We start from the raw sequence: 144,179 nt of genomic DNA, 5'->3' as shown, positions 1-144,179 counted from the left end.
TGCACACACACATACACACACACACGTCCAGAAGGCTGAAGGCGTGGTATTTCCTAACTCATTCTGTAAGACCAGCATTAAGTTTTCATTACACAGATTTTGAGGAGACATAAACATTAAGAGATTGCAGCTTCCTTTCCAAAATGATGTGTTTACCAAACCTGATAATTTGGAGATTTATGCAGGCTTTGGTATGTAGGAACGATTGCTCAAACCGTTAGCCACTGGGGATAAACTCAGTCTCCAGCTCTCCACTCTGCTCTCTCTCCAAAGGTTAAAGTGGTGATGCTGAAAGCTCCAGCCTTCTAGTTGTGACTTTCTGATGACCAGCCCTTACCCTGCAGCCATATAGGGACTGTGCTGGCTAGCTTCATGTTAACTTGACCAAGCTAAAGTCATCTGAGAGGAGGGAACCTCAATTACGAAAATGCCTCCATAAGATGGGGCAGTAAGCAAACCTCTAGGGCATTTTCTTAATTAGTGATCGATGGGGGAGGACTCAGCCCATGGTGGGTGGTGCCATCCCTGGGATGGTGGCCTTGGTTCTCTAAGAAAACAGGCTGAGCAAGCCCTGGAGACCACCAAGCCAGTAGAAAGCCCCTTTCAAGGCCTCTGCATCAGCTCCTGCCTCCAGGTTCCAGCTCTGTTTGAGTTCCTGTCCTGACTTCCTTCGATGGACAGCACTGTGGAAGTGGAAGTGGAATAAACCCTTTCCTCCCCAACTTGCTTGGGTCATGGTGTTTTGTCTCAGCAACACAAACCCTAAGACAGAAGCCCACTAAGACTCACCTCATAGCTCAGTCAAATTTAATGGAAAGACACTTATAAATAACAAAAGATGCTGCAGTCACTCAGGGGACCCCAAAGCTTTTAGGAGCTCTGGACCAGGAGCTCGGGAGAAAGATCAAACATGTATTTCTCATTATACCACAGGAAAACGTGTGAAAAGGCATGTAGGAAAACCAAGAAGAAATCTCACACTTACTCTTAAAACACTGAATTCCTTGGTCTAAGACCAGAAAGAAGGCTGGGATGCTGACTCCCATCACCACCAGGCAGCATTTCACTATAGGTCTGTCCAACGAAATCAGGCAGGAAAAAAAAGCAGGATAATGTAATGTGAGAAGTCAGAGCTAAGAGTCTGCAATGACATTATTTCTGAAAAAAATATAAGCAAAGAACAACAACAACAACAAAAACCCTGATCTGATCAAATCAAAGTAAGTTTTGTTTCATTTGTCGGCCTAGGGATCAAATCCAGGGCCTTGCACACACCAGGGAAGCCTTGTACCTCGGGCTACATTCTAGCCTTCTCTTAGCTTTACAAATTTGAAACAGTCTCATTCATTTGCTCTGACTGGCCTTGAACTCACTCTATCCCAGGCGGGAATTGAACTTGTGATCCTCTCTCTCAGCCTTCTGAGTAACTAAGACCTCAAGCCTGCATCTCTGAGACTGGCTTAAGTGGTTGTTTGCTTGTTTTATAATAAACGATGTGCTCTGGAAACAATAGAACTATTTAGATGAATGGATAAATGAGTTGCCATATACATGAACCTATTATTAATCTGAAAATTTCCGGGTACAAGAAGCTAGACAAAAGAGAATGGGATTTCCATTAATATAAATTCCTGAAACTGCGAAGTAACATTTAATTAGAGAAAGAACATGAGTGGCTGCCAGGGGAGGGGAGGTTGAGAATGGGTAAGAAGGAGGAAGTTATAAAGGGGTGCTGGAGAGTTAGCTCAGCAGTTAAGTGCTCTTGTAGAAGACGTGGTGTGGTAGTTTGAATAAAATTGCCCCCCCTCCCCATAAGCTCTTAGGGAGTGGCACTACTAGGAGGTGTTTGCTTTTTTGGAGTGGATATGGCCTTGTTAGAGGAAGTGTGTCACTGTGGGGGCAGGCTTTGAGGTCTCCTTTGCTTACGCTTTGCTCAGTGTCACAAACCATTTCTTGTTGCCTTCAAGATGTCAGACTCTCAACTGCTTCTCTAGCAAATGTCTACCTGCACTCTGCAATGTGCCACTAAGATGATACTAGACTGAATCTCTGAACTGTAAGCAAGCCATCCCAATTAAATGTTTTCTTTATAAGAGTTTTGGTGGGACTTTGCAGACAACGCTGTCCCCTGTGACCTTTTCCTGCAGCCATGGTCAACCCCACCATGTCTTTGACGTCACGGCCAATGGCGAGCCCTTGGGTCGCCTCTCCTTCGAGCTATTTGCAGACAAAGTTCCAAAGACAGCTGAAAACTTTCATGCTCTGGGCACTGGAGAGAAAGGATTTGGACATAAGGTTTCCTCCTTTCACAGAATTATCCCAGGATTCATGCACCAGGGTGGTGACTTCACACACCATAATGGCACTGGCCGCAGGTCCATCTACAGAGAGAAATTTGAGGATGAAAACTTCATCCTGAAGCATACAGGTTCTGGCATCTTGTCCATGGCAAATGCTGGACCAAACACAAATGGTTCCCAGTTTTTTATCTGCACCGCCAAGACTGAGTGGCTGGATGGCAAACATGTGGCCTTTGGGAAGGTGAAAGAAGGCATGAGCATTGTGGAAGCCATGGAGCTTTCTAGGTCCGGGAATGGCTGGATCAGCAAGAAGATCACCATTTCCGACTGGGGCAACTCTAATTCTTTTGACTTTCAGGCTTCTTACCTACTAGACCATTCCTTGCGTAGCTCAGGAGAGCATCCCCACCCCATCTGCTCGCAATGCCCTGTAATCTCTGCTCTCACTGAAATTCTTTGGGCTCCATATTTTCCTCATTCCCCTCCAAGTCTAGCTGGATTGCAGAGTTAAGTTTATGATTATGAGTAAAAACTAAGTAATTAAAAAAAAGAGTTGCTGTGGTTATGGCGTCTCTTCACAACAATAGAAATGCTAACTGAGACACCTGGGTTTGATTCCCACTGCCCACACCTGGACTTGGTTCCTAGCCCGCACTGTGGTTCACAGCTCCAGTTCCAGGGGATCTTACTTCCTATCTTCTGACCTCCATGGGCCTCAAGCACGCATGTGGTGCACATACATACTTGTAGGTAAACACATACAATGTTTTAAAGGGTGTGGGACTTTTTTTGGGGGAAAGATAGGTATATCTGTTGATAAGTTGGATTGTGGTGATGTTTTTGAAACATCAAATGAAGTTTACTTTTTTTTTTTATCTTTTCAAGGCAGGGTTTCTCCTGGATGCCCTGGAACTCACTCTGTAGACCAGACTGGCCTCAAACTCACAGAAATCCACCTGCCTCTGCCTCCTGAGTGCTGGAATTAAAGGCGTGCACCACCACCACCTGGCACAAATGAGTTTTAAAACAACATGAGTTTTAAAAGTGTTGGCTTTCACACATCATTTCTACTCAATAGGGCAGTTTTAAAAATAGTTTAAAGGATGTGAAAAATCAGGCTTACTGAACTTGAACAAGTATATATATATATATATATATATATATATATATATTGTCAGTAAATAAAATATATCCTTCCTTCCTTCCTTCTTTCCTTCCTTCCTTCCTTCCTTCCTTCCTTCCTTCCTTCCTTCCTTCCTGTGTGGGCCTATCAGGTCATATATTCTATAATAGCAATTCAGTATACACATGAGCAAGACAGAATTCCTGCTCATGACAGTTTAGGCCCTCACCGCGCTCACTCTGAGTCCCGACATCAGTGCAGCCGCTGCCAAACCTGCCTCTTTCCCCCATTGCTAAGGGCTTCCTCTCAGGGCTTCCTCTCATCTCTGGCCTGACCACAGTGGCAGCTCTCATGGGACCTGCTCTGCTTCACCACAGAGCCAGAGCTGTGGGTAAGCCCTTTACCCTCATCTCCCTTTACTCCCCGGTGTCAAAGTTTACACGCAACATTACAATATTCTTATTGTACTGTTTGGAACTATGATTCAAATTCTCATCAAATGAAATCACAGCATGTTCGCAAGATACTAGATTGCACAGACATTAATCTCCCTTTTCCTGTGGTTTTGCTTTCCATGGTTTCAAATGCAATCTGAAAATATCAAAGGAAAAATTCCTAAAACGGTTCATAAGTTTGAAATTGGGCATCACTTCGGATATCATGAAAAAAATGTTCATGCTGGCACATTCCATACCACCCTGGATGTGAATTTTCCCTTTGCCCGCGAATACATGCCATGTACACGGCCTACCTGCTGGTCGCTTTGTAGCGTCTTAGCTATCAGACCAGACTGCTGCGGTATTGCAGTACTTATGTTCAAGAAACCCCAATTTTACTCAACGATGACCTCACAAGAAACTGCAAAGTGCTTTCTTTAATTATCATTGCAAGATAATTAACAGGAAAGATGAGTATAGCAAGGCATTTTGAGAGAAACCGCCCTCTCATAGCCTGCGCATAGTGCTGTAATTGTCTTACTTTATGTTGTTGTTAATCTTATTGTGCTTAATTCGTGAATTAAAACTTTACCCTAGTGAAGTACAGGGAAGAAACATTAGGACACATAGAGTTGGATACTATATCCAGCCTCGAGGATCTACTGTGGGAGACAGAACATGTCTCTTTGATGATAAATGGAAGAGCACATTGTTACCCACAGGGAAACAATATGACAGAAGGGCGAAGAGATGAATTTGTTAAAGTGCTTACTGCGTGTCTGGCTTGGTGCCTAGTCCTGCATATTCACCATCTCACTTATTATTCTTCAGATACAAGAGTCCTTTTCCACAAGGCAAGAGACGGAAATGCAAGGCTCTCAGCTACTGCAAGCCAAGGCCCCTATAATGCTACATGGCTTGCCACGAGTGTACCTCCCTCTGTTTTGCTGTCCATATAAGGGAAGGCCCTACATCTGGACTTAAGGGATGAACTGCAGACCACAGGTGTAACATGAAGAATAAAAAACCCAGAGACTGATATTGGGGTTCAAGCTTCAAGCTGAAGATCAGAAAAAGCAAATCAGCTAGTCACTAGCTCTTACCTTTACCTTAGGCTGAAAGAACTGATCTTGTCTCCACGAGCTCTCACCAAGCCTCAGACTGCTGCCTCTCCTCAGTGTGGCTGGAGAATCAACCCTTCCTATCCTCAATGTGGCTGGAGAATGACTGCCAGCTCTGAGACCCCATTCCTGTCTTAAATACCTCTCATGAGTCCTGGGATTAAAGGTGTGAGCTCTGTTACTCTTTTAGCCTGATTCAATCTCATGTATCCCTAGGTGGCCTTGAGACAAAGATGGCCTTTGTCTCCTGAGTCCTGGGATTGAAGGATGTGTTGCTCCTATGGTTGACTAGTATGGTTGCTTTTCATTTTGATCTCCAGTGGCTTTAATAAATCATAAACAATACATGACCACTCACAGATCCACTGGATCAGGCAGGACAATGTTGGCTATACACAAGCCAGAGTGGAAGACCTTGGTTTTGCGGTTGTCTTTGTTTTGTCTTCAAATATTTTGGTAATTTCTTCTGTTCAAGTATTCAGTTAATAAAGATCAGCATTTGGCTACAGTAGAAATAGATGACTGTGGTTCTAAGAAGAAAAGTGTATATGTGTGTGTGGGGTGTTCTGATGCACTTAACGTCTCCAGGTAGCAAGTGGGAGGTGGTTGGCTTGGGGGACCCAGATGCTCCCCACTCTGGGATCTCAACATGTAACCGTCCCACAGGTTAGAACGCGGCTGGCCCATTCAGGTCCACAGGCTCGGTAAGTAAACTGGAAGGGCAGGGCTCCACACTTGTCTGAGAACTACTGCCAGCTTTCAGTAGTGTTCCTAGAAGCTCCATCTGCTTCTATTGCACCCCAACTGTAAAGGAAACAGGAAATGAATGTAATATTTTTAGCTGCCCACATTGCTGCCCCCAAAGAATCAGGGCTCTTTGGTTAGGAAAGAGTTGACAAATAGATCCTGGGCAGATGGCCAACAGTGCCTGCATGCCTTGGGCCTCCCTCCCATCTTAGAAGCAAGCGCGTGGCCTCCTTCTATATCCCTGGATATCTTTCCTAAGGAGATACTCTCGTTCCCTCCCCCAGAAACAGGCTCGTCTGGAACTTTCTACTAGCCGGCCACCACCACACATGCTGAACTGGAGACACGGGCAAAATGGTTGCTTACTGCCTTGCAAGCGTGGGAGCCGGAGCTCTCCTCGTTGGAGTGGCTCCAGCTGGCCTCCTCCAGGCTTGGCGCCAGCTCAACAGCAAATAAGAGGCTGTGCGGAAACACTGGAACGCAGTGCAGTTACTACACTAGGACATGGCTGACTTGAGGAGGCTCCTGGTGCACGTCCGCGCCAAGGCCAACGTGGCCATAGGAACACACAGCACTGACTAGGTCCAGCCTGAGTGTGCAGGACCCAGTACCCCGGCCTGGCTCCAGGAGGCTGGGCTCCCAGAGTCCTGGGCAGCAGGCTCGGAGGGCAAGGGTGTGGGTGGGCCTTGCAGTGCTGGAGGAAGTTCTGTGTGGGTCAGTGCTGGCTCCCTGCCTAAGTCTGAGGAAGCTGCCTAGCTTACCCGACCCATCTTCTGCCTCCTCTACTTCATCCACTAAGGTGCCCTCTCCACAGGGAACTGGGCTTGGGGCCATGGAGTCCATGGTGTAAAGTCCTGTTTGGGGCTCCAGAATGTCAACAACTTTGATTATTTTGGCTGCAATTAGAAAGTAACTACACTTCAACTTCTTGGGGTGGGGGTGTTCTTTCCACATCGTGATTTCCTCTCCCTACAGGTCACCCATCTGGTAATGCTTCTCCCTTTGTAGGGGAAACCTACTTATTAAGAAGCTTGCTGCTGCTTCTTCTTCTTCTTCTTCTTCTTCTTCTTCTTCTTCTTCTTCTTCTTCTTCTTCTTCTTCTTCTTCTTCCTCCTTTTCTTCTTCCTCTTCTCCTCCTCCTTTCCTCCTCCTCCTCCTCCTTTTCCTTCTCCCCCTCCTCCTTCGCTTTCTTTTTCATTTCTTCAAGTCAGGTTTTTTTTTTTTTTTTTTTTTTTTTTTTTGTGTGTGTGTGTGTGTGTGTGTGTGTGTGTGTGTTGTGTGTGTGTAGCCCTGGCTGTCCTGGAACTAGCTTTGTAGACCAGGTTGGATTCAAACTCACAAAGTTCCACCTGCCTCTGCTGTGATTAATGGCATGTGCCACCACACACGGCATGGCTTGGTGCTTCTTAAGGAGGCTTCAACACCCTGGAAATGCTGGGCCTGCTTGCCTGGCCTGGTGGTGGTATAGGTGAGTTCTTGGTACAATCACACAGGAAAACAGGGGTCTCTAATTACTTACTATGCAAATTGTATCTCAATGGAGTGACAGAGACAAAAATTACAATAGCTATTATTCCTTGTGGTGATACATTGTTTATGATTTAATAAATAGAGATCAACATGCAAAGCTAGCCACAGCCATAGAGCCAGGCAGTGGTGATACACACCTTTAATTCCAGCAGCCACACTAGTTAGCCATAGAAGCCAGGTAGTGATGGCAGTCACCTTTAATCCTAGGATTTGGGATCACATGCCTTCTTCAGTCCCAGCGCTAGGGAGATGGAAACAGGAGTAATATGACTGGGCAGAGAAAGAAATATAAGTGAGGAGGAGACAGGAACTGAGGCTTGGTGGAGAGCAGTGCAGTCTGCATTGCACTGAGGATTCGTGGAGACAGGATCACACATTTCAGTCTGAGCTGGAGGTAAGAGCTACTGGCTGGCTGCTTTGCTTTTCTGATCTTCAGCTTGAACCCCAATATCTGTCTCTGGGTTTATATTAATCTTGTTACAATTCCCCTAGAAAGGAAGCCTTTGGTTAGCTCTAGTGGGTAGTTCTTTTTCCCATCACAATAATAACTGCAGCTTATTGAATGTTGACTATGAACATAGGTACATAGGGACTTAATTTATTTCTGGAAATAACTGGAAGAACTGAGACGTATCTTCTAGGAGATAAGTTTATCTCCTATTTCTATCTTCTAGGAGAAAACTCTGAGATCAGTGAATTTAAATAACAGGCCTAAGATCCCACAATTATTTAAATGGTAAACTATATGCAAATCCACATCTAACTGGCCTGGACTTGGGTTTTAGGCTATCCCAAAAACTGTCCCCTTAAAGAATACTGTCATAGTTCTTCAGAGGAGTTTACTCTTTAGTTCCAGTTTATCAGTTTTCATTAAACATCTACCATGAAATTCAGTATTTGTGGAAGGCTTTATGAGTGCCCATTATGCACACGCATTGAATTATGTATCCTAGGACAGCCTTTAACTTGCACAAGGATGGCTTGAATCTCTTGGTCCTGTCTCCACTTTCCAAGTGCTGAGATTAAAGGTGTGCACCATCTAGTTCAGTTTATGGGGCACAGATTTTATTTATTGATTCACTGTGCTGCCTGCTAGGCAAGTACTCCACCAACTGAATTTTGGGAACCCCATAAGTCAAGAGTAAATAGATCTGAGAATACCCAAGGTCTAAGGAAATCAACAATATATCCCAAACCACAGTTAGTAGATGGCATAAAAGTGGATTCTTCATCTACTATGCCTGTCCTCCTCCTAACTCCCTCACCATGGAGCATGGCTCTCAGAAACTCCATGTTGTTCCTCCAGAGTGAGGAAAATGTGTCTGACGCTTAGGGGGGAAATGGTGCTGCTGTTAATCCCAAAAATTGGCGGAGAAAGACTACTGACCCAAATCATCATAGCCAAATTAAAGCAAACTTTTTTTTATTCATGTACATGAGCTGTCTCTCCCTAAAAGCAGCGCTCAGGAGATCAGCATTGACTGTGAGGAAGACAAGGTTTTTATAGCTCAGGGGTAGGGAGTTTCCAAATGGGGGATTTGATGGGCAAAATTCGAAGGCTTACAGGAGCAGCCCATAACAATGTGGTCAGAACAAGGCAGTCACAAAAAGCCTTTTGAAACAAAGGTGAGGTTGCAAGATGGTCATCACAACTGTTTGAAATGAAGGCATGGTTGTGGTTTCCTCGAACCGGCACTAGAGAACCATGTACAGTTAAGGTTACAGGTTTGGGCATAGCCCGATCCTTGAGAAGCAGATTTAATCGTAAGCAGGAGTGGACATAGTTTGTCTTTTCTCTAAGATGGCTTTTAAGCCCAAGATGGCATTACTGTGACCTCAGGAGTCCCAGAATGCAGGGAGTCAGCTTTTGTTACAACCCCCCACTCTTAGTCTTTCATCTCTGCTTCTACACACATGTGTACATGTGCGTGTGCGTATAGATGTGGAGGTCAGAGGTCAATGTCAGGTGTCTTCTACAATTGTTCTTCACCTTCTTTTAAAGAGACAGGGTCTCTCACTGATTCTGTTGGGCGGTCTGGCCAGCCATCTCCAGGGATCCTTCTGTCTTTGCGTCCCTGGCACTGAGGTAGGTGCACACTACCACCCTGACTTTTTATGTGAGTGCTGGGACCTGACTGAACTAACATCCTCTTGCTTGTGTGGCAAGCATTTTCCACACTGAGCCATCTCCCTGTTATGATAAATCTTTCTGCCAAAAGCTTTCTACCCACCGGCACATGTGTGCTTTACACCAGCCGCCAGCCCGAGTTAGGGCCCAAATGAATACACAGAAACTTGTATTAGGTTCAATGCTGCTTGGCCAATGACTAGGATTCTCATCTGTTAGCTCAGTCTTAACTATCATAAACCTATATATTTTATAAGACTTATCTTACCTGACGCCTTATTGGCATCCCTCCTTGCTGGTGGCTCACATCCCGCCACTGGAGGAGGAAGGGGAAAAAGGGACACTTCCTATTTCTCCTTGCTCAAATATGAGTCTCCTTGCTATGTCACTTCTGGCCTGGACCACCACTTCTCTACTACAATTCCCAGAATCCTCTTTGACTCCTAGTCCTATCTAACTTGCTGTTTCATTGGCCAAACAGAACTTTATTAAACAATCAATAAGGTAAACATACACAGTACATTCCCCATCATCTCCCCAGTTCCCTTGCCTCTCCAGTCCATCTTGTATCTTTTCTGCAGAAAGGCATCTTCTCATCGGTCACTGCAGCTTTGGGGCTGAGGTCAAGGGCTTTCTTCGCTTAATTCATTTTTCAGTATACTCTTAGGAAGGGGTGCTAATTGACCTCATCTAGGTACTTGTGGAGGACTTCTGTGGGATGGCTCAGCTTGTGTCACCTGTTCGGAATTAATAGCTAAGACAAAATCCTCACAACTGAAATGGGTCAGGACCCTGTCCCTGCAAGAGGAGGCTGTACTTTACGTCCAGAGGACTCATTCAATGACTTTAGGAGCCAGGCTTGTCATAAAAATGGCACAGGCTCCTTGGCGACTGACAAATAGCATAGCTAATGCTTCAAATAAAGAAAATATTGTCATGTTGGAATGCAGACTGAGTACAGAGATTCCAATTCATTTTTTTGAGAAAGCCAAGAAACCTAGATATTTTCACATTAAATATCTTCATTCTTTTGAATGCTGTCACCAATTTAAAATAGATTTAAAATACCACCTGAGAGTAACACAGCATTTCTGTGAACTACATTGGACCCTAGGCCATGACTTGTTTGTAAACTGGTTGAGGAAGACAGTGTGAGATAAGTAATATAACAAAAATCTACCCCATTTCAAGGACAATCCTGGGGAGGAAAGTGTTCCACTTTGCCTGAGGTCTTTGCTTGTGGAATTCCTTTCTGTTGTGAAGTAGCACTTCAGGCCCTTCAGGAGTCATGGGCATATGGAGTAGGCTGAAGCTGTGGATGACACTGCCAGATATTATTTTCCTATTAGCCAAGCCATGCCATATCAGGGCCTAGGTGAACTGCTAAAGAAAACCCAGTGTGTTAGTCAGCATTCACAGGAAAGCAGGATCACAATATTCCCAACTGATGATGGTTTAACTTACAACCCTGGTTTATTGGGTTCAAACTTTATCATAAGCCAAAGAATATATATGTGTATATGTGCATGCTCATTGTTGGCTCAAATGATTATGAAGTTCAAGAAGTCCTACCATTTTCTTGAAAAAGTATTTTTTCATTTATTCATTTAGTGTTTGTGTGGAGGTCAGAGGATGGCTTGGCAGGCTCGGTTCTATTGTACCATGTAGATTCTGAACTTAGTCATCAGCCTTGGAGGCAAACACCTTTATCTGCTGAGCCATCGAGCTGGACCAAGTCCCACAGTTTTCCATATGCAGCTGGAAATGTAGGAAAGCTCCTGCTGCTGTAGGGTGAAGGCCTGGCAGTCAACGGAGAATCCAACCACTCCGTGTTCCTGGACCACTTTGGTCTACCCAAGCCCTGGAGGCATTAGATGAGGCCAACTCACATTGAGGAAGGCCATATGCTTTTCTCAGTTTACCAATTTAAATGCTAAACTCATCTGGAAACATACTCACAGACATATCTAGAAATAGCATTTAACAAGTAATCTTGGTGCATGGTGGCTCAAACTGACTTACTAAAATGACCCACTACACCAAGGAGTAAGGACACAGAGTCTAACCTATGAACAGCTGGGAGTCCAAGAGGCAAACTATCTTTTAGTTATGTAATGAATGTAGGGCCAAAGGGGAACAGAAGACACAAGGACAAAGGACACTTTAACAGGCACAGGCTGAGACAAAGCCTAGAGAACATTCCAAGAAGCATGGATGCTTTATTTTATAGTTTTGGTTACATATACTGATTTGTTTGTCTATTTTGAGAAAGTTGGAGGGACCCCCGTCTGCCATGAAGAAAGTAGAGTGGAAACTTAGATGTCAAACAATCAGACACAGGGCTGGCTACTCCAAGAACCTCAGTTGCAGGAGTTTGTTCATCTTTGGGCTCAGTATACACCCAATTCTTTCTGAGACCAGTAGGTTGCTTCTCCATGGGCTATTCCTATTTTATAGGTCCCCATTCTTATAGTATGGAATGCCCCTCCATAAACTGAGGGAAAGCCCTGTCTCCTAGGACAGAAACCAGAAACTTCACCATTTTCAGTCACATAGCTACAGTTAGGCATTTTGGGTCTGTAATCACCTTCAAACTAGTTTTCTGTTCACTACACACACACACAGACACAGAGAACACAGCTATGTCTATGAAGGAAAACCTACTTTGAGGAGTCTAGTTTTGTTTAAAGATAACAGTTTATGCCATCTTCTTTTATATAGTGTTTATAATCATTTCTCACAGTATACCGCGAGGGTTGAAGCCCTCCCCAAACCTACCCTTCCCACAAGCTCAAGTTTCTTGTAGACCCTAACCCTCCATCTTCTTAACTTGCCATTTGTTTTGGATGGAGAATAGGATAGCTGACAGTCTGAGTTCATAGTATAAGCACATCACTGAACTCTACAGTGATGTCCCCTGGCTGTATTGCAGATAAGTGCTCCCCCTCCTTTTTTTTTGTTTTCACTTAAAAATGAACAAAACTCCTATAGCATTAACTAATATAAAACAGTGTTGTGATCCTAAAGTCCTAGTAGGGGAAGTTTTAATAGGAATGGAGAAATACTTTTGCATTGATTTAAAAACAGGCTAACTGAGGACGTCTCTGAAAAAGTTTTAGTACAAAAAAATCAAGACACCGGATGGAAAAAGTAAAAAAGAATAAAAGTTCCGCTCTAGGTGACATAAGTCCTTATGTGACACATGGGTGAACTGAGGCTCAGAGCGGCTTTGCCACCAGGCCTCGGTGGTGAGAGGGAAGAGTCCGGGGGAGGGGGGCGGGGGGGGGCGGCAACGCCTCCTGTACACGTGAAAACCGCCCAGGGCACTCCGGCAGCTCCCGCCTCTCGGTGGGGCGAGCAGCCACGTGACGTGGCCCGTCCGTCACCGCGGGGGGCGGGACCGAGAGCACGGTCCTCGCTATTCTCCCGGTTCTCCAGTAGGGAAAGGGGAGCCGTCACGGGGGGGCGGGCCCGACCCGCCTGCCCCGCCCAGTGCGGGGCGGGCTCAGCCGCCGCCCTCCAGTGGGGCCCGGGCGAGCCCCGAGCGGCGGAGGCGACAGGGTGCGGCGCGCGTCCGTCAAGAGACGCCGCCAATGGGCGCGCGCGCCGCCCGCAGCGCCCGCCCCCGCATCGGATTCCCGGCGCGCGCGTAGCCTTCCCTCAGGCCGCCGAGGCGGCGCCCGCCCGCGCGCGCTTCCATCCGGGTTCTCGCGCGCTGCGGTCCGGGCGCGGCGGCGGCGGAGGCCCGCGGTGGGGAAGGCCGGGCCATTCCCGCGGCGGCGACGGCGGCGGCGACGAGGGGCCTTCTCCGCGAGCCTGAGGTGGGTACCGCGGGCGTGAGGGCGAGCGCGGGGCCGTCGCCATCTTCCCTGCCTCAGGCTCGCCGCGGCAGCGGCCGGGCGGCAGGCACGGCTCGTGGGCTGGCACGCCGCACCCCGGGCCCCGTGGGCTGCCCCGGCCGTCGCGGCCGGGCGGGTGTCCCCGGGGCCGGCGGCGGCGTTGGACGGCGGGCGAGCGGGCGCGAGCGGGCGGGGAGGGGTGCCGCGTGGCCGCTGGCCTGCCCGCCCCTCCGCTTCCCGCCCAGCTCCTCCCTCGGCGACCGGCGGGGGAGGGGGTCATTCTTCACATTCCTCACCTCGCCCTCCCCCCGCCTCCATCGAACTCGCGGCGGGCGGAAGTCCCCTCCCGCCGGCGCCCGTTGGCCGGCGCCGGCCTCCCGCCGTGGCGTGACTGGCTGCGGGCGGTGCCGGGGCCTCGTGACGTCACTTCCGCCATCAGGTTTGTGGGCCGGGGAGACCTTGGCTTTGGGGGTTGGGATGCAGGAAGGTAGGAAGTGCGGGGGGAGGGACGGGGCGGGGCCGGCTCCGCCCCTGCTAGCTCGCCCGCCCGCCCGCTTGCTCGGCCAACTGCGGCCTGCGGGGCTGCAGCAGCTGCCGGGCCCGGAGCTGGAGCGCCGCCGCCGAGGCCCGTCCTTGGCCGGGGGGTGGGGGGGGGAGCCGAGAGCGGGAGGAAATCGGATCCCGGGGGAGCGGCACCGGAAACGAGTCCGGCCTTTTGGCCGGGAGGCTGCAAACTCCGGGGACCCGGGACCTCTCGGAAGGCCGGCTCGTAAACTTGCCGGCGCGCCTTCGGGGAGGCAACGGGGTAACCTTTCTGTCCTTGGCCGGCAGTGCCCTCCCGGGATCCGGCTCGTTAGCCGAGGTGCTCGTGTGTGTTGTGAACATGGTGTGCGGAAAGCACCGTTACGGAAGGGTCAGGGGAAAGAAGGCACCTGAGAAACTGAGTTAAAATGCACGATAATGACAGGTTTCATTAACTCCAGTGAAAGTGTTGCCGCCTGGGCACCCAGTTCTTAAAGAGCAGTTAGCGTTCTCATGTTTTGATTGCCTGACAATCTTGTGACGAAAATTGAAAGTGAAGTTAAAGCAGTTTTATAAGAAAACAAGATAATATATGTATTCTGGCTTCCTTTTCTTTGTATTCTGGTGTCAGGCAAAGCAGTAATAATTTGGAAAATTTGGGTATTGTGAGTGTAACTTTTTGTTAGAGGATGGGAATCTTCCAAATGAAGTCAAGACTGAAGAATATTTTTAAAGCTCAGTAAATGGGGTGTGCATTTTACCTTTACGGGTAATTTTATTGTAGAATTCAATAGCTTTTTTTAGTCTTGAAACAGGCTGTCTCCTTTCTCAGTATATAAATTGAAGTTGTGCTGAATTTGAGACTCAGTGATTTTGCAAGTTGGAAAAGTAGAGGATAGCAAACATGCAGTTATAAAGAATATGTAGGGTGGTGTGCACTCCTCAAATCCCAGCAGACGAGGCTGTATAGTTGGTCATTGTGAATTAAGTGGATCTCAGACCTTAATTCTTTAAAGGTCCTGGGAGTGTCCCCAATAACCCTTCGTTGCCATCAAAGAAACTTAATTGGTGTTTATACACATCTAGGGACAGCTCAGTGATAAGCCCAACAGTGACCTGAGTTTGGATCCCAGGCACTCAACCAATAGTGGAAGGAGAGGACTGACTCAAGAAAGTTATCTTTTTATCTCAATTTGTGAAAACACAATAAAAAGTAACCATAACAACCTCCTCCCCTGTATTTCTTTGCATAGCCTCGGCTCTCTTGGAAGTAGTTCTATAGATCAGGCTGGGGGATTGAAGGAATCTGCTAATGCCACCCAGCTAAAAAAAAAAAAAAAGTTGTGAGGTATCACAAAGCCAGAGCAGGAGTTGCAGCTTAGTTGGTAAAGTGCTTGCCAGGTATGCCCGAAGCCTTGGCTTCCATCCTCAGCACTCTGTAGTTAGGCATGGTGGCATCTGCCTGTAATCCCAGCATTGTTGTTATCCTCAGCTACATAGAGGGTTCCAGGTCAACCTGGGCTGTGTAAGACCTGGTTTCAAAAGAGGGAGATAGTGGAAAACCACACCAGTTTTCCAAATCCTGTATCACATTTGTGTGTGGTGATCAAATATTTTTGTAGAAAAGTATAAAGCATGAAATAATGTGCTAATTCAGTTGTGAACATTTGTATACTTGGAAAGTACCATTTTATGAGTAGCAAAAAAAAAAAGTTAATGTCCTAATGGACGAATTTCCTCCCTATAACATTGGGCCTCCAAGGAATATTAGTGATAGGCCTCTAGTCATATTCATCAACATTTGTACCTCTCACTTAAGTCTTCATGAGTTGGAAAGTATAGCTACTACTCAATGTTAGCATGGGTTTCAATCAATAACTTTCAATACCTTTAGAAACTTTTTTTTTGTTTTCTGGTTTTTGGAGACGGGGCTTATCTGTGTAGCTTGTAGACCAGGCTGGCCTTGAACTCAATCTCTGCCTGCCTCCCTCCTGAGTGCTGGGATTAAAGGCATGAGCCACCACTGCCTGGGCTTTAGAAACTTTTATTTACACTATAAAGCATCTTTCTCAGAATACTAATTGTCAATTTTTTGTTTGTTTTTGGCCTCATGTTACCTCAGGACCAGAGTAATGAGGGGCCTCCAGATCCTCAACATGATCTTTGCTTGTATGGGCATTCTGTGCATTATGTAATCACTTAGGAATGAACTTCATTAAGTAGATAAAGTCTGTCTTTTTGGTACTTAGTAAAATCTAGAGTATTTTACATTTACAGCAGGAGTATAGTTACAGTGTGTACCATTTTGACCTCAGGTTTCAGGTGTTCGGCAAAGATAAGTATATTTCTTAATTAATAATACAATTGTGGGAATTGTTTAGCTGCTTTTAAAAAATCAGATTTTGCTAGCTGGATACAGCTATACAGGTGTTTTCTGTCTATCTACAGCTTTATCTCGGATAAGGCTTTTTCCAGATATAAGATAGAATTAAGTTCTCTAAGGCAACTGAAAGGTATCCCTTGTTCTTTTTACTAGAATGTTTTGAGATATTTTAGATAAGTTGCTTTAAATTGGTAAGTTTGGATGTGGCTTGGGAGCACTGTATTTTAGTTAGTTAGTTTTTTCTATTTCATCTGTATATTTCCATTAAGGTGATACTACATTGAAGTCCTGGGAAGGAATGACTGACATTGTGAGAGCAGGCAAAACTAACACTATTTTAGATTAGACACCATCTTGAGGGGCCCCTGACTGGACCCTGAACCTGGTTCCAGGAAAAGCCACAAAAGGCTAAAAATTGCTTCAGAACTCATCCCCCTGAGTCAGCTAAGACTAACAGACGGGTTATCATGGTCACCAGATTTTCTAACAGAAAATGCCAAGGCATGTACCCCTCCCCCCTCAACTTTTAGTTTTCCCTTTATAAACTCTCCCCTGCTGATTTGCGTGCGCCCCCCCTTCTCCTCTCACCTGCCTTTGGATGGCCTGAATTTAAGTTTGCTTTCAATAAACCCCTGTGCATTTGCATTGGTACCTGGTTATGTGGTGGCCATGTTCAGGGTTCCCCCCCATCCTGGTCATAACATTTTGGGGGCTCGTCTGGGATTCCCTCCCCCCAACCTGGGCCTGAGGGGTTCTTGACTGGCTGGTAAATATTTTTGTCTTTGTCCCCGTCTCTGTCCTTGTGTTTGTACTTTTGTTTTCAAAAGTGTGCCAAATCTGCAACATGGTCCAGTAACAGTCGGTGTCTAAGACAGGTGGATGAGCTAAAAGGACTGCGTCACTGGGAAAGGGGAAGAGGATACCCTTGAGACTTGTTTGATCAAGGATGGAGAACCTAGAGTATGAACGTTTTTTGGGGTAATTGAACCTGGAGAATTGCTCCCTTTGAGGCATCCCAAGCTGCTACTGTTTTTGCATTATTATTGGTTGTCTTCCTGGGGAAAAGTTTACCAGGGCAGAAACACTGAAGAGAATACATCTTCCGACCCCACTCCTATCCCAGAGCCTGCACCTGTGGAGACTCTGGGGAACAGGCAGCAGCCCCTATGGAAGCTGGTCAGGAACCAGAGTGGGGAGAGCCAGAAGCACTAGGAGTCAGAGGGTGGGACCTCCTGACACTTTCGCCCTCCCTTTAAGAGTTGCAGGTACTCCTGATGCATTTGGGAACCAACTCTTTCACTTTTGGACCTTTGCTACTAATGACCTCTAAAACTGGAAATTCTAAACCCCCTCTTTTTCTAAAAACCCTTGTGGTTTGTTCAGTCTCTTCAAGACTGTCCTTTTTATATACCAGCCTACCTGGGATGACTGTCAGCAGCTTTTTCAGATCCTGTTCACTACAGAAGAGAAGGACCGGATCCAGGTGGAACCCTGGAAATTGGTTCTGGGTCCCACTAGAGAGCCTACCACCAACTAGGCTCTCAGTGATGCTGCCTTCTCTGTGACCCACCCCGGATGGGACCACAATATGGCTGAAGGTAGGGGGAGCTTCCTGGTCTATCGCCAGACTCTTAGCAGGTCTCAAAGCTGCTGCACAGCAGCCTGAAAATCTGAGTAAGGTCTATGATGTTAGACAAGAGGCAGAAGAAAGTTCAGTCGAATTCTTAGAGTGGCTGCAGGATGTCTTCTGGAGGTAGACTCCATATGAACCAGACTCGCTGAAAGGCACAGCTGCCTTATTTCCAGCGTCTATTAACCAGCAGCCCCAAATATTAAGAAAAAGCTACAAAGGATAGGAGTAGAAGATATCAGAGAGTTAGTTGTGTTGGCTGAAAAAGTATACAATGGAAGTGCAGAGGAAAAGCAGATGAAGAACAACATAAAACCCACCATCTTCCAAGTGTGTTACTGGCTGCTGTGGCTTAACCTGAAGAACGCAAAAGACAATTGAGGTACCTGATTGTGGGAAACAAGGACCAAGAACCTAGAGGAAACAAAGAAAAAACCTGGTTAGGAAAGAATCAGTGTGCCTATTGTAAGAAAGAGAGACATTAGGCTAGAGAATGCACAAATAAAGACTAAGGACAACACTAAGGACTTAGGCAAGGGACAGACAGGGGAGACAGGGCTTGGACCCCCTGCTCGAACCTAGAGTAGTAACTCTTAAGAGTGGAGGGGGGAAAAGATTAACTTCATGGTTGGTACTAGGGCCCAGAATTCAGTGCTTTTAGAACCATCTGGGCCCGTGTCCAACAATCAGACCTAGGTCCATGGGACCATGGAAATAAAACCCTACTCATGGACTACCCAGAGGACGGTGGATTTGGGAATGGACCAGGTAACCCATTCATTCCTAGTAATACCATAATGCCCCTATCCTCTCCTGGAGTGGGACCTGCTTTCCAAAATGAAGGCTCTAATCCATTTCTCCCATAAAGGGGCCAAAGTTCTTCGAGAAACTGGAGAACTGGTCCAGGTGCTCATGACTCATTACCTCACAGATGAATACAGGCTACCCCAACCCGAGGTCGAGCCAGAGGCTGACGTATAGATATGGTTCTCAGTTCCTTCAAGCCAGGACTGAAACTGGAGGTATAGGACTTAAAAAATATTAGTGAACCTAAAACATGGAACAGGACCTATTAATGTCCACCTGTACCCCATGCCCCGGGAAGCTAAGGCAGGTATTACATCCCACATAAGGTGTCTGTTGAACCTTGGGGTACTGAGGCCTATTCAGTCGACCTGAAACACACACACACACACACCCCCAATCCACCTGTCAAAAAGCCTCATGCCATTGATAATCAACTGGTCCAGGACTTGAGAGAAGTTGACAAATAGATAATGGACATTCATCCCACAGTCCCAAACCCATATACCCTGCCACCAGAGCACACTTGGTATGCTGTCCTGAACTTAAAGGATGCTTTTTTCAACCTCACATTTTTCAACCCTGAGCCAACCTTACTTCACCTTTGAATGGCACAACCCAGAGATTGGGGTCAGTGGCCAACTAACCTGGACCCGGCTACTGCAAGGATTCAACCCCCCCCCCATCTTTGATGCTTTACATAAGGACTTGGGTGAGTACCATACTCAACACTCAGATGTTACCTCATTCCAGTATGTAGATTATTTGCTTAAAGCAGCAACTGACCAGGAGACTTGCCTAAGAGGGGCCAAGGGACTGCACCAAACATTGGGAAAACTAGGTTATCGAGCATTGGTTAAAAAGGCCCAGATCTGCAAGTGGCAGGTCACATATTTGGGTTATGTCCTAAAAGGGGCAGTGATGGTTGTAAGATGCCTAGAGAGAGAAGGTGCTTAAGATTTCCAGTCCCAACCACTGCAAGACAGGTGAGAGAATTTCTCAGCACTGCTGGCTTCTGCCAGCTCTGGATCTTTGGGATTGCGTAAATAGCTAAGTCTTTGTATGAGGCTACAAAAGACAAAGAAAAATTCCTACGGAGAGATAGCCAGTAGGTGGCCTTTGAGACCTTAAGGCAAAGCTTACTGTCAGCCCCAGCCCTGGGTCTGCCTGATGTCACTAAGCCATTTTATCTGTTGATGAGCATGGAAGAATCACCAAAGGGATTCTAACCCAGACTCTGTGACTCTGGGAGCCATCTGGCTTACTTGCCGAGCAAACTAGACCCAGTTAAGACAGGATGGCTTCCATGCCTTTGCATAATAGCCAATGTGGCTTTGCTGGTAAAAGATGCAGGCAAATTGACTTTGGGGCAGAACCTAACCATTGTTACCTCTCATGCTCTTGAAGGGGTACTCAAACTACCTCCTGACCAATGGCTCAGTAATGCCTGCCTAACCCACTACCAGAATTGCTAAGTCCCACCAGAATAATGTTTCAGGTGCTCACCACTCTGAACACAGCTATGCTGCTACCTGATCGAGACCTGGAAGTGCCCCTACGTGACTGCTCCAAGATCCTTGCACGGGTGCACAGGGCCAGACCCTATCTACAGGGCACTCCTCTGCCAGATGCAGAGGTTACCTAATATGGATGGGAGCAGTTTTATACATGATGGACAAAGGGGCTACAGTGACTACATTGGAAAAAGTGGACAGGGCTGAGCCAATGCCTCCCAGCACTTCATCACAGAAGGCAGAGCTTATGGCTCTGACAAGGGCCTTAGAACTAGGCCAAGAGAAAAGGATTAACATTTACACTGATAGCTACTATCCCTTTGCAATGTGCATGTACACGGAGCAGTATGCAAAGAAAGAGGGCTCAACTGCTTAAGGAGAGACTATTAAAAACAAACATGAGGTTCTAGCACCCAAAGAAACTGGTTATTATTCATTGCTTGGGACATAGGAAGGGAGACGGGCCAGTGCCAAGAGGCAACAATTTGGCAGACAAGGCAGCTTAGGAGGTGGCTCTGCAGGCTGGGCCTATATTGGCTTTAGTTCTTGTGGACCTAGAGCCCTCTACGTTGCCCAAGGCTCCCTAATTTCCAGGAAAGATCTAGATTGCATAAAGACTTCTGATGACACAGTGTCTAGAGGGATGGTGGCCATTGGCCGGCAGTAAAATCATCTTGCCTGACAAGTTGGTTCAGAGCCTAATTCACTGTTCCTCCCACATGGGGGTCTGCAGAATGCAGGACCTATTGATACACTCAAAAGTCAAAATCAAAGATGGAAATCAAATCATGGACCTCGTTCTCCAAATGTAAGGCCTGCCAACTAACCAATGCTGTGGCCAAATCTTAGAAATCCAGGATCCTGACTTAGGGAGGAAGAAACTCAAGTTTCTACTGGGAAGTTGACTTCACTGAGGGAAAACCTGGCAGATATGAATATAAATATTTACTGGTTTTCATAGACCTTTTCAAGATGGACAGAGGCTTTCCCTGCCAAGCATGAAATAGCGTAGGTGGTAGCAAAGAAATTGCTTGAAGACATCCTACCCAGGTATACTTTTACTGCTATGATAGGGTCAGGTAAGTCAGGATTTAGCTACCATCCTGGGGTGTGATTGGAAATTTGCATTGTGCTTGTTAGATCCCAGAGTTCAGGACAGGTAGAACAAATGAACAGAATCTTAAGAGACCTTAACAAAATAGCCTTAGAGACTGGCGTGGACTGGGTAGCCCTCCTCCCCTTTGCCCTTTTCAGGGTAAGGAATCCTTACCAGATGGGGCTAACTCCCTATGAAATCATATTTGGCAGAGTGCCCCCCCCCATTGTTTCTGCTCTACAGATGGAGCTCCTGGCCAATATAGAAGAACAGGAAATGCTAAAGGACATAAAAAAGCTACACTGGGCACATACAAATTTTGACCTAAACTTAGGGCCCTTTATGAATCTGGTAGGTTCCCCCTCCCCCCCTTAACTTCACAGGTTTTGACCCAGGGACTGGGTCTATGTCAAGAGACCCAAGAAAACCTAGAGCTCAGATGTAAGGGACCCTTCGTTGTTCTGCTCACTATTCCCATATTCCCATGGCTTTGAAAGTTGACAGAGTGGCAACCTGGATCTACTACTCCCACACCAGACTGGCGAACCTCTTTGCCCTGAAGGAATACTACCGTGGACAAGGAAGGGAGGCAACAGCACACCACCGATCTGCTCAAGGTTTGAATTCAATGACACCTTGAACAACAACCTTTATAATCATCCTATTGGTGCAGACATCCGCCCATGTCCACCCTACAAGAGACTCCTGTACCCAATGGAACCAAAGTTGGATAGTTGTCAATGCAGACATGGGGACCATAGCCAATAGTACTCTTACCAGTCTCATTTAAGCAACTGGTTCCCCGACCTCTAAGTGGACCTTTGTGACCTGGTAGGAGACAATTGGAACCCCTCAGATCAGGAGCCCTTCCCTAGGTATGGATGTAACTCCTAGGGGACGTGGGGCCACCAGATCCCTGGGGTTCTATGTCTGCTCAGGACACTCCTGTTCCAAAGCCCAACATAAGAAATGTGGAGGGCCGGGGGATTCTTAATGTGCCAGTTGCACGTGAATACACTGGGTGGATCAACTGGTCACCCCTTCCTCCCTCCATGACGGGATATGATAATTGTCTAACAGGCAGGGGACATAAAAACAGTGGTGATATGGTTCCTAAATCACCCCTGGGTGATGGCTGGAGGGCGCTGCAACCTACTGGTTAACTGCTTTTATGAGACTGGCAGAAAAGCTGATTGGACTACTGCTAAAACTTGGGGTTTGTGACTTTACTGTCGAGGCCACGATCCAAAACTAACCTTCATTATCCTCAGACTGCAGTCAAGCCTCAGCCACGATAGGCCCCAACCAGCTGATTAACTCTGTATCCCCCAGGCCCATTCTTCCTACATTCTCCGCCCAGTTCTGTGACTCTGACCTATGTATCCCCTTACCACCAAGGGCTCTCTTTCACAGCTCTTAACAGCATCTTACCTGTTCTTGAATGCTTCTAGGCCAGATGTAACCACCGCTTGCTGGCTGTGTTGCGACACTACACACCCCCTTATTATGAGGGGATTGCATTGCCAGGAGCTTACTCAAATACCTCTAACTCCAGGGATTGCCACAGGCAGTCCAAGGCATTCCTGACCTTCCAGCAGGTCACTGGATAAGGCGCCTGCATTGGATGGGTACCCCAAGCCACAACCACCTCTGCAACTCCACCTTCCCCGTTTGAGGGCTAAATTATCTAGTTCCTCCCATGGGCCTGTTTGACTGGCCTAATAGCCTGTGCCCATGCTCAGAAGAGCTCAAGGGTTCTGTGTCCTAGTCCAGCTCCTTCCCCGACTGATCTATTATACCGAAAACGAGTTTCTCCACTGATTTACCCAAACCCTTCGAGCTCCCAGACGGGTAAGGCATGAGCCTGTAACTACCTTGACCCTTAGCCTTATACTTGAGTATGGAATAGCAGCTGGCATAGGCACAGGCACCACTATTGTTGTAAATTAAGGGCTAGCTTAGATGCAGACCTTAGATGTGAGGTAGATTCTGTCAGAAACCTGGAAGACTCCCTTATCTCTAACAGAGGTAACCCCCCAAAACTGACCAGGGCTAAATCTCATATTTTTATAACATGGCAGAGGACTTTGTAGTGCTTGGGGAATAATGTTGCTTTTATACCATTGAGGTTATCAAAGACAACAGGGCTAAGATCAGACAAACAAAGATGGGAGAGAGACCAACCAGGGATGGTTTGACTCCTAGTTCAATGGCTCTCCCTGGATGACCACCCTAATATTAGCCCTGACAGGTCCTTTTTTAATACTTTTTGCCCCTAACATTTGGTCTCTGTATCATCAGTCGACTAATGTGGTTTGTATGTGAGCTGGTGGGGACCCTTCAGTTGATGGTCACTTGAACCCAGACTCAGAATGAGATGATGACCTACGGGTTCTGGTGTATGATATGTTCCTATCCAAAGTCCATAAGTGAGAGTCCAAGATTGGCCTCTAAGATCCAAAGAGATGGGGAAATGTGGGACCAAGCAAAACTAACACTATTTTAGACTAGACACCATCTTCAGAGGCCCCTGACTGAACCCTGAACTCAGTTCCAGGAAAAACCACAAACGGCTAAAAATTGTTTTAGAATTCCTTATTCCCGAGTCAGCTAGTCATGAGACTAACAGACAGCTTATCATGGTCACCAGATGTTATGACAGAAATTCCTCACTGCTTGCTTATTAACCCCAGAGCCAATCAGCCAAAGAGTCACCTTCCTACTCTAATCAGAAAATGTCATGCATGTACCCCCTCCCCCCCCAGCTTGTGGTTTTTCCTTTATAAATCTTCCTTGCTTTCAATAAACCCTTGTGTATTTGCATTGGTACCTGACTCTGTGGTGGTTGTGTTTGGGTGGGCGGGGTGTGTGTGGGGGTGTCCCAGGGTGTAACAGCATCACCTTAATTGCATCTCCCTACCTTGTTCTCTTTTATCTTTGATTTTGAGACAGCTCTATCCCTAGCTAGCCTGGAACTCTTGCTTCTGCTTCCCAGGTGCCTGAATTAAAGGCAAGTGCTACCATGCCTGGCCCCATGTCTTGTTCTCTTTTGGCTTGTGTGATTAGATAATGTCTAGAAAGGAACTTAAGACTGAATGAATTGTCTATTAAGAATGGCTAATTTTAGCAAGTTCTGTAATCTATATTAAATAACTAGATTTAGGTTAAAGGTTATGGTGGCTGTAGAGGAGTTTTGAAAGTAGGGAAGGAAGGACTAAGACTCTTCAAGTTGAGAATCTATAGAATAATAAGCTGAACAAGTCACCCAGGTTGGAGTCACTGCCTTACCCTAACTGTTTGCACATGTTTATAGAGTTTAGAGCCCAGTGTATTTAGATATATGGGGATAGCATAGAATTTGGCTTATGTGTGATAGAAGATTTAGCCTAATAGTCCACTGTGTAGTGGAAAACTTGAAAAGGAGCGCTGAGGATTGACTTGGCATTGATTACCTTTTAAACAGTTTTCAGAATTTAATTAGCTCTGATTTAATCAAAAGTGTCTTAAGTGTCTGCCATATGTCTAAGAAAGGAAATGTCCTTTTGGGCAATGTGACCTAGTAAATACTTTGCTATTTAAAACTTAACATGAACCTCAGGGTTAGTGCATTGTATTTAATTGGGTGGAGATCTTGTAATTGGGTTTCTTTGATTAGAGAAACAGAAATCTCGAAAATGTTATCCAGTGCTCAGAAATTACTTCCTGTTGCTAGACATACTGAAAGTGCTTTATCAAAGGAAAGCAAAAATACCATTGGAGAGTTTAGTAATGTTACACTATCGAGCAAGCACCAGCAATTCATATTCAATTGAGTATTTGAGATAGAGGGCTAAGTGGCTAGGGTTCTAATTTTGAATTGTGTGGGGTAAGTTAGTGAAACTGGAGGTAGAACTAGAGGAATGCTTTGTTCTATTTGTAGGAAAGTTGGGACCAGCAATGTTGCACGCCTTTAATCCCACTTGAGAGGCAGACGCAGGCGGATCTCTATGAGTTTGAGGCCAGCCTGGTCTACAAAGCTACACAGAGAAACCCTGTCTTGGGGCGGGGGAGGGACTATATAGAAAAGTAGCATTCTGAGCTATCCTCTAAAAACGCAGAAAAATACCAAGTACCCCTCTGACTCACAGCATCCAAATGTTACATAGTTGCCAGTTATCTTTATTTCAAAATGAAGTAAATGTGTTTTCTGTCTTTTTCTCTCTAACTTTGCTTTAACTGAACATTGATTGCTTCCCCTTAGCTGTAAATTTACATTTTAGTTTCCAATGTTTGTCCTAATCAATTTCTAAATAGCAGACAGGTAACAGTTATTACCAAAATAATTTGTGACTATAATCATTTGCAGGAATTAAGGGTTTATTGATTTGTGGATGGTGTTATTTTCTGCATTATGAATGACTAGACCTGGGTCAGAACTGTTTAGAATTATGAGTACTGCGTGGTGGCTCACACACCTGTGGTTTCAACACTGGAATCTGGAGCAGGAGGAATGTTGGTGAGTTTTGGACCTAGGCAAGTCCTTGTCTCACATGTAACAGAAAGGATACAAACATATTTCTTGCTGTTTGGTTGGGAGAGGTGGAAATAATTATAATGAATAGTGATTCTATTTGGTAGATTTCTGTGCCCCTTGTTCCAACCCAATTTTAAAAAGTTGCCTGGCTTCCGTGGTGCATGCCTTTAATCCCAGCATTCGCAAGGTAGAGGCAGGCGGATCTCTGTGAGTTCAAGGCCAGCCTGGTCTACAGAGCGAGTGCCAGGATAGGCTCCAAAGCTATACAGAGAAATCCTGTCTCAAAAAACAAAACAAAAAAAATTAAAAAAATTAACTTTAGATTATGTGTATGAGTGTTTCACGTGTGTCTCAGAGGTCAGAGCATTGGATCCCCTGGAACTGGAGTTATGAATGGTTGTGAACTCTGTGGATGCTAGGAAATGAACCTGGTTTTTCTTCAAGAAAGAAAAAGTGCCATTAACTGCTAAACCATCTCTCCATCCTGGGAATTGTGTTAATAGCTTTTGTCTTGAATTACTAGATTGATTATTGGCTTAAGAAACAGTATACAGTAAGCATGTTGCACTCATCAAGAGTGAAAAATAGTGCATTTTGGGGCTGAGTGTATTTCTTATGTCATAACACTTGCTTAGCATATATGAAGTCCTGGGTTCCTTTTTCAGCACCACTCACCCTCAAGCACACAAACGCACGTGCACACACTAGAGGGGGCATTTTATAATGTTTCAAGAATTTGCACTTCGTTTTGTGCAGTGTTGGGAAGGATTGAACTCCTCAGGTTCTTGATGAATATACTAGGCAAGCATTCTTTCATTGAACTACATCTCCAGTCCCAAGCATGCTTTAAATGAGGAAGCTGTTTGGAGGTTGGTGTTGAACTTGCAGCAGAGAGCAGTCTTGGATCTGAGGGATGATTTTGTCTGTCTGTCTGTCTCTTTTTAATAGAGGTTTGGTCTTTTTTTCTTTTTCTTAAGGGGTGTGTGTGTGTGTGTGTGTGTGTTCACATGCTCAGGATGGATGCCCTCTTTTGGCCCCCAAGTCCCTGGAGCGGGAGTTAGAGGTGGTTGTGAGCCACACAATATAGGTGCTGGGTCTTCTGAAAAAACAACAAAAAATCTTCACTGCTAAGTTATCTCAGCCCTGTATTTGACTTTTCTAGAGACAATGGTTGTAAATGCATGTATTGGCATTGTCCAAATGAGTTCTGTTGGAGTATGTTGGCAACCCTGTGCTATTTCTTCCAATTTGGGGCAAGCTGTTACGTTTAGTAACAACTTAACTTAGAAATATTTTCCTCTATTCATAGATCATTTTGTACATTGTATTAATATTACAAGTAGGAAAAGGTGGGCTAGAAAGGCTGAATTTATTGTATGAAGTGAATGATTAGGAAAATTTGAAACGTGTCCCTTTGGCTTTAAATAAGTAATGATCTGAACATTTGTATATAGAATTTTTGTGTTTGCTTTTCTTGAGAGTATGCTTAGGAAGCAAGTTGTCAGGTCTTAATGGTAAACTTTGCACTCATTAAAAAACCATTTCTGATCAACACGGCATTGTTTTTTGGCACCAACAGTCAGTTCTTGTAACTCTGAACACCAGTTGTGGTTATTAGTACAACTGCCTTAAGAACACTGCCTCACTTCAGAAGCTACTTCAGTGCGTTGGGTGCCACTTGCATTTAAACTCAGTGAGTGTAAATTCACAGGCTTGCCACAACTCGTTCCTTAAACTTAGTATTTGTTATACTGGTGCGTAGAACTCGGGACATTTTTGTATGAGGATGTTTCTAGATCGAAAGCTTTCTGAAATATGTCATTCTTTCTAAGGTCATTCATTACTTAGAGGCATGATTGATTTACAGCACTGGCCGTTTTGTGATTAGTTTCCAGGTTCCTTCCCTGTAGGTTGAGAACTAAGGCTGAAAGTTCATACTTGGTAAGACCTTGGTTTTTCTGGTGACTAGTCCCTAATCTGAAACTGTCTACAGGGAGGCCCCCTAGTCATGCATCACTTTTTGATGTTAAATTACAGTCATTTGGGGAATTGGGAGGAATTTTGGTGCAGTATTCCAGGATATCTAACTTGGGACCAATACTAACTTAAATTTGTTGTTATTTTGGTGACAGTTCAAAGTTTTAGTGAATTATTTAATAGTTACTTAAAAGCAGCTTTTTGCCATTTCACTATTCTCAGCAGATGTCTGTAAGATTTGTTTGTGTACATCTTTGCTAGTATTTGTTGTGTGTGTGTGTGTGTGTGTGTGTGTGTGTGTGTCTGTGTGTGTGTGTGTGTGTGTCTGTGTGTGTGTCTGTGTGTGTGTCTGTGTATGTGTCTGTGTGTAGGACAGAGGATGACTTGTAGAAGTCAGTTCTTCAACCATGTGGTTCCTGAGGATTGGAACTTGGGTCTTTAGGTTTGTTGATAGGTACACCCTTATAGGCAACCTTACTCCCTGGACATCTCTAGTCCTCATTTCCTTTTGATTAGTTGCTTTAGTGGATATGAGATCATGGGTCGTGTTTTGGATAGGTATTTTCCTAGTGACTAATGAATGGTGTTGAGGATTGTTTCATGTGTTTATTGGGTATTTGTTTATTATCCATGTCTTTGCAATAATTACACTGTCCTTTCAATAAGTTACTTAATGCTGTTACTTATGTTTGTGGTGGTAGGTAGGGGTCCAGGTTAATCTCTGCTTCTAGATAGTAGCTGTCTGAACATTGGCAAAACAATTCTTACTCCATTGAATAGTCTTGCCTGGCTTTTGAGATGGGATTTGATTTTGGTCTCAAATTTGTGGCAATTGTCTGTCCCGTCCCACCCTATCCCCAGCCTCCTTCGTATTCTTACTAAAAATCTTTTGACCCTAGTATACAGTTTTATTTCTGGACTTAAACTTTGATGACATTAAATTGTATGTTTTTGCTTATATTTGTAATAAAATGGGTGTCTTCACTACTAGGTCCACTACAAAATCTTGTGTTTAATTAGTGCTAACTGAAAATTTTATAATAGAAGTATCGAAGCCTGTAATTGAAGACTACTAATGGATTTTTATTGTAAATATCCAGGATTTTATGGTTCCCATCCATATGAAACCTGTCTAGCTAAAGGCAGGGTCCTAACAGAAACACTGTCAGATGTTTCTGTTTTTCTGAGACCATTAAATATATGCTAAGTGGAATGAGCAGGCTCCATTTAAACAAATGCCATTTGTTCGTACATTGGTACATTTAGTAATGGATTATGTATGACAGGGCTTTTAGATTTTTGAAGTCATTGTATATTGTGAGATTGGATTCTTTTCATAATGCCTTATCAAGGAGTAAATAGATTGGATTTTTTTTTTTTTTGTAGTAGTAGTAGTTACAAGAAAAAGACCAAAAGTTGCTAAGACAGATAAGACTGATTCTTTATCCGAGATACTTGGGACTTTTCAATTATTACTTGAAGTGCTCTAGATTATTTGCACCATAGATAATGAAATCTTGGGGGCGGGACCCAAGTCTAAACATAGTTTATTTGTGTCTCATAAACACCTTTATTTACTGCTTGAAGATAATTTTATATATATTTAATATGCCTATATATTGGCTTTGATATCACACATGGTCATTTATAAATTTTTTTCATTTGGTGACCTCATATTGTTACTCTGAAAACTTCAAGCTTTTGGACCGGGAACATTCTGAATCTTGTAACATACTGCATTAAGGTTTTATAGATGCTCAAATGTATTGTATAAAGTTATACTGAAACTATAACGTAGGTCATACATGTAACAGTATTCAGTTTAACTTCTTATTTGTTTCTCATTATGCAGGGAACCGGGATTACAAAGGAGAACGGCTTCCTGTGGTGCTCAGCTGTGATTGCTTTCAACATTCGCCGTGGATATTCTCTTCACTGTGGGATGAGGTAGTAGGTTGTATAGTTTTAGGGTCACACCCACCACTGGGAGATAACTATACAATCTACTGTCTTTCCTAAGGTGATGGAAAAGTCTGCATTCATGGAATCTTGGAAGACCAAGAACTGAAGTGTTTTAAAGTGTAACTTACCTTAAAAGGCATTTGTTTATGGTGGGCATGTCTTTTTAGATTAAAAAAATTAACAAGTATATGATAGAAATGGGGCAAGTTTTTACTTATGTGTTCTATGTCAGTGTAAATGGATTTAATTTTGATTGATGCTGATGATTTAATTTTAACTTTCTTTGAAAGAGATTGATATTTATTCCAGAAGAAAAAAATTGCTCTATCAGAGTGAGGTAGTAGATTGTATAGTTGTGGGGTAGTGATTTTACCCTGTTCAGGAGATAACTATACAATCTATTGCCTTCCCTGAGGAGTAGACTTGCTGCATTGTTTTTATCTAGAGGATATTATAAAACTTAGGTGAATTTTGACTTTTTGTTTTACAGTTAATTTCCTTAAAGTGCAATAAACATGGTTATATAACATTTTTAGTGTGCATGTTTCAAGAAATTTAGACAATGGAATGGGAAAAGTTCTACATTTCTGTCCAGGGAGAGATGTCTTGGGAAAAAGGACATACCCATTAGAAAGGGTACTTCTGGGCTAAATTCAAATCAGATGGCTTGTCTTATTTCCATACTTTGAATGCTGTAGATGTTAATACAACTTCATTGATATGTTGGTTTGGACAGACTTTACTGGCCAACAAAAAGAAAGGGGCTCTGGCTTCTGTCCTGGCTCTGCTAAGACCTCAGTTTTACCCACAGAATAAAAGAACCAAAACTCAGGTGGCAAACTCCATAATTGGTATCTTTAAAGAAAACATTAGAGGATTATTAGAAAAGCTTATTTAAATGTTAGCACCATCAATGGGCTCATGTTTCAACTTTTTCTAGTGATCAAACTGTATCTGTTGGGCCTTTAATGCAGTGCCAAAAGGTCCAGGTTTTAAGTGTTTGCTATTCAAACTATTTTGAAAAGGCAGAATATGGAAGGCATGGACAATTATAATACCTAATTATAATTGTAGTGAAATGTCATAGTCAGTATGATCTTTACATGGAACAAAACTGTCCTTGGGACAGGCTCAATCCAAATAATTTATCCTGAACCAGATTTAAACTATCTGGCGTAGATAGACAGACACTTTGGAAAATTGGTCTTTGTTCTAAATTTGACATGTAAAACACAAAGGAGCAGGGGGGACTTACACAGATAATCTAATAATGCCAAAGAAAGGCAGAAATGTTTAAGAAATTCTTCTTTGCTTAATCTTTCTTAAGTTGACAATATGTATAACCTGTTGAATGTGTTGCAAGTAGCTGAGTTATTTTTTTGTGGTTTTCTGCTCCTTTTATCCTTCCAGCATGGATGTCTACCAGTTCATAGTTTTGAAACAGATTTTCCTGAGGCCTGGAGACATCACTTTATATTTTGGTTATTAATTGCATGAGGACTAACATCCTTATTATTCCAAGTAGATAGAATTTGGAGAACTGGTGTATTTTGTAAGACCACTTAAAAGTGACTGTGGAGAGTGATGCTCTCTTAATGTTGCTCTTTGCCAGTGGCAAAAGTCATGACCAGAATTTGCTTCTGTTTTATTCAGCAGGGTCAATGGAGATGCTAACCAAAAAGTGAGAAGCATATGGCCTGAATATGGGACAAGCTTTAAGTTCATTTGTTTCAATTGATAGATCACAAGCAAGTTTTATATATTTTGTTAGGTAATATTCTGGTTAAAAAAGAGGCCATTTTATGAGACATGATGTTTCAATTTTGATAATTGTTTTAAATAAAAGTGACTCTAGTATGCAGTGGCCCAATTGTTAGATGATTGGTTTTTTATCCTCATGTAATTGGATTAATTTTTGGCTTTTGCCAAAATCAAGTGGCCAAAAACTTTTAAGAACATCAGTGAAAAGAATTCTAATTGGTTGAATTTGTAACAATTTAAAGGCCTGGTTTAACATGTGCTTGAAGCATCTGCCACGTAGAAGACCAGCAAGAATAAAATGGGCTCCTAGGAAGAGGTAGTAGGTTGCATAGTTTTAGGGCAGGGATTTTGCCCACAAGGAGGTAACTATACGACCTGCTGCCTTTCTTAGGGCCTTATTATACCACCGTACTGTTTCCTTTCTACCTTGGTTTGGTGTAAGCAAGAGTTCTTCTGCAGGTGTTCTCGTGGAAACATTGCAGGTATCCTGAAGATAGTGTTTGCATTGATTAGTAAACAGAAGCATGTCACCAATGTTTGTTATGGTCATCTAATGAGAATTTGAGATTTCCAAAGCAAACCGTAGTTGTTTATGTATCTTACATTTGGGTCACTGGGATGTTTTGGAAAGCAGAGTTTTCATATTCATCATTTGCTTAATTTTTTTCTTCTGTGACATGGAGAGTATCAACTATTCCCATATTTGAAAGAAAGCATTTAACAAAACTTTGGATATTTGGCCTTAATACTGTAAATATGTAAAATGTTTTGTGTTTCCTGTATAGTGAGGGAAGTATTGCATTGAGTGGCTCGTTATACAGCTTGTAACTTGACAATATAAATGAAAATAGTTGTTAGGATAGTAGACTAACATTTTCAATAAAAATGACATACTTTTAAAACTTTTGCTTTCCTATTTTGTGCTGTGTCTACCTCACCCATTGTCATATTGTAGCTTTGAACCTGAGATCCTTTTATTTGACTTTTCAGATGCTAGGCTTGCAAGTGTGCCCCATTATACCTGACAACAAATCATCTTACTGTTTTCTTTAAATATCTATTAACTTCACTTTTCATTAGTAACTACTACCATTATTACTGTTACCATTAGATGTATTACTAATGCCAATTCAATATTCAACATTTCTTATTTTGTAAACATCTGTATAACTTTGTGTCCCATGTGGATGACTATAAATGTGGTTACGTTTGCTTACACCTTTGAGTTGTCTTTGAGCTTATACAAGCAAATACTACCTTGCAAATACTGTTCCCTCTTCGTTTCCCCAGTCTGGTTCAGATATTTACCAAACAAGGAAAGGTGCCAAGTCTGGGATCCCAGGGTTAACTTTACTATTAGTAAATGTGTTCTATTAATACTGTAAGGGGATTGACCAGTGTCTTGGTTTGCTTTCCATTGCTGTACTAGAGACCAACCATGACCATATATGAGAAGGAAAGTGGGTTTATTTCAGCTTAAAACTCCATTATTCCACCACGGAGTAAAATTGGCAGGAACCTGAAACAGGCTATGGAAGAATGCTGCTTTCTGGTTTGCTCACCAAGACTCACTCGGCCTGCTCTCAAACAACCGAGGACCACCTGCCCAGGGGTGCTACTTCCTAAAATAGGCTAGGCTGGACTCTAGCAATTTAATGCCTCAGACTTTCTTGAAGACCAATCTGATGGGAGTCTTTTCTCACTGAGGTTTCCTCTTCTTAGATACCTTGTATTAAGTTGACAGAAAACTAGAACAAATGGGAATTCAGGGTATGTCTATACTGGCATCTGGTTCTAATAGATGGAGTTGAGAGGGTTTCAGGAGAAACATGCTATATATACTGCTGATGATTGGTGATTCTAGCTGTTTCGAGACAAATTTATGGAGTATAGGTTATAGATTGGTCAGTGAAGTTCCCTTAAGCTTTAGACATTAAATTTTTAAGCTAGAACTAGCATTTGTTGCTCTGTCTTTGAAGACAGTCTCCATGTCCTTGTCTGTATTGGAACTCATGTAGAGTAGGCTGGCCTTGAACTCAAGAGGTTTGCCTGACTTAAATATTATTATTTTTTTTTTTGTGAGAAATGCATTACTCTATAGTACATGTTGGGTTTTTCAGAGGAAATTCAGTGTCTCATGAGTTTGTTTAACCCTGAGAGAATAATGAAAACACTAACAGGCTCTCAGAAAAAGGCTTTGTGATTTAGCTTAAAATAGGTCTCTGGCAGTTTTGGTAAGTCTGAGCATGAGCAGTGGGGAGAGGCCAATGCCCAAAACACCTGAATCTTGGAATTTGGCATCTAGACTAGAATCAGATGTCCCTGGTGCTAGCCTTTGTAAATTTGGGTCACTAAGTTGACTTCTGGTGTGTGTTAAAGCAAGATAGTCAGGTAAGCTGGCAAATTTGAGAACCAATGCAATCAAAAGGTGATGGCCGAAACAAAGTAGTTCAGAAACTGCTTGTCATAGGAATATAAATTTGAACAGTCATACAATGAAACCCCTTCAGAAGAGTTAAGTCAGATCAGCCTGCGTTAGCTGATAATTAGCATTCTAAAACCTCAGCAGGTCTCCCCAGATTTTGCAGTGTGGAGAGACTTGCTTGAAAAAAGGAGTTAGGTCTAGACCTCAAGCCTGAAACACTACAGGGTCGAGTCACTGGCCCTATCCTATCTACAGAGGCCATCTATACAAGATAGATGGCTAAGGGCCTCCCATAACATCAGGAAAAAGAACATGGGGCTCTGTGGTGATACAGGGTACCTAGGTATTGTGAATCCTTTACAGTATACTGGAGCCCCTGTACCCAGGCCAGTCTTGTCCTAACAACTTGACACTGCACAATAGGGATGAACTCATGTTTGAGCCTGATGTTAACTGACCACAAGACTGAAGTATGCTTCAGTGAGATGTTATCTTTTGGTTTCAAGAGACAACATCAGTAACCAGGATTGTTGAGGGTTTTGTGTATGTTTTGGGAAAGGTGGGGAAGTAGCATGGGCCAGAGTGTGTCCCAGGTTTTTGCCCCAAGTAGGAATACAATGACCCAAAGCCCAGCCAGTTGGATTTGTATTATGACCAGCATCACTGCCTTGATTTTGTCATTCTTGGGTTGAGATTACCACAGGACTGATGTATCAGTAAATTGGTGTTGGCCTTCATGCTGTGTTGGTGACAGTGGGCTTTGGGCTCAGACTTGGAGCATTGTAGAGTTGGTGGCCATGGGATTGTTTGATTTTCTTTAATCCCTGGCAGCACAAAATGGATTAGTAGTTGGGAGAGGAAAAAAAGCAAGTTGAGTCTGGGGCTAATCCATCTACAGAAGGCCCAGAAAAAGTGGAACTGATAGCTTATCACAGGTGACTATACCATTGACCTTCCCCAGCCTCAGAGAAGAGCTTGGGGTGAGTATTCAGTCATTGAGTTAATTCTTAATGATTCCATAGCTACTCATTGGAACAAATGAGGGTCAGGTGGCCTCTGGTGGTTTGAGACTACTGAAAACTGTTGAAGGTACCAGCTAGTGCTGAGGCAGCAGAAGTGACTACAAATTGAGAATTAGCCTGCTTTTTTAAAACTTAAAAACAAACTTATTTTACATACCAATCCTAGTACCCTCTCCCTGCCATTCCACGCACCCAACCCCCACTCCTCAGGATAAAGCTTCCCATGGGGGTTCATCAAAGCATGTCAACGTCATTTGGGGCAGGATCTAGGCCCTCCCCTGTATATCTTTACCCATAGGGAGTGGGCTCCCAAAGCCCATTTGTGCATGAGGGATAAATACTGGTTCCATTGCCAGTTCCCCAACTGACACCCACATTCAGGGGGTCCTGGTTCAGTCCTGTGCTGGTTCCCCAGTCGTGTGCTGGTTCCCCAGCTGTCAGACCCGGGTCCATGAGCTCCCACTTGCCCAGGTCAGCTGCTTGTGGGTTTCCCCAGCATACTCTTGACCCCTATGCTCATCACTCCTCCCACTCTACAACTGGATTCCATAAGTTTAGCTCAGTATTTAGCTGTGAACCTCTGCTTCTGATTTCCATCAGCTACCGGATGAAGGCTCTATGATGGCATTTAAGGTACTTATCAATCTCATTATAGGGGAAGGGCATTTAAGGTAGCCTCTTCACTATTGCTTTGATTCTTAGTTGGGGTCATCCTTGTGGATCATTTCCCTAGTGCCAGATTTCTTGTTAAGCCCATAATGGCACCCTTTATTAAGGTATCCATCTTTGCTCTCCTCTCTTCTTCCCCCAACTTGACCTTCCCGATCCCTCATGTTCTACCCATTTCCCTTCTCCCCTCCCCTTTCTCTTATCGCTCTCCCCCCCACCCCCAGTGCTCCCAATTTGCTCAGGAGAACTTATTATCACTTTCCCCTTCTCAGGGGGCCCATGTATGTCTTAGGGTACTTCTTGTTTCCTAGCTTTTCTGGGCTTGTGGATTGTAGGCTGGTAATCCTTTGCTCTATGCCACATATCCACTTATGAGTGAGTATATACCATGTTTTTCTTTCTGTGTCTGGGTTACCTCAGGATGGTTTCTTCTAGTTCCATCCATTTGCCTGCAAATTTCAAGATTTCATTTTCCCCCCTATTGAGTAGTACTCCATTGTGTAAATATACATTTTTTTAAAAAATCCATTCTTCAGTTGAGGAATATTTAGGTTGCTTCCAGGTTCTGGTTATTACAAATAATGCTGCTGTGAACATAATTGAACAAATGTCCTGTGGTATGAATCTTCATCCTTTGGGTATATGCCTAAGAGTGGAATTGCTGTATCTTTAGGTAGAATTATTCCCAGTCTCCTGAGAAACTGCTGTACTCATTTCCAAAGTGGACTGTACAAGTTTGCATTCTCACCAGCAGGGGAGGAGTGTTCCCCTTTGTCCACATTCTCTCCAACATACACTGTTGGTGTTTTTTGATTTTGGCCATCCTGACAGATGTAAGATGGTAACTCAGAATTGTTTTGATTTGCATTTCCCTGATTGCTAAAGGTGTTGAACAATTTCTTAAGTGCCTTTTGGCTATCTGAGATTCTTCTATTGAGAATTCTCTATTTAGATCTCCACCACGTATTTTAATCAGATTATTTGGTTTTATGGTGACTAGCTTCTTGAGTTGTATATTTTGGAGATAAGCCCTCTGTCAGATGTGGGGTTGGTGAAGATCTTTTTTCGATTCAGTGGGCTGCCTTTTATCTTGCCCCCTTCATGATAAAGGTCCTAAACATAATAAAGGCAATATACAGTCAGCCAACAGCCAACATCAAACTAAATGGAGAGAAACTCAATGCAATTTCTCTAAAATCAGGGACAAGGCTGTCCACTCTCTCCATAAGACAACGAAAGGAGATCAAGGGGATATAAATTGGGAAGGAAGAATTCAAACTTTCACTATTTGCAGATAAGAGAGTCTACATAAGTGACCCAAAAATTCAACCAAGAAACTCCTACAGCTGATAAACACCTTCAGTGGCAGGATACAAGATTAGCCTGTTTCTTTTGGGAGAACAGGTACAAAGAAAACCAGATTGTTAAAATGAGAGTAAGGCCTGAGACATGGCTTAGTGGTTAAGTAGATTGGCTGTTCCAGAGGTTCTGGGTTAAATTCCCAGCCAGCATGTTGGCTCACAGCCATCTATGAGATCTGGTCCCCTCTTCTGGCATGAAGGTGAACATGCAGACAAGAGCACTTATCCCTAAAATGAGAATAAATGCCTCAGTTTTTCACATGACATTGCATGCCAACAGACATGAGGAACTTTCTGGAATCATGGCTTTAATAAGGAATAAAATAGATATCAGAAATGATCTGTTTGGGGGGCTGGAGAGATGGCTCAGAGGTTAAGAGCACTGACTGCTCGTCCAGAGGTCCTGAGTTCAATTCCCAGTAACCACATGGTGGATCATAGCCATCCGCTATGAGATCTGGTGCCCTCTCCTGGTGTGCAGATATACATGGAAGCAGAATGTTGTATACATAATAAATAAATAGATAAATAAATAAATAAAATCTTAAAAAATGATCTGATTGATCAAAACAATTGATAAATGTGAGCTTTCAGGTTTTTTTTTTTTTTTTTCAAGATAGGGTTTCTCTGTAGTTTGAAACCTGTCCTGGAACTCGATCTGTAGATAGACCAGGCTGGTTGAACTTTCAGTTTTTTAAAGTAAATGAGCTTCAAAAAAAAAAAAAAAAAAAAAAAAAAAAAAGTAGAAGGCATCAGCAGAATAAATAAAGCGGGAATTGGCTTGAAGATAGGCCATTTTAAGATTGAAGGGTGGTGGTGGTAAAAGGATGAAGCCAATTGGGACTTGAAATTACCAAAGAATTTGAGAAGCTTACTCAAAGAGATGACAAAAAACTTACCCCGGTGAAGCAAAAACTAAAGACTACTATGCCTAGCAAAGCTATCGTTTATAAATGAAAGAAAAATAATCTCAGGCACAAATTAGAGAATTTGTCACCACCACTCTTAGTCTAATGCCCCAAGTGAGTTCTATATACTGAAAGATGCTAAAGAAAACTTAATTACAAGTCACTGGGAAGGGTCTGTGGACATTAAAAATAACCTAGCAGCATGTTATAGTGTCAGTATTTTAGTAAGACTGAAGATAATCCATAAGCAATTAGTAATGCATAAAAATGAGATGAAAAATTCAAAATATGGGAGCAAAGGATAGAAGTGGGTTTTGTTTGTTTAATTTTGTGTGAGTGCATGTACATATGTTGAGGTCAGGACAACTTGTAGCTCTCTTTTCTCATGTCGGTCCTGGGAATTGAACTTGGATCATCAGGCTTGGCAACAAGCACTTTTACCCACAGCCTTCTTGATGGCCAAGATTATTTTTTAGATGGTGTCTGTCTTTCTCTTTTTTAATAATTGATGCTATGTTCCTATAGTTTCAATATAGGCTATAATTTTAAAAGTTCTGTAAGCCTCATGTTATCCATAAAGTAAAAACCTAATATGCACATACACCCCAAACCAAAACAACCAACAAGCACCAAGCAAGGAATCTAAAGTAACCTGCATAGTAAAATCACCTCACCACAAGGAAGGCTGTGGAAAGAAGAAGGGGAGGAAGATAAAAACAACATGGCAATAATAGAGTCTGACTTTTTGATAATTACCTAAATGTAAGTTGATAAAGTTCTCCAGTTAAAATAGAGCAGCTAAGTAGATAAAACCACAAGACTCAAATATATACTGCTTAAGAAACTTCACCTTCTAGGACAGAAACTGAAATGGGGGGTGTGTGAAAAAGTATCCCATATGAATAGAATCCTAAAGAAAGCAAGAATAGACCTACTTGATTCAGAATAGAAAATCACAAGGAGTAAGAGAATGCAGTAAATGCTTAAAGGACCAATTTGGTAAGAGGAAATCATCTTGAATGTGTCTGAATAAAAATGAGCCCAGTATCAGGACATCCAGATACATATTAAAGACCTAGATTTATTAAAACAATAGGGAAACTTTTAATAATCTGGATTACTTAGACCAAAACACACCAAATAGTGTTAAACCACTCTAAAGCAAACAACACATTTACAGAACTTCAATCCAGCAGCTGCTGAATACATGCTCTTAATAGAAATGAAACATTCTCCAGAGTAGATAACATGATAGTTCACAAAATGTCTTTGTCAACCATAATGAAATAAAACTAGAAACAATAACAAAAGTGCTACTAACTATACAAGCACATGGAAATTCAAGAATTTGTACTATAATCAATAGGTTAAGGAAGATATTAGGAAAATCTAAAATCTCCTGAAACAAAATGGGAATAGCATTAACGGGAATTTATAGTGACCAACGTCATGAAAGCAGAAAGGAACTAGAAGAGAACAAACCAATCTCCAGATTGGTAAAAGGAAAGAAGTAATAAAGATTAGAGCAGAAATACATGAAGACCTGGTTTTAACAAGAAAGAAATAAATGAACAAGCTGGATGGGGAAGGGGACACAACAGTACTCGGGATCAGGAAATAAAGATGTGTCGTCGGTATTGCAGAAATGTAGGGATAATTGTGAGTAGTTGAAAACTTAGGAGAAATTGCAGAGTTTCTCAGATTAAATGACATAGAAAACTTAGACCAAAGATCAATGAAATTGAATCAGTAATAAGCTCCCTACCCGCCCCCACTAATGTGAACTCATTTTTTTCCCCCAAAAAGTAAATGAAGAGGAAAAAGGCATTATTCCAAATTCATTCTCCAGGGCCAGTATTACCAGTATAGTAAAACTATTACAAAGACACTCAGTGATCAGTGTGCTCATGAACATGGATGTGGAACTCAAAAAAACTAGAAAAGCAAGTCCAAAAGCACATTAAAATAGTTCCCCACCATGTTCAAGTGGAATTCATTCCAGGATTTCAAAGATGTTGACATAATGCAAATCAGTAAGTATGACATAGTACATATTTGAAAGAAAAAACATTATTTGGTACATGTAGAAATGGCATTTGATAAAATTTAACACACAATTAAAATCCTGAATGAATTAATATAGGAGGAATATAACTATAGTGTCATATACAAAAAGCTTATAGCTAATACACCAAATGGGACAAGCTGCTATGAAAACTGCCTTACTTATAAACACTTAAAAAAAAATCTAGAAGTAAATGGAATTGAAACATGGATACTTTATAGTAAGAAATTTTGATGAACAAAGCGAGTGGTCTTTCCTATTTACTTTTCTATTGTGACAAAACGAGTGACAAGAAAGGCAACTTACAGAAGAAAGAGTGGGTCCATGGCCATTACCTTGGGGAGCATGGCAGCAGGCAGGCAGGGATGCTGCAGTATTCGAGAGCTAATATCTTGAGACAACAACCAAGAGATATAAAATTAACTGGGAATGGCATGAGTCTTTGAAACCTCAAAGCTTATCCCCAGTGGCACACCTTCTCCAAAAGATCACATCTAAGCCTTCCTGTCTTAGTCAATGTTCTGTTGCTGTGAAGAGACACTATGATCACAGCAATTCTTGTAAAGGAAAACATTTAATTGGGGCTTGCTTAGACTTCAGAGGTTCAGACCATTATCACCATAGCGGGAAGCACGGAGGCGTTCAGGCAGACATGGTATTGGAGGAGCTGAGAGTTCTACGTCCAGATCACCAACAGCAGGAGAGAGAGACACACTGCACCTGGCTTGAGCATTTGAAACCCCAAAGCCCACCTGCAGTGACACTTCTCCAGCAAGCCTCACTTAATCCAAGATCACACCTCCTAGTCCCTGTCAAGTAGTGCCACTCCCCAGTGACCAAACATTCAACTATATGAGCCTATGGGGGCCATTTCTATTCAAACCACCACACTTCCCAAATAGTCCAACCGACTGGCTTATAGGGGGTATTCTCATTCAAACTTGTATGTAGTCACCCACATTCATGAATTAACAGAATTAGTGACACTAAAAATGTCCATATTACCCAAACTTTAGTTCACTCTCCATTTATCAGTGGCATTCTTCACAAATTTCGAGTCATTGTAAATGGATGAGACCTTAGTGTTTCACATGAATTGTAATTACAATCTTTTAATTTTTCTTTTTAGACAGTCTCTCTCTCTACATCTCCCTGGCTGTCCTGAAACTCAATATGTAGAACAGACTGGCCTCAACTTCAGAGATCTGCCTGCCTCTGCCTCTTGTCTCTGCCTACAGAAGGCTGAGATCATAGGAGGCTGCCACCATGCCCAGCCTCTGTAATTGCCTTTTTAACAGCAGTGAGTTTACTGCCCACAAACTTGGAATTGCTTCTTCATTTATTTATATATTTTATGTTTCATCTGTGTTTTGTAGTTTTCAATGTACAAGCCTCAGATTTCTTAAATTTATTCTTGTCCTATCCTTTTTGAATCTAGTATAAACAAAATCCTTTTCTAAAATTTATAGGACACAGTTTATCTGATTGTGTATCAGTCATCTTGAGTGAGATAACCCAGACCCAGAAAGACAAACACAGTATGTATTCACACATAAGTGGATACTAGATGTAAAACAAAGGACAACCAGACCACAATCTTCTTCTCCAGAGAAGCTAGGTTTACAAGGAGGACCTAAGAGGGACACATGAATCACCCTGGGAAGGAGAAATAGATGAGATGTCCTGGGTAAACTGGGGGGTGGGTGGGTGGCAAAGGGGAGGGGATGGGGGATGAGAACATGAGGGAACAGGATGGTGGAGTTGGGGGAGGGGTGGAGTAGAAGAGCAATGAAAGAGATGTCTGGATAGAGGGAGCCATTTTGGGGTTAGGGAGAACCTGGGTGCTAGGGAAATTCCCAGGAATCCACAAGGATGACCCCAGCTAAGACTCCTAAGAATAGTGGAGAGGGTGCCTGAACTGGCCTTCCCCTGCAATCAGATTGGTGACTACCCTGTCATCATAGAACTTTCATCCAGTAACTGATGGAAGCAGATGGGGAGATTTACATCCAAGCACCAGGCCACGCTCCAGGAGCCAAGTTGAAGAGAGGGAGCAAGGAGGGTCAAGAGCACGATGGGGAAACCCACAGAGACAGATGACCCAAACTATGAGAGTTTATGGACTTTAGATTGACAGCTGGGGAGCCAGCATGGGACCAAACCAGGCCCTTTGCTGGTGACAGTTGTGTAGCCAGGACTGTTTGTGGGACCCCTGGCAGTGGGACCAGGATCTATCCCTGGTGCATGAACTGGCTTTTTGGAGCCCATTCCATATGGTGGGATGCCTTGCACTGCCTCGATGTGGGGTGGGGATATGCCAGGGGGGAAGGTTGGGAGGAGGTGGGTGGGAGCAGGAGGAGGGGAGGGCAGGGTAATTGTGGTTGGTATAGAAAATGAATAAAAAATTTTAAATTAAAAAAGATCCGTTATACCATATAGAACCATGTCATTTTCCCTGTTTCTAACTTTTATGTGTGTGCAGTATTTTATTTTTATTTCTGTAAGACAGGGTCTCACCAGATATGTCACCCAGACCAGACTAGTTTCAAATTTAAAATTCTCCCGCCTCAGCCTCCCAAGTACCGGGATTGTAAATGTGTTATGCCTCCACATCTGCCGCCTTTCAAATCTTTGTACCTGTAAGTTGTTCCTCCTGGGGCTCCTCTTCCCTTTTCTTCTCCCCTCATCTTCTATCTCTACCTTCTTGGTTTTTCTGAAACAAAGTCTAGCTACATAGCCTAGGTCGGCCTTGAATAATCTCTTAATCCTTTTGCCCCTGCCTCTGGAGTGCTCGGGGACAGGCAGGACTCCATCTTTCTTTTCCCTCCAGTCCCTGGGGTGCAGTGCATAAGCACTCTACCATAGAGTTAGGTGCCTTGTTTGGCAGGTTCCATCAAGTATTATGAAGTCAAGGGGATTATGAGTTTAAGACCAGCCTGGACTACAAAGTGAGATCCTGTCAAACAAACAAACAGTCACCACCACCATAAAACAGAAGGCCTCATTGCATGGCTAGAAATGTTTTATCACTAAGGGCAGAAAGACATATTTGGTGACTTTTCTCCTTTCTCAGTGGAAGTGCTTAATGCCAGCCACAGCTGTCTCTGAGTTCTGCCAGTCAGAATGCGCCATCAGCTTTCCGTCAGACTTCCTCTGTGCTTAGGCGGGTAAGTTGGGCTTACCTCACTGTAACCCCAGCAGTCCTGCTGATACAGCTATGGGGGAAGTGATGGGGAAACGATGCAGGAGTAGCTCTGCCTCCTCCCAGAAATGCTTCAATGTCTTTGCCTGCAAAGCAATAAAATGTCCTGCCTTGCATGCCTCACAGTTCTTAGTTCTGGAATAATGTGTGTAAGGGAGTTCTATAAAATGTATTTTGGTATGCCATTGATAATGACATAATTCTGTTGATCTCCAACTTCAGTATCCAAGGAACCCAGCTCATTTCTTCTTTGTTACTTCTACTTTATGATTTAGGCCGTCTTTTCTCACCTAGAGCTGCATACATTGACTGAGTACTGAAGCCACTTATACCACCCCTGTCACAAATATATATTCAATGGATTTTTAACTCCAGTTCTTACTATGCATGTGATGTTGGGGAAAAATAGCTCTGTCCCTCATGTTTTTTTTTTTTTGACTGTATGGTGATATGGAGAATTAAATGCTTCTCTCTCTCTCTCTCTCTCTCTCTCTCTCTCTCTCTCTCTGTGTGTGTGTGTGTGTGTGTGTGTGTGTGTGTGTGTAATGTGACTGGCATGCTAGAACTGACTTGTGCAAGTGTAGAACCCACATTTTTATGCCAAAGTTATTGTTTAGAGTCACTGAATTCTGTAGCCTGTAAGTAGTTTTCCAGGGCTCTACCTAACCTCAAGGACATATTCTAAAACACTGCTTTTAAAGTCCTTGTCCCAAACCCTCTCACTTGTCCTAACCCTTTGTTTGCTCCTCAATGCTGAGGACCCTCTACTACTACAGATTAATTATCTTAACATTCAAGGTTCCTGAGGTACTTGAAAAACTTACCTAATATGACTTATTGCTCAGTGTATCTATACCTCAACTATGTCTGGATAATGAGAAAAATTGGCATATGTAAAAACAGAAAGGGCTTTTGATATGTTTTGTTGGGAGGGTATTTCTGGGGAGAAATAATGGGAGGGAAGTTGGTACATGGGAGGAGAACACAGGTAGGGTGTATGGGAAGCACAGGTGGGGTATATGGGAAGGACAGGTGGGGTGTAAGGGAAGCACAGGGGGGGTGTAAGGGAAGCACAGGTGGGGTGTAAGGGAAGGACAGGTGGGGTGTATGGGAAGCACAGGTGGGGTGTCTGGGAAGGACAGGTGGGGTGTCTGGGAAGGACAGGTGGGGTGTCTGGGAAGGACAGGTGGGGTGTCTGGGAAGGACAGGTGGGGTGTATGGGAAGGACAGGTGGTGGGGTGTCTGGGAAGGACAGGTGGGGTGTAAGGGAAGGACAGGTGGGGTGTATGGGAAGCACAGGTGGGGTGTCTGAGAAGGACAGGTGGGGTGTCTGGGAAGGACAGGTGGGGTGTAAGGGAAGGACAGGTGGGGTGTCTGAGAAGGACAGGTGGGGTGTCTGGGAAGGACAGGTGGTGTGTAAGGGAAGGACAGGTAGGGTGTATGGGAAGGACAGGTAGGGTGTATGGGAAGGACAGGTGGGGTGTATGGGATGGACAGGTGGGGTGTAAGGGATGGACAGGTGGGGTGTAAGGGAAGGACAGGTGGGGTGTATGGGAAGCAGCGAGTGGTCCTTGGGGTTGGCTGTTGGGTATGTGAAAGGTGTAAGTAAGGTGAAGATGAACACAGGGATGTCTTCTTTATCTGAGCTTAAATGACCTTGAGCACATGCCTGTGATGTTGAATGCTTAGTCTTGGGTAATAATCTGGTTTGAATAGAAGTGTTCCTTATAGGCTCACGTATTGTACTTACAGTCCACAGCTGATGGTGCTGTCTTGGGAAGTTATGAATGCTTTGAGAGACAGTGCTTAGCTGGTGGAAGTGGGTCACTGGGGGTGTGTCTTTGCAGTGTGTCTCTTGCCCTAGCTCCTTTCTGATAGGGGAGGTCCTTCTGTGTATATGTTTGTCTTATTGGTGATAAATAAATCACTGTTTGGTCAATAGGGAAGCAAGTTAGGCAGGACTAGGAGTTGAGGAGGATTCTGGGAAATGTAGTAAAGTCTTGTGATCCAGGCAGGAAGTGACATATCAGGCAGAATCAGAATATAAGCAGGGACAATCAGGAAATTGTCCTCTTCCTCCTTCTCTCTGGAGCCGTCATGTGAGCCTGACAAGATAGGACGCACACTGCCAGCATCCTCAATTAGATAAGTCTTTATAAATATATAGATTATGGCTGTGGTTGATACTTAAGACAGAGCAAGTATATCAAGAATCCTAGTCATTGGCCAGCAGCATTGTACCTAATGTAAGTCTCTGTGTATTATTTGGGGCCCTAACGCTGTGGGCAGAACTCAGGCGGCTGGAGGAAAGATTTATCGTTACACTTTCCAGTCTCTTTCTTCCCGTCTACCATAAGAGGCATAGCCTCTGGCATATGTTCCTGTCATGAAAATGTTCTGTCCCATAGAGGGCCCCACAATCAACAGGGCCAAGGACTAGGGAAACAAATTTCTCAAACTGTGAGCCAAAATACCTTTGTTTCCTTATGATGCTTATGCCAGTGATTTTATCCCAGTAACTGAAAAATCCAACACAGGACTCCCAGCATTCCTATTTCCTGTCATTCCCGCCCCACTTCCCATCAGGTGCAGCCTGCAGCATCTGATTACAGAGAGGTTTGAGAAAGACATACACAGGAAGCGCTGGCATAAACACACAGCACGCACAGCCGGGAGACCTTAGCTTTGCCTGTCCAAATGGAAGCATATTTATGCCACGTTTTCTCCCAACTTTCACACGAGAGTGACAGCAGCTATTTCAAGGAAATGGTGTGCAGACTGAAGGAAACAATAAACAACACAACGCACAGGGTCTGGCATGAAATAAGTTTCCAAGAAATCCTCAGCTTTGGCCTTCCTTCTGACTCCCTCCACACACACACACACACACACACACACACACACACACACTGAGGTCTGAGGACAAGAAACAGCTTGACAAGTGAGAAGCCGGGGAAGTAGCTGCTAAACTTATGTCTTTAGGACCGAGTAGACAAACTGCTCATATTCTGAGGTCTCCAGTTTCTTCTGCTGTCGATCCCAGTAGCAGTCTTCATTCTTGTGCTCCCGAAAGTGAATTCAGACAGGACACAATCTAGCTCAAGCAGTCAAGAGTTTAACTAGAGCAAGCAAAGGAGCAGGAATACACTGTTTAGAGAAAGAGAGGGCTGAGCAGCCCACAATAGACTCAATCCTGGCAGCCATGGGACCTACACTGCTCCCTCTTGTCCCAGCCTGCCTTGTGTTTCCCATAGAGCAGGCACTTCTAGGAAGGAGTATGCTTTTGTCAGAAGCCCATTTTGGTCAACATTCAGTTGAAGTAGAAGTATGAGATACAAGAATACATAAAACACACACACACATACACGTATATGCTTATGTGTGTGTGTAGGGGGTGTTAAGTACCCCTAAATTTGAAAAGTTTGCTAAGTAAAAGGGGCAACAGCACCCAGCACACACTCTCCTGAAGAGGACGTCTTGAAATGATTTGATCCGACTGGGCTGCCATCAACCACCATAACCTATTATCTCTTATATCTGTTTTGGGGACGTTGATCTGGCCCATCTGGAAGATTCCATGACTGCTATCTTTAAAGCTTGTCTCAGGGCCTTGAGCTAGCCCACCCATTGTTTTTTACATCCTATCCCTGAGGGTACTAACCTTGCCTAAAAGTCATAGAGCAGATGACCACTGGTTCAGATTTTCCATGACTTCAGAGGCATAGTGGCAGATGCTTCCCTTTTACTCCTATAAGGCCTCAGTGTGGAGGGCCTGTGATAGCGAGTAAGACTCAGGAGTTACAGTTAGTCATGTGACTTCTAGTTATAGCTACGCTCCATCCATGGGTGGTTCCTTCCCTTCTCTATTTCTATTTCATCATCTCATTATCATCATTATTTTTGAGACAGGGTCTTACTATGTAGCTCTGGATGTCCTTGAACTCACTATGTAGTTTAGGCTAGCCCCAAACACCCAGAGATCTGCCTGTCTCTGCCTCCCGAGTGCTGGGATTAAAAGCATGTGGCACTTCACCCAACTCTCTCTTTTTTTCATTGTTAACAACTCTCCGATTTATTTAAAGCAATTCAGTTTCAAACCCCAAAATAGGAACACAATCAGTACTGTCTGTCCTTGTGTTTAACACTTTGGTGGCTTTATTCAAAATACAGCTGCACTAAAGTATTCAAAGTCTCTAAGGACTTAACATACTGTACACGCACACATGCAGTACAGAGAGTGATAAAACAGAACCCAGAACTTTACAGAATAGAAAGCCCACCCTTGCTTATTTGCATGAAAATACCACCCGCAAAGCTAATACGTTTTAATAGTTATCTGGAGGCCCTATTGTAAGGGATGCTGTAGCCAAGCCTGCTTAGGGGCTGGCTACAGGTCTGCCTGACTATGCCTGTGAGGGCGTGGTCAGGGTGACGTAGGGAAGGGTTAAGAATGAGGGACGTTTACCTGGCGGGCCCTGCTTTTACAGAGATATTGTCCATCATGAAAACCCTATTTGTTGTTTTTAATCTCAAGAACTCTAAGTTTGATTGTACAATAGATGGTTGATTTTAAAAAGTCAATAGAGCTCGGCGTTGGTGGCACATGCTTTTAATCTCAGCACTAGGGAGGTAGAGGCAGGCGGATCTCTGTGAGTTTGAAGCCAGCCTGGTCTACAGAGTGAGTTCCAGGACAGGCTCAAAGCAATACAGAGAAACCCTGTCTTGAACGCCCTCCCCCCAAAGTCAATATATAGATTTCCTTTTTAAAAATAAGCCTTCACTTTGAACCTGGCATAGCGTGCCAAGAGAATTCTTAGGGACTGAAAGCAGACATTCCGGCTACTGAGATGAGGAAAGTGCTAGTCCTTTGGAGACCCCAGTACCGGTCCTGAATATACCACACGTTTATTTCCATCAGATATGCAACCTAGTTAGCTTCTCTGCAAATAATTTCATGCTTGTTATTCTAAAACACCATGTCAAACATCTTAAAAAAGCAACAGTCCTACTGTTAGGAACAATTTCTGTGTCCCAGTAGAGGCAGAACTTCAGTTAATTTGCTGATACTAACTTAAAAAAAAAAAACTTAGATATACAAAACAAAAGGAAAAATTAGTAGCCAAGATTTAAAAAGAAATTGCCTAGAACATGGAACCTCCGGGACAAAAGACAAGGGACCCGTCTCCTCATGTTTATGTAGTATCCATGAAGAAACACATAGGCTTACCCCAAATGTTTTCCTATTGTTAGCAGAAATCCATCCGAAATAAAACCCGACTTCAATATTGATTTTCAAACAGTCCTCCAACTGCCCTTATATTCCAATCAAATGCTATATTAGATCACACTTTCAAACTATAGGAAGAATAATTAAAGGTTCCACTCAGAAATATAATGAATACTTTAAAGTGTTGGTATCCAGTCACCAAGGAGAACAACTTAGAAATTAGACTTGAATGTAGTTCTCAGCAGGTGATCAGTCTGGCCTCTGAGGAAGGAGAATGTTTGCTGCTTTAGCCTAACACAGTCTCATGTGTTGTCAACGTAATCGAAGTCTGTCTCCTAACACTCATCACCAACTAATGCGCCATCAACCCCACGTCACTTGTTTCAAACAGACAGATGGCTGCAGCGTCCTGGGTATCCACAACTTTGCCAGCTCTCTTTGGGATGTGGAGAGGACTGGAGCAGTGGAAGGTGACCGTAGAGAAACAGCTGAGGGAGAATGCACACCTCAAACCCAGCAACCTGCGGGCACAGCAAGGGCTCGCCTTCCAGTCTCTGGACTTGCATACAATCATTCTGGGAAAGCCTTGACCTGTATCACTAAAGAGAATCTCCGAGCCCATAGCCTATGCTGCTGAAAAGAACCCTCTCACTCAGCTTCTACTTCCCAAACTGTGACAGGAAAGTCCTCAAATACCACCCCAGGCCCCAAAACTGCCTTCAAGCTATTGATACCTGCATCATCTTTAAAAAAAAAAAAATCAGCTTTGTCATTCAAGAGACTATTGCCGTTTAATATTATAGCCGAGTGTAATTTGTTAATTTATAAATAACTTTAAAACATTATGAATGAAATGCACCAAACTACACCTGTGTAAAAACAGCCATGCTTTAATTATGGGCTAAAAATGTCTAAACACATTAAGCATGAATTATAAAAATCTAGAATCTAAGCTGGGCATTGGTGGCGCACGCCTTTAATCCCAGCTCTCAGGAGGCAGAGGCAGGTGGATCTCTGTGAGTTCGAGGCCAGCCTGGTCTACAGAACAAGTTCCAGGACAGCCTCCAAAGCTACACAGAGAAACCCTGTCTAAAACAAACAAACAAACAAACAAAAATCCAGAATCTAAACACAGTGCTAGAGAATTTCACAATGGGAAGATGAATGAAAATTCTTTTCCACTTGCATTATCATTACACATCATCTCCTATAGGGACATCAGTCATGCGTGAGGAACAAAGACACGCTCAGGAGCGTCAGCAACCTCATCCCGGAGGGATCTAGCCATCATCTTTCTCGCCATCATCTTCAGCATCTCGATTCCCTTTCTCTTCCCGAAGACCCCCTTCCTCCCCTTCCTCCCCTTCCTCCCCTTCCTCCCCTTCCTCCCCTTCCTCCCCTTCCTCCCCTTCCTCCCCTTCCTCCCCTTTCCTCCTTCCTCCCCTTCCTCCCCTTCCTCCCTTCCTCCCCTTCCTCCTCTTCCTCCCCTTCACCAACACAATCATCACCATCTTCTTCATCCTGAGTTTCTTCTTTCAGTAAGTATGAAAGGCCCACCCCCTCTTTCCCTCTCCCACTTCTGAACCGGCTTCCTCCTCCTCCTCCCCCTCCTCCTCCTCTTCATCTCCATCCTCCTCCTCCTCCTCTTCTGGGTCCAGTGCCTCGTTGTCGTCCTGATGGAATCCATCTAAGTACATGATTTGCTGCAGCAGTTGGAAGATACTTTCTCTGTAATCTTCCAGGTTTGTGATCTCCAGTTAGACAAGTCAAGACTTTTCAAACTTTTAAGATTTTGCAGGGCCTCCACTGTACTGAGATCTTTGATTTTGTTTCCACTCTGATTGCGGTAGGTAAGATTTGGACATTTCTCTGCCAGGAATTCCATGCCTCCAGATAGTATATGGTCACTAAGTTCCAAATTTTGAAGTTTGTTTAAGCTGGGAAACCAGGCCAAGGAACTTAATTCCACGTTGGCCATACTAAGAAACTCCAGTTCTTTAAAGGTGTCATTCAGGCCTTCGATTTCCCCATTGGCACACAAGCAGTTATCAAGGACTAACTCTATCACCTCCTCTGGGGTTCTGTTCTTCAACTCCAGGTTAATCTTCTTCTTCATCTCCATGTCCCCCTCCTTTCCCCTTGCCTGCCCTCCCCACTACCCGCAACCCTAAAAAAAGGTCTGGAGATGAATGAAAAGAGACACAAAGATGAATGCCCACAACAACCCGGGTGTGGGGGAGAAAGAAAAGAATAGCAAATGGAATCCGACGATTTGAGACTAACTCGGCTGCCCCCACCTTCTAGTTCTCTCTCTCTCTCTCTCTCTCTCTCTCTCTCTCTCTCTCTGTCTCTCTGTCTCTGTCTCTCTGTCTCTCTGTCTCTGTCTCTCTCTCTGTCTCTGTCTCTGTCTCTCTGTCTCTCTGTCTCTGTCTCTGTCTGTCTGTCTGTCTGTCTGTCTCTCTGTCTCTGTCTCTGTCTCTCTCTCTCTCTCTCTCTCTCTCACACACACACACACACACACACACATTCACATGCAGAGAGACTTTCGAGCCTGCAGTTCCTTCCCCTTCAATGGCTGCTGCGAGACTGAGCCTCCATGAACACCCAACTCTATTTCTTCATTGTAATTGCACTGATTGAAGGCCCAGTGAGAGAAACAGGTGAAGTACTGTGCAGTATAGTAGCTGGCACTGTTAGCTCCCGATAGAAGTGGCCTCTTGCATCCAGCAGGAAGAAGGAACAGCCTGGATGGCCAGAGACTCCCTGGTTGCTTCAGTACCTGGGTGTAACATATTCCTGTGGTCTGGTTCTGCCTTGGTGGTGAAGTAGTTCTCTGATGTCCACAAGCCAGTTATTTTGGACAGAGGCAAGCATATTGACTTTTGGCTCCATGTTAATACTGCTGTGAGGGTTCACAGAGAGTTTGGTGAAACACTGTCCACTAGAAATATAATAATGTGAGCCACATGTATAATTTTAAATTTTCTGATAATTGCATTTTACTTTTGTACAAAGTATAAAAAAGCAGGTGAAAATAATTTTAACTCTCTATATAAAATATTAATGTCCACATATAATCAATTCTAAGCATTAATTAGATGTATTAAGCACCTTCTCATTCTCAGTTTTCAAAATCTATGTGCGTTTTATGTGGAAAACAACCTTAATTAGAAATAGCCCCATTTCAAATGCTCAATGACCCTTTCTGTGGCTAATGGCTTCCTTATTGGATAGCTGTAGCAGTGGATTTGACTTCTTGAGACAGAGCCATGCTGCCATCTGGTGGTAATTTAGTCAAAGAACACCCAGGCGCCAGTGTGAGCATGGCCCTTGGCCTGCTGGGAAGCTTCCTTTCCGGGCTTGTGTACTTTTAACCTAGACTCGAGGAGAAAGGTGCACATTGTTAGAAGTAAGACTGTCTGCAGTGCCCCGAGCTTTGCAAATGAGAAGGCTGTAGGAAGAGGAGATGCAGAGGTAAGAAGACAAAAGATCCGCTTGACCCATCCATCCCCTCAGGGAACCCCATCTCCAAGGAGGCCACAGATATCTCTCACCTAGACCAGAGCCATCACCTAAAACAGTTCTTGTTTTTAATTGATGAATACCTTCGCGTGACAAGAGTCTCTCTCCCAGCCCAGCCACTAGCTGCTTAGCTGCCTGTGAGTGAGGAATCTAAAGCAGAGCCGTGATAAGGCCGCGAATGTTGTCTTTAGGTGTGGAAGTTTGTGTGTGCGCGTGCGTGTGTACGCGCGCGTGTGGGAGTGTGTGAGTGTGTGTGTGTGTGTGTGTGTGTGTGTGTGTGTGTGTGTGTGAGTGTGTGTGTGTGTGTGTGTGTGTGTGTGTGTGTGAGTGTGTGTGTGTGTGTGTGTGTGAGTGTGTGTGTGTGTGTGTGTGTGTGTGTGTGTACAGGTGTGTAGACGTGCCTGTGTGTTCACTCTCGGAGGCCACAAAATCCCCGTGTCCTGCTCTGTCTTATTTCTTTAAAACAGGATTTTCTCAGTGAAATTAGAACTACACTGGCAGCCAGCAAGCCCTCCCGTCTCTGCTAGGGCTATAAGCAAGTGTAGCCATATCCAGATTTCTATATGGATGCTGTGAGTTTGAACTCGGGTCCTCATGTTTGTTATGTAAGTTCTCTGACCCACTATCTCTCCAGCCCATGGAACAGGTTCATGAGTAGATTTGTTGGGCCTAATGGTATATACATCTATACATTTTTAAAATTAAAAATCAGTTTTATTTAGAGATAATATGCATAAACACTTTTGCTACTTTAAGTGTACAAGTTGATGAATTTTGGCAAATGTATACAGCTGAATAGCCCCCAATGCAAATCCTCCATTCTCAACCTCTCAGAGACCCCCCTCTGACAAACACTAATTAATTGTCTGCATTTATATTGTGGTCCTTTCAGATTATCATATAGGTGCAGTATGGAATGTAATATTCTCTGTGAATTCTTTCATGCCTGGATCGTGCCAGTCATCCATATTGTGGTGCATAATATGTCATGGTAATTCCCTCTTTATTGTGAGATAGTATTCTCTCCAGAGACACACTACGCATGAAGGCTACCTGATTGTTTTTAGTTTAGGGGCTATTAACAATGTTGCTATGAATCCTCAGGTCTTCTGTTTTTACACTTTCATTTTCCAGAAGTGTATACCTAGGAGTGGAATTTCTGGGTCACATGCTTAGAAGATACTTAAATTTATAAGGCACTGCCATACCATCTCCTAAAGTAGTATTTCCATTTTGTATTACGACTAACAACCAGCATTCTGTTTCTCCGGCACCTTGGCCAATTCTTAGTACAAATGGCTCTTTAAATTTCAGCTGTTAGCCGGGTGGTTGTGGTGCGCACCTTTAATCCCAGCACTGGGGAGGCAGAGGCAGGTGGGTCTCTGTGAGTTTGAGGTCAGCCTGGTTTATAGAGTTAATTCCAGGACAGCCAGAGCTACACAGAGAGACCCTATCTTGGGGGGTAAAAAAGAAAAGACCAAAAATAAATAAATAGATAATTTCAGCTGTCTTAGGGGGTCTGTAAAGATATTTCATTCCGGCTTAGATTTACACTTCACTGATGACTAAATACTATAGCTCATTTATACATTTTCTTGCTATTTGTGTACATTCACTGGTTAGATGGCTATTTAAGTTTTTTGAATGTATGTTTATGTGTGATTCTGGGCATTGAACCTATGTTAGCTGTGAAGTCATCACAGGGCTCTACCTACAGCCAATATTCATTTCCTCTCTCCCTCCTTCCCTTCCTTTCTGAGACAGAACCTCATTATTATCCCTCTGTAGACCAGGCTGGCCTCAAACTCACAGAGATTCTCCTGCCCCTGCCTTCAGAGTGCTGGGATTAAAGGTGTGAACCACCACTCCTGACCTCAGTATTTTTTTCTTTAGTTAGACTGCTTGTCTGAGTATTGAACTAAAAGAGACTTTATATGCCCTACATGCAAGTCTTTTGTTCAGGCATGTATACATTTCTGCTTTGCAATATTCTGTGTCTTACCTATTTATCATCAATGACTTTTTTGTATTAGTTTTCAAGACAGGGTTTCCCTTTGGTACCTTAGGCTGGTCTCCAACTTGTGACCTTTCTGTCCAACTGTTGTGGAGTATTCCTTTACACTGTGTGAAGATGTGTCACTGTGATTGGTTTAAAAAAAGCTGACCGACCAATAGCTAGGCAGGAGGTATAGGTGGGACTGCCTGATAGAGAGAGCCCTGGGAAGAAGGCAGTAGCCAGCCAGATGTGGAATAACCAGGATGACTATACCCATCTTGTGGCCTTCCTATTCCTGTCTTCCAAGTCCCGGGGTCACAGGCCCACACCACTGCGGATGACTTTGTCAGTACTTTTTTTCTTTTTCTTTTTTGTTTTTGTTTCTAAATCTACAACTTAAAACTACTAAAGTTGGGGCCAGCGAGATGGCTCACTGGGTTATGGCACTGCTGAATTAGATTTGTGGGACTCACTCAGTAATGGAAGGAGAGAATTCCTGCAAGCTGTTCCCTGACTGCAAAGCAAGAATGTGCACACACACAGCATAAACAAAATGCAATAAAAATAAAGCAGAACAGATAAAGCCGTTTTACACAGATATCAGCCAAAGACAGATTTTTTTTTTTTTTACTCCTTGTCACAGTAAAGGAATATATACACACCAAGAAACTGTGCAGAAAATCTGTGGTGCTTAGTATTAACCATCAGCTTGATGGAATCTACAACGCCCTGGAAAAACGGGCTTCTGGGAAAGTCACATTTTCTGTAGCCCTGGGTGGAATGGTACTCATTTGGTGTACCAGGCTGGCCTCACACTCCCAGAGATCTGCCTGCTGAGTGCTGGGGTTAAAGGCTTGTGCTACCATGCTTGGCTTTGTGAGGGGTTATCGCCATTTCATTCATGTGGATGGGACCATCTCCTGGACATGGGATTCCAGGCTGTACTAGCGGGGAAATGTAGCTAGCCCTAGCTTTGTGTTCATCTTTCTCCATTTCAAATTGTATCTGAGCAGCTGCTTGAAGCTTCTGTCCCCTGACTTCCTACCATGACAGTCCTACCTGTGAGCCGAGAGAAACTTTCCCCTTTCAGTGGCCTTTGTCTGAGTAGTTTACCACAGGGAGAAAGAAATGAAAGCAGTCTCAGGACAGCAGAGGGTCAATATAGCTCTGGAGGCAGAGTAGGTCCTAGGATGGTATTGGAGAGATTTGAGAATTTATAAACTATGGATGTGTGGTAGTTTGAATGTAATTGCCCCCCCCCCAAGCTCATAGGGAGTGGCACTATTAGGTGGTGTGGCTTTGGTGGTGTGGGTACGGCCTTGTTGGAGGAAGTGTGTCACAATGGGGGCGGGCTTTGAGTTTCCCTTGTTAACCACCCAGTGTTTCAGTCAACTTCCTGCTGCCTTCTGGTCAAGCTGTAGCCTGCACCACATCTGCCTAGATGCTGCCATGTTCCCCATGATGATAATTGCAAGCAAGTCACCCCAATTAAATGTTTTCTTTATAAAAGTTGCCATGGTCATAGTGTCTGTCTATAGCAACAAAAAACCCAACAAAGATAGGATGTAACAAATTGTGACCATATCGTCAGGATATATGAGTTTTTGTGACATTGTTTGTGATCTTAGAACTGTTAAGTAAAACATACTAGACAGCTATTTGATTAGACTGAATGCCTGCACTTAGCTTCAATAGACCAAACCAAAATGTACCTACTCATGCCAAAGTTCCCGTTCACCAGTTCAAAACCAAGTTGTTGATTTGACCTTTTGGGAAATCAAGAGAGACTTTAGTGTGTGACTCTTTCTGGAATAAGCATTGCAACACCAATGAGTGCAAGAGAGGGCATGTCCCAGTGGATGGAAGCCAGAATGCTCTTGACAGGCTTTTGTCCCTGGTCCAGTTTGCATTTTCATCTTGAACTCCAAAACTATCAGGTGGGTGTGATGAAGCAATTGAGATTTTACAGACACTACATAGTAGTCAGCTTTTTGCTTTTGAAGCCATATGTTATAATCGACAGGAGTAAGCTTCTGTGGTAAGTTGTCAAGGGCAATGGCCCATTGTGTTTCTCTATGTTGCTCTGTTCCAGGTAGCAAAGTGAGGTTACATTTGGAAATGAATGGCTCAACTAGTACTTTAAGTAAACCTAACAACTGGTCTTTTCTACCTTGTTCTGTTTTAGCACAGTAGCAACTCTCAATCAGGCTGGTCTTTTGGGCTTGAGGAGGTCCCCTTTGCTCTAAGTCTCAGAAGGAAAGGGACTGGTGTCAATCAACCACTTCCTGTGTCATGGTGCTTCCTCGTTACTGTTAAAGCCCCTTATAAACAATCGACAGTTCTGCTATGCCCAGCTTAACTGTCTCTATTTTTAGATGAAATGCTACCTAACTCATGAATTGCAAATAAAGGTAAATTATATTATTTGACTATACTTATTTTGAAAATTTGTCTATTGAAAGGATATGTCTAGCTGAACAAATTTGTGTTAAGTGTTTTGTTGTTGCTGTTGGTTTTGTTTTCCAACTTAGAGACTATGGTGCATGGTTTTAGTGTGATGCAGTTTGTCTGTTTTATAAATCAGGTTATATTTTACTTATCTTTTGTGCCACCCTTGAGAATTTGGCACAGAAAAGGCAATTTATTGTGATAAACTAATATATCATAGCAATAGTCCTAAAGGGCTGAGGCAGGAAGATCACTAATTCAAAGCAAGCCTGTGCTACATAGAATAAACCTGTTTCAAAAACCAAATGAACTGTATCAAATGGGCGTTACAATAAATATTGGGAAGGACCGTAAGGGTCTCAAACAGGGACTGGGGCTGGGTTAGAGGCTCAAACAGGGATTGGGGCTGGGTTTGCTACAGTGCTGACTTTTCATTTGGGCTTAATGAATAACTAAAAGCAGGACAAAGCTTGGCATCGCTGCCTTAGTTTTCCATCTCTCTCTTTTGACATAAAGTTTGGATCAGATTCCTACTCATCTGTGCATTCGGACACACTAATTATTTAAGGAACATTCAACTAAAGCTGAGTGCCCTCCTCCTTCAAGGGCTGGGGTGCCAAGGTAAGAGTAAAGTTCTTTCCACAGACTGCCAACTGCCAGCTCTCATGTCATCCAGTTCCCACCCCTTGGAGTGGTGCAGAGAGATGCCTTCACTTCGTACCCTACCCTTGCAGGAACAGTAGAGGTTTGCAGGCAGATCACCCCCTGACAAACTGTGCCTCTCTGTCCCAAGCATAAGCACTCACTGATTCTTGTGTCACAGTGGGCATGTGCAGATCAGAGGACAACTTTGTGGTGTGAGTTCTTTCTATTTTTACATGGGTCCAGGAGATTGAACTCAGGCCATTAGTTCTGAGAGATAAACACTTTCAGCTGCGGGGCCATCCTTCTGACTCCTTGACTAATTCTGAGTGAGGATGTGGTTTAATATAAGGGGAAAACTTATCGTTTTTCATATGGCTATTTAGTTTCCCCAGCAGCATTTGGTAAAATTTCCCCATTGAATGGTCTTTGTATGATTGATGAAAATCTGTTGGCTGTGTGTGTGTGTGTGTGTGTGTGTGTGTGTGTGTGTGTGTGTGTGTGTGTGTGAGTGTGTGTAATTTAATTACTATGGTTTATAAACACACATCAAAGTACTTTTTGACTTTATTCTTTCTCAGGATATTTTAGCATTTCAGAGCCTCCTGTAATAGGAATTTGAAGATCAGCCTTTCCATTTCAACACAAGTGAATTTGGTATTTTGATGAGGAATTCATTATCTATGGTTTACTTTGGGCAGTCTTCACTTTTTGTGTGTGGTTGACTTGGGGAGCAAATGCAGGACCGTGTGCATGCCTGGCGAGTGCTATTTCCACCATATTGTATGATGTCAGCTATGGGCTTTTCAAGTACAACTTTTTCAACATGAAGTTCCCATCTATTTCCAATTTGTTGTCTTTAGTTGTTACCATGAAGGGCGTTGGGTTTTGCCAAATATTTTTTCTTTTATTAACTGAAATGATCTCATTCTTCATTCTATTAACAGGGCCTGTTACTTGGGCTGATTTCCTTTTTCTTTTCTTTCTTTCTTGTTTTGTTTGTTTGTTTTTGTTTTGAGACAGGGTTCCTCTGTGGCTATTGTGGAACAAACTCTGTAGACCAGGGTGACCTTGAACTCACAGAGATCCACCTGCCTCTGCCTCCTAAGTGCTGGGACTAAAGGCCTGTGCCACCACCTCCTGGCTTTTGACTGATTTTCTTATGTGAAATACCTTTACATTCTTATGATAAATCCCACTTAATTATCATGAATGATCCTCTGAATAAGCTGCTAGGTTCATTTTCCACCTATGTTGTTGAGGATCTTTGCATCTATATTCATAAGGAAACTCACCGGAATTTATTTCTTCTGATGGATTTTTCTGGCCTTGCAATCAGAGCATCCACCGAGTGAATGGAACCTCCAGAAGACTGTCTTTAGATCTCATTTGCTCCCTGATTGACTTGATCTCTGCTTGCTGACCTTCATATTAGCATGCTAGAACTACACCATTATCTCTGCTTGGTCTCAAGCCTGCCAGCATTGCTCTCAGCCTCCATAATTGTGACAGTCAATTCCTTATAATGTTCCATTGGCTTTCTTCTCTGGTGAACTCTGACAAGCACAACATGACATATGAACTTTAGCTCTATAACATTATTAATTTAGTTAACTAGTAGAACCGAGAAATAGACCGATCCACAATTATAGGTAGATGATTCAACACCCATTTCTCAATGGATAGAAATTCAGTCCAGAATATAGAATTGCATAACACCATTAACCAACAATGTCAAATAATCATTCATAGGATATTCTACCCAAGGATAGCATAATAACCCTCTTTTAGAATTTCATTTTATGTGTGAGTGTTTTGCCTGTATACATATATGAGTACCACGTTCATCCTGATGCTCACAGAGGTCAGAAGAGTGGCTGGTAGCCTCTCCTCTGTTGCTTAGGTTGTTAGTCCGTATCATCTTTGTAGATCTCCAGACACTTCCCTGATTTCTTTCTTGGTCTATGTGTCTTTTGTATATATGAATTCATGATAAAAGTCCTGGAGAGTTTAGGGACACAAGGGATATACCTCAACATAATAAAGACAATTTACAGCAAGCCTATAGCCAACATCAAATTAAATGGAGTGAAACTCAAAACAATTCCACTAAAATCAGGAACAAGACAAGGCTGCCCCTTGTCTTCATATCTATTTAATGGAGTTTTAGCAAGTGTAATAAGACAACTGAAGGAGATCAAGAGGATACAAATTGGAAAGGAAGATATCTTTGTATTGTTATTTGCAGATGATATGATAGTCTACATAAGTGACCCTAAAAGTTCCACCAGGGAACTCCTAAAGCTGATGAACGCTTTCAGCAAAGTAGCAGGATACAAGATTAACTAAAAAAAAAAAAATACCAGTAACCCTCATATATACAAAAGACACATAGACCAAGAAAGAAATCAGGGAAACAAAACCTTTCACAATAGCCTCAAGTAATAGGAGATATCTTAGTGTAACTCTAATCAAGCAGGTGAAAGCCTTGTATGATAAAAATGTCAATCTTTTTTGTTTTTTTCAAGACAGGGTTTCTTTGTAGCGGTGGCTGTCCCTGGAACTCACTCTGTATACCAGGCTGGCCTGGAACTCAGACGTCCATCTGCCTCTGCCTCTGGAGTGCTTGGATTAAAAGTGTGTGCCACCACTACTGGCAAAACTTCAAGTCTTTGAAGAAAGAATTTGAAGAAGATATCAGAAATTGGAAAGATCACATGGTCCCCTGGAGAAGGGGAAAGGGTCAAGATCCCCTGAGCAAATTGGGAGCACAGGAAGGGGGGGGGGGGACTAGGAGAATGAGAAGGGGAGAATAGGAGGGATGCAGTGTCCCGCGCGCGCTCTGTATTTCTCGCCAGCAAGAAATCATACACGGGACACTCGGATCCTTCTGCAGGAAAGCTTTAATGCGTCTTGAGAGGAGAGCATAAGCTTACCAGAGCGGAGACACTGAGCCAAGAAGCCCGTCCCCTAATAAAGGAGGGCAACCGCCGCCTTGGACATGTCACCCCATGATTGGCTGCAGCTCATCCGGCCATATGACGCCACGGAATAGGCAGAGATCAAGGAATGGAAATTTACCCAGCGCCTGCGCAATAATCTTGTTTACATTCGGTGCCTGCCGGATGCAGGCGCCATCTTGTAATGGAGAATGCAGGGACGGCTCCCTACAGATCCCCCTTTTTTTATTAATTAATGATAAGGCTTTATATTTTTACAAGCAAATAGGTCACCCATATGTTGAGGGATAGAGGCAGAGGTTGAACCTTCCCAAAATCAAACATTAAGACTGTGTACGGGAGTCGCAACTAGGCTGTTAGCTTGACCCGAAGCACTCTCGACCTGTCCTCTGCCGTTTTTCTGGGAAAGGGAGACTAGGGCAGGCAACCCTTATGCAGGACAACATGCCTCCCAGAGAAGCCTGCATATTGTGCAACTCTCTGTGCGATGCCTTGCTCGACATCCCTCATGGGCTGCTCAAGCCAGGCACTCTACCCTGTGCAATGAGCCTAGGCTCCGGGTGTGCAAGAGCTGTCTGGCCAGCGGCCTATTGCTTCCTTGTTCCAAAGCTACAAGCGCTTGGGCGATAACCACCTTGTCTCTCTTAGTTTGAGCCCTGAGCTTACAGACCAGCCAGAGAAGCAACATCAATCCGCAGCAAACGGCTGCACCAAACAATCCCACCTCTACCCATTTCCTTAAAATAGGAGACAGCTGAAGCAATCCATGATGACAGTCCCTCCGTCAAGGACAGGAGTTAATCTGGATAATAGCGGCTCTCAACTCCTGGGGAGAGGGTGGAGTTCCGACTTTTGAGGGTCCAAAGGGGCTCTTTGGGTGAGTCTTTCCGGGATCCACAGGGGATTCTCTTCATCCTGTGGAAAAACACATATCGCTCCCCTGGATCTTATGAGAATAGGATCCGGGCCTCTCCAAAGACCAGTTAAGACATCTTTCCATTTTACCATCTCCTCTGAGGTATGACGCTTGGCCGCTGTATGGCCCTGAGCGTCGGTGTTTAGAAAATTAAGGGTAAAGAGTGCCATGGATATTGCAACTCTTGGCACCGAGGGTAAGGATGCTCCCATTCCCTCCTTTTGTTTGATTAAATAAGACTTAAGTGTGCGATGGGCACGTTCCATAATGCCTTGTATAAGGTAGGCCAGTTGGATGGGTAATTTCCATCTGTCTGTAGAAGTGCTGGAACTTTTGAGAGGTATAAGCCGGCCCATTATCTGTTTTTAAGAAGCACACAGGTGGCTAGGTAAAGTCTTATTTTTGTAATACAGCTGAACTTCCTTAAACAGTAGCTTAACTTCTTTCTGAGGCAGGGTTTTTTTTGTGACTTTGGAGCCTGTCCTTGAATTTGATCTGCCAGACAAGGCAGGCCTTGAACTCATAAAGATCCATCTGTCTCTTACTCCCTAGTGCTGGGATTAAAGGCGTATGCCGCCAACGCCCAAAACTTAAAGGCGTGTGTCACCAACACCCTGAGCTTAAAGGTGTGTGCTACCAACATAATAGATTAGCATCTTTTATAAAAACAAGAACTTTACATTGTCAGGCTTTGCTTAAAAATAATTCTAAATTGAAGCTCTTTAAGTATAAACATTAATAAAATCAAACATTTGAAAAACTGGTTTTAAAAAGAAATTTAAATTCCCTTAAGGTCTTTCTGTAATATATAGAAGCATTAACATTTTAAATCTTAACTGAAAAACTTGTTTCTAAGATGGTACCTCTGATTTCCATGCGGTAACCTTTAGTTAAGATGGCGGTCTAAGTATCCTTTTTTTAACTTTAGCAAAATGGCTACCGTCAGTCATGTGACCAGCTACAAAATGGCCGTACCAGGAAATAGAACATTTTAAAACAAGCATACATAAATTACTTGAGCAACTTTAGGATATGAGGCTTTTCCCAGGCATCCCAGGCCTCCAAGCAGTGTTGAATAACATGCATAGCCTTTTCCCCTATCAAAGACTGGGAAAGCCATCTGTAATTTTCTCCGCTCCTCTGATGGTAAAAAGGAGTCGGTACCAAATAGTGGGGGTGCTGATGGAAGCACACCCGCTGGATTAACAGGTCTCTTAAATTTACCGGGGTGTGACCGGTTATTCCCTATTTTCTCTCCCTCCATTTTTGTTTCTTTTTTATCTAGCTGAGCTGTTTCCTCTAAAATTTTATCTCTTGAGCTTTTAGAGTCATCAGAGCAATCAAGATTTAAAGCTTTAATCTCATTTACAGAATCATCTAACAAATTATTCACTCCCTTGTCAGTAGACATTCCAGGAGGTCCTTTTTTCTTATTTATTGCTGTTTCTCTTAACAAATTATTCACTCCCTTGTCACTAGACATCCCGGGAGGTCCTTTTTTCTTATATTTTATTGTTAGGCGCGCCCCATCTCTCACCACATTCGGTTTCTGATATGTAATTCTGGACTTCTTTAAGATTGCTACAACAGTGAGAAAAGTCAAAATAGCTCCTAGTAAAAGCATAGAAGCCTCTATATTAACCTCCCACAATAGCAACATTCCCAAGCCAAAGTCCAGAAAAATCATACCTCTCCGAATTTACCACCCTGCAGTTCTGAATCCGCCTCGTTAGAGGGGTCTCCGTGGTGCTGGAGATGTTCACATGTTCCCGGGTTTCGGCACCATATGTCCCGCGCGCGCTCTGTATTTCTCGCCAGCAAGAAATCATACACGGGACACTCGGATCCTTCTGCAGGAAAGCTTTAATGCGTCTTGAGAGGAGAGCATAAGCTTACCAGAGCGGAGACACTGAGCCAAGAAGCCCGTCCCCTAATAAAGGAGGGCAACCGCCGCCTTGGACATGTCACCCCATGATTGGCTGCAGCTCATCCGGCCATATGACGCCACGGAATAGGCAGAGATCAAGGAATGGAAATTTACCCAGCGCCTGCGCAATAATCTTGTTTACATTCGGTGCCTGCCGGATGCAGGCGCCATCTTGTAATGGAGAATGCAGGGACGGCTCCCTACAATGCAGAGGACATGAGGGAGCAGAAAGGTTGAATCAGGGGAAGAATAGAAGATAACAAGAATGGAGATACCATAATATCGGGAGACATTTTAGGTTTACAGAGAAATCAGGCACTAGTGAAATGTCTGGAGATCTACAAAGATGACACCAGCTAACAATCTAAGCAACAGAGGAGAGGCTACCTTAAATGCCCTCCCCTGATAATGAGATTGATGACTGTCTTATATGCCATCCTATAGCCTTCATCCAGCAGCTGGTGGAAGTAGAAGCAGACACCCACAACTAATCACTGAACTGAACTGGGATCCAGATGCAGAGAAGGACAAGTGAAGAGCAAAGGGGTCTAGACCAGGCTGGTGAAACACACAGAAACAGTTGACCTGAACATCAGGGAACTCTTGATCCCCAGACTGATAGCTGGGAAACCAGCATGGGACTGATCCAGACCCCAGGAACCTGGGTTTCAGTGAGGAAACCTTGAAAATCTACGGAACCTCCTGTAGTTGTTCAGCACTTATCCCTAGCATAGGTGTGGACTTTGGGAGCCCATTCCACATAGAGGAATACTCCCTGAGCCAAGACACATGGGTTGGGCCTAGGCCCTATCCCAAAGAATATGATAGACTCTGATGAAACCCTATGGAAGGCCTCACCATTCAGGGGGAGCAGAAAGGATATGTGATAGGTAGGGTTTTAGTTGTGGGGGTGGTGGTAGGGGAGGATGGGAGGGACAAAGGAACTGGGATTGTCATGTAAAACAATCTTGTTTCTAAGTCAAATAAAAAAAATCTGCAAAAAAAAAAAAAAAAGAAAATGGAAAGATCTTCCATGTTCATGGATCATGTAGGCTTAACATAGTAAAAATGCCCATCCTATCAAAAGCAATCTACAGATGCAATGTGATCCCATCAAAATTCCAACACAATTCTTTTCAGATCTTGAAAGGGCAATTTTCAACTTTATATGAAAAAACAAAAAATCCAGAATATCTAAAACAATCCTGGACAATAAAAGAACTTCTGGAGGTATCATCATCCCTAATTTCAAGTTGTACTACAGAGCTATAGTAATAAAAACCTTGGTATGGAAACCTGGACATGTGTTACGTTGGGGTAGGGGTTTTGCAATTGTCTCCACAGGAGAAGAAAATCTTTGGATACCATCAAAATTGATCAAGATTCGAGTTGAGGAAGACAACCCTCTTGACAAGGATGACTGACAGGTATTTACTGAGGAACCCTCCTCTAGAAGTCAAAGGACACTACATGTATGGATACTTAAGGAAAGAATGTAGCTATAACCATCGAACAAAAGGAACGTGCCATACGGTAAAATTTACAGCTGTCTCTCAAATAACTCTATGTCTCTTCATTTCCTAGTCTCTATTCAATTAAATCGATGCTGGATTTAGAGTTGGATTTGGCTTTCCTACTCTAAAATCCAAGCATGTTATTTAACAACATTTTAACGTTTCTGTGTTATATCAAGAAGCCAATTGCTGTAATACAGAATAAATGAAGAATAAGAGGACTGTCTTTGTCTTTTCTTGGCTCTTTCTTTCAAGGCCTATACTCTCTCATAATTGTTGTTCTTCAAGGATTGCCTTTCCCAGTACACATACATGAACAAGCGAACATTTCTCTGATGACACTTATGTTTGAGTCCCATACAGCCAACAAGAACCAGCCTGACAGCAATCCCTGCATGCTCCGGAAAAAGAATTGGACTACACCTCCCCGACTGCACTGGATTCGCCTCACTCTGTTTCGACTGACACTCCAACCAGAACCTCGAGTAATGACTTCAATCAAGTTGAGGATTTCAACGTAGATCTTCAATCAAGCAAATCTCATCTAACATGGACTAGACATAACTCATTAGAGACTTTCCCTGTACTGGCATTTTTTTTCCACAGGGCCCCCACATGACTATTATCATCCCATTTCATCAGGAAGTAACCTAGAAGATGCTACGCCCCCGTTCCCCATTATTGTTTATTAGGGTAGTGTAAGTCTAGTTAAGAATGACCTTCTTATTGTTTAGAGTTGGGATTGGAAGAAGGTGTTCAAGTTAGACACTTTTTCCACATGACTTTAAGACTTAGCTGGAATAGACATAGGATGTGCCATAGTAGATTATTGTATCTTCTTGTATTTCACCTTTATGATTGTTAGTTTTGGATATTTTACACTATTAAGTTTTAATCCTCTTTTAGACTAAAAGGGGAATTGTAGGGAGACAACCTAGCCCCGCCCAATAGTCCTGGGACAGGTACCAGGTGGACCCGGGACTCGCCCATAAGGGCGTGGTGAAGGAAAGCCGGGGTGACGTAAGGGAGCTTCTTAAGGGGCTGCATGTGGGGACCCTGGCCCTTTTTTGTTCTGGTGGTGCTTGCTGGGTTCCTGTAACCTCGCTCTGGCCCGCGTTTTGCCCTGATGTTTTCTTGAATAAAGAGACTTTAATCTTCACTTACACAGTTCATTGAACCTGGAGAAGCTGAGCTGGTGACTATATGGAGCCCTGTGTCCTGTTCTCTTTTGTGAGGGAAGGTACTCTGCAGGCTACTGAAAAAGAAATGCGGACAGACGTCACCCAGCCACAAAACCTTTGACCTACAGATGAGAACAAATGCAGAGACCCACAGCCAGACATTGCACGGAGAGAGTCTAATGTGAGGTCTCCATCAAAGCCCTCTCCTCAGAGCTCAGGGGATGTCACGGAGGAGGAGCCAGAGCGGGTGGAGGACAACAGAGAACAAAGCCCTCTGAACCAACTAAGCAAGGTGAATATGAGGTCACAGAGTCAGAAGTAGCCAGCACAGGGTCTACATGGGTTTCTGTGGGATGATCCTTCTGTACACTGTGAATATGTGTTACTTTGATTGGTTGATAATAAAGCTGATTTGGCCTATAGCAAGGTAGACTAAGGCTAGGTGGGCAAGTCAAACTGAAAATACAGGGAGGAAGAAGGGTGGAGTAAAGGAGAAAGACAGACAGACAGACAGACAGACAGACAGACAGACAGACAGACAGACACACACACACACACACACACACACACACAAGCCATTTGCCGGGAAGCAAGATGCTAGAGGACAGGTAAAGCCATGAGCCATGTGGCAAAATATAGATGAATAGAAATGGGTAACTTTAAGTTGTAGGAGCTAATGAGTATAAGCCTGAGCTATAGACCAAGCATTCTGTAATTAATATAAGCGTTTGTGTGATTACTTGGGACAGGGGCAGTCAGGACAAAAGAAAAATCCCACCCCCATTTACACCAAGTCCTCTGCATATATATTATAGCTTTCAGCTTTTCACCCAGGGACTCCTGGGTGACTCTTGTTCCTGCTCTTGGGACTCTTTTTCCTTCCTTTGGGTTGCAGTGTCCAGCTTCAACATGATAGTTTTATTTTGCCATGTTTGGTTCTTATCTCTTGGAAGCCTGTTCTTTTCTAATGAGAAACAGAAAGGGAGGGAACAGGAGGCGGGGAAGAACTGGGGGAGTGAAGGGAGGGAAATCAGGTTCTTTTCTCATATATAACCTGTTTTCAATAAAGGGGGAAGAGATGTCTAACTCTTATATCTTCATTATAATCAGGAAGAAACCAGACAGGGGTGTGTATTTAACACAAATGGTTGAGTGCATGCTTGGGAGAGAGAGAGAGAGGGGGGGGGGAAAGAAATAAGACAAACATAAATCAAGAGATAATCTGTAAAATGTTCAGCTTTTCATCCTCACCAATGGCAATGTCATGAATGTAAAAGAATCCCAGTGTCATGACACAAGTCCGGTTCTTGGAAGCCAAGACAGTAAGTTCATGGCTATCATGTGTAAGGAGTCTTTTTCTGTTCAACCAGCCAGCTCCCAAATAACGACATGGAGACTTCTTAATAATTATGAAAGGTCAGCCTATAGCTTAGGTGTGTTCCGAACGAGGTTTTATAACTTAAATTAGCCCATTTGTATTAATTCTATCACATGCTGTTACCTCTTTTTCATCTTGTACCTTCTGTTTCCTTTCTGTGTCTCTCAGCATCTCCTGAGTAATCCCCACCCCTAGATTCCTTCCCCTCCTCCTCCCTGGAAAACCCACCTATCTCTCCTACCCAACTATTGTCCATTCAGTTCTTTATTAAGCCAATCAGAAGGTTCTTTGGCAAAGATACATCTTCACAGTGTACAAATATTCTGCAACATCACAGGCAACATAGCAATACCTTGTCTTAATAAACAAACCAACAAAAAGCAGAACAAAAAATAGAAACTGTCTTGTACTGATATGGATTAAAGGAAAACTACCTTTAGTCCATGATTATAAATTTGATCAAATTTTAATAAAGGATCTTATTGGTACCTTTTGTAAAACTTGAGTAGGATATGAAGATTTGCTAGTAATTAAAATTTATTGGTTTTGATGACTACAATGCTTACTTTTGCTTATTGAAACTTGAAGTAAAGTATTTCAGTGTGATGTAAAACTGGGTCTTTTTTCTTGAATGTTTATTAATTTTTGAGATGGGTATTCACTATGGTACCCAGGTTGGTCTTGAACTTGTAGGCTCAATGACCCTCTTGCCTTGGCCTCCGAAGTAGCTGAGACTTCTGCCATAAATTGTCACTTTGGCTCTTTTTTATGTCCATAAACTTTTTTATAACGTGAAGTTACAGGTCCCCACGTGTCATCCTGAACCTCCCCTGACCACGCCCTCACGGACGTATCCAGGCACACCTGTAGCGGCTCCTAGGAGGCAGGGCTACAGTGTCTCCCTACAATTTTTCTTCAAGCATTTGATTATTTCAAAATGTAAAACACATAGGAAAACATTTTAATCCTTACTTTTGAAAATCATGTGTATGTGTGTATGTCTTTATGCATGTGTATGTGAGTTCAGGTACCTGAGAAGTGAGAAGAGGGTGTTGGATCTCTTGGAACTGTTGTGGGATGCCTTGAACCAAACTCCAGTCCTCTGGAGGAGTAAGTATTACAGCACTTGGCACCTGAGCCACCTCTCCAGCCCTATCCCCCTCCTCACCCCATTGAAAACTGACTTTAAAAACAATGTATGGGGCTAGAGAGATGGCTCAGCAGTTAAGAGCACTGGCAGCTTTTCAGAGTCCCTGGGTTTGATTCTCAGCACCCACACAGTGGCTTAAACCTTCTGTAACTTCAGTTCTAAGGGGACCCAACACCCTCTTCTGGCTTCCATGAGCACTGTACACACATGGTGTACAGACATACACGCAGGCAAAACATACACATAAAATCAAATTAAAAACTCAACAAATGCAGAAAAAGATAATTTTTTTGAGATGGGGTCTTATTCTGTAGTTCAGATTGGCCTTGAATTTAAGATTTTCCTGCCTCTGCCTCCCTAGTGCTTTACTTTCTTCAGAATGCATATATATATATATATATATATATATATATATATATATATGCATTCTTTAGTTTAGAAGGTTTGCATGTTTTCTCACATTCATATATTTATATAATAATTTATACTAATGTGGGCTTATTGGATGTTTATACTTTAGGTTACAACCAATGTTATATTTTTGTTTGTTGGTTGGTTGGTTTTTCAGACAGGGTTTCTCTGTGCAGCCCAGGTTGTCCTGGAACTCACTCTGTAGACCAGACTGGCCTTCAACTCAGAGGTCTGTCTGCCTCTGGCTCCGGCATGCTGTGACTAAAGACTTGTGCTACCAGTGCCCAGCTGTTATTTCTTAAAAAAAAAAAAAAAAAAAAAAAAAAAAAAAAAAGCTACAGACTTAGTTACTATGAGCTTTTCAGTTGGTTCCTGGGTCTTTTAGGATAATCTTATTGGTTTGTTTTTGAACACTTCCTAACTTGCTGGCACTATGAGATAACCTAAGCACATACTGTATATTCCTGTTTATCTCCAGAAGCAGCTACACATGCAGGGAGCCCTGAGTCCTACATTAAAGAATGCCGTAGGAACCAGATGTGGGCAGATGTGTTCACTGTTACTGAGCTATAATTGTTCCTGGATTCTTTCAGATGGCAGAGCTAGGAAACATATTTGAGCACTCTAACCCATGGGTACTAGATATCTGTGTCATCGGTATCTTTATTAGAATAAGCTGGAATGCATATCGATGTGTTTCATGACACTCTAGTAACACACCCTGACTGCAGTTTTCTTCCCTTGCTTATCAACAGTGACAAATCTAGTTTCTACCATTTGTCATATTGTCAGCACACGGTCCAAGAATGGAGTCCTGTGAGAATTCTGAGTGCTTGTGAGAAAACTTGAAAAAACAAACTAAACACCCGCCCCCAACCCAAAACAAGACATCACCACTAACAACAAGAAGAACAAAAAAACCAACCCTAGAGCCTTGTGAACTCAGTTTCTTCAAAACATGGAATTGTTCTTGGACTGTGCTTTTGTTCTCTTCCCATGTGTAGCAGATAGGAGTGAGTTTACTTCAGGTCACTCATCATTGCTTGCTGGTGTTATCAATTAAATGTTTATGCCTCTATGGAAAAGCATGCTTTGCTACATATGGCTTGTCCTTGTGATTGTATATGGCTTGAACTCATGAGAACTTCACTCAGGTGACATTTCTTAGCCCTCAGTATAAATTGTCTGATACTCTTAATAAAGCTGGCTACTTGTGAGACTGTGTTCTGTCTCATTTGGCAGCTCCATTCTCCCTGGTCCTTCCCATTGTCTCTGGAGCATCATACATTTACTATTTTTCTGTCCCAGTATGCACACATGTGAGGAACAATTTTTCAAACTGAAGGGTGTTACAGCAATTTTAAGACAGAAATTTCTTAGGTGTCTTTTTTTTTTTTTTTTTTTTGGTTTTTCGAGACAGGGTTTCTCTGTGTAGCTTTGGAGCCTATCCTGGCACTGGTTCTGGTGACCAGGCTGGCCTCAAACTCACAGATATCCACCTGCCTCTGCCTCCCGAGTGCTGGTATTAAAGGCGTGTGTCACCAATGCCTGGCTCTTAGGTGTCTTAAGAGACTGATAAGACAACTAGATTGTCTTGGACAACAGCTTCTGGAAGTGTCCTGGATCTATGGGCAGACGCCTGGGCTGCTCTGCTGGCTCCCAACGGTTGAGCTCCATTCTGGGCTCACTCCCCTCATCTCTCTTCCTCTTTTTAGATGTGTGTGTGTGTGTGTGTGTGTGTGTGTGTGTGTGTGTGTGTGTGTGTGTGTTTGCACATGTACATGTGTATGGAGGTGAGAGGCTGACATCAGGTGTCTTCTTCTGTCACTCTCCATCGTATAAATTGCATGGCGGCACATACCTTTAATCACAACACTTGGGAGGCAGGTGCAGACGGCTCTCTGTGAGTTCGAGGTCATCCTGGTCTACATAGTGAGTTCCAGACAGCCAGGGATACATAGACCCTGTCTCAAAATTCAAAACAAAACAAAACAACAAAAATTGATGCAGGGTGTTTAGCATCCAAACCCAAATCTCTATGGTTGAGTGCCAGGCACATTATCCACTGAGCTCATCTCCCCAGCCCCGTCCCCCGTGTTATTTAGTTCATTTAATGTATGCCAGTGTTTTTCGTGAATTTAAGTGTACCATGTACATGTAGTTTTGCAGAAGCCAGAAGAGGGCACCTGGTCCCTTGGAACTGGAATTTTAGATAGTTGTGAGCTGCCATGTAGTTGCTGAAAACTAAACTTGGGTCCCTTGCAAGAGTAGCTGTAGGAGAAACTTCGACCAGCCTACCCAAGCTGCCGGTGCCAAAGCCAGCCTGCATGAGCATGCCAGGCAGAGACTGCTGACGAAGAGACACCTGACCCAGAGACACCACTGAGGAAAGGACAGTGCAGCAGAGTCAGCCACCTGAGCCAATAGGACCTTGGGAGCGGGTATAAAGGCAGGCCTAGCTTCCTTATTAAACAAGTCTGCATCATCATCTGCTACTCACTGACTCCCAGTGCCCGAGTCATTGGTGCTGAGTCTTCTCACCCCTCTCCCCCAAGGGGGTCCGACCAGGGTCATCCACAACAAGTATTGAGTGCTTTTGACTGTTATGCTTTTCTCAAGCTCCTCCCCTATTTCCTAATACGATTTTATTGATTTTATTTTTCTTTATCATAGCAATATATTCCTATTTTACTTGTGTGACATCTTTTATTTTTGCTTTTTTAAAATTTATGTTTTATATCTCAATCCCAGTTCCCCTTCCTTCTCTCATCCCACTCCCCGCCCCTCACCTCCCATCTGCTGTTCAGGGAGGGTGAGGCCTCCCCTAGGAAGTCTACTAAGTCTGTCCCATCATCTTGTTGAGACAGGACCAAGGCACAGCCCACCCCACACCCCTGTGTCTAGGCTGAGCAAGGTAACTCTCCATATAGAATGGACTCCACTATAATGCAGTTTGTGTATTAGAGTTAGATCTTGGACTCACTGCCAGTGGCCTCATATATTGTCCCAGTCACACGATTGTCACCTACATTAAGGGAGTCTAGTTCGGTCTTATGCAGGTTCCCCATTTGTCAGACCTGAGTCAGTGATTTCTTACTAGTTTCAGTCAGCTGATTCTGTGGGTTTCCCCATCTTGGTCTTGATTCCCTTGTTCATATTATCGCTTCCTCCGTCACGTTGATTGTGCTCCAGGAGCTTGGCCCGTTGGTTAGCTGTAGATTTCTGCATCTGCTTCCATCTGTTTTTGGAAGAGGGTTCAAGCTTCTCTGGGGTTGTGGGTTGTAGGCTGGGTATCTTTTGCTTTATGTCTGGTATTTCTTCTAACATTTTCCAGTGGTTTTCTCAGACAGTGCAGGTTTGTGTCACGTGCTGTCGGGGTTCAGTGGATTCATGAGGGAGAGGAACCTCTGGGCATCTCTGGGTCTCTGTTTCTTTGTCCTGTACCGTTGTTTGAACTCAAGCTGCCCAGGTTCCCCCAGGACTCTAGCTTCATCTCAAAAGGGCCTCCAGGCCCTGCTTGGGCTTGCTGTCTGTTCCCCTTGCAGAAACTTTTCTCCACCAGGGAAGTTTTCTCACTTCAATTATTGTCGGAACCGCCACAATGTTTCCATGTGAGAGGCTTGCACGGCTATTGTTTATTTCATTTTGTCCTTTTTAGAGCTTGATTTATGTGGAAGACTGAATCTGGCCAGTTACTTCTGCTATGTGATATTTCACTTTAAGAAGTGAACAGGAAATCATTTGAAGATCCCACTCATGTCAAATTCCTAGAAATACAATTCAAAATTCAAGTTCAAATTAAATTCAGTTCAACTCAAATTCCTAGTCTTTCTGCAAAGACTTTATTGTCTTTCTGTCACAACCAATAAGTGATTTTTTTGTATTAGTAAAATAATTTAAAACATCACAGCTTTAAATGTCTTCAAATTTAGATTGCCCTTGTCTTCTTGTAATCATTAAGGGAAAAAAAGTCAGATTTATTTCCAAGAAACAACCTCCCCAGCATTTTTGGCATTTAAAAAAGTGGCTCAGACACGCTGAAGTTTAAAACACAAGGAATCATTTAAAACGGACGTATTAAAAAAAAAAAAAAACAACAAAAAAGAAAAAAAAACGATGTGTTGGCGGATGGAGGCGGCTAGATAACCCATCCTTTTTAAGAGAATCGATTAATGAGTCTCCTTAAGAACTTGAAGGTTACTTCGGTTTGGTTTTCCTGATGTTTCAGTTTCTCCAAGATCCTACCGGGTGTCAGCAACCAGGGAGAGAGTCGCCCAGTGGTGGGGAACCCCGCCTGCAGACTGAAGTTCCAGGTACAGCCTCCAAATCTGCCAGAGGCGCCCTGCTGCACGCGGCATTCTGGGTATTGTAGTTCTCGCATCTCTAGAGTTGCGTGGGTCGTGTAGTGCGCGCGCGTCATCCCGGCCGGTGTACTTCCGCATCCTGCCCTCGTCACCTGTGCCTGTGGACTGTCCTCCCGCGGTTCTGGTGAGTGAGTAGGACGACCCCGGCCGGCTTCTGCAGGTCCTTCCAGGAGGAGAAAAGTCCGGAGGGCTGGCGTGGGCCACCCACAAGGCTCAGGCTTCCGTGGCTGCTCGGTCCGGTCCTCGATGCGCAGAGTCTTCGGGAGTGGAATCAGCTACGCTGCCCATCTCGGAGGAGGGTCTCGGCGAAGACCCTCGGGTGGGGAGGGGGCCGTGTGGGGACGGGATTTGGGGTCCGGTGCCTTGTCCTAGACAAACTGTGGGTTAGTCTGGCCCAAGATCTGCTTCCCAGGCTACGCTGTAGGTGTGTCCTCTGTGTTAGGGCGCTGTCCGGGAGCCTGGATCTGGGGCATCCCGAAGTCTCCCCTCCACGCCCACCGCCACTGCGGCGGAGAGGCAGGCGAGGGATAGGAGCTGCCCTCCACAGGAACTCACATCTGCCCTGGTGAGGACGGGGTCTTGAGGAGCTGCCATAAATTTGGAAATAGCGCTGGCTCACTAGGACCGGGTTCCTGCGGAAGGATTGCTTTGGGGGAAAACATAAAATTGCTTGATTGAAAGGAATGACAAACACCCGGAGACCTGGAGCTCGGGGTCTTGGTGTGTGACCAGGTGCGCGCCCGTGTGTGTGTGTGTGTGTGTGTGTGTGTGTGTGTGTGTGTGTGTGTGTGTGTCTGTCTGTCTGTCTGTCTGTCTGTCTGTCTGTCTGTCTGTCTGTGTGGGGGTTTGGCTCTTGTACATGTTGTGGGCTTCTGACCTTGTGTGGCCCCCTTGAGTTTGGGATTTTCCGTGGCCCAGGGCTTGCTGGCTGATTCCTTGATCCTGAAGATGTGGCCAGGCCTTTCTTTTTCTTTTTAGTTTTTGAGCTGTCCGTACAATTCATTTTGATCATCATATTCACCACACAAAACTCCTCCCAGATCCATCTGCTTTCTCTGTTCACCCATCTTTGTGTCCTTTTTACCCCCTTCTTGTTTTAAAACCCATTAAGACTAATTTGTGCTGTCCAAATAGTCTTATATATTTCACTGTTTTGTGATTGGATTACCAGGTGCTGTATATGCTCTTAGAGAAAACTGTCTCTTCCTCTCCCAGCAGCTAATAATTGCCAGTAGCTCCATACTAAGGATGGGATTTGGTGCAGAACTCCCATCTCCATGTCTGGTTTGGGCCTGCACAGGTCTTGTAACTGCTTTGAGTTCATATGTATAGCTTGCCCTGTTGTGGCCAGAAGGCATTGTTTTTTTTGTAGACACCCATTACCTCTGGCTCTTATGCTCTTTCTGCTACCTCTTCCTCAATGATTCCTGTGTGTGTGTGTGTGTGTGTGTGTGTGTGTGTGTGTGTGTGTGTGTGTGTTCCCTTTAGTGTTGAACAGTGTCCGGTTTCTTATTCTCTGCACCTTGGCCATTTGTGGGTCTCTGTTAATCATTATCTATTGAAAACAGAACTGTCTCAAATGAGAGTGGAGAGAGATGTATTAATGTATGGGTAAACCACTAAGTCATCAGGAGTTGGTTTAAAACTATGTCCCTTTAGCGAAACAATAGGAGTAGGTAATCCTCTAGGAGCTATTGCATGTCTAGATAGGTTCTTGTCTATCGGTTTCATCCTGTAGAGAGACACTTAAATCTAAGCACAAAGTGGTTGGTTACTCCCATGATGGTCTTGCCACTATTGCACCCCTGGACATATCTGCACATCTTGCCAGGCCAGTCATTAATGTAGTTTGCAGGGCTCATAACTGGGAATGGTTGAAGATTGCTTTTCTACTCTCGTAGCATGTGTAGCACCTACTAGTTGAAAACTAGGCAGCAGAGATGACGCTTCCAGGTCAGAGCCAGCTTCATTTTTTTCATGTTTTATGTCTCAAGTATGTGGTATCTTCAGCAATAGGGTCTTACTATCCAATTTTTGGAAGGTAAACAAGAGCAGTGACAATACCTGTAATGTTTCAGGGGCCGGGAGTGGGTGTGTATCTCTGGGACCTCATTGGCTGACAACTAGCAATGCATTTTTTTTTTTTTTGTTTTTGTTTATCAGTCTCTGGTATCTAGTGATGATATTGTTATAGGATAACTTAATTTTTAACACACATTCTATACCTATCATCTATCTATCTGTCTGTCTATCTATCTATGAAGATATAGAGGCATCTGTGGTAGTTTCCACAAGGTTTTTTTTTTTTTTTTCAAAAGGTCTATAGTGTTACTTATGCCTCTCTCCCAGGATTTATTATTCTTAAGTTTACAATGAAGATATCACAGTCATTCCCAGAAGTATAATAGCTCTAAAGTTCCATGGATTCATAACCTAGATTTATCACTTGTAGATGACTGACTTGTCCTGCACCCAGGCCTCACCTCAAAGTGTGGATTTCTTTGGAATGGGCTCCTTTCTAGAGCCCTATGCCAGAGCCTGTTTGTGAGTTCATCTGCTCCTGTATTCCCCAGAGCCAGTACCAGTTCTGGTTTGTCTCTGCAAGGTCACTTTGAGCAAGGTTGTTGTAGAACACTATCCCCTGAGTGTAACAGTCACTGTCTTCATCAGAACAGTTTGGACTACTTGGAACAGAGTTCATTTGACTCACTTTATGGGGATCTATTTCTAAGTTTGCTTCCCCACACCCCCAATAGGACATTGTCCTGGTTACTGCCTTGTAAGTTGTGAATGCTAGCAGTGGTTGGTTTTGTTCTTCAGCGTCATATTAACTCTTTTGTTTTCTTTCATATGAATTTTAGACTTTTAAAATTAAATCTATATAAAGTAATTCCCCAGGATTTTGAGGGGGATGTCTTTGTATCTGTAACCCAGGTTAGGGAGAATTGTCACCTTAAAAATGCTGAGTTTTCCTACTTACTGTATGGAATATGTCTTCGTTTATTTAGATCTTTCATTTCTTTCAACAAGGTTTTATAGTTTTCCTCATAGCCTTCTCATAGTTAAAAAATTATACTTAGTATTACTTTGTTTGGATGTTATGTTGTGTTGCACTGTTTTAATCACAAATTCCAATGGATCATTGCTAGTGTATAGGGAAGTAATATTTTATTATTAACTTTGTATCTACTAGTTGAAGTAATTTGTTTTGGGAGTTTTTGTTGACTTTATGGGGTTTTTCTCCACAAACAGTCATGCCATCTATAGACCAAGTCAGTTTTTTTTTTCCGCTGACTTCTTAATTCTCTATAAGGTTCACATGTTACATGTAGTTGACATATTTTTAAAGTACTTTTTTATACCACAAGAGTTTCTATCCATGATATTTTAATCCTTTTCTTTGTTGAGGGCATCATATTTAACAATAATTATAAATCTCATCATTCAGAACTTTTGGTTCTGACTGTCATTTTCCTCTGTACTCCCAAACATCATGATCACACTTAACAATATTTACAATTTTCTAACATTGCCTCATGCCAGTTTATATTTAACTCTTCCACTGTTGTCTCTTTCTCATTCATGTGTGTAAACCAGGATCCAGTCCAGGTCACAAACCTGATTTGAGGGATGATTTTCTCCTGTCTCAAAAAGGGAAAAGATAGTCCTCTACTTCTTCCTTCAACAGCCTGTTTATAAAGTTGAATTTTTATGGAGTGGGGCAAAGGCTGATTGTGACCTAAATTCCAAGTGACGTTTCAAATCTTGGGAGCCTCATCTATGATTTGTGAGTGGGTGTAGCCAGGGTCACTTAAGAAGAGATCAGGCCTTTGCTCAGCTTCAGGTCATGCTCCCCCACCCCCCTTTTTGGAATTCTGCTTTGACTCCCTGGACACTTATTTAGCCTCCAGGCAGGGCTGTACGGGAGGCTTCTGCCCTGAGTGTGTGTGTGTGTGTGGGGGGGGGGACCTCAATTCTCAGTGTGCATGCTCACTGATGCTGTTGCAGAATGGAGGCTCCGGTACTCGGCCAGAGATGGGATTTGACCTCATGACTGGCTCAGATCGGTGGATTCTCTTTAATGGTTAAGAAAGGGCTACAGAGATGCTCTGTCAACCTGCTAGTCTCACCTCTACCGTGTCCCTGTTTGCTACTGAATCAATCGGGAGACTGGGGGGGGGGTGTTAAAGGCCTTCTTTCTAAGTGCCTCTCATTTCCTCCTTGTTCCTCAGACTGGACTCTGCAAGTAGACTCTTCTCTAGGGAGAGATTTCTGGAGAGTGGGAGATGGCCCCAGGGCTCCTGACAACCAGAGAGGAGGTAAGTCCCTCCTCTTCTCGTGCCCCTTTGCCCACTTCTGGTCTGCAGTCTTCCTAGTAGTTGTTAGGCAGTGCCTACTCCCATCTGGGAGGTCTAACCTATCTTACCTGGAGCTTTCTGTAAAATTCCTTTCTATAAAAGTTCATAGTCTTGGTGGCACACGCCTTTAATCCCAGCACTCAGGAGGCAGAGGCAGGCGGATCTCTGTGAGTTCGAGGCCAGACTGGTCTCCAGAGCGAGTGCCAGGATAGGCTCCAAAGCTACACAGAGAAACTCTGTCTCGAACCCCCTCCCCCCAAAAAAAAGTTCATAGTCGTCACATGGCTAACATAAGAACACAGGATATCTAGGCTTATGTACACGGCGAATCCCAAGACATGAAAGATGTATGTGAAGGCTGTGGGTGTTGTCTACACACATGAAAGCATGGAAGCTGGAAGTCAGCCTAGCTTATTGAATGAGTCTCAGACGAGTGACAGACCTTGTTCAAGAAACAAGGTGGACAATACTTGCAAAATGACAGCTGAGGTTTTCCTCTGGCTGCCGTATACGTGCACCCCATACCTATGAAGTACATGAACACAGACACACCCACAGTCAGAGTCTGAATTACTTGCTGCTTTGACAACAAATCATTCTACCCTTATTAGACAATGCAACGGCTTGATGTAACTCAGTGTCCTTAATATTTATCAACCAACCAAACAGCTGCTAAGGAGCACTCTTGTATTTAATATGTTCGTTACACAAATATTTATTGCTATTTTTGCTAATTGAGTTTTTCTTTGTGCTATAAGTATATCAAGCATTAAATGTTTTTGAGAGAAGATCTAGATATAATTTTTCTGAGGTCAGATGGTAGATGCTTACATATTCCTGAGGACGCTGAAAATTTTTTGGTTTTGTTATTATCAAAAAGAAACCAAGAGATGTGTGTCCCCCCTCTCCATTTGTCAAATCTTTTATACCTTTGTAGAGATTTTTTTTGTTTTTATTGTTGTTTTTTCTTTAGACAGGCTTTCACCATGTAGCCCTGAAACTCACTATGTAGACCAGACTTTTCAGATTCACAGAGATATGCCTGCCTCTGTCTCACAAATGCTGGAATCAAAGGTGTGGGCCACCATACCTGGCCCCTAGAGAAGCGTTCTTGGTCAACAGTGGTTTTTAAAATTGTATTTTCAGTTACTATATTGTGTATCAGATCTGAATTGCATAAAAAAAAACTGACCTGTGTATACGTAACATGATACTTTTGCTTGAAAGTTGAATTATAACATTAAAGGGCTGGTAGGTACAGGATACTAGTTAATTAGAAATCAATGAACAGACTTTCAAAAATGTTAAGTTTGTTTTTAAAGTCTGCTGCAAACCATAATATGTTTCACAAACTACAATAACCATAAATTCAGGCTCTATTGCTACAAAGTTCCCTGTTTGATTAGAAGATTCATCATTAGAATTTTAAATTTTAAAAATGAGGACTAGAGAGATGGCTTAGTGGTTCAGAGATGTTTTGGTCTTGCAAAAGACCTGGCATGTTGATTCCCAACCATCAGTAACTTCCTCTTCTGGACTTTTTACCAGTTATGCCTGTGGCCAGATATACATACAGGCAAAACACTCATGCACATGAAAACAAACTAAGTAGATCTTAATATATTTAGATATGATTTATATACTATAAAGTTTACCCATAAGAAATAAGCAATTTAGTGGATTTTAGTATATTTTCAACTAGTATGTATCAGATTGCACAGCCTTTATCACCAAAATGTTTTCATCACTTCGGTGGTGACGCATGCCTTTAATCCCAGCACTGGGGAGGCAGAGGCAGGTGGATCTCTCTGAGTTTGAGACCAGCCTGGTATACAAGAGCTAGTTCCAGGACAGTCTCCAAATCCACAGAGAAACCCTGTCTTGGAAAAACCAAAACAACAATAACAGCAACAACAAAAACAAAAAACTAAACAAGAAACCCAAAGAAATTCTTTACTTAAAGGAGTTATTCTATGCTATACTCTCTTCTCCCAGCTCCTGTTAACTACTGTCATTGTTTGGATAAGAATGGCTCCCATAGGCTCATAGATTTGAATGTTTGGTCATTAGGGAGTGCTGCTTGGCAGGGCGTAGGAGGTGTGGCCTTGTTGGAGTAGGTGCCACCTTGTTAAAGGAAATGTGTGTCACTAAGGGTTGGCTTTGAGGCTTCAAATGCTTAAGCCAGGCCCTGTGTCTCCGTCTCTCTCTCTTCCTGCTGCCTGCAGGTCTAGATGTAGATCTCTCAGCTGCCTCTCCAGCACCTGCATGCCACCGTGCTTTCCGCCATGATGATAATGGTACTAAACCTCTGAACCCAGGCCCAATGAAATATTTTCCTTTATAAGAGTTGCCATGGTCATGGTGTCTCTTCACCGCAATAGAAACCCTAAAACAGAAGTTGGTACCAGGGACTGAGGTATTTCTGTGAAAGGCCTGACCATGCTTTTGTTTTGAGGATTGTGGACTTTGGGAGTTTGGATTAGAAAAAGTTCTTGAACACTTTAAAAAGCTGATGCTTAGTGTCAAGAGAGTGCCATGATATTTCCAGCTGCCTACCTACCCTTAAACCTTAAATTGTCTGTTAGGTGACCTTGAGGAAACTCAGCACATAGAGCTAAGGCAACCACAAATATGGAGCCAAAAGGGTTCAAGTCAACAAAGTTTTGGCAAGTAGAGAATTCAGTAAAGGAAAATTATAAAAAGAAAGAATACATAAATTCTAGAGCTGTAAAACATAGTAATTTATGTAAAAATTAAATCAAAGGAGTTCAGCAGCCCATTGGGTAGATGTACTAATGACTCTGGAGACAGTTCAACTGAGTATCCATTCTAAAGAGCAAAGAAAGTAAGACAAAACAAACAGAGCCATGGGCACCATCAGGTGTACTGATGCACACAATGGAAACTGAAGAAAAGATACAAAGAAGAGGCAAAAGAATGATTTCTAGAAAGTCTTTGAAAGATGATCTGTTTATCTAACAGACTCCAAACAAGATGAACATTTAAAGAAAAAAAAAATCCACACTATGATTTGAATACCCAAACTGTTAAAACCCAAAGACAGAACTTTGGAAGCAGTTAAATGATAAGTGATTCATTTCCCACAAGAGATCAGTGTGACTAAGCTAATTGAGCCTACCAAATAGGTAAGGAAGGAGTAAAATTATCTCTTCACTTGACACCTGATCCAATATCTTAAAACTGTGGGATACTTTTTGGTAGTTTAAATGTTTGCCCCAAGATTCATATGTTGAAACAAGATAGGGTCTTGGGAAGTGATTAAGTCATGGGCAGAACATGTGTATAAGAGTAAGCTTATAATGGGCCTAAAGGGAACTAGTTTGGCCCTTCATTGCTCGTTTGTATTGTCTTCCTCTGAGGACAGTGTTTGTCCCCTGTGGAGGAAATGACACCATCCTAGAAACAGACTGAGCCCTCCACAACACTTCCAGTTGCTTTCTAGCACCATGAGAAAGAAAAATTTCAGGCATTCTGTTAGAGCCTCCTGAGCTGAATATCATTCCCACAGAAAAAAGATGGTTGGAGTGAGTTTAAAAGTATGATAGCTCTGAAGGGAAAGGTATCCTGGCAGTTGGAAGCCAATGAATACCTGCAAGTGTTACAGCTCTGAAGGGCAAGGTATCTTGGTAGTCTGAAGCCAAGGAATACCTGCAGCTCAGAAGAGAAAGGTATCCCAACAGAAGTGTTACAGCTCTCTTGCAGTTGGGGATGGTTTCCACAGAAAAGTTTTACAGTCCTCCCTTCAGGAAAGGTTTCCCTAATGCAAGTGCAATAACTCTTGCAGGAGAGAGTTTCTCCAGTGAGGTTGTAGCTCTTTGCTCTGCTCTGGAGAAATGTTACAGTTTTGCTCAGCTTCCCTGGAGTGTAACCATCCTGCTTCAGCAAGGAAAGTTTCTCCAGCCAAAGTGTTACAGCTCTGCTCAGTTCCAATGAAGTTGTTATGTCTCTGCTCTGCTCAGCTCCAGTGAAAGAAAGTCACTACCACAAATCTCACTCAAGAGATTTATTGGGAGGGAGGAATCTGGGAGAGTGGCTGCCTCTGCCAGGGTGGGAAAAAGGGCAACCCCAAAGTGAACAAGTACAGGACTTATATAGGGTTTCCTAGGGGTGGAGCTTTCCAAGGTGGAAATTTTCAGGGTGGGGATTGGTAGGATTTCAATCCCTGAGCTTGAGACGAGCTCAGAGATTGGTTGCATTTTGTGCTCCTAGTGGAGCATTTTCTTGATTGGTGATTGATGGCAGGGGCCCAACCCATTGTAGGTGCCACCCCTGGACTGATGGTCCTGGGTTCTATGGAGTGTGAACTGGGTAGGCAATGTGGAGCAAGCCAGTAAGCAGCACCCTTCCATGGCCTCTGCATCAGCTCCTGCCTCAAGATTCCTGTCCTGTTTGAGTTCCTGTCCTGACTTCCTCCAGTGATGGACTGTAATGTGGAAGTGTGAGCCCAATAAGCCCTTTTCTACCCAACTTGATTTTTGGGCATGATGTTTCATCGTAGCAATACAAAACCCTAACTAAGATAGATGGTAAACAAATTCTGGTAAAGTTATAACAACTTTTGATATATATATATATATATATATATATATATATATATATATATTTACTCTAAAATTTGTATAGGAAGGCAAGGGTGTTTTAAGATGGCTAAAGTAACTTTTTAGGTGAAGTTTATTGATTGTGTGTACATATCTCACCCCAGCTATTCAGGAAGCTGAGGTAGGAGAGTTGGAAGTTGAGCTAGCATGGACAGCATAGCAAGAACCCCTCAAATACAGTAAAATAAAGTAGAAGAATTCAGCCGTCTAGATTTCATGCCTGCTATACAGCTGCAATAATTAAAACTGTTTCTTTTAAGGTCTTGTGTATGCCTAGATCCATAGAGCAAAATAGGAAACCCCTCACTTTTGGATTTCATGTATGGAACTGGTATCCATATGTGGAAGTTGTCTCCAACATACAAAAACAAGGTTCAGGGTAGAAGTAGGGCCTGTAAACTCTGTGTTGTTGCAGCAGATCACCCTATTATTCTGCCCTGGTTTCATCTAGGCTGGCCCTTTGATGTGCAGGAATGCGCTTTTGTTACAGGCATTAATGGCTTTCCATGATGTGGCTGTGGCCTTCAGCCAGATGGAGTGGGAGCTGCTGAGTCCTCCTCAGAGGGCGCTGTACAGGGAGGTCATGCTGGAGAACTACAGCCACCTGCTCTCCCTGGGTAAGGCCTCCCTCCTGGGTTAGCTTTCAGGGTTTACCTGTGGGCGCCTTAAACATCTGTGGGCAGCCAACGCCTTCTGTTCTTTAGAATGTCCAGTTTTGTAGAGAAGTTTTGTGTGTGTGTGTGTGTGTGTGTGTGTGTGTGTGTGTGTGAGTGTGAGTGTGCATGTGAGAGTGTGTGTGAGTGTGTGAGTGTGTATGTGTGTGTGTATGTATGTGTGTGAATGTGTGTATGTGTGTGTGTGTGTGTGTATGTGAGTGTGTGTATGTGAGTGTGTGTGTGTGTGTGTTTGCAGTGTCTGACAATGTATTTCTAGGCCTCTTTCTAGGCTGCACCCTTCAAATCTGGGAGGAACTTTACTCAAGCACAGGGCATGGTCACCCTGTTTTGACCCAGGGTTCCTTCTCACTATTCTGATATTCTTTCCCCATCTCTGTACTTCCCTTCTGGGTGTATGACATTTCCTGCATTCGTTTGGAGTTCTGTTGTAGCCTCTTAAGCCACTAGCCTAAGGTCTCCTTGATTTTGTTTCTTGTGAATAGGAATTGCGTTTTCCAAACCCAAACTCATCACACAGCTGGAACAAGGGGCAGAACCCTGGAGAGATGGCAGTGAATGCCTTCGGGACCTTTGTCTAGGTAAGTGGAAGACTGGGTAGGTGATGAGGATACAGGGCATTGAGGCGCTCAGGAGGCCAGGAAGGCTTGGTAAGGGTAGCTCTCCTCCCAGGACTCCAGGTAAGGCTGTGTAGCATTCCTCCTCCTCCCCCTCTCCCCCTCCCTTCTCCCTCCCATGCTTGCCTTTCTCATGCTTGCCAGGAGAGGGCTCCCCTCACCAGGGCACCTGATTGCTCTGCTTTGTGCCTGTAGCACATGTAAGGTTGCTTGTGCTCTTGCCAGTCACTTTTGACCCTCACAACAGTGCCTGCCCTTTGAGACTAACTAGGCTGAACGCTCCTCAGTTTCTGTTTGTGACCCAGCAACTGCTTAAGTCACACCCATCCTGTAGACTCCCATATCTTTGTTTTCTTTGTGATGGCTTAATTAAGATTACAGCAAAACGTGAAGATCTGTAGCAATCTGGCTGCCCCGTGGGCTAGGAGCCCATTGCCCACCAGGGGGCAGGCTTGCTCCTCCTCAGACTGGCCTGCTTTTCCACCTCTGTCTCTGGTCACATTCTCTGGCTGCCTTTGTGCTTTTATCCTACCCTGTGGGTCCTTCAGAATACCAGATTACTTTGCGTGTCTGTAAATTTTTTCACTCATAGTGTGCACCCCCTCCAATTCCTGGCAAGTAAATAATGTCCATTAAAAATAAGAAAATTCCTGGATCAGTAGCATTAGAAAGAAGAAAAAATAACAAAGGGAACAAAAATGGATCCTCAGTAGAGTGTCATTTACTTCTAAAGTTTTTGCAGTCATATTGATGATTAACTCATAAGTTTACCTTACAAAAGTATGATAAGTAATAGTATAGAACCTAAATGAAGGTAACATTCTCTGTACTTGAAGTGCTAAAATGTGGATAGGTATACTTGGGTGCTTTCCTCATGTGGACTTTTCTCTGTGCCTTGTGTGTTAGGGTTAGGAGATTTCTGTTCTACCGCTAACAGAAGGAAGAGGGTGTGATAGGAAGACAGATGCCATTAATGCTTAAGGCTCACAGTATTCCTCTTGGATTTGTTCTGCTCTCAGGCTCAGAGGGCCAATGGCCAGGTCCAGGCCCCCCACCAACTTGAGGTTCCATTCCTAGAACTCTGCTAAACCCCATCCCATGCCATCAGCCAGGGGTAGAATGCCTTCCCACAACCACTTTTGTATCCTTTGAAGTCCAATTACCCCCTTAGTTTGGGGACTTCCTTGTCTGTGGTACAAGTGACATTGATTTGATTTGGGGGTCATTCTCCCCTTTTGAAGCACAATTACATCAAAATAGCTCTGCTAAGAATTAAATACTGAAGAACCAAATTAGTAAATGAGCTGAGTAGACAGTTCTCCAAAGAAGAAACACAAGTGAACAGTAAATGTGTGAAGAAGTGTTCAACGTCCGTAGCCATCAGGGGGATGCAGTTGAAAGCTGCTCTGCGATTCCATCTCACCTCCCCACCCCCATCTGAATGGTCATCATCAGTAAAAACAAAACAGAACAAAACCCAGAAGTGCCAGTGAGGCTGGGGGAAAAGGAACGTCCACACACCACCAGTGAGGGCACCAACAGAAGCGCCTTCTGTGGAAGTCAGTTGACATGGCCTCAAGAAACTAAAAATAGAACCATGCATGACTCGGCTCTATCATGCCTAGGTGTATATGGGAAGGATTTGCAGGCAGGTGAGTGCAGCTGCAGTCGTTATGTTCGCAAAATAAGGCGAAATTAAAAGACAAATATGTATGCCTTCTTCTCTTATATGGAACCTAGGTTTAAAATTCTCTCTCTCCCTCCCTCACTCCTTCCCTCTCTGTCTCTGTCTCTCTCTCACTGTGTAGGTCACAAAGCTGAAAGGTGGGAGGACACTTAAGGGAAGTGGGAACTAGAGAAGGTGATGGAACCTATGTTTTGTAGTAAGAAAGTAGAAGCCGGAAGAGGGGGAGAGGGAGGATAGTGGAGGAGGAAATGAGAGGGAGAATGATATATACGCATGAAGGTCCCATGATGAAAAGCCCTAACCTGAAAAACCTGTAATACTAAACAAGTTCTTCTCTCCAGAGCTGTAGAATCCAAGACGTATGACAGCCTTCCTTCTCTTTAGCCTCTTCTCTTTTGGCCCCAAGTGCAGTGTTTCTGGTGCTCTAATCCCATGTCTGTTGTAGGCTTCTGCAGTTATGTGTGGTTATATGGTGCATGAAAGGCTGTTTAGCGACACTCCTAGTGTTCTCTGTAGGGCAAGCTTTCTCGTCTTCCTGGGATGCATAAGCTGAGGAATTTCCTTTCTTTCTTAACAATTCAATTGATTTCTTCTTGCATTTTCCATTACATGGCAAGGACAATCCAAGCTGCAACTTTAATACTTTGCTTAGAAATCTTCTCAGCTAAATATTTCCCTGTGCCTAAGTGCTACTCTTCCACAAAAACTGGAGTACCATTCAGAAACTTGTTGGCCGCATTTCCTACTGTCACTCCCTTTAGTGGCAATCTAGGGCCTTTGAGCATGTATGTCACAACTCTCCTAGCCTCTGTCACCCAGTTCTGAAGCAATTGCTGTATTTTTCCATGTGATGGAAACATGCACTTGTTGGTACCAAACATCTGTTTTCTTCAGAGAGATACCACCAGTACCGGTAGGATGGAAGTGATCCTAACTGTAGGGAAGTGGCTCCCACAGTTATGAAGGCTGACAGGTCTCATGGTTTGTGGTCAGCAAGCGGGAGTTCCACAAGGAGTGCTGCAGTTCCAGCCCAAAGGCGTGTGGGCCAAGGCTTTTACCTGAGTTGGGAAATGGAGAAACTATTTCTAAGTAGGATGGCACCCGGGAGATGAATCCCCTTATTGGGAGAAGATCAGTTGTTAGTCCTTTTCAGGCCTGTGCTTGCTGGGATGAGAGTCAGTCATGTTAAAGAAGGCAAGCTCGGTTGCTTTTGGTTTAAATTGGCCACACTACCACACTGCCAAGTGAGCCTTATAGCTCTTATAAGAGGATGCCTTCATTAGGAGCTGTGCCTCCATAACGGCAATGGTAGCTGTCATTAGACTAGTTATCACATTAACTCAAGGCCACAATTCCTGCCCTGCTGCTGAAGACACAAAATGATGTGTAGTAAGCATGACTAGTATTTATGACCAAGTGGGGCTATTGGTAAGACAAGGCAGGAGGGGTACATTTTCTCTCCTTTCAAAGACAGGCAAGTAGCAGTGTGCACCCAAACTTCAGCTGTTACAGACTCTAGAATTACAGAAACTGTGTGTGTGTGTGTTGTTTGAATTCCAAATATTGAACCCAGGCCTTTGTGTATGCCAAACACATTCTCTACTACTGAGTTATAAATAGCTGATAGCTAGAAATACAAACAATAGCCAAGAGTTATGTTAATATGGGCAAACTAGCTTACCAAAATAAATGAGAGTTTAGTGAGCTGAATTAGAACCCATTTCCTGAGGAGAAACTGACCACAGTTATAAAGGCTGAGGGCCAGATCTAGGTACCAAGGCTGAAAGTTTACTTTTACAGTTTGGAAGACCACAAGGAACAGCACTAATAAATGCCAAGAAGAAGCTGTTCAACTAGCAGGGACACCCTGCCAGCCAGCCAGCTCATTGATACTTTTTTTTTTTTTTTTTTTTTAGGAAAAAGAACAGTGGGACTTAGGTGCTGGGAAGGGTGCTTCATTGTCATTATCATTTTTCAAGTCCTTATTGGCCATTTATTGATCCTATTTATTTATTTAATGTCCGGCTTCCATTTCTCCTCCCTCCTCTCCTCCCAGCTCCTTCACCCCCCCCAACCCCAATCTACTCTTCCTCCTTTTCTGTTTAGGAAAGGGCAGGTCTCCCTTGGATATAACAAAACATGGAATGGAATATGAAATTACAGTAAGACTAGGCAGCTCCCCATGTATTAAGGCTGGGTAAGGCAACCCACTATGAGGAGTAGGGTCCCAAAAGCCAGTAAAAGAGTCAGAGACAGCCCCTGTTCCCACAAGAGGACCAGGCTACACGACTGTAACTTATATGCAGAGTGCCTAGGTCAGCCCCGTATGGGCTCCCTGGTTGTCAGTTCAGTCTCTGTGAGCTCCTGTGAGCCCAGGTTGGTTGATTCTGTGGGTTTTCTTGTGTCCTTGACCCCTCTGAATACCAACCTGTTATTTTAGATCAAACAAGTCACTGATGTGGATCAGGGCTCAGGAAAGATCTCTGGTAAAAGGTTGTGCAGTGTGTGCTTTAGATTCCATGGACCTGTTGCTTGTAGTGACTCCTCTTGTATTGAACTGTGGAAGGAGACATAAGTGGTACATTAATAATTAACTGTGGTCCAGCAACAGTCTGTATAACAGTTGGCAGACCTAGTGCTGGTGGTTCATGAAATGTGCCACACTTGATGTTGGTCAGAAAGAATCAGGTAGGTCTAGGAAGCCTGGACATTCTGAGTCCTCAGTCAGAGCTCATCGGGTTTTCTAGTCAGCTGCAGTAGAGAAGAATGGATTGTAGTGAGACAGCTATACTGACTGGTTATCTCCTAGGCAAGTACTGTTTCTAGAGAGGAGCGGTTCTCTTCTATGACTTGAAGGAAATCCAGCAAAGTCCTGGATTCATTAGGTCACTTGGAGCCGGATTCCTTTAAGCGGTTGCCGGTCTAGACCATGGCACCTCACTCACTGCTGAATCCCCGTTTGCTGATAGAAGGCGGCCAGCTTGTTTGCCTTGTTTGCGTATGGGTGAGGGGTCATTCGGTTTAGTATCACAACTGGATCTCTAACCTTATTTTCTACTGACTCTCCCCTTTGGGGAGACCTTGATGACTTCAGATTGGTCACTTTCTTATAGGACAAGGAAAGTCAATGAAAAAATAACTCATTGAGTAAAAGAAAGTATTTGTGGATGTTGGTGCCACTATTAGTGCAGTAGGTTTACAGAGCTGGGCTGCCGATGAGGCTTTTCAGTGTCTCAGGTTCTGGGCATTCAGAGCTGTGTGAAGGCCGCTCGCAGTGGAGTATGGAAGAGAGGCCTGGAAATGGAGTGTGTGAGCATCTGAGGGATTATTGTTGGGCATCTCTGAATCTCACCAATGCTTTCTCTCTAGCAGAATCCAGGACAGAATTAGAGCCCCATCTCTCCTGCCCAATAGCCTTTGCTAGTCCGGAAGTCCTCAGAGTGTGTGTGCTGAGTGGACACCCCCCTGAGACTTTTCCAAGCCCTCCAGCAGGCAGCAACCTCCAGCCAGAAGCTCTCAGCCATTCTAGCAGTAAAGGAGATGAAGAGGACGACAACAGCGATGCTCTGTTGCAGGGATCGAGTCCAGCGAGGATCCTGAAGACATTCTTTAGCCCGTGTCAAGGTCAGGCAGTGTACTGGGTAGAAGGCAGCAGGAAGCAAACAGACCCTGCCTTGGCCTCAGAAGGGATCCCTGAGAAGGCGGACACATTGATGGGGTCTGATGAGTCGGCATCTGGAGCAGTCATTCATGGAACATTTCCACTAGAGCTTACCGATGCCACAAGCCTGTTCAGCCCTCCGAAGCATCATGGATATCCTGACTGCGGAGGAGGCTTTTGCCAGAGGTCGGACCTCATGAAGTCCCAGAAACTGCACGGAGGGGAGAAGCCTTACTCTTGTGCTGAGTGTGGGCACCAGTTTACTCAGAAGGCTTCTCTCACTGTCCATCAGAGGAAACACTCCGGAGAGAAGCCATATGTGTGTGGGGAGTGTGGGCGAGGCTTCATGTATGTATCCTCTCTCAACAACCACAAGAAGATCATTCACTCTGGAGAGAGCCCCCTTGTATGTGGGGAGTGTGGGCGAGGCTTCCGCCAGAAGGTAGACCTCCTCCTTCACCAGAGGACTCACCTGGACACGAAGCCCTTCGTGTGTCCTGAGTGCGGGAGAGGCTTTTGCCGAAAGGCCTCGCTTCTACAACACAGGTGGAGTGCTCACTCGGGCGACAACCCCTTCTTATGCTCAGTGTGCGGGCGTGGTTTCAGGCTGCTCTCAAGGCTCCTCACTCACCAGGTCACACACTCCGGGGAGAAACCCTATGTTTGTGCTGACTGCGGGCAACGCTTTGGCCAAAAGGGCACGCTCATCCGACACCAGAAGACACACACTGGGGAGAAACCTCACGTGTGTCGCCAGTGTGGCTGGGGTTTCACCCAGAAGGTCAACCTCATCCGACACCAGAGGACTCACACAGAGGAAAAACCTTACCTGTGTCCCGAGTGTGGGCAAGCCTTTGAATTCAAGTCACTCCTCACCAGGCACCAGAAGACACATATGGGAGAGAAGCCCTATGTGTGCCCTCAGTGTGGCAAGGGTTTCAGCCAGAAGTTCAACCTAATTGGGCACCAGCGGGTTCACACAGGGGAGCTGCCTTTCCTGTGCCCTGAGTGCGGGCGCGGGTTTGTGAAGCAGGCCACGCTGATCAGACACCAGAGGACCCATGCGGGGTGGGAGAAGCCTTACCAGTGTCCCGAATGTGGACGAGCGTTTGAGTTCAAGTCTCTGCTCACCAGGCACCAGAAGATCCACACAGGGGAGAAGCCCTATGTGTGTCCTCAGTGTGGAAGGGGTTTCAGCCAGAAATTCAACCTCATAGGGCACCAGAAGACGCACACAGGGGAGAAGCCCTATGTGTGCCCCCAGTGTGGCCAGAGCTTTAGGCAGAAGTTCAACCTCATGAGGCACCAGAGGGTTCACACAGGGGAGAAGCCCTTCCTGTGCGCTGAGTGTGGGCACGCGTTTGGAAAGAAGGTCTCTCTGATCAGACACCAGAGGACCCACGGAGAGGAGAAGCCTTACCGGTGCCCCGAGTGTGGACGAGCTTTTGAGTTCAAGTCACTCCTCATCAGGCACCAGAAGACACACACGGGAGAGAAGCCCTATGTGTGCACCCAGTGTGGCAAGGCTTTTAGCCAGAAGTTCAACCTCATTGGGCACCACAGGAGCCATACAGGGGAGAAGCCCTACCCGTGCCCCCAGTGCGGGCGTGCCTTTGGCTTTAAGTCTCTTCTCACCCGACACCAGAGGACACACTCCAAGTAGGAGCGTTATGGGAACAAATATGTGGGTAGACACTGGATGGGATGTCACGCTTACCTCTGACTGGAGGACTCAGTCAGTTCATAGAGAAGCCATTTGTTAACTTGGCCCTGATTGTACATCAGCTCTGATCCACTGGGGAGAAGCCGTATGTGTGCAGGGATTTCGGGAGGCTTCAGTCAGAAGTCTCACCACCGCAGACGTGGGAGAACCCAGTGCGGCCAACAGCTCCTAGCCTGAGAGGTTTTGCCTGTCTTGTTGCTCCCTTTCTCCAGGAGCATGAAGCTGCAGAACTCACTAGTGAATGTTCCTTTTCCTGAAATGGAATGGGGCAAAGTCCTTGCTTGTTCATGAAATCGGCTTATGGTTTACTTTCTTCAGTTGGCAGCATTAGCTTTCTAGGGCTCCCTAACAAAATACCCCAGACTGTGTGGCTTAGGCAAAAGAAATTTACTTTGCCCTCTATGTGGAGCCTGGCAGGCCTCTCTCAGACTGGCTCCTGCCTCACCTCTCTTTAGCTGGTGGCTGGCTTCCTGTTGTGCTGTCTCTCTTGCACATGATTTCCTAGTGCCTGTCCTCCAAGCTAGGGCCATGCCATGACCTTGTTCACCTTTGATTACTTCTTTAAATGTCCTGTTCCAAGTCGCATCACATTAGAGGTAAGGCATTAGTATTTACATTGTGCGGAATATATTTCAGTCAGCAGCTGGCTCTGCCCACAACACCAGAGTTGCCATTTGGACATAAAAAATACATTCATGGCATCCCCATACCTCAAACTCTTAATTCATTTCAGCATCAGCTTGAAATTGAAAATCTCTAATATAACTTTATCTAAATCATGTGTGGGTTTAAGTCCAGTTCACTTGCAATCCAGATTTCCATCTGCAATCCTAGGAAATCCAACATGAAATTTGCTTCCAAAATCCAATGGCCATACAGATATAGGCTAGGTACTCTTGTTCCAAAAGGGAAAACATTGGAAAGACCCGAGGAGCATGGGTCTCAGTGTCAGGTACAAACCTAGCAAGGCAAATTCTATGGGACCTTAAGTCTCAAGAATAATATTGGACTCAATGTTCTGTTCCCTGGCCCACAGGAATGGCAAGTAGTATTGTTTCCCCAGCAGTGAACAATGGTGTCTGAGCCATGGACACTGAGGAGACACATTTGACCTCACTCCAGACCTCTTCTCTCTGCCCTCTGGTCAGAGTAGGGACCCTGACTTAGGAGTCCTATTTGGAACCACATCCCCTTTTCCTTTTTCTTCCTTTTCCTCCCATCCTCCCTCTCTCCCTCCCTCCCACCCTCCCTCCTTCCCTTTCTTTCTCTCCCCCCTCTTTTCCCTTCTTTCTCTCCCCCTCTCTTAATATATAGACCAAGCTGGCCTTAAATTTACAGAGCTCCACCTGCCTCTGCCTCCCCAGAGCTGGAATTAAAGGTGTGAGCCACCACATTAAGTTCTTCTCGTTTCTTTTCCTTTCTTTCTTTCTTTCTTTCTTTCTTTCTTTCTTTCTTTCTCTCTTTTTTGTTTGTATTTTGAGACAGGGTTTCTCTGTGGGTTTGGAGGCTGTCCTGGAACTAGCTCTGTAGGCCAGGCTGGCCTCGAACTCACAGAGATCTGCTTGCCTCTGCCTCCCGAGTGCTGGGATTAAAGGCGTGCATCACCACTACCCTTCCCTTTTCTTGAAGATGCACACATACTTACAGCTTGGAGCACCACAAATATTTTCTTTCTTTCTTTTTTAAGGTTTATTTATTTATTACTTATACAGTGTTCTTTCTGCATATATCCCTGCAGGTCAGAAGAGGGCATCAGATCTCATTACAGGTGGTTGTGAGCCACCATGTGGTTGCTGGAAATTGAACTCAGGACCTCTGGAAGACCAGTTAGTATTCTTAACCACTGAGTCATCTCTCTAGCCCCCTAATATTTTCTTTTTTAAATTATTTTTTATTTTTTTTTGTTTTTTTGTCCCCCCCCCACATGCTGAGTGTTTATTTTATTCCTGATACACCCTCAGAGGTGGGACAAACGTTTTCACAGATACGGAGGTGCTAGGACCTGAAGGGGAGGGGAGAGGGACTCATATCTTCAGTTTCCCACCAGTTATGGTCATCTTCATCAAAGGAATACCAGTCACCATCAGTCGCCATGTGGGGCTTGGTAAGCTGCACTTTCCCCAGCTGCCTTCTCACCTGGGCATAGCACTGCTGCTTCATGGCTGATTGTCCATGATTCAGAGGTAGGATGCAGGAATGCAGAACACAGCTTCAGCAAACCAGTGGACTGAAGTGGTTCTTTAGCAGGGTTAGGCTGGCGAGGCACGGGTTGCAAGAGAGGGCCGATGACAGCTCCTTGCAGCAGTCAGAAGTCAACCTGCATGCCTCCAACCGGAGTCTCCTCAGGGAGCTGCTTCAGTCCCTTGCACAGGGCCATGACTCCGATTCACCCAGGGCGTTGCTACCCAGATCCAAGCTCTTCAAATATTGGTTCGTTGTGATCACAGAGGCCAGATCTGTGCAGCAGTCCCCTGTGAGCTGGCAGTCCACCAGTTCCAACTGTTGGAGGTGACAAGTGGGCTGTCTCCTCTATGGCATCACACAGAAGCTTCATCCCACCATCCTCCACGGGGTCCATGGTCAGGCTCAGGTGTGTCCGCTTCCTGTTGTTGAAAAGCATGAGCGCCAGGAAGCCGTAGGCGGCTTCCCCGAGGTTGCACTGGTTCAGGATACGTTGCTGTAGAGCTCATTCCCGGCTGCTCATGAACTGACACAGCTGGCTCACTTCTTCAGTCCTCAGGCTGTCTGACAGGCACAAGTGAGTCAAGGTCTGAGGCCAGAATGTGGCAGCTGACAGGTGTGAGGTCACAGCTGTCCAGTATCAGCTTCTGTAGTGCACACCTGGAGCTACTCCAGGCATCACAGAGCCTCCTCATGCTGTTTCCTGCCACCTTGTTTCCTGCCAGGCTGAGACCTTTTATGCTGGTGGTTGAGAGAAGGAGCTTGGAGAGCATCATGTAACAATCGGGGGTCAACTCCCAGGAATCCAATCTCAGTTTCCAGGAGCAGTTTGGGTGTCTTAGCGCTTCACAGGCTAACTTGATGTCATCTTCCTTCATGAGAATGGTCCCCACATGGAGGTGTTTTAAGCTCCGGTTGCTAATGAGAGTCATCCAGAGATGCCGAAGACTGGATGCTACCTCCGCATCCTTCAACATCACAGTCTGTACTTTACAGGCTGGATTTCTGGGTTTCATGCACAGTATCTTCATGGCCCATTCATTCAGGATGCTGCTGCCCAAGTCCAGCTGCTTCAGTTTCGGGTGGGTGCCCAGTTCAGAGCAGAAGGCCTCCCGCCTCTCTATGGTAAGGGGCTTACCCTGTGTCCTGCGTCAGCGAGGGAAGAAAAAAAGGGAGAGGGGACTGAACAGGCAGATTTGAACATGAGTGACTGCCACAGCAAGGCCACCGGAGGGGAGACCAGACTGTAAGAGGGTGCAGGGCAGCTGAGAAAATAAAGCCAGCTCAGTGGATGCTGCCCGGTGTGCTAAGCACCAGGGCAAGTCCTGATCTTCTAGGAGCCTCACAGACAGACCAGGCTACACAACTGTCATTCTAGGAGCCTCACAGACAGACCAGGCCAACAACTGTCATTCTAGGAGCCTCACAGACAGACCAGGCTACACAACTGTCATTCTAGGAGCCTCACAGACAGACCAGGCCAACAACTGTCATTCTAGGAGCCTCACAGACAGACCAGGCTACACAACTGTCATTCTAGGAGCCTCACAGACAGACCAGGCCAACAACTGTCATTCTAGGAGCCTCACAGACAGACCAGGCTACACAACTGTCATTCTAGGAGCCTCACAGACACAACTGTCATTCTAGGAGCCTCACAGACAGACCAGGCCACACAACTGTCATTCTAGGAGCCTCACAGACAGACCAGGCCACACAACTGTCATTCTAGGAGCCTCACAGACAGACCAGGCTACACGACTGTCATTCTAGGAGCCCCACAGACAGACCAGGCTACACAACTGTCACACACATGCAGAGGGCCTCGGTTGGTCCCATGCAGACTCCCTAACTGTTGGTTCAGAGTCTATGTGCTCCCAGGAGCTCAGGGACCATACCCCCCCCCCCAATCCAGTTTACCCAGGAGATCTATTTCCCCTTCCCAGGGAAATGCATGCACCACTCTTTGGCCCTCTTTGTTATCTAGCCTCTATGGGGCTGTGGACTTTAGGCTGGTGATCCTGTATTTTACTTCTAATAAAGGATACCAATTTTTAGTACCAAAAATTAATTAATTGTGCCTGATCCCTGAGACCTCATCAGGATCAGCTTACACATACACCTCAAACGGGTCTTCTGGCTGCCACATGTTACACAGTTCCAAGCCACTAACACATTTTTAGGTTTGTTATGACAACACCCCACTCTTGGTTCTAAAATCTGTATTAGCTAGGATTGCCATAGGACTTCCCAGCTTCCTTCCCTTCCCTTTCCCCACTCTTACCCCAAACCCTAAACTTTCCTACCTTTATTCTTCTTTTGAAACAGGGTCTCATGTAGCTCAGGAAGGCCTTGAACTCATTATGTAGACAGACTGACCTAACCTGATTCTAACAGTACTCCCCAGTGCTGGGTTACAAGTATGAGCTACCATGCCCAGCCTTTCCAGTCTTAGAAGGACATTTCATACTGAGTTAGGGCCACACCTTAGACATTTCTGGACCTCTTTAATGTTCTGTCTCCAAATACAGTCACGTCATCAGAGCTTTAATACACGAATGGGCTTTGAGTGGGACACAGTTCAATATGACAGTATTCCCCTTAACAGCTGCAAAAGTTTACTAGCTGTCAACTCCCGAGTAAGAGGTATGCTTGGCCCTCCATCCCCTTCTCCAGAGCAGTGAAGATGGCAGAAGCCGCTAGTAAATGTCTGCTTTTCTGATGGGGAGGGCAGAAAGTTACATTTTCTCACTGCTCATGCATAGTTGGCTGCTTTTTACACCGAAGCTTTCTGTACTTCATAACCTTTTAATTAAATAAACTGGCTGTGTACAAAGCTGCACTCCCGGGTGTGGCCATGTTGTGATCTACTGTGGAGAATTCCAGGGTACTGAACCTCGTGGGAGCCACGGAGGATTTCACTGCACGTTTATTCTGGACTCACTTTAAACAAAGTGAGTAATGTTGTCTGAACCTCACTGTTCAGAAGGTTCTCCAGTGTCCGCGATGAGAGGGCCTCTCACCACACACTCGGCCTCCCAAACGCAGACTGAGGGCGTTTGTGTTTATTCTGTCACTGCGTCTCAGAGGCCCATCTTGTTCAGCTCTGCCCACATGCCTGTGATCCAGCCCAGGGTGTCACACCCTCCATTCACAAGCTTCCTTCATCCACCAGCCAGGAGTTAAGGATCTGAGGCCACCACCTTTGGATCTGTCACAATGCAATGCTTCTTTAGCCCATTGTCTCTAAACTTAAGGGCCCAAATGCCCCTGTTTCTGACAAATAGCTACTCTAGGACTGGTCCCAGCCTGGCCCCCTTGATGTAACATATTTACCATAGGATCAATTTCCCCAGGCCTTGAATCCTGTATTGGCTCAGGTGAGGTTTCCCCTGAATGAAACAAAAAGGATTTCAGTTTGGGGAGTCAAAGTCTTGGGAGGATGGATGAAAGAATGGTAAATGGGTGTTACTGGTTCAACCATGCACCTGGAGATGTCCCGACTTCAGTGATCCCCTGGCAGCCTGAGCAGGGATGGCTGGGAACACCTGGCGACCAGGCCACCTTAACACATTTATCCCAAAGCCCCTTTGCCTCAGATTCTCTAATGGCCTGAACTGAAAGAGACATGTGTGTATATATGTATATGTGTGTGGTGTGGAGTCACCTCATATTAAAAGTTAGAAAAATTTCATTTGAGAAATGGACATTAGCCTATATATCAACCATTTACCTCAGTAGTTTTCTCTAAAAAACATTTAATATTCATAAACACATATAATGTGTTTTGATCAAACCCACCCATTCCCTTACTTCTACTTCCTCCCCCATCCAGCAAACCTTCCTTTCTCAACTTTCTGTGCTTTCTGTCCTTTTAAAAGAATAACTATTGTCTAATTACTTTTCTCTTGCTGTGATAAAACATCATGCCCAAGGGGAACTTAAAGAAGAGAGAGTTTGCTTTGAGTTCTGGCTCCAGAGTGATTCTGAGCTCATGATGTTGGAGTTGGGCGTGGTAGGAAAGGGCAGGTGTGGCAGTAGCTGCAGGGTGTGCAGGGCTCATGCTTTTTGTAACCATGGAGTAGAGTGCAGTAAAGAGACTTTTCACCAAAATTAAACCAAGAATAGGTAAGCAATTTAAACAGACCTATAAGCCCTAGTGAAATAGAAACAGTCATCAAAAGTCTCCCAACCAAAAAAAAGCCCAGGGCCAGATGGCTTCACTGCAGAATTCTACCAGAAATTCAAACAAGAGCTAATTCCAGTACTCCTCAAATTGTTCGACACAATAGAAGCAGAAGGTTCGTTGCCAAACTCTTTTTATGAGGTTACCCAAGCCACACAAAGACATAACTAAGAGAATTACAGACCAATGTCCCTCATGAACATTGATACAGAAATATTTAACAAAATACTGGCAATTTGAATTAAAAAACACATATGAGAAATCATCCACCATGATCAAGTAGGCTTCATCCCAGGGATGCAGGCATGATTCAACATTCGAAAATCTATCAGTGTAATCCAGCATATTAAACAAACTGCAAAAGAAAAACCACATGATCATCTCACTAGATGCTGAAAAAGCCTTTGACAAAATACAACACCCCTTCATGATAAAGGCCTTGGAGAGATCAGGGATATCAGGAACATACCTGAACATAATAAAAGCAATATACAGCAAACCAATAGCCAACATCAAACTAAATGGAGAGAAAATCAGTGCAATTTCTCTAAATTGGGAACAAGACAAGGCTGTCCACTCTCTCCATATCTCAATATTGTACTTGAAGTCCTAGCTGGAGCAATAAGACAACAAAAGGAGATCAAGGGGATACAAATTGGAAAGGAAGAAGTCAAACTCTCACTATTTGCAGATGATATGATAGTTTACATAAGTGACCTGCAAAACTCTACCAGGGAACTCTACAACTGATAAACACCTTCAGAAAACTGGCAGGATACAAGATTAAAAAAAAAATCAGTAGCCCAACTATATACAGACAACAAATGGGCATAGAAAGAAATCAGAGAAACATCACTCTTTACAATAACCACAGACAACATAAAATATCTTGGGGTAACACTAACCAAACAAAAGACCTGAGAGGTCTGGCACTTGAATCTTTAAAGAAAGAAATTAAAGAAGATGTCAAAAAATGGAAAGATCTCCCATATTCTTGGGTAGGTAGGATCAACATATAAAAATGGCAATCTTGCCAAAAGTACTCTACAGATTCAACACAATCCCCATCAAAATCCCAGCACAGTTTTTCACAGACCTTGAAAGAATAATACTCAACTTTATATGGAAAAACAAAAAAACCCAGGATAGCCAAAACAATCCTTTATAATAAAGCAACTTCTGGAGGCATCACCATCCCTGACTTCAAGCTCTATTATAGAGCCATAGTCCTGAAAACAGCTTGGTATTGGCACAAAAATAGACAGGTAGACCAATGGAATTGAATTGAAAACCCTGATATTAACCCACATACCTAAGAACACCTGATTTTTGATAAAGATGCTAAAGTTATCCAATGGAAAAAAGAAAGCATCTTCAACAAATGGTGCTGTCATAACTGAATGTGGACATGTAGAAGATTGTAGATCTATATCTATCGCCATGTACAAAACTTAAGTCCAAATGGATCAAAGGCCTCAACATAAATCAAGCGACACTGAACCTCTTAGAAGAGAAAGTGGGAAGTACCCTTAAATGGATTGGTACAAGAGACAGCTTCCTGAACATAACACCAGTAGCACAGACACTGAGATCAACAATTAATAAATGGGACCTCCTGAAACTTAGAAGCTTCTGTAAGGCAAAGGACACAGCCAACAAGACAAAACGGCAGCCCACAGAATGGGAAAAGATATTCACCAGCTCCATATCTGACAGAAGTCTGATCACCAAAATATTCAATGAGCTCAAGAAGCTAGCCACCAAAATACCAAACAATCCAATTAAAAAGTGGGGTGCAGAACTAGAGAATTCTTAATAAAGGAATCTAAAATGGCTGAAAGACACTTAAGAAAGTGCTCAACATCCTTAGCCATCAGGGAAATGCAAATCAAAACAACTCTGAGATACCATCCTACACCCACCAGAATGGCTAAAATCAAAAACTCCAATGACAGTGTATGCTGGAGAGGATGTGGAGAAAGGGGAACACTCCTTCATTGCTGGTGGGAGTGCAAACTTGTAAGACCACTTTGGAAATAAGTATGGTGGTTTCTCAGGAGAATGGGAATCAGGCTACCTCGAGGTCCAGCAATTCCTCTCTTGGGCATATATCCAAAGTATGCACACACATACAACAAGGACATCTTTTCAACCATGTTCATAGCAGCGTTGTTTGTAATAGCCAGAACCTGGAAGCAGCCTAGATGCCCCTCAACCGAAGAATGGATAGAGAAAATGTGGTTCATTTTCATAATGGAGTACTACTCAGCAGAAAAAAAAAAACAAAAAACAACGAAATCTTTAAATTTGAAGGCAAATGGATGGAACTGGAAGAAAACATTCTAAGTGAGGTAACCCAGTCACAGAAAGACAAGCAGGATATGTTCTCACTCATATATGGATATTAGACATAGAGCAAAGGACTACCAGCCTACAATCCACACCACCAGAGAAACTAGGAAACAAGGAGGTCCCCAAGAGAAGAACGCATGGTCCCCCCCCCCCAAGAAGGGGAGGAGGACAAGAACCCCTGAGCAAATTGGGAGCATGGTGGGAGAGAGGAGGGAGGTGGGAAGGGGAGAGGGGGAGAAGAGGAAAGGGGAGGGGAACAGGAGAGAACAAGAGGACTGAGACGGGAGGAATAGAGGAGAACAAGAAAGGAGATGCCTTGATAGAGGGAGCCAGTAGAGGTTTGGAGAGAAGTCTGGCACAGGGGAAAAGTTAGGGGATCCACAGAGATGACCCCAACTAAGAATCCAGGCAGTGGTGGAGAGGCTGCTTTGATGCCCTTCCTCTATAAGATTGATGACTACCTTGGTTACCATTCCTAGAGCTTTCATCCAGTAGCTGATTGAAGCCGAAACAGACACACACAGCTAAACACTGAGGCATACTCCTGGAATCCAGTTGTGGAGAGGGAGGAGGGATGAGCAAAGGTGCCAAGATGGTGTTGGAGAAACCCGCAGAAACAGTTGACCTGACCTCGTGAGAGCATGGAGACCCTAGTTATAAAGCTGGGGAACCAGCATTGGGCCAAACCAAGCTCTCTGAATGTGGGTGCCAGCTCGGAGGCCAGGGAAGTCTATGGGACCTCTAACAGTGGAGCCAGTCTTTATTCCTAGAGCACAAATGGACTTTAGGAGCCCATTCCCTATGGAGAGATACTATTGCAGCCCAGATACAAGAAAGAGGACCTAGGCCCTCCCCCAAATGATGTGATGGACTTCCTAGGTCCTCCCCCAAATGATGTGATGGACTTCCTAGGTCCTCCCCCAAATGATGTGATGGACTTTGATGGTTCCCGGTGGAGGACATCACTATTCTTGGGGAGTGGGTAGGGTGTGGGTGGGTGGGTAAGTGGAGAGCATGGGAGGATTGGAGGGTGAGGGAAAGGGAGGGTTGATATGTAAACAAGAGTGCTTCTAAAATAAAAAATAAAAAATAAAAAACAAAAAAAGAAACTTTTCACTCTCAAAGCTCTCACCCCTAGTAATATACTTCCTCCGGCAAGGCTGTACCTCCCAAACCTCCCCAAACAGCACTACCAAATGGGAACCAGGTGTTCAAATGCCCGAGATTATGGGGTTTACTTCTCATTCAAATCACCACACCCTCTGAGTCCATTCAGTGTGACTTGCATGTGCATGGGTGTGGGACTATGTACTGGAACAAGAGGAGCCTCCCAGCCTCCCAGGACCAACAGCCCTGAAGACTCTCTTCTTCTCAGTAGCCAGCAGTCACCAGTAGCTCCTCAGGGGTGCGGTTTTTTTTTTTTTGCCCCTTTCCCACCATGCTGGATTTAGGCTGGTTTTGTTCCAAGTCTTATGCATACAGTTCCATAGATGTGTGTTGCATGTGTGCAGCTCTACTGTCATGCCAGGTAATACATACGCTCAAGATGTATCTTCTCCCTGAATATTAACTTCTATTTACTGCAGAAAGAAGATAATCAGATGAGGATTGAGAAATGCACTAATTCATGGGTCTGAAGATAAGAAAGCAGAGGGCTAAAATTTTATTACTGTGTCCATTTAGCAGCTTAATAACATTAGGTTCTCCAATAGGGCCAATGATTTAGTAAGTGACATGTTTTTGACTCAGCTAATGGCACCAAGTCATGGATTCCATTTTTGGGAGTGGGCTTTAAGTCCAAGCAGAAAGTAGTTGGTTACTTCCATAACGTTCATGCTACACTTGCGTGAGTGGGCATGTCTTGCCAGTCAGTCAGTCATTATGGTAGCCTGCAGGGTTCACACCTAGGTAAGATTATTGATGACTTTTCTCCTCTGATAGTGTGATAGAACTGTTCAGCACTATGAAAGCTATTCAGTAGGGATGAAACTTCCATGTTGAAATTTCTCCATGTCCTGTGACACAGGTAGATGGTGTCTTCAGCAACAGGGTCTTACTATCAAGTTCTGAAAAGCCAAGGACAATGGCAGTAGCTGTGATCATTCTGAGGGTGTGGTATCTATGCTGTCTCACTGACCAACAACTCCAGGAAACCCATCCCTGGCACTGAGCTTTTTATTTGATAACCAGTGGTATCTGGGAGAGGCATTGTCACCCTGCTGTAGGGCAACTTCACTTAAACCTCTTTATATACCCCAGGGAGCTATTTCAGTAGCAAGTTTTCATATGACATTTTCTTTTCTTCTTTTCCGAATTATATCTATATCTATCTATCTATCTATCTATCTATCTATCTATATATATATTTAATTTACATTAGAAACAAGCTTGTCTTCCACGTCAATCCCAGTTCCCTTCCCTCCTCCCCTGCTCCCCACCAGCCCCCTATGCCATCCCCTTTCTGCTTCCCAGGGAAGGTGAGGCCTTCCATGGGAGATCTTCAAAGTCTGTCACATCATTTGGAGCAGGGCCTAGGCCCTCCTCTGTGTGTCTGGGCTGAGAGAGTATCCCTCTATGTGCAATGGGCTCCCACATTCGTATACTGGGGATAAATACTGATCTACTACCAGAGGCCCCATAGATTCCCGAGGCCTCCTCACTGACACCCACATTCAGGGAGTCTGGATCAGTCCTGTGCTAGTTTCTCAGCTATCAGTCTGGGGTCGATAAGTTCCCCCTTGTTCAGGTCAGCTGTTTCTATGGGTTTTGCCAGCTTGGTCTTGATCCCTTTGCTCATTACTCCTCCCTCTCTGCAGCTGGATTCCAGGAGTTCAGTTCTGTGTTTAGCTGTGGGTGTCTGCTTCTGTTTCCATCAGCTAATGGATGAAGGCTCTAGGATGGCATATAAGGTAGTCATCAATCTCATTATTGGGCAAGGGCATTTAAGGTAGCCTCTCCACTATTGCTTAGATTCTTAGTTGGGGTCATCCTTGGACATTCCCTAGTGTCAGATTTCTCTTTAAACCTATAATGGTTCTTCTATTATGGTATCGTATTCTCTCTCTCTCTCTCTCTCTCTCTCTCTCTCTCTCTCTCTCTCTGGTTTTTTGAGACAGGGTTTCTCTGTATTGCTTTGGAGGTTGTCTTAGAACTCGATATGTAGACCAATTGGCCTTGAACTCACAGAGATCCACCTGCCTCTGCCTCCCGAGTGCTGGGATTAAAGGCGTGCGCCACCAATGCCCGGCGGTATCTTTTTTCTTGCTCTCTTCCTTTCTTCCCCGACTCAATCTTCCTGCTTCCTCATGTCCTCTTCTCCCTTCCTCTTCTCCCCTTCTCTTTCTCCTAACTTCTTCTCCCCTCCCCCATGCTCCCAATTTACTCAGGAGCTCTTGTCCTTTTCCCCTTCTTGGGGGTGGGAACCATGTATGTCTCTCTTAGGGATCTCCTTGTTTCCTAGCTTCTCTGGCAGTGTAGATTGTAGGCTGGCAATCCTTTGCTCTATGTCTAAAATCCATATATGAGTGAGTACATACCATGTTTGTCTTTCTGTGACTGGGTTACCTCGCTCAGAATGGTTTCTCCTAGTTCCATCCATTTGCCTGTGATTTTCAAGATTCCATTTTTTTTTCTGCTGAGTAGTACTCCATTGTGTAAATGTACCACATTTTCTCCATTCTTCAGTTGAGGGGCAAGTAGGTTACTTCCCGGTTCTGGTTATTACAAATAATGCTGCTATGAACATAGTTGAACAGATGTCCTTGTTGTATGAATGTGCGTCCTTTGTGTATATGCCTAAGAGTGGAATTGCTGGATCTCATGGTAGACTGATTCCCGTTTTCCTGAGGAATCTCCATACTGACTTCCAAAGTGGCTGTACCAATTGGCACTCTCACCAGCAGTAGAGGAGTGTTCCCCTTTCTCCACGTCCTCTCCAGCATAAACTGTCCTTTGACTTCTTCCTTTCCAATTTGTATCCCCTTGATCTCCTTTTGTTGTCTTATTGCTCTAGCTAGAACTTCAAGTACAATAGTGAAGAGATATGGAGGGAGTGGGCAGCCTTGTCTTCTTGATTTTAGAGGAATCATGTTGAGTTTCTCTCCATTTACTTTGATTTTGGCTGTTGGTTTACTGTATATTGCTTTTATTATGTTCAGGTATGTTTCTGTTATCCCTGATCTCTCCAAGACCTTTATCAAGCCTTTATTTTGTCAAAGGCTTTTTCAGCATCTAGTGAGATGATCATATGGTTTTTCTTTTGCTTTTGTTTATATGGTAGATTACATTGATAGATTTTCGAATGTTGAACCATCCCTGGGATGAAGCCTACTTGATCATGGTGGATGATTTCTCTGATGTATTCTTGGATTTGATTTGCCAGTATTTTATTGAGTATTTTTGCATCAATGTTCATGAGGGATATTGGTCTGTAGTTCTCTTTCTTAGTTGTGTCTTTGTGTGACTTGGGTACCAAGGTAATTGTAGCATCATAAAAAGAGTTTGACAATGAACTTATTATGTGGAACAATTTGAGAAGTATTGGTATTAGCTTTTCTTTGAATTTCTGGTCGAATTCTGCACTGAAGTCATCTAGCCCTGGGCTTTTTTGGTTGGGAGACTTTTGATGACTGTTTCTATTTCATTAGGGGTTATAGGACTGTTTAAATTGCTTATCTATTCTTGATTTAATTTTGGTAAGTGATATCTATCCAGAAAATTTCCATTTCCTTTAAATTTTTGAATTTTGTGGAGTACAGGTTTTGAAAGTATGACCTCAAGATTCTCTGGATTTCCTCAGTGTCCATTGTTATGTTAGTTTCTGATTTTGTTAATTTGTGTGTTCTCTCTCTGCCTTTTGGTTAGTTTGGATAAAGGTTTGTCTATCTTGTTGATTTTCTCGAAGAACTCGCTCTTTGTTACATTGATTCTTTGAATTGTTTTCTTTATTTCTACTTTATTGATTTCAGCCCTCAGTTTGATTATTTCCTGGCATCCATTCCTCTGGGGTGAGTTTACTTCTTTTTGTTCTAGAGCTTTCAGTTGTTCTGTCAATTCTCTAGTGTGACTTTTCTCCAGTTTCTTCATGTGGGCACTTAGTGCTATGAACTTTCCTCTTGGTACTGCTTCAAAGTGTCCCATAAGTTTGGGTATGTTGTGTCTTCATTTTCATTGAATTCTAGGAAGTCTTTAATTTATTTCTTTATTTCTTTCTTGACTCAGGAATGGTGCAATTGGGTGTTGTTTCATTTCCATGAGTTTGTAGGGTTTCTGCAATTTGTGTTGTTGTTGAATTCTAACTTTAAAGCATGGCGGTCTGATAAGATACAGGCGATTATTCTAATTTTTTTGTACCTGTTGAGATTTGCTATGTTGCCGAATATGTGGTTGATTTTAGAGAAGGTTCCATGTGGCGCTTAGAAGGTATATTCTTTTGTGTTTGGATGGAATGTCCTATAGATGTCTGTTAAACCCAATTGGGTTGTAACATCTATTAGTTCCTTTGTCTCTTTGTTAAGTTTCTGTCTGGTGGTCCTGTCTAATGGTGAGAGTGGGGTGTTGAAGTCTCCCACTATAACTGTTTGAGGTCTTATGTGTGACTTAAGTTTTAGTAATGTTTCTTTTATGAACGTGGTTGCCTTTGTATTTGGGGCATAGATGTTCAGAATTGAGACTTCTTCCTGATGGATTTTTTTCTGTGATGAATATGAAATGGCCTTCTTCATCTCTTTTGATTGATTTTGGTTTGAAGTCTAATTTGTTCGATATTAGGATAGCTACACCAACTTGTTTATTGCGTCCATTTGATTGGAAAATCTTATCCCAACCCTTTACACTGAGTTAATGTCTGTCTTTGAAGTTGAGGTGTGTTTCTTGTATTCAGCAGAAGGATGGATTCTGTCTTCATATCCATTCTGTTATCCTGTGTCTTTTTATAGGCAAGTTAAGACCATTAATATTGAGGGAAATTAAGGACCATTGGGTGCTAATTCTTGTTTGTTTTGGATTTGTTGTTATTGGTGGTATTGTGTGGATTTACCCTGCTTTTTCTTTTGGCTTTTGGTAAAGTGGGATTATCTATTGCCTATGTTTTTGTGAGTATAGTTAACTTCCTTAGGTAGGAGTTTTCCTTCCAGTACTTTCTTTAGTGCTTGATTAGTGGATCTGTATTGTTTAAATCTGGTTTGCCTTCATATGTTACTTGGCCTTTTTCCTTTGCTGCTCTTAATATTTCTTTATTCTGTATGTTTGGTGTTTTGATTATTATGTGACAGAGGGGACTTTTTTGTAGTCCACTCTATTTGGTGTTCTGTAGGCTTCTTGTACTTTCATTGGCATGTGTTTCTTTAGGTTGGGAAAGTTTTGTTCTATAATTTTGTTGAATATGTTTTCTGCACCTTTGAGTTGGGTTTCTTCACCTTCTATACCTATTATTCTTAGGTTTGGCCTTTTCATGGTGTCCCATATTTCCTGGATATTCTGTTAGGGTTTTGTTGGACTTAAGACTTTCTTTGGTCCATGAATTTATTTCTCCTAGTGTATCTTCAATGCCTGGGATTCTCTCTTTCATCTCTTATATTGTGTTGGTTATGCTTGCAGCTGTAGTTCCTGATCATTTACCCATCTTTTCTAATTCCAGCATTCCCTCAGACTGTTTTTTTTAATTGTCTCTATTTCAGCTTTCAAACCTTGCACTGTTTGAATTGTTTCTTAAAATATTTGGTTTGTCTTTTCTTCCATTTCTTTAAAGGATTTTCTCATTTCCTCTCAGGGTCTCTATCATCTTTATGAAGTTGTTTTTAAGGTGGTTCTCTTCTGCTTCATCTGTGTTGGGATGTTCAGGTTTTGCTGGTGTAGAGTCCCTAGACTCTGGTGGTGTCATATTGGTTTTTCTGTTGTTGAATGTGTTGTCTTCCCATCCCTTCTTCCAGTGGCTGCAGGTGGGGTCTTTTCCTTAGCTGTTGGGTACGGATCCTAGGTTCTCTTCCGGTGGATGCAAGCAGGTCCTATACTCTGATGGGTCTCACGGTGGGTGCAGGCAGGTCTGAGGCACTCCTCCAGGTGGGTGGGAGCAGGACTAGCACAGCTATGTCAGCAGATTTGCAGTTGCTTGTTCCTCTGGGGGTGAGTAGACCTGCCTGCAGTCCCCAGGACAGGAGATCTGAGGGTGGTCAAGGGGAAGTTGGGCCTGATGCAGGGGCCCAAGCTCAGCTCCCCCCTGGGTGGGGGCAGAAGTAGCCCAGTGAAATCTCCAGACTCCCAGTTGCTTCTCATGTTGCATTTTCAGTTCTTTATAGAACTGGTTATGTGTCCTTGCACTCCCTTGTCTTCATGGTTCTGTTTTTCTAAGATTTAGTTTTCATTGTTTGTGTGTGTATATGTGTATGTACATGTGTGTAGGTGTCTGTGGAAGCCAGAGGAGGGCACTGGATCCCCCAAAGTGGAGTCACAAATGGTTGTGAGCTGCCTGGTGTAAGTGTTGAGAACTGGACTTGAGTGCTCTGGAAGAGCAGTGTATGCCCTTGGACTGCCCTGATTTACCTCAGGACCTTTCCATAAATGCAGGTCGTTTTCTTGTTCACTCACTGAAAATGGTGATATCCAAATTAAAAAAAAAAAAAAATCTGAGCTTGTGTGTTTGTGTGTGTGTGTTTTGTTACACTAGATAAATCTGAAACTACTTTTCCTAAGAGTGGTGATGCAAGCATAAAGACTTCTGATTGGGTTAATAGAAAACCACATATGAAATAAACACTAGGGTTTTGTGGAAAGAGTTATGCAGCAAAATTCTACTGAAATTTGGAAAAGCAAGTGCAAGCCATCAAAACATATATTCTTTATCGATAACTGTGTCTGAGCTAGAATTCAATAAGCCTAGCTCCTGCACCTCCAGTGCACAAAATGACTTTGTTGTTTGCCTGCTTTTGTTTTTGCAGTGCTGGGGATTGAAGCCAGGATCTTGTGTATGCTGGCAAACAATTCCACAGTGGAGCTCCAACCCCAGCACCCAAAATAACTGTTATTAACTGGATCATGTGGAGATAATTTTCACAAGGGAATCATGTCACCCGATTGATTGGTTATGCCGATTTTGGTAACACTGAATCAAGACAAAATATTTAGGAATAATGTTAGTACAGAATGTTCTAGGTCAATAAGAAAGCCCCTCCAAAACATGACATATTTATTAACATAGAGGTCAACAAATGAAAAGCTACCTTCCCATCTTGGTCAGAACATCTCAGTGTAATGAACTTGCCTCCCAACTGTAATTCATAGTATTATTCAATTTGATAAGAATTCCAGTGAGCTTTTTGTGTTGATGCAGACTACAAATTAATTTTATAATTCATATGGAAAGATTAACAGTTATCGGAGACTGCTACAGAATTACTGCTCGGAAGGCTTCAGGAGGACTCTCCCATCTCAATATGGAAATGACCTGCAAGCACCTATCATATGGCACATGCATAGCTAGTTTAACATAACAATAAAATTAGACTCAAATAATTAAAAATGTGTAGTATTTCAAAAAGGAGAAGTTTCAGATTTACTGTGGTGAAGAGAATTAAATGGGGCCTGGTGAGCCATTTGAAAAGTGATAAAATGCCACTCCTCATCTTGTACATGGGAATTCCACAATAGAGTACAGCTCTAAATAGGAAAAAATACTCCCCAAGTATTTTGTAAAACTAGAAATATTTCTACAAAGAAAATAAAAACAAACACATCGGAACCTGTGGGATGCAATGGAAGTACTTCTTGGGAGGAAGCTTGTAACTATTGATACCTACGGTAATAAGCCAAAGAGGGGCTAGTGAGATGGCTCAGTGGGCAAAAGTGCCTGCCAGCAAGCCCGAAGACCTGAGTTTGGTCCCCAGGATCCATCGCATGGACGGAAATAACCCATTTCTACAAGTTGTCTTCTGACCTCCACATGTATACCATGAGGTGTGCCACCGTTTACTCGACTAAATATATACTGTAAAAAATCAAATAAAAAACTCGACAATACACCTAAAGGCCTTAGAAAGACAAGAGCAAGCCCATCTCAAAATTAATAGAAGGGGAAAAAAGATCAAAGCTGAAATTAATTAAATAGAAACTAAATGAACAATGTACCAACGAAGCAAAGAGTTTTTTTTGAAAGGATAAAAATAAGATTGGCAGACTTTTCATAAAGCTAGCCCAAAGAAAGAAGGGACACTAATGAAATTAGCGATGGGAAGGGGATAATATGGAGGGTGATCAGAAATCCAGGTCAGCAGGATTCTTTTCAAAAGCCATACTCTAATAAATTGTAAAATCTAGGACACATGAAGATGCAAAAACCCTGAACAGAACAGTAATGATCTGATCAACAAGACTGAAAAAAACAGCCCCCCGCCCAAAGTCCATGACCAGAAAGCTCCACCGATGAATTCTCCCAGACCTTTACAAAACAAACACCAGTACTTCTGAGGTTATTCCAAGAAAAATAGTGAAGAAACATTTCCAGAGTCTTTTTATAAAGATACTATCACCTGATAACCAAAATCAGATGAGAAAAGAGAAGGAGGAAGAGACAGCTAAAGGCCAATTCCTTTGATGAACACAGATGTGAAAGATTTCAGTAAGAATAAGATACTTGCAAACTGAATTCAACACATTAAAAAGATCATACATCATGATAAAGTTGTATTCATTCCAGGAAATGATGAGCATAATACAGCATATAAACAGAATCAAGGAGAACAACTACAGATCCATTCAACTGATGCAGAAAAAGCCTTGACACAAACTGACATCCCTTCATAATAAAAGCCCTAAAGAAAGCTGGACTAGAAGGACCAGACCTCAGAGTAATTAGGACTATAGAGTTATAGCCAATATTAATATTGACAGAGAAAAGACAGAAAACATTGCCCCTAAAATCAGAAATGAGGCAAGCTTATCTGTCAACATTACTCTTGTGTAGTGTATGAGATTATAGTTGGAGCAAGAGAGAGAAATATGTGCAAATAGGAAAGGGAAAAGTCAGGTAATGCCTGTTTGCAGATGCTATGATTCTGTCCTTTTCCCAGAAGTGTCTGAGATCGGATAAATGTTTTCAACAAATAGCAGGATACAAAGTCAATATATAAGAAATCAGTAGCTTCCTACACACAAACGACAAACTCATTGGAAAAGAAGTCAGGGAAATAATCATATTTGCGATAATTTTACCAAAGGAAATACCAAGGAGTAAAATAAATGCTAATGACTTTACAATGAAATTGTAATGACTTTACAATAAAGAAATTGAGAAACTAGAAGATGGCAAACAAAACAAAATGGAACAAAACAAAAAACAAACAAAAAAAAGAAAACCCTTCCATATTCTTAGTCTGGCAGAAAAAATCAAAGCAGCCCTAACAGAAATTCAAATGACATTCTTCATGGAAATAGAAAAATCCTAAAATTCATATGGAAACATAAGAGTCTGAGTATCCAAAGCAACACTGAGCACAAAGGTCAATGCTATAAGTATCATAGCACCTGACAGGATTATACTACAAAGCCATCTGAACAAAAACGGCACATACTGGATCCAAAGTCATGAAGACCAAAGGAGAATAGGAAATTCAGAAGCAAACTTAAGCATCTTCAACTATCTGATTATTGACAAGATGGCACAAAGGACACACTGGAAAACAATGACAAGTGGTTCTGGAAAAACTGAAGACCTCCGGAGGTTTCTCCTCCTGTAGAAACGTCAACTCGGAGTGATCAAAGCAAAACTCTGCAACTATTAGTTTATTAGCATCGCCCGGATTCAATGTTCAGTACTCCTCCTCAAATTACATAAAAACAAATGGAAAGAACCGAAGTCAAAATTACATAATAAACAACACTACTCCATCATAAAAGTGTGTAAAAGTACAAGAATGTTACTTTAACACATTGGCACTTTCAGAGAATGATAATCCCCCCAAAAATCACAAAATTGTGGAATTATTCCTTAAAGTGATAAGCCGATTAACATGACTCTAATGAATGACTTTGGATTTTATAAAGAAAAAGCCCAAATGAACTGGACAATGATACTAAGATGCAGTGCTTTTCTTTCTTTGTATCTGATTTATAAAGGACAAATCACAATATGGGAAAATACAACCTTATTTTAATTTTAAAAATAAAAGCTGGCTCAACTAATTAAAAATATTTTTAAATTGTCACATTTCCCAAGCAATCCATATTTAGCTAAATGAGCAAAGGAATTTAGCCCACGTTCTTATAGCCTTTGCTGGCTCTAATGTCGACAAAATGCTTCATATTGCAGTCTTGGGCTTGAAGCTCATAGTATGGAGGATACATTCCTAAGTCTTTAATAGGAAAACTGCCAAGTGTCACTCCTGTTCTATAGTAGTGGTAAAGAATACAGAATCCTCCCTAGAACACACTTTTCTATTAGTCCTTCAGGGACATTGTAATGTCAAGGAAACTCCGTTTTATGCTAGACACCCATCTTGGTACCCACTGGCCATTTGTCTCTGACTCCAGTCCCTGGAAGAGAAGTTCCCAGTAATCCTGACTCAGTGACCATCCCCTAAATGTGCAGCCCTGACTATCTACTTGTTAGGATATGGCTAACTGCTTTTTGACTTCTGTAACCTGCTTATGTAGACATTCAATGACTATTTTGAGGTTACCTTGACTACCTAATCTTGGCAGAGCAGAATAGCTCTTGCCTTGCTTGTGCAGATATACAAGGCCTTCTTGTGGTTTTGTCTTAAAATTCCTTCCCTCACCCCACTTTGCATGGGAATCTCTGATTTGGATCAGAGCTTGTTGCCCTGCCAGCAGCTTTAATGAATTTAAGTAGTTATAATCAGGATTGAGCTAATGGTCTTTGCCCAGGCGGGGTCATGAACTCCGTAACACAGACTTTCAGGTTATTTGACTCTAATATTTCCATGGTGTGGTACAATCAACTATTCTTAACTTTACAAGTAGATTATGTGAAAACTGTCATTCAGTTGATCATGACCTTGGAGTTTCAACTGAGGATGAAAATGTTTTAACTTTTGTTACCCCCATCACAATACGCAGGGGTGTAGACAAAACCTTTTTTTTTTCCAGCTAACAATATGCAAAGAAAAATACTGTAATAATTCATGACTCAAAATGGGCAAAACTAAAAACTAGCTCCCCCTTGAGAAGAAAAATTTCAGACCTATGAAAAAGACAATAATACTCATTATAGAAAAAAATGCATTTACTTAGAAGCATTTAGAATTTCAACAAAACAGCTGCACCTTTTTTCAATTACAGAGTGGTATTCTGTTATGCTGTTCCTGCCAGGTGCTGCAGTCGCCTCAGAGCAAATAACACATGGACACCATATTAGTTATAATACTGTTGGCCGTTGACTAGGGCTTCTTATTGAGTAGCTCTGTCTTAATTATTAACCCATTTCTATCAATCTAAGTATTTTCACGTGGTCTTATCTTACCGGAGGAGTCCGAACCTGTTACTCCTCTTGCATCCTGCATGGTGACTGACCTTCGTACCTTTTCCCAGAATCCTCCTTGTCTCCTGGTTCCACCTGTCGTCCTGCCTCATTGGGCACAGTACTTTATTCATCAAGCAATAAGAGAAACATGTGTACAGAAGACATCCCCATCAGGACTCAGCTAACAGCACAGTAATTATTTTTCCATAAGCTACATCAAAATAACTCAAGATCAAAAGCAAAACAAAAAGAAAAACACTCCTGTGGCATTTTGAAAGCAAGTTGCCCCCATAGGGAGTGGCACTATTAGGAGGTGTGGTCTTGTTGGAGGAAGTGTGTCACTGTGGAGCTGGGCTTTGAGGTCTCAGATATTCTCAAGCCATGCCCAGTGAGACAGACCACTTCCTGTTGCCTACATATCAAGATGTAAAACTCTCAGCTACTTCTCCAGCGCCATGTCTACCTGCACACAACCATGTCTCACCATGATGATAATGGACTGAACCACTAAACTGTGAGCCACTCCATTAAATGTTTTCCTTTATAAGAGTTGCTGTGATCAAGGTGTCTCTTCACAGCAATAGAAACCCTGACTAAGACAACTACTTTCCACATAGAAACTATTTGTACTGGGTACCAGCAAGAACGTGTTTTAAATTTCCATGCCAATTTCAAACCCCAGACTGTATCAGGCAGGGTTAGTGGCTATTAAAAATACCACCAGGATGGGGTGTCTACAGACACATTTGGGAGTGTGTTAACTACACACACACACACACACACACACACACACACACACACACACACACGCACGCGCGACACTATGCAGTTTAAAAACAAATCCTTACATCTTACACATCCTTATATTTCATTTTTTTTTGTCTTTAAAAGGAGTGAGCTGTATTCAAGGGGGTTAAATACATTAAAAAATGCCCAGCACGTCTAGTCCTTGGGGAAATGCAAATTAGAGCCCCGCTTAAATTCCATTTCACCCAGTCAGAACAGCTATCATCAAGAAAACAACAACAGGCTGGGCGTTGGTGACACACCCCTTTAATCCCAGCACTTTGGAGGCAGAGACAGGCAGATCTCTGTGAGTTCGAGGCCAGTCTGGTCTCCAGATCGAGTGCCAGGATAGGCTCCAAAGCTACACAGAGAAACCCTGTCTCGAAAAACCAAAAACAACAACAACAAAAAACCCAACAACAAACGCTGATGAGAGTGTGGAGGATAAGGATAAGGTCACTGATGGTGGGAATGCAAGTTAGTCTGACTTGTGTGGGAAGGACTATGAAAGTTCCTTAGAAAATAAAAGGTCAATATTACAGAGATGTCTGCATACTTGTGTTTATTGTGGTCCCATATATGATAGCTAAATTATGGAATAAGCCTAAGTGTCCATCAACAAACACATGGATAAAGAAAATGTGATATATTACTAAATACACAGTGGAGTTTTCCTTGGTCATAAGGAGAATAAAATAATGTTGTTTGCAATGAAACTGAGTTGGGAATGATCATATTAAGTGAAATAATCCAGTCCCGCCAAAGGTTTTGCATGTGTTCTTTCAAACATAGAAGCTAGGGGGAAAAGGAAAATTAAAAGTAGATATATAGTCGGGTGGTGGTGGTGACACACACCTTTAATCCCATCACTTGAGAGGCAGAGACAGGTGGATCTCTGTGGGTTCAAGGCCAGCCTGGTCTACAGAGTCAGTTCCAGGACAGCTAGGGCTATTACACAAAGAAACCCTGTCTTGAAAAACCAAACAAATCCAACCCAACCCAAATCAACCAACCAACAAACAATAGCCAAAAACCAAAAACCGAAACAAAGTGAGTTCAATGCCAGGTTGGGCTACACGAGACTTTGCCTTCCAAAGACAAAAAAAAAAAAAAAAAAAAAAAAAAAAAAAAAAAAAAAAAAAAAAGGCCGGGAAAGAGGTCTGGTAAAATGCCTGCCTGCAAACATGAAGATCTGAGTTTGGATTCCCTAGAACTCACATAAAAGCTGGGTATAGCAGCATATGTCTGTAATGCTAGCACTGTGGGAGCAGACAGACAGATCCCCAGGAGCTCACAGGCTGCTGGTCTAGCTGAAATGTAAGTTCTAGGCTCAGTAAAGGACCATGTCAAAAACTATGATGGAGAAGAAATGGAGGAAAGACATCGTGACATGTCTCTCGTCTCTACATGCCCAGGCATGGGTGAACACGTCCCTTATCTCACATACAAAAATAAACAATAAATAATAAACTATTGTGAACTATAGTTGCAGGACAATGTAACTTATCCTTCCTGTCTTAACTGACTAGATAACCTGTTATCCAATCTCTTGCTGTCTTTCATTGCTTTTTAAATATTTGGTCCCTAATTGCAGCATTTATCCTATGTTGTGAGGAGGTTTACAAAAACAAGGAAACATTTATCTGTTACAAAAGAACTTAATTCGGAGCTTTGTTTATTATGTTTTCTGGTAGAAAATGATAACAGATGAGGACACCTATGTGAGAAAGACACAGAAAAACTCTAATTACAAAGTAAAATAAGCAAATCTAAAAAGACTACATACTGGATGATTTTCAACTATGTTAAATTATAGGAAAGACAACTCTGTGAGGACTGTAGAAGAGGTCGGTGGTTGCCAGGAATTCTGGGCTAGGATTTGGGGCAGCAAGATTTCCCTAGATAATTGCTCTGCTGGTTTTAACTGTCAACTTGATAAAAATCTAGTGTCACCTGGGAAGAAAGTTTACTGAGGAATTGTCTAGAGTGGTTTGGTTTGTGGGCTTGTCTGTGGAGGATTGTCTTATTGATTTGGAAAGACTCAGTACACCCTGGGCATCGCCATTCCCTAGGCAGGGGGGCCTGAGCAGCCTAAGAGTAGAAAGGCAGGCAAGCAGGCAAGCAAGCATGCAAGCAAAGTGAAAACACTGGTTATTAGTTCCAATAAATGCCCACACTAATGTAAAGTGTTAGGGATGGGAAACCATGTGTGGAGGGAGAGGAACATGGAATGGCTCTATTTCCTATTAGCCTTCAATTGCTGAAAGCAAATTTAAAAATAACATACATTTAATTATTTTAAAATTACATTTATTCACTGTGTGTGTGTGTGTGTGTGTGTGTGTGTGTGTGTGTGTGTGTGTGTGTAGGTCAGAGGACAACTTGCAGGAGTTAGTTTTCTCCTACCATGTGGGTTGTGGGGATCAAACTCAGACTTCCTCCCTCTCTCTTTTCCTTCCTCCCTCCCTCATTATTTTTGAGACATCTGTATGGGTGTTTTGCCTGTATGTATATCTGTGTACCATACATGTTCCTGGTGTCCATGGAAGCCAGAAGAGAGCATCGGGACTTTTGGACTGGAATCACAGACAGTTGTAAGCTGCCATGTGGGTGCTGGGAATTGAACCAAGGTCCCCTGCAAGAGCAGCCAGTGCTCTTAACCACTGAGCCATCTCTCCAGTCCCACAGAATGATCTTTTTCATATGTTGCTGAATTTGGTGTGAAGGATTTTCATATTTCTGTTCAGCAAGGAGATTGGCTTCCATTTTCCTCTTTTCTATGTCTTTCTGTGGTTTTGCTAGTGGGAAAATACTGGCCCTGTAGAATTATGTTCTTTTGTGTTCTTTCCCTTTCTTATTTATGAGATACTTTCAGGGCATTCATGTTCGTTCTTCTCAAAGGTCTAGTAGATACATCAGCAAATCCATTAGTGTTTGGATCTTCTTTCTTGGGATACATTTTTTCTTACTAGTTCAATGTTGTTGCTTATTGTTGATACATTTGGGTGTTTTCCTTTATTTTATTTCAATATTGTTGGTTACTGGTAGGGGGAATGGTCTGCTCATTGCTAAACATTAGGAAGGATTGAAAAAATAAACTGTGAAAACAAAATATTTAATAACCTGTCCCAGACATACTACAAGGAGGCAATCTGGTCTTAGCTGCCCAAGAACTGGGTTTGTTGTGTCACTGGCATAGAATGAGTTATAGTTAAGAAGTCACAATAAGCATTTGGCAGTGACCTGGGCTTGAAGGCTCTTCCTAACATCAATAGATCCAAGGCCATTTTACATAGTTCCCCTGGAAATAGACAGATTTCAAGACCCAAAGAATTTCTTTCTTTTAGCCACACCCTCAGACTCTGATATGCCTCTCTGGGACCTTCGTTAACTATCTTCAAAGCATATTAATAGTGTTTTTTTTTCTTTTCCATTTGGGTATGGTGTGCATGCATGCCTGCATGTGAGTGTGTGTGTGTGTGTGTGTGTGTGTGTGTGTGTGTGTGTGTGAGTGTGTGTGTGTGTGTGTGTGTATGTGTGTGTGTGTGTGTGGTATATGCCTGTTTCCATGTGTGTGGGCGCATGTGGGTATTCATGCACTATGTTCAGGGCATGTTGCTGCTCCCTTATTCATCGAGGCAGGGCTTCTCCATCACACTACCTCTGTCCTTTCCAAGGCTAGAGTTACATGTAGGTCATCACACCTACCTGCCATTTATGTTGGCCCTATGGATCTGAACTTTGACCCTCATGCTTGTGTGGCAAGCACCTAACCACTGAGCCAGTTCCCTGGTAAAGGAAACTGAGTAGCTCCAGGTCACAGCCTAATTAGGTTAACAGAATCAGCACAGTTCTGTGCTGTATCTCTAATGTCCTTACAGGTGATAGAGAGAAAACTGCGCGGTTAGGCAGAGAAAATGGATAGATGCCATTAACCACTTTGGCAGCTTGTGGAAGGAGGAAAAATTATATTTCTTTAAATTCTCTGATCGAGTCACTCTCCTCCATGCCAAAGTGCATCAATTTTAGACATTTGTAGATGATAAAAATCTCACAAATCTACTCACACTTTTACAAAAAGATGGGTATGGTGGCACTCAGTGTTCAGGAGGTGAAGGCAGGAAGATCGGAGATTATAGCCAATGTGAATTGTATTGTCTCAAAACTATAAACAATAATAGGAAGGATGACAGATGCAAAATTTGTCACTTTGAGTCAAGTAAGTTTATGAGCAGGAGTGGTAAGAAAGATGAACTGAGTTTGTATTATGAGGAAAAATGATCTGTTTTTACATTTACTGTTGCTGTTTAAAAAATAACCAGTGAGTCCGGGCATGATAGTGCATGCCTGTAATCTCAGCACTTGCTTGCCCAAGTATGTGTTTTTCTTGATAACTGTTCCCACACAATATGTGTGTCTGTACAAGCTTCCTTTCTCATACCTGTGACCAAATATCTGAGCATAAGCAATTTAGGAAGGGAGGGAGGGAGGGAGGGAGGGAGGGAGGGAGGGAGGAAGGAAGGAAGGAAGGAAAGAAGGAAGGAAGGAAGGACTTATTCTGGCTCATGGTTTGAGGGCACCGCTTGTCATGGCGAGGAAGGAATGGAAGTAGAAGCAGCTCTGGGCTGTGGCAGCAGTAGTGTGAGGTAAGAGAGCAGAGATGGGACCAGTAGAGCAGTTGAGTAATAGCCTCAGGAACTGGCCCCAGCAACTCCTTTCCTCCTGGCTAGCCCATAGCTCCCAAAGGTTCCACTACTTCCCCAAACAGCACCACCAGCTGGCGAGCGAGTGTTCAAGCACAAGAGCCCGTGGGAGACATTTCATATTTAAACTGTCATAGTCCATTCACTTGGCTCCTCATGTCTTCAGCTTCCACAGCCACATAGCCAGCCAATCAGAGATTGAATATGCTGTTAGACCCACAGTGGCTGTATCTAAATATGACTATATAGTTTTTTTCTTTGCCATTATTCTCTAAGTTACATGATTTTACATAAGATTTTCATGGTATTAGCAATTACAAGCCATATGCAGACATTTAAAGCAATCAGGCTACGGGCAGGTTATACACAAACACTATGCTATTAGGTTACTGGAGAATCTGTGGACTTTGAGATCTTTTGGGAGTCCTGCAGAGAGTGAGGAATGACCATGCCTTGTTTATGTTACTTGGCATATCATGGTAGCAGGTATATTAATTGTCTTTAACAAATCAGTACTAAGCATCTTAAAACAACAAAAACTTTTTTACTGCAGTTTCCAAAGGTCAGAAATATACCTCTACTGGCTGTGGTGGTGCATATCTTTAATCCCAGCAGTCAGGAGGCAGAGGCAGATGGATCTCTGTGAGTTCAAGGTCAGCCTGATCCACATAGTAAATTCCAGGACAGCCAGAGCTACATAATAGAGAAAAATAAAAAAAAAAACAAAAATAAAAACAAAAAGCAAAATAAAACAACCAAATATACTGTAGTTGGCATTTTGTTTGGGCTGCCAACCAGTTCCCAAATAAAGACATAGAGACTTATGAGTATGAATGCTTTGCCTTAGCTTAGGCTTGTCCCACTAGCTCTTTTAACTTAAGTTAACCTGTTTCTTTTTTAGATTAATTTTTATTTAAATTAAAAACAATCTTATTTTACATACCAATCCCAGTTCCCTCTCCCTCCCTTCCTCCCATTTCTCCCACCAATCCCCCTTCTCACCCCCATTTACTCCTCAGGGAGGGTGAGCCCTCCCATGGGGGAATCATCAAAGTCTGTCACATCATTTGGGGCAGGACCTGGCCCTCTCCCATGTGTCTAGGCTGAGACAGTGAGTATCCCTCTATAGGGAATGGGCTCCCATTGTGCACTAGGGATAAATACTGGTTCTACTGCCAGAGGTCCCATGAACAGCCCAAGGCCCCCAACTGATAGCCATGTTCAGGGGCCTCTTTTAACTTAATTTAAACTGTTTCTATTCACCTACATTTTGCCCTGGGGCCTTTTACCTTTCATTTAATATGTCCTACTTTCCTGCTTCCTCTCTGCCTGCCTGTCTGGCCCCTGACATCTCCCTGTCGTCTCTTTTTCTTTCTTCTCCGAGCCTAAATTTCTCCTCCTACTTACTCTCCCTTCCTGGAAGCCCTACCTACACCTCCTCCCTCTCTATTGGCCATTCAGATCTTTATTAGACCAACTAGGTGCCTTAGGCAGGCAAGGTAAAATAGCAACACATCTTTACATAGTTAAACAAATGTTTTACAACACAAACAAATGCAATACATCTTTACATAGTTAAATGCAACACACCTTTGTGTAGGTAAACAAATATTCTGCAACAATATACCTTTGCTTGTTGGTTCTGGTTCAGGGTTTTTCATGAAGCTGCAACCAAGATGTCAGCCAGGGCTGCAGTGAGCTGACTTCAGACTAGGTAGGTGGAGGATTTGCATCTAAGCTCACCAGTAAGGCTTGTTGCCATATGGGTGTCTTCAGACACAGCAGCTGGCTCCTCTGAGTAGCTTGGGAGTAAAATGGCAACGTCTTTTATAATTTCATCTCAGAAATGACACATTTCTGACACATTCTATTGAGTGCACCAAGCAACTCTGTCACCCCCGATCTGGATTATGTGTACTCTCAAGTCTTCTTATGGCATCCCTATGTCCCTTCTTCCTGTGATAAGCACTTTACTGTGATCTTACCGTCATGCTGGTGTGCCTACCCCTGCTGCTTCAGTCTTGGCGCCTGATATGTTTGTCATGGATTAGTGCTAGTACATTTGTGTGTGTGTGTGTGTGTGTGTGTGTGTGTGTGTGTGTGTGTGTGTGTGTGTTAGTGTTCTATTGCTGTGAAGAGACACCACAACCAAGGCAACTCATATAAAAGAAAGCATTTAATTGGGGCTGGCTTACAGATTCAGAGGTTTACTCCGTTATCATCATAGCAGGAAGCATGGCTTCATGCAAGCAGACTTAGTGCTGGAGAGGGAGCTGAGAGTTCTACATCCCTACATCCAGATAGGCAGCAGGCAGAGAGAGGGAGAGACAGAGAGAGAGAGAGGAGGCAAGCTCTGGCTTGCCTCAGAGCCCCCAGTGACATACTTCCCCCAACAAGGCCAAACTTCCTAGTAAGTGCCATTCATTATGAACCTGTGGGGGTTATTTTCATTCAAGCCACCACCCGATTGGTCAACAATTTTTGCTGAATGACCCAATAAAATGAATGTACCGTGAAAGTGGCTAAGAGCTCTTGGATCCCAGAGACTGACAGACAGGTCAGACCCTTTCCCACCTCACAGTTTCTCCATCCTTCTCATATTTCCATTCTCATCATCATTGTCACAACCCCCATCCCTGTGGCTCTGTTTTTCTTGTCTTCCCGGTGGGCTGCAGCGATCCAGAGCTTTGCTGTGTGAGCTCTTCCAGACCCGGAGTGTGCCAGCCAGCATTGCAATTGAGTTTTGTTTTCATTATACAGGCTTCCTGTGAAGTTTCAAATTAATTTGAATCCTCTCCCCACTTTTAAGGCCTCTCTACAAAGGGCTGTTCCTGCCTTCCTTGGTAAATGGGGGCCTATCCCACTTCCTAGAATGGCTTTCATCCTGGCGAGCCCTGCATGCCCCTCATCTCTCTGCCAGAGTAGTGAGCTTCCAGACTTCCAGGCTGTGGGTGGCTGTCCACCTGGGCTCCGGGGAAGCGTGCCCAGGCCACCTGCACTGCGCCAACACCCACCTGTGTCCGATGGACCCCTAGCTTTTAAAATTCACACCACAACATGCACCATTATCTGTTTTATTGTTTGCTTGCATCTCTGTTAATGATAGACAGCATGAAAACAGTTTTCCTGCAGAGCACTAAACATTTAACTGTCTTCCTGAGACACTTGAGTTAAGGCTGGCTGTGGGGTGGAGAAATAAGCGTAGCCCGACCCATTGGTACCGGTCAGATACGGAATGCTTGATTCCCTTAAGTAAAAGGACACAGTGTTTATGTGTAACACACTCATCTTTTTGTATACTTTAAATCATCTACAGATTGCTTCTAATATCGAGCACACCACAAATGCCGTATAAACAGACGCTGCTCTGGATTATTTAGGTGCTAATGTCAAGAAAATATGTCTGCACGTTCCTCACAGATGCACACTTTTTGAGGGGATTGTCCATTGTGATTGGTTGCATCTTCAGATGTGGAACCCACGCGTACAGAAGGCTGTGTACTCTGTGTTGTTCTTTCCTGATACCTCTTTTCAGTTTTCTGGCCTAGAATCTTCGAACACCATGCTCAAACCCACTCAGGAAGGTTATGATTGAGACAAGGATGCTCCTGCAGTCGTATGTGACGTCAGTGCAGTAGTGTCTGCCATGCTCTTGGGCCTTGCCAAAACCCTGCAGCAAATGTTAAGGACCTCACTTTGTAGAGGGTCAGGGTGCCTGAGGGGTTTGGGTTCACAGAACCGACCAGGCTCAGAGCTTCTCCTTTGCCTTCTGGGAAGCTGGTTCAAGGCTTCCTGCCCAGATTCTTCCTGCCCCCACTCAGCACCAATGCCTTGCTTGTCTGAAAAGGAGTTTTTTTCCACTGAGAGTGAAGTTTGTTGATCTTTAAGGCTGGAGTAAACAAAGGAGATGAAGTACCGTCCTCATCTCCTGCCAAGCTAGATGTGCAAAACCCGGAACCTTGTGTTTTCCAGCTGGCAGTGGCAGGAATACTTTTGGGCCGTGACATGGGAAGTCGTGATGGCATGACCCAGACAGGCCTCAGGAAGTCGTTTTGAAGCCATGTCGACCCGAAGGCTGCCTTCCCACAGAAGTCATCCTATTTCATTTCCTCATCTCTCGGATTTTTCCTCCATTTTAAAAAATAATATTTCTAGTAGGTGCTGGGCAGACTGATCCTACTAAGTACTTAAGCTACTGAGAACCTCAGTTTCCCCCATTCACGATCAGAATGGCTTTTTGTTTATCTATTTGCTATTTTAAAGAATAGGTAGTCTTGCCAGTAGGAGCCATGGCCAGGTTCCCACTGAGAGATCCACACATATGGGTCCTATATTCATCCCAGGCTCAGGCCTCCCATGTGGCAGCTGAGCCATCAGGCTGGCTGTGAAGCGCCTTATTTTATTTTCTGCCTAACATCAGGCTGCAAATGAAAATACCTTTTCAACCCTAGTATTATTACCCCTATGGATGGTACCTTTAATGCGTGCTATTCATTGTTATAATGGCCGCACCTGTGTAGCAAGCGCACATTAGAACCGAAGCAGCTGTGGATTGTAATTGCAAAACATTATTTTCTGTTTCTCCCTGAAAGCTTTTGTGCGCCTGTGTATGTGTGTATGCGCGCATGCGAGTGTGTGCTCACACGTGTGTTTCAGTGTCCACGTGTTTGTTTTGTTTGCAATGACTCTGGCCTAAAGAAGAGTCTCCCCACCACTATTTCTCTTTTTATACAAGTGCTAAATGTAAATATCTTTATTTCTCAATGCGTGTTTCAGGGGCTGTCAGATGCTAGCCCCATCCCTCCCACAACACACACACACACACACACACACACACACACACACACACGGTCAGTAATGACACTTCAGAGAGCTACTTGGGGGCCTGTGGTCTTCAGAAAGGTTCCTGTGATCGCCGCTGCCGGGAGCAGCGTCCTTTATGTGTTTGGCACCAGGAGCTGCCATGATTAATGCATTTGTTCCTTGATACTCAGCCCCTGGGTGTCTGCGGGACAGCGAATCAATTTAGCATTTGCAGATCCAGATCATCGCTGGCACCAAAGCTGTCTTTGCATGAGGGACCCCCTAGCTCAAAATGATTCCTAAGAAAAGAAAATGTTCTCCCTATTTCTCCCCACGTCTCTCTTTTTATTTTCTTTGTATTCCCTGAAGTCACTCTAGTCCTCGGTGCAACACTGAGACCCCAGGACAACTGTTAACCCGTAAGGCTTTACCAACTAAACAGAAAGTTAGCTGCCGGCAGGCAGTGAGAGCTTTGAGGGGTGGGTGGCACCTCCCGTGCCCTCATCTGCCTCTGTCCCACTCCTCATGCTACTACTTCTCGGGGACGTTTGGTGACGACACACTGGCGTTGAAGCAGGTACTTGTGGTGATCTCAGCAACCGCCCCGGGGAGAATAACAAACAGGTGCTGTTGCTTAGAGAGCTTGGGCTTCCTTCCTCCCTGGTGTTTTCCTCATTTGCAATGAGTCCCGGACTCGCTACCGCCCGCCCCAGCAGAGGATGCATGTAGGGGAAACTGAGGCAGTGTTCTAACACAGATGTCACTGGCTGACCTGATCTGACTGGGTGACAGACCCGCTCATTCCAAGTATGGAGAAGATAGATCTGCCAACAGTTTGGGGGGACTTGGTGTAAGATGGGGCTTCCTTGCAAAGTTTCTCCCAGAGTGAATGTAGACGCTGTCAACCACAGTTAATCACATCCTTGCAGTGAAAATGTTTCTCAGAGAAACGGTACCTGAAACCCTGTGAAGCCTACAGAAACAGGGGCCCAGGTTTAATTTAATGCAGAAACTCACACAGTGAAACAGTGTTGAGGAGGACAAGCAATGCAGGTTTTCTGTCTTGTTCTCATCTAGCAGTGCAATGTACTTCACAGGTTTGTAGACTTCTCCCCACGGGACTCACAAACACAAGGCCCAGGCGGCTCAGAGATGCTGCATTTTGTTGTGACAGTGTGAACCAACCCAGCTATAGTTTTATTAATATTTGTTTTACTTGCCTGATTTACTAAAAATATAACAATAAAATAGGTGGCAAGGACAACTGACTAGTAGGAAGAGGGAATCATTGCAAAGGTAGCAGGACATCGGCATTTTACAAACCATCAGGAAGAATACGGACATCTCTTTTTCTCCTGCAGGACTTCACACAACCTCTCCATGTCCTCATTTTTAAGTCTTGAGTTTTAAACTGGGTGTGGCTACTTGTCAATACTCGGGCTCCACAGCAAGACTCTCAACACACTAAAAGTAAAAATTGTAAGTGCTGATAACTTTTTATAATATTATATTGAAAATTCAAGATTTGCTAGGCAAGCTTGAACTTATTTATAAACTGAGATTAACAACAACAACAACAACAACAAAAGTATAAAGGGAACAAGTTGGGATTCTGCCAAGATTTTTTAATCAGGTCCTGTAAGAGTTACAGAGTGTGTGAGAGTTTTAAAAAGCCGGGTAAACCTGTTCAGGGTAACTTATTCTTCCCTTGGAGAATTTATTTATTGTTGAAATGGGCTTTCAGTTCAATTTTGCATAAGCTTTGTGATTTTTTTTGTAGTGACTTTATTTATTTATTTATTTATTTATTTATTTATTTATTTATTTATTTATTTGTGTATCAATGTCATGTGGGAATAGTAATAGAAAAGAGAAGAAACCAAAGCAGTAGCAGTATTCTTTTTTATTGCCCTTGTAAATGAGGCTGCAAACAAACTGGGAAGCAAGAGCCTGGCAGTTGTTCATTACGCTCCTTTCCAGGAGGTGGCAGTATTTCCTTAAGAATTTTCCAGAGAAGCCTTGCTTTATCTGAGGACATTGTGTTTTGTTCTCCTTCCAAAGGTACAACACAAGAAAGCATGGCTCCACGGCCATGTTCTCCCTCAGCTTTCCATGTTACTGTTTTTTCCCTGTGAGGGAGAACTGAAGGATTGAAATTGTTAAAGACGTTTAGTCTGAAATAAGAGTGAACAAATGAAGTGCACAAATTTATTACGAAGGCAAAATTTCAATCTCTCCATCTTCTTAAATCACCCCACCCCCTCCACCATTATCCAATTACTACCCCCGGGGAAGAGGTCTGAGTGATGTTGTTGTATTCTTAGTTGAATTTGTTGCCACTCACAACCATGACCATGTTTTACTTTATGAAAATCCCTTAAAAACGATGCTTTTTTTCTATATTCCGATGGCTTTTTTTTTTTTTTGCTTTGTGTGTGTGCATGCATGCCTTGTGTATGCTGGTTTAGTGAGTGCTGGGATGCTGTGTATACTGGCTGGTTTTATGTCAACTTGACATAATCTAGAGTCATCAGAGATGGGGGGAGCCTCAACGGAGAAAATGCTTGCTTCCATAAGATCCAGCTGTAGGACATTTTCTTAATTAGTGATCAGTGGAGGAGGACCCAGCCCATGGTGGGTGGTGCCATCATCCCTGGGCTGGTGGTCCTGGGTTCTATAAGAAAGCAGGCTGAGCAAGCCAGGAGAAGCAAGCCAGTAAGCAGCTCTCCTCCATGGCCTCTGCATCAGCTCCTGCCTCCAGGTTCCTGCCATGAGTGAGTTCCTGCCCTCAATGCTTTTGATGCTATCAAACTGTGAGTGAAAAAACTCCTGTGTCTCCCCTCCATGTTGCTTTTGGGCATGGTGTTTCATCATAGCAATAGTAACCCTGAGTAAGATACTGTATTTTTGCAAATGTGTGTGTCCTAGAGGCCAGAGGGTCAACATCAGGTATCTTCTATTACTTTCCATCTCATTTATTTATTTAATTATCTATCTATCTATCTATCTATCTATCTATCTATCTATCTATCTATCTATCAAGATAGGGTTTCTCTGAGTAACCCTCAAACTCAGAGATCTGCCTCCCTCTGCCTCCCAAGTGCTGGGATAAAAGGCATCCACCACCATCCTGGCATAGTCCAGGCTGATCCTCCTGCCTCCGACAGCAAATCCTTTCTGGTGTGCATCGCTACAACCAGCTCCACCTTAGTTTGTGAGATAGTCTCATTTGGAACCTGGAGCTTGCCATTTGAGCCACGCAAGCTGGCCAGCAAGCTTGGGGACCCTCTCAGGCTGGCTTTTTACCGAGGTGCAGGAGATCTGAACTCAGGTCCTCACATTCATGCGACAAGCACTTACTGACTGTGTCATCTCCCTAGCCCCGGGGTTCTTGTTTCTCAGTATTTGCTCTTGCTGTAGAGAGGCACAATCAAGAGGCCAGGGGGTGAAGAGCCTTGTTTGAGGTAGTGAAAATGAAACACTGGATCAGGTCATGAATATTTAGAATCCCACATGTGATGTGATCTAGTATCTCAGTAATAAGTTTGGGGAATACAGTTCTCGGAGCCCAAAAAATGTTGGCATGTTTACTTCTGGTCCACCTTATCTTTATCCCATTTTCCAACTAGTTAATTTGTGGAAATCATGGTAGTTGAAAACACATGCATGAAAACCCAGGCATCCACCCTGATGAGGCAGACGTAAAGAAACTATCATGGGGGCTGTAGCGACGCTCAGTGGGTAAGAACACTTGCTGCTCTGGTAGAGGGCCTCAGTTCGATTCCCAGGCCCTACAGGTGGCTCACAATGGTGTGTAACTCTTCAGTTACAGTAGTCTAACTCCCTTTTCTGGTCTTTGTGGTCATGCGGTACACATACATACGCATAGTCCAAAGCATCCATACACATAAAATAGTAAAAAAAGGACAATTGCAATTACTTTCCCTATGACTGACTTCTGACCAGAATGTCTGTCTAAATTACTTACATCCTGGTTTTAGCCCAAGGTTTGAAAACAAAGTTTGAAAAGAGTAAATGTCTGAGTTGAGAGACATGCTACTCGCCCCAATCTGATCACTACACATTGAATACATGGGTTAAAATCTCACATCATGTGAACAGTTACTGTGTGTCTATGAAGCATAAAAATACTAAAAAAGAAAAAAGTTTGAGTCAAATATTACTTAACGATAGCCGAGTAATTGCTCCAAAGAATAATTAAAGAATAAGGTTGATCTTTATTTTCAGACAGGGTCTTTATATGTAACCCAGATTGGTTCCCTATAAAGGAATGAGGGGAGCAAGGGAGTTTCCCTCAGCCCAGGGAGTGCTGGGCTGTGTCATCATGCATAGGTTAGGATGGAGTGAGTCTTTATGTTTTTCTCATCTTGAAATCTTGTCTTTTAGGTTTCCTCTTGGTACTCAGTGGGGGGACCGTATCACCAAAAAGACCTTCACCATTGAAAGTCCCAATGATGAAGAAATATCAGAAGTTTTACATAAAATTGGCCTGTAACACATGGAAAAGTGACTGTAGTATGGATGGATTTGGGATCACATCTTTACTTCCACCTTCTATGGCAGTAGTCGTTTGTTGAAACAGAGGGCCCAGGTTAGCTCATTTACTGTTGGTGAGTAGGAGACTATAAACTTGAATTTTATAGGTATGTGTGAGGCTCAGCCTTAGTCAATATTTATACATAATTGTAGTTCTCATCAAGCCACAAGGCCTTAGTTGTGACATGGTTATCTGTCATAGCCCATCTATAAAAGGGATTTTAATTGTCACCATCAGCAACAACAAACATTTATGGAGGTGCTACTGTGTGTTGTAATTGAATTAATGAAATTGTTAATTGTTGTTTCCTCTTCCCATAAATACTTTCTGAACTCAAGTATCAGTTGAATCACAGAGGCACCATGCTTAAGATACCTGGCCATTTAGACAGATCAAATGTGTGTTCTTGAATATTCAAAGGGTTTTTTAATTCCTGTTCATATGTGTAGCTAAGTTTTCCTCTACAACACTATCTTGAAAAGAAATCTAGTCCCAATGGAATGTTCTAGAACTAGCAGTGGGGTCCTTGTCTGTGGAGATTTGAAGCTACCGACAGAGCCTCAGAGCAGTGCCCTGAGGTGGTCCTCGGCCATTTGCCTGTTCTGTGCCTAGTGAACCTGAGCTATCTTTTCATGCCGGGTTGTTAGAGACTATATTAAACTACCTTTCCTGTTCCTGTGATAAAGTAGCCCCCCAAAGTGACCTGGAGGGAAAAGGGTCCAATCATTATGGTGGGTGAGCCATACTGACAGGAGCTTGAGGTGGCCTGCCATATAACATCTGTTGTCAGGGAACAGAAAGGAACAAATGCTGTCCTTTGGAGCCTCTTCCTTTTTTTATTCAGTCCCAGCCTACAGAACGGAGCTGCTTAACAGTTAAGGTGGGTCTTCTCACTCAATTGAGACCCAGTCTAAGTGATCCCACAGTAGAGGAATGTCTGGGGTCTAACTCAATCTAGACAGCCCCTCACAGACGTGTTCAGAGGCTTGTTCCTAGGTGACTTAAAGCTGACTGCATTGATCATCGCAGGGCCCTTTGGAGCTGGAGGTGAGCATCCTACCGTCCTCTGACATCGTTTCTCCCCAGTGGCCTGTGCTGAATCTGACTGGATTATGCCTTTGGCCAATGACAGGATGCTTTCCTTCCAGATACCCAGTTAGAATTTAGGCTTGGAGGAGGATGGTCTATTGTTTTGTTAGGGTGACTCACCTTCCCCATTCCATTTCATTCACTCCCACTCTGGAGAAGCCATAAAGCTTTGCCCAGACGCACTCAAGGGATGGGCAGGGAGGCACACCCCTGGAACACCCACGGCTGTCTCTCCATTCTGACATTTGGCCAGCATCCCTGGAGATGTTATGCCCTGGCTGGGGTTCCCATTCCTACTCAGTTCCCAGGCCAGCAAGTCGACTTTCATCCTTTGCTGGTTCATGACATGTTCTGCTTCTCTTTCAAAGCCAACCCTGTATTTCCATTTCTATCATAGCTAAAGAAATTTCAATGATGCTTATTTGTATCTAAAGTCTGTATTATTTGCATTCTACCACTGTGCTCCTAGCGTTAGGACCCAGAGTGGAGGTCCTGGAGAGAGAGAGGGAATTTAGAACTACAGGACTTCATATGACTGGTACACAATGGTGTCTACAAAGTAACTGGCCAATTATCTGATCACATTTTGAGACAGAACTCTGACAGCACATGGAGAGTGTGGCCTCAATGGTTGGACTGAGATGAGACTTTTGGAGAAATTCACAGAGGGTTAACGTAATCACTTTCTACTCCTTATTTAAGTCATAGAAAAGATTAACATGTACTAGGCTGAATTGAAATGATGGCAGCAAAATAACAAGAAGTAATTTTGCTTCTGACAGATTCTCTTCTTCATTCTTCCACTTAACTCCAGATGGAGAGCAATGTAAACCTTATATCATAAAATAAATGCCTATTGATTGATTAAACATTGACGACAGCTCCCCGCCTCCATCTGTCTGAGAAAGGGGCTTCTTTCGGGAATTAACCCTTCCATAGGTCTGATGCCTGCTAGTAACATACACCCTGGATTAACCCTTCCATAGCTAGTAATATACATCCTGGATTAACCCTTCCATAGCTAGTAATATACATCCCGGATTAACCCTTCCATAGCTAGTAATATACATCCTGAACTAACCCCTTCTGTAGGTCTGAGGCATGCTAGTAATATACACCCTGAATTTTGGAAGCCATATAGTCCACAACTGTGCAATTATGTGAATGAGACTATTTACTTTCCAGATGTCATGCATGCCATGGTAAAAAGCTGCTTTTGGGGTTTAGTTTAGATACAGCACACATCAGAATGCTGTTGCTGACCTCATTCCATCAGGAGCACATGGTGCCTCCTCATTTTTGGGGCACTCTTCTGCATCCACAATGAACAGATTTTTTTCTTTAAGTAGAATTCACTGGGAAGGAATTCCCCATGTAGTTAAAATTAGTACTGCTTGCTGGAGATGTTTCTTATCTAGGCAGTCCTTTGGCCTGATGAGAAATACACGTATCTTCCTTCTTGCTGTCAGAGTGGAAATGAAAGGAAAGATTTGTACTTATCTTGATTTTTTTTTCCCATCCCAAGTAGCTTCTCTAGAGCCATTGATTTAGTTTGTGATTTTAGAGCATGAGACTTTCTGTTGTTTCTACCGATAGCTCACTTCTCCCAAGGCCCCATCCTTGACAGGGGTCCTAATAATGAATTCAACAATGTAGCAGGCAGGTCCCACTTCTGCTGGACAAAATCCTCCGTTTGGTTTTCATTTAGCAACTCCTACTGAGCACCCCGGCAGCAATGTTATACAATGCAGAAAAACACAGAACTAGGAAGCTCGCTCATTTCCTCTAGAGTTCATTAGCAGGAAGAAACAGTGCATCGGTCAAACTAGATTTAAGGCAGAGAACAGTGTTTGGGAGGAGGAGGAAGAGGAGAAAGTTTAAGGCAGAGGAAATGTTCAGACAGCAGAGATATTACACAAGGTCACATATTCTAAGCCTGTTATGTACAAACCCATCTAAATCCTCTGAGACATTCTTACCTTCTGTGCTGGAAATCAGTGCATTGAAAATATTGATATAAGATGTTGTGCCATAATTTTTTGTTTCTCCCAAATTTAGGAGTAATTTGGCTTCTTAAAGTTCCACTACATTTCTTATAATGAATGAAATTACTTGACACAATGTAGTAGGTGCTAATTGTAGATTCCTAATAGGTCAGCAGTGAGGACTTCAATATTCCCTGGAAGTATATCAGTGTGCAAAGAGACACGCCTATCTGGGCAGTGTGATTTAGTAGGTAGGGTAACATATTGGATGCCATTTCTAATTCTGTCACTTGTTCATTGGGTAGTCGTTTAAATGCTCTATATCATAGTTTTCATAGCAATGCAAAGCAGATAATAAGGTTTTAGAGGCTATTATAGGAAATTCATGTTAGAGTGGAACTTTAGAATCCTGATATTTCAGAAAACATCATTTTATCAATGTTCAGTTATCTAGTGCATGAAGACAGTGAGATGCACCTTCAAAGGAACACTGCGAAAACTACAAGCATATTAAAGTAGTATATGTGAGTATGTAAAATGTAGCTGGGCATGGTGGCTCGTGCATATAATCTCAGCACTCAAGAGACCAAGGCAGTAGATTGTTATGAGTTTTGAGACCAGCCTAGGCTATGTAGTAAGTCTGAAGCCAGTCTGAGATATAGTGAGACCCTGCCTTAACTATGCGTGCGCACACACACACACCTTAGTTATTGACTATTTAATGCAAGGTATTTCTGTTCATTTTGAAGCATTTCAGTTTCTCAGAAAGGACACTAATATTGCTTTAAGTTTTCCTTCTTAGAAAGTTAATATTGTCTTAGGTTCTTTGGGCATCCCTCTTCATCCTAGTCCCTGTCTCTACGGGCTATTAATGACATTTGAACTTACACTTGAATGTAAGTCACGAAGAGGATCTCCTCTGCACGAAAACCCTGCAGACTGCATGATGAACAGATCTCGCTCTGAAGGTGACCTGCTTGCTGCACAGCTGGGGACTCCAGAGACAGAATCAGTTCAATAGCCTTCTGGCTCTGGAGTGGGTGTTGTGATACTTCCCCCACCACACACACTTATTTTGCTGGCCCAGCTTTATGGGTTCACTCAAGATGACAGTGAATAGAAGTAAAACTCTCCCAAGCAAATGCCTATAAGTTGTGGTCTCTTGGGGATTCCAGTTAAGATGAGATTGACTGGTAGGAGACTTTCCTTTAAGAAGCAGACATCATGATAGGCTAGTTGGAGACTATGCAAACCTGGAAGATAGCATTGATTTCTCTTAATGGATGCCTGTACAACTTTAGCATTCCATCAAGACAATGCTGGCAGAAAGACAGACTGTATCAGCCCAGGCTTGGCTAATGAAGGCAGCTGGAGTATGCCCTACACTTTACAGAGCACTGTTTGGCCCCGGGTGCCTGACCTCCTTCATACAGGCAGAGGTATGGGATATCAAGGGAGGGTGTTTCCATTCATAGCTGCTAGCTCTTTTTCTAGATTTGGTGAAGAACACTGAGGGCCTCAGGATTCCTTGCTAGATGACCTGAGCAGGTTTGTAAGTTTTGCATGGGTCTCTTCCCCGATCCTTTCTCCAAGATGTGGTTGAGTCCACCATATATTAGTTACTGCCCTTGCTGCTGTGAAAAAAACACCCAACAAAAAGCAAGTTAAAGGAGAAAATGTCTGCCAGGCGTTGGTGGCAACACCTTCAATCCAAGTACTCGGGAGGCAGAGGCAGGTGGATCTCTGTGGATTTAAAGACAGCCTGGTCTACAGAGCGACTTACAGGACAGTTGAGACTACACAGAGAAACCCTGTCTCAAACAAACAAAACAAAAGGAGGAAGGGTTTATTTCATCTTACAGTTATAGGGGATACAGTCCCTCATGGCACTCGAGTCATCAGAAGCTGGTCCATATCACATCTGTAGTCAAGAAGCAGAGAGTGATGGACACTATTGCTTAGCTTCCTTCCTCCTTTCTGTCCAGGCTTGGACCCAGTCAATGGGATGGTCCTGCCCACAGTCAAGTAGGTCTTCCCCACCTCAGTGAATCTAAATAAATCCCTCACATGCATTCCTGGAAGCTTGCCTCGTAGGTGATTCTGGGTCAGTCAGGTTGATGTATTAAGCATCACACACGGTGTGCTTCTCTAGTAGCCAAACAGTGGCTGCCCCAGTTTACATCCACACCAGCATTGTTGTGTAAGCCTTCCTCTACCCACGTCCTCATCAGCATGCATTTCATTTGGTTTTTTGATGCCTGTTTTCACTGTCTTCCTAATCTGTGCAATGTAAATCACATACGTTGTGTGTTCCTGAGTCGGGAGCACACATCCCCCTTTCTAGCTTTGTGTCTGCTTTCAATCTTGAACTTGTCCATCCAAGTGAACCCTGGCCATCTCCAGTCTGAATTGCCTCTGGCCTTTTTGTATGCCACATGTCGGTCTGGACTCGTCATCTTCTCTGTGTCTGGGCCTCTCTAGTTATGCTTCCTTTCTTACATCAAATCCTTTGCCGAATTCTCATGATCCAACCTCAGTTTTTCTCACATCTGCACTGTGTCTTCCATTCTCACTGCCATTGCTACAGATTTGCCCGCATTGCTTTGTTAAATTTAAGAGGTACTTCCTGTTGATCTCTCTACTTCCAATCTTGCTCCACTATCACCCACTTTTAAATTCCAAAAGAATAATTTATGTAAGGCATAAATCTCATCAAGCCATTCTTCTTCTTCATGAAAAAAGTTATTGATGATTATAGAATAACTGCCGAGGCTCTTTATATATCCCCCCCCCCCCCCCCGGAAATTGCTCAAACTCATGGCTTCCTATCTGTCCCTTGCTACAACTTATATTAAAATTATATTTCAATAATGCCTCCTTGTTCTGTAACTCCCGCTCACAAACACACACAGTCGGGCATGCTTCCTAATATTCTCTGTACCTCAAATGTGTTCCTTAAATTCATATTCCAAATCATTTCTCCCAGGAAGTTCCCTCCAACCTCATGACCAATTCTGTCTTTCTGCCAAAGCCACCCAAGCTGCCACGTGGGCGCTTTCTGTCTTAAGGGGAACCCTAAGGTCCCCAAGTAACACATAGAGACTTATATTATGTACAAATGCTGCTTGGCCAATGACTAGGATTTCTCATCTGCTAGCTCAGTCTTAATTATCATAAATCTATATATTTTATAAGACTTATTGAGCATGCCATCCGCTGGCGCCTTCTCTTGTCGGTGGATCACATGGCAACTCCAGAGCAGAGACCAGGAGGAAGAGAGAAGGGAACGACTTCCTTCTTGCCCTTGCTTATATATGAGTTTGCCTGCTATGTCACTTCCTGCCTGGATCTCTACTACATTTCCCAGAATCCTCCTCAACTCCTACCCCACCTATCTTGCTTTTCTATTGGCCAACAGTACTTTATTTATCAACCAATAAGACAAACATTTACACAAAAGGACCCCTCCCATCACTATTACTATTTCATTATATTGAAAGTATCTACTCATGGATATGTCCCTCACTTTACTAGTAACTCTAGAGCTGGGTGTGTCTAAATAGCTTGGTATCTTCAGCCCCTCAGTGTGGAAGGTATTTCTTGTGTGTTTTGTAGCATCTTTCCAGTTGCCACCATGCCCCCCTGTACTCACTGGGGTATGGAGCAGTTGCAAGCCCTATCAGTGGAAGAACGTTTTCCCTCCTCATTCTGCCTTGTGGAATGATTGCATCTGGTGCCAAGGGACAAAGTTCTCTAACCACAAAGACACCAAAATGTTGGGGACTTATGCTTGACCTACTAGTTAAATCGTCTGGGAGTACCCAAACTCCTTGAGTTTCCTTCAACAGACTGATGATTGACAAACTGAAAGTCTGCTGACTTTGGGTTCAGTATTCTAGGGAATGTGATGATGGAGGAGATATAAGAAAAAAATGAAGTTTGCTTCCCATATGGCCTGGTATGTGATAAGAATCCTGATCTTCCTTTAGGGACCCTGATTCTCCTACAAGTGGTGTTGTCACATGGCTACTGGGCTTCTTTCAGCATGGTTGAGTTTCCAGACGGCAGTGGTGGAAGCTGCCTGTCCCTTCAGAGCAACTCCTGGAATGGGGGCTGGGTTGTCTGTACTGCATGCCATTGGCTGTTTAGCCCCAGGCTTAATCTAGATCCTGTGGGAGAAATGACAGGAAGACCCAGGTTGGTGACACAGAATTGAGTAGGGATGGAGGAACAGGAAGGGAAGAAGGGAAGGATCTGTGTTGTCGAGTCCATGGGAAGGACTTCAGATTATACTCTAAGTACAAAAACAAACAAACAAAAACCAAAACAAATAAAAAAACCCACATTAGCCGGGCGTTGTTGGTGCATGCCTTTAATCCCAGCACTCGGGAGGCAGAGGCAGTTGGATTTCTGTGAGTTCGAGGCCATCCTGGTCTACAGAGCGAGTGCCAGGATAGGCTCCAAAGCTACACAGAGAAACCCTGTCTCGAAAAACCAAACCAAACCAAACCAAACCAAAACAATAAAACAAACAAACAAAAAAAACACACATTACTTTTCTACCTTTGTTGTTGCCTCAATTATGGGAGAAGATTAAGGGAAGTAGTTAGAGCACACTGACAGTTGCTCTGGGAACATCTCAGCCCCAGTTCCCAGGTGGCAGCTGCACCCTGGCACGGGAGCCATCTACCTTAGAAGTGATTCTTCCACCTCTGGTTTTGAGGGGCTACCAGCTGATAGCACGTGGTGCAGGTTTGCATCATCCCAGTAAGCCACCAAAATTTCTAAGCCAGACAAATGAATACCACTATCTCTAGCCACAGTTTGGGGGGGACAGTTTTTATCTGCAAGATCTGTCTGTGTCTGAACCCTCAAACAGGTCCTGTCCTTACTTGAATGGCCCTGCCTCTCTTGTTGCCCTGACATGATGTGGCTGTTGGTTTTTGTCCTTGTCACTTCTTCCAGAGATGACCTTTTGTTTCAGTCTCTCACCTGGCACTTACTCTCTGACCTTAGGTGAGTTACTCAGCCTTTCTGGAACCTCCGTTATCCTTATGTTCAAAATGAGGACTTGTAGGTAGGATTAAATGAAATAACACATATGAGGTATGAAAAACCATGCCTGGCACAAAGTCAGTACTTCACAGTAATATATACTGTGATTCTTACCAGCCTTGCAAAAATAAAACAAAACAAAACAACCCCCCCCAAAAAAAAACTTATCTGGAATTTTAGCCTTCATGCATATTAGGGGGAGGAATGTGGGTGGCTCCTAAAACATTAGTCACCCCTGGATGAGGACAGCTAAGCGTCATCTATATTGATGACCTTTAGACCCTCGTGTGGCTTTGGGGCTGGAGATGATAATGGCTCTTATTAAGAGACTGGTCTGCTGGGTTATCATTCTACCATTAGCCCTGGTCATCTCCTTCCATTTGCACAGTTCTTATCCTACACTGAACAGAAGACCCAGGAAAGATAATGATCCTCATTTGTATCCGTTAGGGTCTCAACCTGCTCTGAACCGCTCTTCATTAGCCTGGGAGCCGCATTTGTTTTCATTACTTGTCCTTTCAGAATGATTTGCTTCAGCCCTTTTCTGGATATTTATTTCTCCTTGAAAAATATTTTTTAACTGGATGAGAAATGTATGTTCTTGTATCTTCCCATGCCATATTTTTATGTTTTTAAATCTTGTGTGTCACTGTGTGTGTGGTTTGTGTGTGTGTATGTGCCTGCGTGTGTGTGCGTGTGTGTGTGTGTGTGTGTGTGTGTGTGTGTGTGTGTGTGTGTGTGTGTATGTACAGGTACACTCATCAGTGTCTCCCTCTATCCATCTCCACCTCACTGTTTATGAAACGGTGTCTTCACTGAATATGGAATTCTGCTGCTGGCTGGTCAACAAGCCCCTGGGATCCCACTGTTTCCACCCTTTAGGCCTGGGAGTCTACATGTCTGGTTTTTTAAGTGGGCTCTGGGGACCCAAACCCAGCTTCTTATGCTTGATCAGGAGTTACTTTACCTACTGAACTGTTCCTACTCATCATCTTCTCACATGGTCCAGTGCACTGACCTAGAAGCCTTCTTCCCACAATGGTATGAGGCATTTCAAGGTCTGGACCTCTAAACAGCTCTGTTCCATGGTGATGATTGCCATGAGAGCCATAGTGGAGTTTTGGAGAGAAATGCTTGATTGCAAAAATGCCAGTTTTCCTTTCTTAGAGCAACCAGACAACTAACAAACAATCAGTAGTGCATTGCAGTTGCTAGGTTTGTGTGCAAGCTCAAAGAACAAACCATCTACTCAATATGCATAAGAACCAAACACACAGCTGCCTCCTGCCTCTGTGCTTCGGCTTCCCTGGTGGATAAAGAAGGGAGCTGGCATGTTAATGGGATCTTTCCCAGACAGGAAAGTGGACACCATTCTGGAACCTGGTCTGGAGAGGTCTTCTGAGGCTTCCCTACCTCACAGCAGAGGCCCTGCCTTCCTCATATTGCAGATGGCCCTAGAGGAGCACAGAAAACCTCCCGGGAAGAAAGCAGTGTGTCCTTCAAGGTGTCATCGTGCAAGTGAGGAACTTTGGGGATTTCAGACAGCTCCGGCTCCCACGTGGTCTCCCCACAGTCACAAATGCGATTCTGTTAGTAACTGTTTTGGTAAATGAGTCACATTGTAGCAATCTCCATGAATCAGAGATAATTATATTTTTACTCAGCCCGCAGTGGTGAAGAAAACTCCCTCATTCTTCAATTAGCTCTTTTCACTCTGGTGTTTTAGAGGGTCTTTCAGAGAATGTTAACCTGGTTCCCCCATCCCTTTCCCAAATCAGCTAACGCCTTCCTGGTTTTCACGCCTCCCCATGTTTTCTTGGGGATTCTTTATCATTCTCCCCTCTTGCCATTCACAGGAAGCCACTGCAGTGGATTAAATTAGGCTGGCCCAGAGGGGACAGAGATAGCATTCTTCCATAGCCAGGAGAGTTATTTATAAATTGTGGCATTAGTCTTTCTTTCCTCAAAAAGAAAGTTATTGTTACATCTCATCTGTCTTATACTAACCTAAAATCTTCTTTGGAAAGACCGTGGAATTGAGATGAAATTGCTGTTCTAGCTACTGTTCTGAGTTGTGGGAAGCACACAGAGGGCTTTATACAGTCATTTTCCGACAGGTCACAGTGATCCCATGAATTAGATATTACTTTCTCCATTTAACCGAGGTTTGAAAGATGAAATTATTTGTGTAGGTCCTACCAGCTGTACCACGACCTCCTGGAGCCAAGCTTTGCCCAACACATCTATTGTTTTATTTGAATTTTGCTTTTTTGGGGGACTGACCTTGAACTTGATATGTAGCCAAGGATGACCTTGAACTCCTGATCCTCTTGTGTTTACCTCCTGAATGTTAGGATTAGAGTCACTGTGTCCCAAAACATTGTGCTGGGATTAAAGGCATGCACCACCACCGCCCGGCAGACCTTCCAAATCTATCTATCTATCTATCTATCTATCTATCTATCTATCTATCTTTTTATTTTTGTCTGTGGGCACACATGTAGAAGTTAGAAGATGATTTGTTGGAGTTGGTTTTCTCCCTCCACCATGTGGATTCTAGGGATCAAATTCAGGCTCTCAGGCTTGGCGCCAAGTACCTTTCCCTTACCTGTCCAGCCCCTTTTGGGACCTTTGAGTCTGCCTTTTGTGTTGTTCTCTTCTATTGCTGGTCATCTTCTCTCTACAAACCACCACAGTGGTCTTTACTCTTTAGGGTTCCAATTTCTGTGGTCTGAGGTTGAGCCTGGGTGGCAGGTCATTCTGGGTACAGTCAGGGGTGATTCTCCGGTACCGAATCTGATCTGATGGGAATGAATAAGGCTTGATAATCTCATTTCTATTAAGGACATGGGGTGGAACAGTGAGTGGTTTGGAGAAGTAGTTAGTTCCCTGAGGCCCTTGTAATAAATGTTTGGTTGCTGGCCTGTGGTGCTACTGGGAAGTAGCTGCCTAGTGGGCAGAAGTTGTGTCATTGGAAATGTGCCCTTGAAGGGAGTGTGGTACCCTAGCTTTTTGGCTGTTTGTTGTTGCTTCACAGACGCTGTGATGTGAGAAGCTTCACTATATCACATGGCCCAGCCATGGTATTCTTCATCTCTGCTGGCCAAGAAGCAGTAGAGCCAATTGGTAACCGTGGGCTGGAATCTCCGAAACTGTAAGTTAAAACAAACTTTTCTTCTGAGTAAGTTGTTACCTTGGGCATTTTGTTAAAGTGGTAGAAAGCTGACTGATGCAGGTTATGAGGTTGACAGATTCAGGTTCAGTTAGTTTGAAGTGTAGTTCAGATATCAGCAGTTTTTCCATTTTCCACCATGACACAATGGATGGTCATCCAAGTGGGAGTTTCTTGTGTGGGCTTGCCTGCTCTACATGGTGTGTCCCAGCTAAAGCCTTAACCTCTGGAGTCAAGAGGATTTTTTTTTTTTTTGGTGTGGAGAATACTCATCTCTTTAGAGACCCCATCCTTGGGACAATGCTTCTTATCTAAATCTGCCTGCCTAGCAGAGAGTGACCGTCACATTGTCCCCAAAGGCTCAACTCTTCACCTTCCAGGTGAGCTTGGTGCATTAATGCTTCCTTGTCACTATGGCAGAATACCCGACAGGGGCCACTTATAGGAGGAAGGCTCTGCTTTGGCTCGCAGTTCAAATGCACACTTCAAACGCACAGTCTCTTCATGGTGGGGGAAAGCATGGAAGCAGGAGTGTTGAGGCAGCTGGTCACACTGTATCCAAGGTCAGGAAGCAGAGAGAGATGAACTCAGGTGCTCAGCTCACTTACTCTTTTTTTATTTAGTTGGGAGCCCTAGCCATTGAAATGGTGCCACCATTTCAGCCCTGCCCAGTTAGACACACCCAGAGGTATGTTTCCATGGAGATTCTAAATCCAGTCAGGTGGACAGTGACGATGTACTAGCACACAGGGCTAATTTACCCATCATTCTGGCCCGTTTCCTCCCTGTTAATCATGAGTGTTGGGAGATCTAGAGGACCAGAACTGGGTCTTCACCCTTCTGGTGCTTCTGACAGGTAGGGCGTTGCTGCCAGGGCTGCTGGAGAGGACAGGAAGGCATCTTGGGGACTAAGGTGGTGGCTGTTGCATGAACTTTGCATCCTGATAAGAGACCTCAGTTCACCTCCACACTAGCTTGGGTAGGGGCCATGGAAAGCTGAAAACTTACCCCTGGCTAACTACTCAGGGCTCAAGGAGTAGCTGCTATGGAGAAAAGGTGTCCGTTGACTCCTCAGTCCCTTTCCAAGGTGATGCTAACCCAGGGGCATCTCCACAGTAGCCCCCTTCATCCCATTCTCCATCTGGCTGTATCATTTCTTCTCATGAAACTGGAGGTGTTTGTTTGGTACCTTGTATGTCACTGATCTCTGTGAGAAACAGGAAACTGTTTCCCCATTTCATTCACTTACTAGATGAGAAATTAGCAGCTGGAGGAGCAACCTGGGGGCTGTTTATTTTGTCACAGTAAACAGGATTCTGCCTGTACTGGTATGTGTGCAGTGTGTTATGGTACATGCTGAACTGTTTCAGATCCCTGGCAGTCCCTTTTTGGTATCTTCTCTGCCCTTGCTCAAGGTTCCCTTATCCTGGAGACATCATGTAAACCTGTGAGTTCCAGAAGCACTTAAAATGTTTGGCTCTGAGCTACCACTGGACTCAGTCTCTCTATACCACCTTCTCTACGCCTGTCCCCATAGAGATGAATCCCAGGAGTGACCCCCATCAGCATATTGGCCACCTGGCAGGCTGGGAAGTCTGGTGTCTCCAAAAGCACTGGCCCAGACTTACTGAATCAGAATGAGTCCTGGTCAGTTCATCCTTGTGGACATGAAGGGCCCGAAACCCTGGTCTGAAGGAGCTAGCATGGATTTCGAAACTCCAGGAGATGGAGAGTTGGAGTTGCTATGTTGGCTTATGTGTATATATCAGCTGGCTACTTGACATTGGTACAGCATCCAACCTCTAAGCTTCTTCCTCAGTGCAAATGGCAAACGGGGCTCCTACCACACACCACGGACAAAGGAGGGGAAATGGCTCAGTCTGTAAATGTTATAGGTGTCATCCATCCATGATTAGGAAAGGGGGTGACCCTCCCCCATGCAGAGGAAGAGCCAGGCTATCCCTTAACCTTTCCCTCTTTTTAGACTGTCTTTGTTAGTGTTGTGCCTCACAATACCAGAAACTCACAGGCTTGGATGGATATAAAGAAAGTGCCAACTCAGGTGGATTACAGTCATAAAGGAGGCTGGGCATGATGGCGCAGTCCTGTGAAAGATGGGGAGATGGAGGTAGAAGGTGAGGAGTTCAGGGTCATCTTTGGCTACATATCAAGTTTGAGGCCAGCCTAGGCTATATGAAACCCCATCTCAAGGGGGAAGAAAAGAAAAGGAAACATCCCCCCCCCCCAACACACAAAGTGGCACCTCCACTCAGTGTCACCAAATAAACAAGTTTGTTCTTTTATTTACGGAGGCTATGAGTGTAGAGACGAGGTGCTATCAGGGCTGGTTTCTACTGAGGCCCTTCCCCTTGGCTTGTGGATGACCATCTTCTGGGTGTGGCCTTTCATGATCTTTATGTGAGCTTGCATTCCCACCCCTTCTCCAGTGGACAGCGGTGGTGCTGGATTAGGGCTCATGCCGTCGGCAGCTTCATTTTGACCTGTCCACATGTCTAATGAGAAGGGTTGTTTTGGAGACTCAGAAGGTGAATCTGCTTCATGTCCACTTTCTGGCCTCTGAGTCCTTTGACAGCTCCTGGTTTGGAGGCGCACCTGGGATGTCCAACTAGCATCTTGAGAAGGCACTGTCCCTGGATGCATGACTGACTCCCAGTCCCCCACTTTCTCTAAAGCCACCTATCAGGTGGGAGTGAGGCCCATCCTAACAGCTTCATTTAAACTGGGGACCTCTGTATGCACACCCTTCATTCAGATGTACAGGGCTTAAAACTCCCTGTTTTAAGAAAAAATTCTTTTTCTAGTTGGGCGTTGGTGGTGCACGCCTTTAATCCCAGCACTCGGAAGGCAGAGGCAGGTGGATCTCTGTGAGTTTGAGACCAGCCTGGTCTACAAGAGCTAGTTCCAGGACAGCCTCCAAAGCCACAGAGAAACCCTGTCTTGAAAAACCAAAAAAAAAAAAAAAAAAAAAAAAAAAAAAGAAAAAATTCTTTCTTTTTTTAAATTGGACAATCCACAGCACCGAATTAGGCATTTCATGTAAACCTTCCTGAAACAGCTGGGTGAGAAGAACATTTCTTTCTTGCTCTTGCCTTCTTACCTTCCTTTTGCAATTGAGAAGGCGTGTGTGTGTGTGTGTGTGTGTGTGTGTGTGTGTGTGTGTGTGTGTGTGTGTGAAGAGGACAGGACAATGTATCTGGAAGAAAGAAAGTACAACCAAGGCAGGCGTTGTGGTTGTTGTTGTTGTTTAATGTTTAGAAAACTAAAGAAAGGGAAATCAATTATAGGGCCTACCTGAATTTTATTTCCTCACCCCAAACCAAATTACTCAGCAAACTTATCGCTTGCTATTGCAGGCTTTGGTATTAAAGAAAACAATCAGGCGGGCAGGATTAATCTCCGGCAGCCGCCTTATCTTTAACTTGCACCTTTGTTATTTTCTGATGAGCTTCTCCCTTTTTGCTGCCACGTTGTACCATACCTCACTGGTTCCTTTCATTTTATCATCAGGCAAGAGCGGAGGACCTTTCAGTTTATTAAAAAACCTTTATTTGTGAAGAACAAAGAGGGGGGAAAAGGCAAACAATGAGGTCAGACAATCTCTTTCCTGCCAGGAGTCACTCACCTGTTATTTAGAGTGTTATCAGTTAGTGGGGGGACTTGCATCCTGGAAAATGAGGCTCTGACAGGCTCCTCAGGGTGCTTGAGTGTGCGCGTGCACACAGACACACAGACACACAGACACACAGACACACAGACACACACAGACACACACAGACACACACAGACACACACAGACACACACAGACATACACACACAGATACACAGACACACACACACACACACAGACACACACAGACACACAGACACACACAGACATACACACACACACACACACCTCACATCTGACTGACTGCACATCGACCTCCATAAAAGGTCCTGGACTAATAAGGCTGTGGTATTTTTGTTTGTTTGTTTTTAAACTTCTAAATGCCGTGTAGGAATTCCACCCCTCTGCCTCCTTTCTGTTTCACTTTCTCCTTCTATGTAGCCAAGGTTCCTGTAAAGAAGAGAAGCTTGGTCATTTTAGTCCTATGTGAGCTGAGAACAGCTTGGTTGGTTATCAAGAGAACACATATCTTGATGTGACCATTACCACCATCGCCATCACCACCACTACCAGAATCATCACCATCCCAACCACCATAGCCACCATCACCGCCATCGCCATCATTAACATCACCACATCATCACCGCCATCACCGCCATCACCATCACCATCACCGCCATCACCATCACCGCCATCACCATCACCGCCATCACCATCACCGCCATCACCATCATCACCACCACCATCATCACCATCACCATCATCACCATCACCATCATCACCACCATCATCATCACCATCATCACGACCGTCACCACCGTCACCGCCATCACTATCATTAACATCACCACATCATCACCGCATCATCACCACCATCACTGCCATCACCATCATCACCATCATCATCATCATCACCATCATTACCATCCATCATTACCATCACCACCATTATCACCGCAGCATCACCACCGTCACTGCCATCACCATCATCACTGCCACCATCACCGTTATTACCATCACTACTGTGGTACTTTGAATAAGTTGTCTCCCCTAAGTCTCAAGCATTTGAATACTTGGTTACTAGTTCCTGTTTTAGGAGGATTATGTGTGGCCTCGCCAGAGGAAGTCTATCAATGAGGGGGGCGCTTCCTAACCTGGGGAGGTTTGTAACACATTTCTCATCCAGTACAGTAGGACCATGTCTTCTGTCACCCACGCCCCACCCCTGAGGTTCCTATGATAGGTCAGGCTGACCAGGGCTAATCGCCCTCTTACCTGAGGGTGGTATTTCTCTTGTTCACAGGTCCCCCCAGGGCAGGGCACAGCACACATACAGGCTTGAGCAACAGGAGGCCAGAACGTTGGGCCACCTGGGAACTCTACCTCTCTCATACAAATGTTTCCATTTCTTCTGCTCTGTTGACCCTACTGAAGAAATGGGGAACAACTATTATGGTTTGTCTTACAGCTGTTTAGAAAAACTTTAAGGGCAACATAGCCTATGGCTAAGCCCATGGCATTGGGAGTAAGCAGAAAGATGAGTGACTGGAGGTAGCCAGGAATGTTGGGGACCTGGCTGCCATGCTGGCCGTTTGCTTGTCTGTATTTGACAAGGGTTACTTACTTACTTGGTGACCTTGAACTCTACTGCCTTCTCAAGGTTTTTCCAACCCCCAATATCCTGTGTCAAAGATCTCAATTTAGAAGCTCAAATCAGGACTTCCAGGGTTTGACCTTGCTTCCTGTTAATTAGCGTCAATTTTATTCCAGATCCTAATCTCTGAGGCCCTGACCTCCTTGGTAACCTGAAACCCAGTTTCTGAGTGTCTCCCTTGTTCATTTCTGATTCTATCTTTGTGTCTGGGCTGGACCCTGACTGTCATATGATTTGCTCTGGCAACACAACAGGAGCCCCACCCGCCTCTTCTCACAACAAGGAACTGGGTCACCCACATGTCCCTCTCCATGGGCATCCCGGGCTTTGGTGTACACCTCCTCCTCCCATCCTGTCCCTCCTTTTGTGCCACTCCTTCTTGGGAGGTTTTTGGAGGTTTGAAAGGGCTTGGACAGAGGCCAGCTTCTCATCCCGACTTCGATTCTGTAAACTCTGGTAAACTCACACCATTTATGAGCTGAGATCAAGAGTTGCAGTCTCTCTCTGGGGGTTGATGTCCTGGACTTACCTCTGGGACAGGGCTTGGGATCTACTGACAAAAGTCTTTTCCATCCCTGTTGCAGTCAGCTGCTATTTTGATCATACAGACATGGATGTGCCCGCACACAGGCACACAGAGAGACACACAGACACACACAGGCACATACACAGACACACACAGGCCCACACAGATACACACAGACACACAGATACACACACAAACACACAGACACATGTGCGCACACACACACATAGAGACAAATGTGCACACACACAGACACACACAGAGACAAACATGCATACACAGGCACACACAGAGACAATCACAGACAAATGTGCACACACACACAGGCACACATACAGACACACACAGAGACAAACATGCACACACAGAGACACACATAAACACAGGCATACAGACACATACACAGAGACATACACAGACACTCACACAAACACACACACACACACACACAGAGAGAGAGAGAGAGAGAGAGAGAGAGAGAGAGAGAGAGAGAGAGAGAGACAAATGTGCACACACACAGGCACACACAGAGACAATCACAGACAAATGTGCACACACACAGGCACACACACAGACACACATAAACACAGGCATACAGACACATGCACACACACAGACATACACACACACACACACACACAGGCAAACCCACAGTGAGACTCCACTTTATACTCATTAGGATGGTTGTTGTAAATATGTGTGAAAACATCATAACGTGTTTCATTAGTTTATATATTAACTTGAATAAGTAATGAGGGGCGGAGGCAGCAAGATGGCTCACCTGTAAAAATGCTTGCCACAGAGGCCTGACATACTGAGTTAGATTCCTGGAAGCCACATAGAAGACAGAATCTACTCCACGGTGGTGTCATCTGACTTTGACAAGCACATCAAGGCATGTGTTCATGTACCTCCCCCTACATACATCATCCACATTGTTAATAAACAAATAGACAGACAGACAGATAGATAATAACCCCCTAATGGTTGTTAATTATAGTTCTGAAAAAAGTT

The 144,179-nt window shown here is 43.7% G+C and overlaps 1 protein-coding gene, 3 non-coding genes and 3 pseudogenes across 5 annotated transcripts; 5 read left to right on the top strand and 2 right to left on the bottom strand.

Annotated features, from left to right (window-relative positions):
* The first annotated feature begins 2,149 nt into the window (after positions 1 to 2,149).
* Positions 2,150 to 2,811, top strand: LOC100763550 (annotated as a pseudogene).
* Positions 2,812 to 29,597: 26,786 nt separating this feature from the next.
* On the top strand, positions 29,598 to 29,697 carry Mirlet7a-1 (microRNA let-7a-1). Its single transcript, NR_105087.1, has one exon. It is a non-coding gene; the product is annotated as a microRNA let-7a-1 (primary transcript).
* Positions 29,698 to 29,949: 252 nt separating this feature from the next.
* Positions 29,950 to 30,049, top strand: Mirlet7f (microRNA let-7f). The gene has a single exon (NR_105091.1). It is a non-coding gene; the product is annotated as a microRNA let-7f (primary transcript).
* A 1,640-nt stretch (positions 30,050 to 31,689) lies between these two features.
* Mirlet7d (microRNA let-7d) lies at positions 31,690 to 31,784 on the top strand. Its single transcript, NR_105090.1, has one exon. It is a non-coding gene; the product is annotated as a microRNA let-7d (primary transcript).
* Positions 31,785 to 49,546: 17,762 nt separating this feature from the next.
* On the bottom strand, positions 49,547 to 50,415 carry LOC100763264 (annotated as a pseudogene).
* A 22,275-nt stretch (positions 50,416 to 72,690) lies between these two features.
* Positions 72,691 to 90,307, top strand: Znf169 (zinc finger protein 169). Of its 2 annotated transcripts, none has more exons than XM_027409984.2 (5): positions 72,691 to 72,799; positions 76,908 to 76,994; positions 82,143 to 82,269; positions 82,812 to 82,907; positions 88,003 to 90,307. In XM_027409984.2, the coding sequence occupies exons 2-5, from the start codon at positions 76,962 to 76,964 to the stop codon at positions 89,952 to 89,954; spliced, it is 2,208 nt and encodes a 735-aa protein (XP_027265785.1). In that variant the 5' UTR covers positions 72,691 to 72,799; positions 76,908 to 76,961; the 3' UTR covers positions 89,955 to 90,307. The 2 variants fall into 2 exon arrangements, with proteins under 2 accessions (XP_027265785.1, XP_027265784.1); XM_027409983.2 differs by having other exon boundaries at positions 88,000 to 90,307.
* Positions 90,308 to 92,009: 1,702 nt separating this feature from the next.
* LOC103160401 lies at positions 92,010 to 141,731 on the bottom strand (annotated as a pseudogene).
* Positions 141,732 to 144,179: the final 2,448 nt, after the last annotated feature.

This window comes from Cricetulus griseus, chromosome 3 (assembly GCF_003668045.3).
Source record: "Cricetulus griseus strain 17A/GY chromosome 3, alternate assembly CriGri-PICRH-1.0, whole genome shotgun sequence".
NCBI classification, from domain to species: Eukaryota; Metazoa; Chordata; class Mammalia; order Rodentia; family Cricetidae; genus Cricetulus; species Cricetulus griseus.
Note: the sequence above shows the minus strand (reverse complement) of the source record. Positions and strands in the feature narration are given on the sequence as shown.

Excerpts from the sequence above, each read along its gene's own strand:
- Znf169 (XM_027409983.2), top strand. The coding sequence starts at position 76,962 with ATGGCCCCAGGGCTCCTGACAACCAGAGAGGAG. Across the intron at positions 76,995-82,142 it reads TCCTGACAACCAGAGAGGAG|GCATTAATGGCTTTCCATGA; the intron begins GTAAGTCCCTCC and ends CTTTTGTTACAG. Across the intron at positions 82,270-82,811 it reads CAGCCACCTGCTCTCCCTGG|GAATTGCGTTTTCCAAACCC; the intron begins GTAAGGCCTCCC and ends TCTTGTGAATAG.